Source organism: Jaculus jaculus, chromosome 1 (genome assembly GCF_020740685.1).
Source record: "Jaculus jaculus isolate mJacJac1 chromosome 1, mJacJac1.mat.Y.cur, whole genome shotgun sequence".
In the NCBI taxonomy this organism is placed as follows: Eukaryota; Metazoa; Chordata; class Mammalia; order Rodentia; family Dipodidae; genus Jaculus; species Jaculus jaculus.
Window position 1 is genome coordinate 154,752,438 of NC_059102.1, and position 142,885 is coordinate 154,895,322.

A 142,885-nucleotide genomic window follows, 5' to 3' on the forward strand; every position below is an offset into this window, starting at 1 on the left:
CGCCCATGCAGAGACTGCTGGGCGCCCGCCTCTATCGCTGTTCCACGTTATCTTGCTGAACCTGAAGCTCACCGTCTGACCTAGAAGCCCTAGAAACCCCCCTGTCTCTGTTCCCCTCGATGCTGTGGCTACAGGCAGGCACTAGCATGCCTGACTTTCTTTGTGGCTGCTGGGACTTGAACTCAGGTCCTCTCTGAGGTCTTCGCGCTTGAGTAGCAAGCCCTCTTACCGGCTGAGCCATCTCTTCGGGCCTCTGCTCCCAGCCTTCTCCACGAAGAGCTTTATAAAGAACAGCACTTATTGTAGTATTGACTGCGGGCTCTCTTTCTTTTTTCTCTAACTCGTTCTCCCTCCTTCTCTCTTTATCTTCTTTCTTTTGCTTTCTCTTTTTCCTTTTATTCTTTCTTTTTCTATGATTAAGATAATGCCAAACAAAAGCACCTTCCTCTCGTTCATTCTTTCTCTATTTCCCTTTCCCTCTCTCCTTTCCTCCTCCCTTTCTTTCTTTCTTCCTTCCTTCCTTTTTTCTTTTTCAATGATTAAGATAATGCCAAACAAAAGCACCTCGTGTGACTTTGGGTCCCAAGTTTCAGACTTGGAAACTCATGGAAGAGCTGGTTGCAGTTGTGCGGGGCCACCACCAGGTGGCACTGTTGAATGGGGAATGAACTTTGCTGGTGTGGACAGAGGCCCTCAGAGAGGCAGAGCTGAGCCCACACGTGGGACCCCAGCTCTGACCCTGGCCTGTGGCGCTGCGCTGGCAAAGGGGACAGCATGCTGTCTTGGTGAGTCACACCTGTTGACTCCTGAGAGATGGAGTTCTTCTCTTGTGTGGGTCTAGGCAGAAAGAATGAGCCTTGGGGGCTCCTCACTTGCGTTCCTGGGAAGGATGTGGCTGTCCATCTGGAGATCTCCTCTCCCCAGGGCATATCCTGTTGCCAGCTGTAGAGTCCCTGAGTCTCAGAGTTGACCCCATGTCCATGGTGCACTTGTGCTCCATGCTATGAGCCCCGGTCATGCTGGACCCCAGATTGGATGACCTGGTTGCTTTGCAGAGTAGGCCTCACACTGTGCCTCAGGTTGAATGAGGTGTGGGATGGGTCCTGGTGCTCCTCAGACAGGCCATGCTCCGACCCAGGAAGCCACAAGCTGGGGCCCTGCAGGCTAGGGCTAGAATTAGCATCCTGTTCTGCTAAGACACAGAGCAGCCCAGGGCCTTTCCCACAACATAAGAGCAGGCTTTTCTGCTGACTGGGGCTGGCCAGGTGTGTGTGTGTGGGGGGGGGGGGGCTCCTCGCTGTGTCTCTACCTTCTGGAAGGACTCTGTATTGTCTGGGTGACTCCATGACACCCACTTTTCTCTAGTGTCCAGCAGCCTGAGGACACCATGATGGCTCAGTGCGGCCTCAGCCCTGGCGCAGGAAGATCCATGACTGTCTCTCCAGGCAGACCTGCCAGGGCTAGCTTGCTCACTCAGCTCTGGCTACACACGTCGGAGCAGAAAGGAAGACACTGCCTGCAGTCTACACCCCGGGGCCCCTGCCCTAATGTCTTCCAGCTCCTTCCATGGGACTGGGGATCATCCAGGTCCATCAGCGGCAGGAGGCTGGAGGGACCTGGATTATTTGCCTTTGTCGGTGGAGGAAACTATCTCACCCCACAGAAATGGCCCCTGCTAGTGCTTCCCCACAAAGGAAGAGCTGTACCACTCACGAGGAGGGTAGACAGCCAGATAACGCACCACACGTTCTCCATGTGTTCTCTGATGATTCATCTTGACTGTCAACTTGATGGAATCCAGAATCACCTAGGAGTATGCCTGTCAGGCAGTTTCTAGATTCGGTTAATAGAGGTCGGGAAACCCACCCAAATGTAGGCAGCACCGTCCCGCGGGCTGGGGTCCCGGGCTGAATCAAAAGGACAGATTGAGTTGAATGCCAGCATTCATCACACTGCTTCCTGGGTATGGACGCACTGTGACCTGCTGCTTCATGATCCTGCCACCATGCCTTCCTTGCCAGTATAGACGGCATCCCTTCCAGATGTAAGCAGAAACAAGCCCTTTCTTCTTTTGTTTATGTAGTTATTAGTTTACGTTTTTATTCATTCATTCATTCATTTATTTATTTTTCAAATATTGTATTTGCTTGCTTATTGGAGAGAAAGAATGAGAGAGAAAATGGGTAGGCCAGGGCCTTTAGCCATTGCAAATAAACTCCAGACACATGTGCCACCTTGTGCATCAGGCTTATGTGGATACTGGGGAATAGAACCTGGGTCCTTAAGCTTTGCAAACAAGTGCCTTAATCACTAAGCCATCTCTCCAGCCCTATTTGTCTATTTATTTATTTATATTTATTTATTTGCAAGCAGAGAGAGAGAGAGAATGGGCATGCCAGGGCTTCTTGCTACTACAAATGAACTCCAGACTCATGTGCCACATTGTGCATCAAGCTTTACGTGGGTACGGCAGAATGAAACCCAGGCCAGCAGGCTTTGCAAGCAAGTGCCTTTAACCACTGAGCCATCTCCCCAGCCCAAACCTTTCCTTCTTCAGGTTGCATCTCGCCAGGTGCTTGGACACAACAATGAAAAAAGGAACAAGCGAAGTGCCCCAAACAGATGTTCCTTGATAACATTCAGCAGCCATTGGTAACAAAACTTTGTGTTACACAAACACAGAAATTGTTAAGTATGTGTGTGTGGTGGGGGAACAAGTACGATAAAAATCCCAGAAGTTCCCAAAGTCAATGTGATCCCAAACCACAGCCATCAAACGGAAGGTAGTCAGGGACACTCTTGTCAAGATAACCTATGGTGGGTCTAACCCACACAAGCAACAAGTGCCACATGAGCCCGGCGGGGGCCCAGTGCCCGCTCAGCAGGGGAGGGCTTCTCAGGACAGGAGTGTTAGTGGTTCAGCTTGCTCTAGGGAGGTCCTTGCCATGTGGGCACTCATCTCTCACTGTGGGAATCATCTGGATCGTCCAGGTGTGGGAGGCTCCCTTGGTTAAGCTTTTGGTACTTAACAAAAGGGAACTTCTTAGATCAGCCAAGCGAACAAGTCACCTACCAGCTAAGACAGGTGGCGCCACCCCACCAGCTCTGCTGCACAGGTGGATCCAGCTGCTCTGGCCTTCCCAATGCATGGGTCCTCCCATGAGGCTCGGGCCCCAGCATCCCTCTCCCCGGTGAACCTCCCTGCCATTCAATTTACCCATATTTCCACCAATCTTACTGTCTTTTTTTAAAAAAATCATTTTTAGAGAGACAGCAAGAACGAGAGAGAAAGAATTGGTGCTCCGGGGCCTTAGCCATTGCACTCATTGCGCCACCTAGTGTGCATGTGCGACCTTGCATTTGCGTCGCCTTTGTGCGTCTAGCTTACTTGGGATCTGGAGAGACATCGAACCTGGGTCCTAAGGCTTCACAGGCAAGAGCCTTAACGGCTAAGCCATCTCTCCAGCCCCTCTTTGCCTTTTGAATTTGAAATGTGAATAGCCTTTGGCTCTTCCATTCCATCCCATCTTGGATCTTAGTCTAAATGGTGATGTCAGCAGGAAGACATTCACGAACAAGGAGTCCACAGCTGTGCTCTGTGTCATGGTAATAACAGCACAGGGACAACTGGTATGGAAATTCGATGCTCTTCCATCCAAGGGACTATCCCTGAACTCCAGATGGTGTGAAGAAAGTCTGAATGCTATCTACGTGTGTTGACCTTAATGCCTCCCATCTTCTAGGTGGAATTTTAGCATATAAATTTGTGTGCATTCATGCAAAATGCAGGTGTGAATTTATACTACTGGATTCTGATTGCTTGTTGCAAGAATCATAATGGGAGGAATTCACAGGGAAAGTTTCCCTCTAAGCTTACTAAGGGAGCTATGAGGCCTAGGAACAGTGATCAAGGAGTCTCAATTTAATTAAAGCCATTAATCAACTGAAGGAAATGAAGCCTGCCAGGATGCAGGGTAATACGCATATAATGGACCTTTTGTTTTGTTAAATATAATTTATAGAGAAATTAAAAGCTGAGTTCATAACCTAATAAGTTTTGAAGAAGAAGAAAAAGAGTATTGGTAAAGATGAGAAGCTGCATTAAGGAATAAGCAGAAAGAGGAAAAAAGAGGAGGGTTGGGGGAGGCGGTCTGGGGTCTGGTTTCTTACAAGCTCTGGAAAATCAGAGCCAGAAAGAAAAGCACCTGTCTTCAGAGTGGAGCCATGGCCTGCTAGAGAGCTTTCCATCACTGGAAGACAGTGTTTACTCCCAGAGTGGCAACAGATAGCAACTACAGATCCAACAGCCTCCCCTAACATTGTCAAGGTCACAGCCAGGAAAGATGGAGTCCTCCAGAGTCAACTAAACAAAAACACTTTACAAGCTGGAGAGCTGCTTAGCGGTTAAGACCTTTGCTTGAGAAGCCTAAGGACCCACGTTCAAGGCAGACACATAAGAGTGAGGCAAGCACAAGGTCGCACGTGCCTACTAAGTGACACAAGCTCCTGGAGTTCAACTGAGGCCCCGGTGCACCAATTCTCTCTCGTGCGAGCATGCCCACGTGCACACTCATGCTCTCGCTCTCTCATTTAAAAAAAAAAAAAGGCCAGTCTGTTGGGCTTGCCTCAAAAAAACATGTTAAAAGAAATAAGGTTTACACCCACAGGTAACAAACTACAAAACTTAACCTTCCAGCTTATTTAGTAATCAACATGAATGGGAAGACCCAGCAGGAGTGGACCCAGGTGGGCACACAGCATGTCCTTAGCATCCCACAGGAAGTCCTCGTGGCTCAGAGCCCACTCATTGCCAGGCTCTGTGAAGCCTCGTGCTGTCCCCCAACTCCAATGGCAAGGAGGTGGTGGAGCCCAGCAAGGGTTGGCAGGATCACGGGGTTGAGAGCCCCTGGCCTGCTCCACCAAAGAATTTTCAGAGGAAGGAAAGGAAGCGACCACTTGCAAACGATGGGAAGAGAGCACTGGCTGGGCCCCAAAAGATGGGGGTGAAGGCTGGGACTGGGGGAGAGTAACGCTTCTTCCAGAGAACAGTTCGGCTCACCCAGCCCCACCCCCGGGCTACAGGTGGACCCGAGGCTGCTGCAGCTTCCCTCAAAAATGCAGGGACAGAATGACTCCGTAGTGTGGAGAAGACGTGACAGCGGAGTGCTCAGCACGGAGGCATCTCCATCACACCTTCCAAGATTCCAGTTCCATTGCAGAAGAGGTGGCGCGGAGAATGTAAGAGCCAAAGAAAGGGTAGGACTCCTTACAATGCTCTCTTCCAGACACAAAATGGTGTGGGCATCCGTGACCTCACAGTGCCTGATACTGCCTACACAAGACCCTCATAAGAGGAGGAAAAGATCCTGACCTCAAAATAAGAGAGACTGCTTGAGAGGGGATATGATGGAGGGTGGGTATGTGAAGGAAAAGTAGGGCAGGGGAGGTAATGATCATGGTTTTTTTGTCTGTAATTGTAGAAGTTGTCAATAAAAACAATTAAAACTCAGTGTGAGAAAAAGGTACAAGCCTTAGATATTTTCATCTGGCCCCTGTGACCCCAAGTCCCATGGCAGGGGTGCTGGACCATAAGAGAGTAGGCTGAGGAGAAACTGGCATACAGGCATTCAGCAGACGGGCACACGGTGAGTAACCCTACTGCCACGTTGCCCGCATTGTAGCAATGCCTCCGTCTCTGCCCAGATCAGTAAGGCACAGGCGGCCCCACCACACTGGGATCAATGTCGCTTCCTCAGAGCCAGTGGGAGCAGTGGCGTGGGAAGCTCCCTCCCCCCCCCCCCCGGGGAGACATGAACACGTGTCTTCACCCTAAACAGGGTTCGGATAGCAGATCAAAGTATGATTTCACCAATACCAGCTTGGTGAGCTAAGTTATTGGGGTAACTTCAAGAGTAGGGTCAAGGGTTACTTACAGAACTGTGGATCCCCCACAGCAACGGCAGCACTGAGGAGTCTCCTCACATCCTGGTATGACGACCTGCCCATAGCCACATAGGTAGAGCTCCCCATGTCAGAATGACCCCCCACAGATGCACTTCCCTCCCTCTCTGGGAGAAGGCTTACAGAGCATGGAGACCCTAAAGCAGTGCTTCGGGGTCTCATTGTCTCTTGATCTTTAATCCTTTCTATTCTCACCTGCTCCACTGGAACAGGGATATCTTCATAGTTAAGAAAATAAAATTATTAGCAATGACAAGCAAAATGACACCAAACAAAATCCAACAGTGACAAACAGCTGCTAACTGTGAGAAAGTAACATGTCATTACCCATCCCAAGACCACTGGAGGGATTAAGAAGCACTAAATACTTCAACCAGTAAATAACAGACAAAATAAAATGCATTAGACCACAGTTTTAAAAAGGAAGATGAGAGCCAGAGTGGTGGAACGTACTTTCAATGCCAGCACCCATGAGGCTGAGGGAGGAGGAGGATCCCCATGAGTTTGAGACCAGTGTAGGCTACAGGGGTGTTACAGGTCAGCCTGGGCTAGAGTGAAGCTGTGCTTCCAAAAAAAAAGGGGGGGGGGACTGGAGAGATGGCTTAGCGATTAAGGCATTTGCCTGCAAAGCCAAAGGATCCCGGTTTGAATCTCCAGGACCCACATAAGCCAGAAGCACAAGGTGGCACATGCATCTGGGGTTCGTTTACAGTGGCTGAAGGCTCTGGGGTGCCCATTTTCTCTCTCTCTCTCCTTCTCTGTATCAAATAAATAAATAAAATATACTTTAAAAAAAGTAGAACAAGTATTATGAATAAGTCATATGAAAACCTGCTTCCTTACTAGCTAATTTGATGATAGCTAGCTAGATAGATAGAAAGAAAGAACAGAGTTTGGGCCAGGTGTGGTGGCACTTGCCTTTAATCCCAGAACTCAGGAGGCAGAGGTAGGAGGATCGCTGTGAGTTCAAGGTCACCACATAGTGAATTCCAGGTCAGCCTGGGCTACAGTGAGACCCTACCTTGAAACAACAACAACAAAACTTAAAACAAACAGGAAAAGGGAAAATGAGGAAGAGAAGGCCAAGGATGTCTGACAGGCACCCCCCATCTCACACAAGTAGTCGACTGCAGGCCCATGCCCCGGCCCTGTGAGCCCCACCATCTTGTTTTGGAGGGTGGGATTGGAGAGCAGAGTCATGGTTGGCCTTCTTTGGCCCGGGGTTGGGAGTTTTGAGGGACACGAGGTGTCTTATACATGCTATGTCAGGAAACATGTCTGCGTCTTCCCACAATGTCAAAGTTTATTGAATTTACAAAGAACACCGCTTTTGTTGGCAGCAGTGTGCCAGATTCTCCCGTTTTCCTTGATGGCCACGGCTGAGGCAAACACAGGTTATTTTATTCCTATATTCATTAGTGATGTTACCTCTCAGGCCACAACATTACTCATCATACAGTCATTATGCATCGTAGGTTACAGAATGGCTACAAAAGGGTTAAGAAGAACATGGCAGGGCTGGAGAGATGGCTTAGCGGTTAAGCGCTTGCCTGTGAAGCCTAAGGACCCCGGTTCGAGGCTCGATTCCCCAGGACCCACATTAGCCAGATGCATAAGGGGGTGCACGTGTCTGGAGTTTGTTTGCAGTGGCTGGAGGCCCTGGCGCGCCCATTCTCTCCCTCTCTCTCTCTCTCTCTCTCTCTCTCTCTCTCTCTGTGTGTCACGCTCAAATAAATAAATAAAAATTAACAAAAAAAAATGTATGTTTAAAAAAAAAAAAGAAGAAGAAGAAGAACATGGCAGAGTCTGAGGAGTTCCAGAGAGTGCCTGCCGAGCTGAGAGGCTGACAGAGACACCGAGTCTCTGCAGGAACATCACGAACCCCGGGGGGGGGGGGGAGGTCTGCTGCAGCGGGTGCTGTAGTCGGGGTGCTGCTGGGTCACAGGTTTGAGTTGTACTGCGGGATGGAGGTATACGGAGGCTGCAGAGGGGAAAGGCAGGGCTGGGTCATGACAGAGGGATAGACGACAGGTCCAGACAGGTGGACAGAGGGGGGAGCAGAAGGCGATTCAGATAAGCTGCACCAACAGTGAGGAATGAGCCAAGCTGAAGACCGAAGGGCAGTTTGGAGTTCTCTGCCTGTCAGTCCCTTGAGGCACATGCAGAGTGGTCAGATGACAGGATGTTGGGGCTATCACTATGGTGGTGTTTAGGTGTCCTCTTCTTTATGGGGTTCAAGTGAGGAAGCTGTACCCCTTTCCTCCATCTTGTGTGTTCAGAAATATCTCATGTCTGCATTGACAAATGCATGTGCCCACGTGGCCCTGATTTAGTTTGATACAGTTTAGTTGAACTTTCAGTAATAAGTTATTTATCAGTCTGTACATAGTGGTTGGTGCCAGAGAGATGATGTTTACAGGCCCACTAAGGTGAAGTCCTGCCTGCACTCAAAATGGAGCCATTCAGGGCCTGTGCTCAGCCTCTGCCTCCAGGCACTGCAGAGGGGGCTCACTCTCTCTGCGCTCACTGCTCTGTCCCGAGGGTGACTATGGAGCAGACCTTCCTCCATCAGGGCCCGTGCCAAAGTGCCAGCGTGCTCTGCATCCCAGGCTTACGTGACTTTTGATAAAGTTGCGGGTAGCACCGTTTCTACTTTCAGAAATAAGTTATCAGTCTGTGCGTCATGGGTGGTGCCAGACAGATGGTGTTTACACACCCACTAAGGTGCAAAGTCACCCTATCTCCGCACTCAAAGGGAGACAAAGGTGCAGGTAAAATGGAGTCACTCGGGGCCAAGGACAGCCATAAAACACTGCTGTACGCAACATGCAGCTCCTCAAAGCAGGGAAGAGCCTGCTCACAACACCAGGGTGAGTGAGCACCGAGGGACTGTCCTCCGGCTGGCACTCAGGAGCCCTGTGAGCTGAGAAGAAGGGACTTGCTCTGAGCCCAGAGGGAGCCGAGGCCACTGGAACCGCTGCGGAGCGCCGAGCAGCTAAGGAGGACAGCCCAGCAGAGGCCCCCTCCCTCAGTCCTGGGTGGACGGGGACTTGAGAGTCCCTGTGGTCTCAGATCTGGTGCCCACGCTCAACCCTGCTCTGTGCACACGCAAAAGGACTCTGGCTCCCACGGGTCACACTGCTGTGCCCAGGGCACGGGGAGGAGCAGGCCCATCCTGCCCCCGGGACTGTGCCAAGGGGGGGGCCCACGTGTGTCTCGCCTCCCTGGCCCTCCCCATCTCCACGGCCCACCCCGACCCACGCTGCCCACCTCGAGGCCATGCCAGGAGCTCCCCAGCCCCACAGGGGCCATCCATCCGGGATGGCGGGGCTCACGGGCCGGCCGCCACGGATCCCCCCTCCCCGCCGGGCCCATGGGGAGACCTGCAGAACATTACTGAGAAATGAAAGGCAAGGAGAGGCAGAGGCAGCTGGGCCTCCTGTAAACAGTCTGATTTCCCAATGCGAACCAGATTGCGGCCCAGGGCCTCAGGTAAACATGTGCGTCAGAGCCCCCCGGACCCCCGCCGCCCGGGAGGCCCGGGGTCTGCGTGGCCCAACTCTGGGATGCTTCACAGTCACCACCCAGACATTTCGTAATTAGGTAAAATGAGGCCTTGCATTCCTCCCAAATCCCAAAGATCTCTGCAATTTCAGGTCTTCCCCAAAGGAAAACACTGGGTAATTAAACAACACAAGTGAGAATGGTATAGAATGTTCTCTGCACTGGAACGTGCCAGGGGAGGAAGTGGCTCTGGTTTCCCCCACCTTGTCTGGGCCAGAGCTTATCTCCCTGCAGAGGATTTGCTTAGGGGTGGATTAACCGTGCCCTGGCTCTCAGGCCTGGGGCCAGACGGGTGGTCTGGCCTGGCCTTTGCTCTTTGCTCTTTGATGGTGGGGTGTGGGGCTGTGAAGGCCCCACTGTGTGAAGCTGAGGCAGCACCGAGGACAGTGACTGTGGCCCCGCACAGCAGGGGACGCGGGGTGCCTTGAGGCTGCCTGGGCTCCTGGGAGCCTGTGTGAACCCCAGGAAGCCCAGGGGGATAAATTTCTCCTTGCTGGCCTGGACTTGTCCCCTATTGTGTTCAGAACTTTTCTTAGCCTGGCTATTCAACACTTCCGCTTCCCCTTTGTCCTGCAGACAGTGTGGTGGACTCTGAGCACTGGGGCAGTTTTGCTCAGTAACACACATGCCCCCTCCTGTCTGTGCCAAGGCACCAGGAATGCTCTGGAGCATTTTCTCAGCCTTGCAGCTATCACGCTTACCAAGAAGCTGGCCTTGCTGGGTGTGGTGTCGCACGCCTTTAATCCCAGCACTCGGGAAGCAGAGGTAGGAGGATCACCATGAGTTCGAGGCCACCTTGAGACTACATAGTGAATTCCAGGTCAGCCTGGGCCAGAGTGAGACCCTACCTCGAAAAACCAAAAAAGAAGCTGGCCTGTAGGCTTGCTGTTAAGGCAGGGGTGAAACTACAGGCTGTCCTTTGCCGGCTTTTCTGAAGCGCACAGCTTGCATTTCTACATGTCTGAATACAAAGCGGTGAGGAATAATGCTTTGTGGCCCAGGAAAACTTCATGAAATTCAAATCCTGGTGTCGGTAAGTAATGGCTATGCGCATATAGCCCCATGCCTGGTACCCAGGCCACCTGCTCCATACAAGGTGTGGCGCCCAGGCTATGCCCTGTTCTAAGTGACTCCGTACTGTGTGGAACCGAGGCTGCAGGCTCTGCCTTGTCCTGGCTCACTTCATGTTGCAAGCAGCAGTGGGTTCCATGGCACAGGCAGGGCGACTGTGGCTCATTTGTGCACAGCCATCAGTGCTTGTCCAGCACCAACCATGAGGCACAGCCTGATGAATAACTTATTTATGCAAGAAAAACAAAACCTACCCACGCACTTATCAAAGCAGATCAGGAACATGCAGGAACATGGGCATAATTCAAACCAGATCAGTAAAATCAGGTCCAAGAATACAACAGCAAACGAAGAAAGAGTACCATACCTTTACCTGGGCCTCATCAAGCGGAAGACGACTACCACGGCCATGATGACTCCACTGCCCTGTCATGTGACCACCCAGTGTGCATCAAAGGACCAACAGGCAGAAAATTCCCAACTGTCCCAGGGCCTTCAGCTTCGGCCTGACTCCCGGTGTTGACGCAGCACGCTTGAATCGCCATGTGTTTGTTCACCGGCTCTTTGTCCCAGGCCTGCTCCTGTGCTTCGTATCTATCTCATATTGGCCTGAAAGTAGAAAGAGTCGTGCTAGACGTGGAAAGGTACAAGGAGGGGCAGAGGGATGGGGAAATAAGAAGATTAATAAAAGTAAATTGTGTATGAAAATGTCACAGTGAAGCCTATTAATTTGCATGTTAATTTGAAAAGTTTAATTTATAAGGAAGAAAATTTCTGTCAGAATACGTAGAAGTGGGATTACTAAGAACAAATACTGGGTTGGAGAGATGGCTTAGCAGTTAAGGTGCTTGTCAGCAAAGCCAATGGACTCAGGTTCAGTTCCCCAGGACCCATGAAAGCCAGATGCACAAGGTGGTGCATGTGTCTGGAGTTCATTTGAAGTGGCTGGAGACACTGGTGTACCCATCTTCTCCTCTTCTCTCAAATCAATAAATTAATTAAATATCTGAAAAATTAAAACTGGGCTGGAGGGATGGCTTAGCGGTTAAGATGTTTGCCTGAAAAGCTAAAGGTCCCAGGTTTGATTTCCCAGGACCTACATTAGCCTGATGCACAAGGTGGCACATGTATCTGGAGTTCGTTTGCACTGACTGGAGGCCCTGGAGTGCCCATTCTCTCTCTCTCCCCCCTCCCTCTCTCTCTGTCAAATAAATAAATAAAAATATTTAAAAAATAAAAATAAAAACTGCCTTGTGGTTTAAAAGAGAAGTCTTATCTAGCCACTGCAGTGACTCAATATCTGTCTCAGTGAGGCCTCTTTGAGGTCTGTGGCATCTTTAACTCCTTTGTAGCTACCTATTCGGAAACCTACACATATGTGTAGGTAGATGTAATTACTGTGCAATGTATGACTTGACAGTTAATGTTAGTAGTTAAGACTTCAATAAAGACAAGTGTTTGCCTTGGCAAGTTTTCAAGGGTATCAGGATTCCCTGGAAAATTATATCCAATGAAACCAAGGCAGCTTGTGAATTTATTGTTATTCAATAAATTATGACAGGGTGGGAAGACACAAACATGTCTGTTTCTGGCACAGCACACTCACAACTCAAGGACAGAGTCACTGCATCGTGGGCGAGATGGACCGGCCACCAAGTGAAAATACTTAGTGTCTGGCCCTGTGCAGAAAAGGCTCGACGAGCCTGGGCCTCGGGCCTTACGCAGAAATGTGCATAGTCCAGATTGGGGTTTGTGTGTGAAGCTTCTGTCTCTATGAAGCTCCCGCTGCATGTGATACAGGGAGGTGAGAATCTCGGAGGGTCTCTGCTTCGTCAAAAGTGTTTGGATACTGGCCCAGAACTTTCGCTCTTATACAGAGCCTGCCTCATCTTCTCCTCCTCCTCCTCCTCCTCTTCCTCCTGCACTCTTCTCCACCTCCTCCTCCTTCTCATTTATTTATTTTTCGTTTTTCAAGGTGGGGTCTTTCTCTAGGCCACGCTGACCAGGAATTCAATTTGCTCCGTAGTCTCAGGGTGGCCTCGAACTCGTGGTGACCCTCCTACCTCTGCTTCCCAATTTGCTGGGATTAAAGGTATGAGCCACCACCCCCGGCTCCAGCTTCTTAAATTATGGAATGTGGATAATCATGAAAGATTGGGTGAAAATAAAAGGGTTCTGAACACATAAAGACCAAAAATTCATCCAAAATCAAATACATGATGAATCTGAGGTGCTTCCGGCCGCAAGTGCCTGCGCAGCTTGTACTGTAAATTCTGCCATGCCTCCCTGCGCCCGCACATGCTACCCGGAAGTCCGCAGTTCAGTTCAGACTCAAGACCCTCACCTGCATGAACTGCTTTCACTGTGCATACAAAGGATTCTGTTCTTTTTTTTGGGTGGGGGGTTGAGGTAGGGTCTCACTCTAGCCCAGGCTGACCTGGAATTCACTAAGGAGTCTCAGGGTGGCCTCTAACTCGCAGCGATCCTCCTACCTTTGCCTCCCAAGTGCTGGGATTAAAGGCCTGTGCTACCACGCCCAGCTGGGTTCTGTTGTTTTAGAGAAGTCATGGTTTACTTACAGAAAATAAAACCCTCAGCATGTAAGTATCAAATTTGAATTGTGTTAGAAAGGTTTTTTATTTTTTTATTTTATTTATTTATTTATTTGAGAGCGACAGACACAGAGAGAAAGACAGATAGAGGGAGACAGAGAGAATGGGCGTGCCAGGGCTTCCAGCCTCTGCAAACGAACTCCAGACACGTGCACCCCCTTGTGCATCTGGCTAACATGGGACCTGGGGAACCGAGCCTCGAACCGGGATCCTTAGGCTTCACAGGCAAGCGCTTAACCGCTAAGCCATCTCTCCAGCCCTAGAAAGGTTTTTTTTTGTTTATTTATTTTTATTTATTTATTTGAGAGCGACAGACAGAGGGAGAAAGAGGCAAAGAGAGAAAGAGAGAATGAGCGTGCCAGGGCCTCCAGCTACTGCAAACGAACTCCAGACGTGTGTGCCCCTTGTGCATCTGGCTAACGTGGGTCCTGGGGAATCAAGCCTCGAACCAGGGTCCTTAGGCTTCACAGGCAAGTGCTTAACCACTAAGCCATCTCTCCAGCCCCTTTAGAGTCTTTGACTGAGGGCTGAAGAGATGACCAAGTAGTTAAAGGCAGGCACTTGTAAAGCCCAACAGCCCAGGTCCAACTCCCCTGGACTCACATGAAACCAGATGCACAAAGTAACACATGAACACATGCATCTGGAGTTCATTTGCAATGCCAGGAGGTACTGGTATATCCATTTTCTTTCTATCTCTCTTTCAAATGAATAAATAATATTTTTAAAAAAAAGAATTTTGGGTCTCTCTCTCTCTCTCTCTCTATATATATATATATATATATATAGAGAGAGAGAGAGAGAGAGAGACTGGTGTGGTGGTGCACTCCTTGAATCCTAGCACTCAGGAGGCAGAGATAGGAGGATGCCTTGAGTGTGAGGCCACCTTGAAACTACATAGTGAATTCCAGGTCATCCTGAGCTAGAGTTAGGCCCTATCTTGAAAAATATATGTGTCTATTGATTTGAGAGAGAACACAGAGTACATGGGTATGCCAGGGTCTCTTGCCACTGCAAACAAATTCCAGATGCATGTACCTACCACTTTGTGCATTTGGATTTACGTGGGTACTAGGGAATTGAAACTGGGCATACAGGCTTTGCAAGCAAACACCTTTAACTGCTGAGCCATCTCCTCAGCCCAAGATTTTTTAAAATTATTTTTATTTATTTATTTGAGAGAGGGACAGAGGGAGGGGCAGAGAGAGAGAGGGAGTGAGTGAGGGAAGGAGAGAGGCTGATAGATCATGGCACACCAAGTCCTCCAGCAGCTGCACATGTAACCAGACACATGTAACACCTTATGCACCTGGCTTATGTGGGTCCTGAGGAATCAAACCTAGGTCCTTTGGCTTTGCAGGCAGGGCTTTAACTTTTAATCCAGCTCTCCAGCTTCCACGGTTTTTATTCTTGAGAACTTGTTTGGAGCTTCTAGCTAGAGTGCACAGCTACTGGTGTACCCCAACAAGAAACTGGTCCTCCTGTACTTGAGGAAGGTGGTCCTCCTTTCAGCTTTCATAAGTGGTCATTTCTTTTATATTTTGTTTATTAATATTTAAGTAGAGAAAGAATGGGTGGGCCAGGGGCCTCCAGCCGCTGCAAACAAACTCCAGATGCATGTGCCACTTCGTGCATCTAGCTTTACATGGGTACTGGCAAATCAAACCCAGGTCGTTAGGCTTTGCAGGTAAGTGCCTTAGCTGCTGGGCCATCTCTCCATCCCCTAAATGGTAAGATTTATATGTATACCAAATAATGGTTTGAAAATAAATTTCTTTATGTTTGAATAACAATAAATGTTTGACATGTATACATATGTCTAGGGTCACATAAAAATTTCTCAAGTGAGGGCTGGAGGGATTGCTCAATGGTTAAGGTGCTTATCTGTAAAACCTAACAACCCCAGGTTTGATTCTCCAGTACTCACATAAAGCCAGACACACAAAGTGTCGCACGCATCTGGAGTTTATTTGCAACAGCTGGAGGCCCTTCCATTCTTTCTGTCTGTCTTCTCTCTCTCTATCTCTCTGCTTGCAAATAAATAAATAAAAATATTTTAAAATTTTCTCAGGTGAAGCCGAACATGGTGGCACATGCCTTTAATGACAGCACTTGGGAGGGAGAGGTTAGAAGGACCGTGAGTTCAAAGTTACCCTGAGATGACATAGTAGATTCCAGGCCAGCCAAGGCTAGAGTGAGACCGTGCCTCAAACCTCCCCCCGCCCACCGCAAATGCTCAGATGAAAAGGGGGTCACAAGCCGAAAAAATTTAAGAAGACTGGCCTAGCCTTCTCCCTCCCCTTGGTGGGGCAGCTGGGGGCGGTCTCCGTCCTTCAGGGGTGATCCACATGCAGTAAAAGAAAGGTGACTAGGCCCTGCTCACCAGCCTGGCACTAAGGTGGCCTCAGCAATGCTCTTGCAAGAAGCCTAGTACTGTCTGAGTCCCTGGCCTTGCTGACTAGCAAGCCTTATCACTCAGTCAGGAGGACATGCTCACCAGTCCCCTCTTCCAGCATCCTGCTAGGCTGAATGTGACAACCTCGGCAGTGGATGTGCCTACCTACTCCCTCAGGCGCGCAGTGTGGCTTTCCAGTGATGTGCAGGCAGGCTCAGAGATGGGAAGTGCGGTCCTGGCTCTGAGGTTCCCATGTTGAGATATCGACCCCACACAAGCAACCCAGATGTCCTCCGTGGAGGGCAGAGTGGCTCTAGGAGAGGGGCTTGCGTGCACTGCTAACTAAGGTCGGACAGGGGTAAGGACCCTTGGCTTGGGAGGGCCTTGGTGGGCAGACACTCCTCTGGTACCACAGCCAGCCAGAGCATCTGGAAGCCCCCGAGGCTCTTGTTGGCACACCCAGCCTCAGGGTGTAGGGCCAGGCTGGGCCTTCAAGTCTTGTAAGCACAGAAGTCAGGCGCCTCGTGACAGTAACAAGGGAGAGGCCCTTGGAACAAACAGCCGAGCCAGAGAGAGCCAGCAGATGACAGAGGGGCTGGATCGCCCATGCCGAGCACAGCAAGTTTTCAATGTTACCCAGGAGAGGATTATTTCCTGGACATCTCAGCAGGAAGATGTCAACGCAGCAGTTTTTAACATTCGCCTTTGAGGAGACAAATGGGCGGCTCTGCTGCCTCTCCAGATAAGGCGGTCCTCCAGCCCCCACGGGGGGGGGGGGGGGGGGGGCTGGGTGAGGCTAAGTACCAAGCATACAAACAAGCCTTTGATGAGTGGACACCAAGCCCCTTATCTCTGTTTATGCGGGATTTATGTCACTCTGTACTGTCCTTATCAAATTCCACTCAACACGTCCTGTTGGGACGCCTCTCCCATCATTTACGCTATAGTGTGGGAAGGAGATGAAGGGCTCCCTGGGGCAGGGGGGGACGAATCCCAGCTCCCAGGACATCTGGAAGGTGAGCCTCGTCACCCCGGCCCCTTTCCGTTCAAGGAAACCAAGGCTCAGAGCCCGGAAGCCATTCTGCCTGGTCACGGTCACAGGCACGTCTGCTGAACGCGTTGGAGGGAGGCCCAGCTCCCCAAGGAGTCGTCAAGTGTGAGCATCCGCAGACCCTGGCATTCCCCTCCAGTAATTCGTTCTTCTGGCGTGGGAAAAGTACATGGGGTCGAGGTCACTCGTCACGGCTGAGCTGTCGGTTTGCTGGGACGGAACCCGGCTCTTCTGTGCGGGCCTCAGCCGACAGCTGCGCCTCCTTGTTGGGAAATTGTATACAAAGGTCTACCTCTCCTCCCCAGCACCATGAGGTTTCCAAACTCTCTCCTTGTCCCTTGAGCCTTTGGGTTCCTGTCTGTCCCTGATCTCTCGTTCCCAGGTGCCCGATGGCCAGGATAGTAAATTGGCTTCCCCCAGAGTCCACAGCCAAAAATCTTAACCATATCCCAAAGGACACATGGCATCAACCTTCCAGGACAAGTTCACATTCATCCTGGGAGATCGAGGCAGGCTCTCTGGGAAGTGGACCACAGACTACCTCCCTGCCTAATTAGGAAGCTACCAAGTTTGACATCGGACGAAGGCAGAATTCTGAGAGTTGTGAGGATGAGGGGAAAGCTTGAGGGCTCAGCAAAGAACCTGAGGCCACTGGTGTCTTCTGAGGGTCAGGAGTCAAATGGAAGAAAAGAGACTGCTACCATCAGGAGCAGTGACAGCCATGGGACTGGCCAGGACAGTTTGCCCAATGGGGTCACTTTTAGAGTGATCCACTTTCCCAGGTTATCAGGAGAGGACATGTAACTCACCTACAAACTCTGAACTCTGCCACACTGACTCCCCAACTGCCCTTAAAACTGTACTGTGAACTGCCTAAGCTGTTAAGTTATTAAGAAAAACTACAACTTTACCAATGTTGTTTTTAAATTTGCTATTGATTTTTTTGTTGTTTTTTTGAGGTAGGGTCTCACTCTAGCCCAGGCTAACCTGGAGTTCACTATGTAGTCTCAGGGTGGGCTCGAACTCACGGCAATCTTCCTACCTCTGCCTTCCGAGTGCTGGGATTAAAGGCATGTGCCACCACACCTAGCTGCTGTTAATATTATTTATTTGCAGGAGAAAGACAGAAAGAGAGTATGGGCATGCCAGGGCTTCTTGCTACCTCAAACAAATTCTAACCTTTTTTTTTTGTTTGTTTTTCAAGGCAGGGTCTTGTTCTAGCCCAGGCTGACCTGGAATTCACTATGTAGTCTCAGGCTGGCTTTGAACTCACAATGATCCTCTTACTTCTGCCTTCTGAGTGCTGGGATTAAAGTCGTGTGTCACCATACCCAGCTTCAATGAACTCTAAACGTGTGTACCAGTTGGTGTGTCTGGCTTTATATGAGTACTGGGGAGTCGAACCCAGGCCTGCAGGCTTTTCAGGCACATGCCCTTAGTGAGCCGTCTCCCTATCCCCAAATAGATATCTTCCAGTGAGTTGTTGGCCAGGGGGCCCCTGATGCCCCCAAAACATTATAGGCGACTGTCAAGGCTCTCAGTTTCCCACCAGAAATAGATAGTAAGACCCTATTGCCGAAGACTCCACATGCCTAGGCTACAAGGTCACTTAGAAGTCAAACTGGAGCTGAGCTGTAAACCTCCTCCCTGTAGACCAGCTGACAGAAAACTGGAAAAGAATTGTACTGCATGCAGCCCTATGGGAGAGAGAAGTCATCATCCATGAAAACAGTGGACACTGCAAGCCTTAAATTTGGCCAGCTAGGCCAAATGACCTCATAGGTGCAATAGTGGCATGTCTGTTATGGGGGGAATCCAACTGCTTTCTAACTGAACTGGAGGCCTGCCCCATAGGAGGGAATGCATGCCTGGTACTGAAAACCTAATCTAAAGCCTATGGTCGGGGAGGTCATGAGCCCTAGGAGTGTAATGCCTGCTCTTGTCTGGCTAAATGCATATTTCATGCTCACCAAACTACACTGTAAGCATTTTACTTAATGTTCATACTAATATGTGTGTGTGTGTGTGTGTGTGTGTGTGTGTGTGTGTGTCTGTGTGTGTGTGTGTGTGTGTGTGCATTATTTATTTATTTATTTATTTTTTAAATTTAACTTATTAGTTTTCTTTTCAGTAAATACAGGCAGTTTGGTACCATTATTTAGGCTCATCTGTGATCTACCCCCTCCCATTAGACCCTCCTTATTATTGAAAATGGGTCGTGCATTGTGGAGTTAGTCCCCAGTTATTAGTATGATAAATGTCTCTGAAAATCATGACCCAACATGTAACTCTGACATTCTTTCTATTTATATTTAAATATATTCTATTTATTTATTTATTTATGGAGGGGGAGAGTGGGCATGCCAGGGCCTCAAGCCACTGAAAATGAACTCCAGATGCATGAGCCACCTTGGGCATCTGGTTTACATGGGTTCTAGGTAATTGAACCTGGATTCTTAGACTTTGCAATTAAATGCCTTAATCATTAAGCCCTCTCTCCAGCCCATACCCATATATTAGTGCAACTCTCATTTTTGGTTAGAGAAGCTTTTCTTTTCAGATGATGGTGACCAGTGACTGAGATGACCCACAAAGCACCATAGTGCTAAGAGAGAGAAAGAGAGAGAGAGAGAGAGAGAGAGAATGGGTGTGCCACTGCAAACAAACTCCAGACACATGCACCACCTTGTGCATCTGGCTTATGTGGGTCCTGGGGAATTGAACCAGGGCCCTTTGGCTCTGTAGGCACATACCTTAACCACTAAGCCATCTCTCCAGCCCCATTGGGCTGATTTGATGACACATGCTTGTGATCCCAGCACTCATAGGCAGGGGCAGGAAGACCAAAAGCTCTAGGCCAACCTGTATCAAATATTGAGAAACTGCTTCAAAAAAGAAAAAAAAAAAAGAGGCTGAGTGTGGTGGTGCACACCTTTAATCCCAGCACTCAGGAGGCAGAGGTAAAAGGTTAGTATGAGTTCGAGGCCACTCTGAGACTACATAGTGAATTCCAGGTCAGCCTGAGCTAGAGTGACACACTACCTCAAAAAAAAAAAAAAAAAAAAAAAAAAGGAAGGAAGGAAGAGAGGGAAGAAGGAAGGAAGAAAGGAGAAAAGATCTGGATGTGGTGGTGCATGCCTTTAATCCCAGAACTTGGGAGGCTAAGTTAGGAGGATCACTGTGAGTTCAAGGCCACCCTGAGTCTTATAGTGAATTCTAGGTGAGCCTGGGCTAGAGCAAGAGCCTACCTCAAAAACTAAAAGAAAGAAAAGAAAAAAATACCACCATTCAGTCTTGTAGGTGTTATTTCCCATTATACTGACACAACTGATTCTTACAGCTTTCTGGGGATATAACTGACATGTACAATGATGCGTATGTTTTAAAGGGTTTGAACATATTCAGAGCTGGGCAGCCCTCAACTCAGTCTAAACAGCGTCACACGTAAGTTTAGAATATTTTCATTATCCCAAAATGAACTCCGTATCCATCAGCAATCACTCCCTCCGCCTCCACCTCCATCACTAGCCACTAGTGGGCTGTGTGCCCACTAATCTCCTTCTTGTCCATTTGCCTGATCTAGAAATTTCTAATACAAATGGAATTCCACCGAGTGTGGTTTTCTGTGGCTGTCTTCTTTGACTTGGCAAATATTTATTTCTTTGTTCAGTCATGTTACAGCTTTTATCCATACCCTATTCCTTTTCACAGCTGGATACTATTCCACTATATGAATAGACCACAATTCATTGAGCCATGTAGCCATCAACTGGAGAATTTTTATTTTTTTGAGGTAGGGTCTCAACTCTAGCACAAGCTGGCCTGGAATTCACTGCCATCTCGGGCTGGCCTTGAAATCACAGCCATTCTCCTACCTCTGCCTCCTGAGCGCTGGGATTAAAGACGTGCACCATCACTCCCACCATCAGGAGGATTTTAAATCAATGAAGGAATGTTTGATCAACAAGGGTATGCTGGAGTCATCTTCACTTTGGTGCTGTTGTGAACAATGCCACTTCAGGAGCATGTGTGTGTGTGAATTTTTGTGTGGATGCATGTGCTCATCTCTCATCTCTTGGGTGTGCTCAGAGTAGAGATGCTGGGTTGTATGATAAACGTGTATGTAGCATGATGAGGCACCAGAGAGCCATTCCCCATAGCACCTGCATCATTTTATATTCCCACCAACAATATGAGAGTGTCCCAATCTCCCCACACCCTGGCCACCAGTTATCACCTGCCATTATCACTGTCCAGTGAGGGAGATTTTGATCTATATTCCCCACTACCTAATAGGGTTGAATGTCTTTTTGGTGTGTGTGCATATGGGCCATTTGCACATATTCTTTGGAATGTGATAGTTTCCTTATTTTTTAAAAATTAAGTTAGTTATCTTTCTATTGCTTAAAAAAAAACCTACTCATGGTGTTTTGACCTTGCACTCTGCACTTTTGCCCATCATTTATGACTCCTAACAGCTTTTCTGAAGGCCCCCTCAGAATTTCTGCACGGACAAGTCTGTCATCTGCCTTCCTTCTTCCTTAGCTGTGCTTCAATTTCTTTGTTTCTCATGCCTTCCAGCCCAGGCCCTTCCTTGCAACGTGGAAGGCAGGGTGGAATGGCATTCCCGCCTTGCTCCTTATCTTGGAGGGAAGCATTTAATCTTCCATAACTTGCTACGATGTCAGCCACATATTTTTCATAGATGCCTTTTTTTTATCAGATGGAGAAGGAGCCTTTGAACTCCCAGCTGGCTAAGCATTTTACGCTGCTGCGAAGGTCTTGGATTTTGTCAAGTGCTTTCTGACATAGATGGATATGGTCACACGGGAATTTTCGTGTGTTGATACGCCGAGTTCCGTTTGTTTATCTGGTGGATTGTGCTGAGCTTTCAAATGCTCGGTTGCACTCGCATTCCTGCTACGGACTCTGTTGAGCCTTTGGTGTGTATCACCCGATCCCGCTGGCTAAGTTGTTACATGTGTGTTCGTGAGGGACACTGGTCCCTGCAGGCCCCACTGACACCCCTGTCTGGTTTGGGGACTAGGGACATGGGCTGAGTAGGGAAGCTCTGTTCACTAGAGGCCTAAGAGGGACGCAGGGTGCTGTCATAATACTGAGTGGGTTGCTCCAGTCACCCAGCCGCAGCGGGGCCTGTGGCTATCTGTATCAGTTCTTATTTTTAATGTTTATAACTGTTTTCTTTATTTTTGTTATTTTCAAACATGCACATAATGTGTTCTTACTCCCCCCCCCCCCGCCCACCGCCCTGCCCAAAGTACCCTATCTTATCCCCCTCCTCTCCTTTCTTCTTCCCTATTAATTCCCATCTTGTTGTCAGGCCTTCTTTTCTAACTCAGTGAGTTAAGTTTGAGTTGCTCGCATGACCATAGGGGAAGGGTTGATTACTGTAGAATGGACAACTCAGCAGTGACTACGCCCCTGATGAACTTGAGTCCTCCCAGCAGCCATTAGTTACTCTGGGAAGCGTGAGGTGCTCTGGACCCTTCTGCCAGCGATGGTGAAATATTGACCAGCCCAATCTTGTGAAGGGAGCCACAGTTGCTGTGAGTTCCCTGATTGACGTCAAGACCATGCTGTATCCAGGTGACAGCACTCTGCAGCCCTCCCCCCATCCTCCTGCTCTGGTAGTCTTTCTGCACCCTGTTTCACGAGGTCCCCTGAGCCGTGGAGGGAGTGGTTTTGATGCCCTCTTTGAAGCTGAGCGCACAGTAGTCATTTATGCTGATACCGAGGCTCTTTAACCACAGGTGTGACTTCCTGAACACACACGATCGGTCTACTCATCGAACTTTCTGGACTGAGCTTTGACTGCTGCTGTGTTGGGAAATTTGTCCGTAACATTGAAGTTGCCAGAGTCATTCACATGAGCCAGTCCTTCTGTCCTTTTTAGTACCTACAGGATCTGTGGAGTCAAAATGCAAACTGGAAAATAAAAAGACAAGAGTTCTGAAGGGACAGTTGGGGGGCATGAAACACGGAGCAGCCAAGGCAATGGGCCAGAGGTTTTACTGTCAAAAAATAAAACACTACTTCTATTGTAGAAAACCACAGTAAAGATGATACTATCACCAGATATGGTGGCACAGGCCTATAATCCCAGCACTTGAGAGGCAGAAGGATTCAGGAGTTTAGGGTCATTCTTGGACACATAGCAAGACTGAGGCCAGTCTGGGCTACATGAGAGACCCTATGTCAAAGGGAAAGCGGGAGAGAGTGCAGAGGCTTTGAAGAAGAGGAAACATATAAACTAAAATATGCTTTTGGGCTAGAGAGGTGGCTTAGTGATCAAGGTACCTGCCTGTGAAGCCTAAGGGCCCAGGTTTGACTCTTCAGTGCTCACATTAGCCAGATGCACAAGGTGGTACATGCGTCTGGAGTTTGTTTGCAGTGGCTAAAGGCCCTGGCAGCCCATTCTCTCTCCCCCCTTTCTCTCTCTCATAAATAAATAAAAATATTTAAAAAAAATTTTAAATGCCTTTTCCTAAGGGCCAAATTGAACACAAAAGACTTGCTGGAAATGGGCCACAGGTGAACTACACAGAAGCTTGGCTCTCAGGAGAGTTTCCCACACTACTGAGAGCTCTGCATACATTAGGAGAATGGATGATAGTAATTGTGGGGTTTTTTGTTTTAATTTACTTTCTTTTGCTTTGGTGATATTATAGATCTGTTATTTTTTAATATTTATTTTTATTTCTTTGAGAGAGAGACAAAGAGGGAGGGGGAGAGAGAGAGAGAGAAAGAATGGGCACTTCAGGGCCTCCAGCCACAGCAAACTAACTCCAGACCCATGAACCCCTTGTGCATCTGGCTTACGTGGGTCCTGAGGAATAGAACCTAGAGCCTTTGGCTTTGCTGGCAAGCACTTTAACTGCTAAGCCATCTTCCCAACCCCTTATGTTTTAATTTAATTCTTCCTAAATTGACCTATCTAGATGTAACACAGTTCTCACAAAACTAGAATAGCTAGCCTTTCTTTCTTTTTAAAGACAATTGCAATTGGAGGCGTTGTACCATTTGATTTTGAGACTTGGCGACCAGAAAGCCTAATCCTGGAGAGGGGGGAGCCAGACGAGGGAGAGGGAAGCCGAGCAGGCAGGCACGGTGCAGATAGTCCCCCTGACGGCCTCTAACAGCCCCCTGACCCCCACAGAGCTGCAACAACAGTTCAATGGAAGTCAAACTTCCTGAGGTGGAGCAGGGGCAGCTGGCCCCCATTGATTAAAACAAATGCCCCCGAGGGGGTTGCAGTGGCTCACCTTTGCAGGAGGATTACTGTGAGTTTGGGGGCAGCCTGGGCTATAGAGTGAGTTCAAGGCTAGCCTAGACTACACAGATCTTACTTCAAAAGCATCAACAAATCGAAACACACATACTACAAAGTACAGAGACAGCACAGTTAATCCAGTTAAGCCAGACACGAAGCCTTGAAGTGAGCAGGAGCAGGAGATGGGAGATAAGCCCATGGCAGGGTGTGCAACGCACTGCCCTCCCTCTGGGAAACACCGCGCATGTGCCCATCAACCCCCCCCCACACCCATTAGACCATCTAAAATGAAGAATAATAATTCCAAATGCTATCTTGCTTGGAGACAGAAAAGGTAGGTGTCCCACATGCTGCTCATGAGAAGGTCAAATTGCACGTAATTTTTTCAAAAAATTTTTGATAGGATTTTACAAAACTAAACATACATTGACCATAAGTCCCAAGCATCATACTCCAGGGCAGTCATCCCCAAGGCAGGCAAATGTATGTTCACACACAGCCTGCACAAGAGCTCCTCGACACTATTGTAGAGACCCAAGCTGGAAATGATTAACGTGTCCTCCAGTGGGCTGGAGCGGGGGGGTAGGGTAATCTGGTCCCATCTGTGACAGGGACTCAGCATGTTGACCAAAAGGACAACTGTCCATGCAGGTGACAATTAAGGCTTCAGGGTATTGTGCCCAGGGAAAGACATCGTAAAACAGTTCCCCATGTTCCCTTCCTACAGGGTGTTCAGAGTGACAAGATGATAGCCATAGGTCGGAGGCCATGAAGACTTAGTAGGAGGTGACGGGGTGAGGTTCTGGAGGTCAGTGGAGGGACGGTGCATGGACATGTCACTGTTCTGTGGTGGCTGCCAAGTTCACTCATGCTGTGGCTGAGTACAACGCTGGACAAGCAGCGGCTGCGGGAGTGCCCCTTTCGTCTCAAGTGCTGTGCACAGTGAGAAGGAGAAGAGAGGAAGCTGCCTGCAGACACGTGGGGACTCTGTCCTGTGTTAGGAACTTCCTGTGAACCTGTAATTACTTCAAAATAAAAAGGTTTAAAAAATATCCAGAGCTTGGCCTGCAATCCCAGAACACGAGAGGCTGGGGCAGAAGGGCTGTGAGTTTGAGGCTAGACTGGGCTATGGAGCAAGTTCTTGTATATAATACATATCTCAACCCGAGGAGTGTAGCCCAGCCATAGAGCGCCTGGTTAGTATGCATGAAACCCTGGGCTCAATCTCCAGTGTTACAAAACCCAAATCAAACCAAACCAACCAACCAACCAAAAAAATAAAATAAAATAGCCAAGTAGGGCTAGGGGATTGCTCAGTAAGTGAAGTGTTTTTTCGGACATGCATAAGGACCCAGGTTCAGATACTCAGCACCCACATACAAATCCAGGCATTGTGGAGACAGGAGGACAGTTAGGACTCACTTAGCCACTGGTCTAACTAAAGACTCAGTGACAGATCTTGTCCCAAAAAGTAAGGTATGAAGTATGAAAACAAAAAAAAGGGGGTGCTGGAGAGATGGCTTAGCAGTTAAGATGCTTGCCTGAGAAGCCTAAGGACCCAGAACGGATTCCCAAGATCCCACACAAGCCAGATGCGCATGGTGGCCCATGCATCTGGAGTTCATTTGCACTGGCTAGAGGCCCTGGCATGCCCATTCTCTCTCCCACCTCATAAATAAATTAAAATACTTTTCAAAAATTGTTTAAAAAAGTAAGGTGGCGAGTGATTGAGGAGGACACCTGACACTGACTTCTGGCCTCTACCTGCACACACACATGCACGTGCAGCAACACACGAAACAAAATAAAGCCCATCACAACAATTCAAAGGGATGCTCATATTGACAGGCGTGGTGGCACACACCTTTAATCCCAGCACTCGAAAGTCAGGGGTAGGAGGATCACCATGAGTTCGAGGCCACCCTGGGATAGTGAATTCCAGGTCAGCCTGAGCTAGAGAAAACCAAAAAAAAAAAAGGCTCATATTATACACAACCTTTACCGTAAGTAAGGGGAAGAAAACATGCATATGCCTATTTTGCAGATTGCAGGAAAGATAAATGATTATAAAGTTCAAGAGCAAACATTTTTTTTTCCTTAGGAGCAGTTGGAATGTTTAAATTTTTTCTTCAAAGCAAACTAAGTTCAAATAGATAGAGAAAAGCTAAAAACAGAATCAAAGCACTGAGCACTCTTAAGCCTGAACATTAGTGAGAGTTACTGGACACAGGCCTCCTGGGGTTCACACAGGCTCCCCGGAGCCCAGGCAGCCTCAAGGCACCCTGAGTCCCCTGCTGTGCGGGGCCACAGTCACTGTCCTTGGTGCTGCCTCAGCTTCACACAGTGGGGCCTTCACAGCCCCACACCCCACCATCAAAGAGCAAAGAGCAAAGGCCAGGCCAGACCACCCGTCTGGCCCCAGGCCTGAGAGCCAGGGCACGGTTAATCCACCCCTAAGCAAATCCTCTGCAGGGAGATAAGCTCTGGCCCAGACAAGGTGGGGGAAACCAGAGCCACTTCCTCCCCTGGCACGTTCCAGTGCAGAGAACATTCTATACCATTCTCACTTGTGTTGTTTAATTACCCAATGTTTTCCTTTGGGGAAGACCTGAAATTGCAGAGATCTTTGGGATTTGGGAGGAATGCAAGGCCTCATTTTACCTAATTACGAAATGTCTGGGTGGTGACTGTGAAGCATCCCAGAGTTGGGCCACGCAGACCCCGGGCCTCCCGGGCGGCAGGGGTCCGGGGGGCTCTGACGCACATGTTTACCTGAGGCCCTGGGCCGCAATCTGGTTCGCATTGGGAAATCAGACTGTTTACAGGAGGCCCAGCTGCCTCTGCCTCTCCTTGCCTTTCATTTCTCAGTAATGTTCTGCAGGTCTCCCCATGGGCCCGGCGGGGAGGGGGGATCCGTGGCGGCCGGCCCGTGAGCCCCGCCATCCCGGATGGATGGCCCCTGTGGGGCTGGGGAGCTCCTGGCATGGCCTCGAGGTGGGCAGCGTGGGTCGGGGTGGGCTGTGGAGATGGGGAGGGCCAGGGAGGCGAGACACACGTGGGCCCCCCCCCCTTGGCACAGTCCCGGGGGCAGGATGGGCCTGCTCCTCCCCATGCCCTGGGCACAGCAGTGTGACCCGTGGGAGCCAGAGTCCTTTTGCGTGTGCGCAGAGCAGGGTTGAGCGTGGGCACCAGATCTGAGACCACAGGGACTCTCAAGTCCCCGTCCACCCAGGACCGAGGGAGGGGGCCTCTGCTGGGCTGTCCTCCTTAGCTGCTGGGCGCTCTGCAGCGGTTCCAGTGGCCTCGGCTCCCTCTGGGCTCAGAGCAAGTCCCTTCTTCTCAGCTCACAGGGCTCCTGAGTGCCAGCCGGAGGACAGTCCCTCGGTGCTCACTCACCCTGGTGTTGTGAGCAGGCTCTTCCCTGCTTTGAGGAGCTGCATGTTGCGTACAGCAGTGTTTTATGGCTGTCCCTGGCCCCGAGTGACTCCATTTTACCTGCACCTTTGTCTCCCTTTTGAGTGCGGAGATAGGGTGACTTTGCACCTTAGTGGGTGTGTAAACACCATCTGTCTGGCACCACCCATGACACACAGACTGATAACTTATTTCTGAAAGTAGAAACGGTGCTACCGCAACTTTTTCAAAAGTCACGTAAGCCTGGGATGCAGAGCACGCTGGCACTTTGGCACGGGCCCTGATGGAGGAAGGTCCGCTCCATAGTCACCCTCGGGACAGAGCAGTGAGCGCAGAGAGAGTGAGCCCCCTCTGCAGTGCCTGGAGGCAGAGGCTGAGCACGGCTCTGGGTCTGTGCCGACGTGGGAGGTGATCGGCCTCTGCCCACGGTGGATGCGGAGTGATCAGCGTGAGCCCGCTGTGCCAAAAAATGTGGAAGAACACGCCTGTGCTTTTCCACCATGCCAGAATTTATTCAATAACAATAAATTCATGAGGTATGAAAGCTTCAATAGTACCAATTTGCCAGATACTTCCACTTTCCTTACAGACCTGGCTAAGACAGATGCAGGTGTCTTATTTTTTTTTAATTCAGATCTAAATTACTAATATCAACTCTCAAATCACACACCAAACATCACCCAGGAAAAGTCTTATTGTAGGGCTGGAGAGAGGGCTTGGTAGTTAAGGCACTTGCCTACAAAGCTTAAGGTCCCAGGTTTGATTCCCCAGTACCCACATAAGCCTGATGCACAAGGCGGTGCATGCATCTGGAGTTCATGCTAGAGGCCCTGGCATACCCATTCTCCCTCTCCCCTCTCTCTCTCTCAAATAAATAAATAAAATACATTAAAAATATTTTTAGGAAAGCTTATGTATATGATGTAGACTAAAAGGCATAAAAAAAAGAAACCCAAAGAGTGTCAATGAGGCCTGAGGAGCCAGAGCTGGGGAACTAAAAGCAATGCAAGGGTATGTACAAGGCTGGAGAGATGGCTCAGCCGTTAAGGCGCTTGCCTGCAAAGCCTAACAACCCAAGTTTGATTCCCCAGGACCCACATAAAGCCAGATGCGCACAGTAGCACATGCATCTGGAGTGTGTTTGTAGCAGCTAAAGGCCCTGTCACTCCCAACCCCATCTCTTTTCTCTCTGCTCGCAAATAAGTAAATTAAAAAGTGCCCTCTTCTAAAATGTGACTTAAAATTGTCATTTTTAAAAAATAAAATAAAATAAAAAGAGTGTATACAGGTGAGATTTACCAGCCAGCTGGAGGTCTGCGGGAGAGCCGCCGTAGAGAAGGCCGCAGGGCCAGGGCCGATCTGTAAGAGCCGGGCAAAATGAAGGGCAGGGTGGGGTTAAGAAGAAGAAATGAGTGCACAGATAATGGGTCCACATGGGTAAACCAGCAGAAGAAGAGTGGAGGGGGCAGCAGCAGCAGCAGGGAAGGGGCCAGGCTGAGGCTCCTCACATGCTCGGGGTCTCCTTGGCGCCCATCCTGGGTGGTCAGATGATGATCTCTGGGGACCGTCACCACTGCAGCGCTCAGCGTCCTCTTCGTTGGGGTCCAGGTGAGGAGGTTATGCTCTGTCCTAGGTCTGGTGTGCCCAGTAAGTTCTTGGACCTGGCTTTCCTGATCCGAGTTTAATACACCCATGTGCTCTCAACTGTCCCAAGTCACCCCAACACACGCATAGGGGTGGCAGGCTTTCTAGTCCTAAGAATAAGTCCTTTAAGCCTGTGCCTCCCGGGCGGCGCTGCTCATGTCCACCCAGGCTCGGAGGTCATCCTGCACCCTCAAAACGGAGCCGGTGGCGGCTGTGAAATGGAATCTGTCAGAGCAAGATGGCGTCGGGCAAGCCGTCGTTTTCCACCACGGCGCGCAGTGACTGAGAGCAGGGCGGCCTTGCTCAGCGGCGGCCCCGGTCCCGTGCTGGGCAAGTCTCTTCTTTCCTCTCACTGCTCAGAGCTCAGGCTTCTAAGCTGAGGGGAGGCTGCTGGGGGCTACTGGAGGTGCATGCTCACCTAGAGGATGAGCCCTCCATTTTCACACACACCTCTGTTCCTCCCACAACTCCCGGTGGGCACCCCGACCAGAGAAGACCAACTACACCACTGCTCCCCACCCCACTCCCCCCCACCCCCCCCAGCAACCACACACATACACACACCAGGCCTCCCATGCCAGGAGCAGGACAGAGATTTCAAAAGGTCTTTCCTTCCACCGGCAGTTCCCCAGTATTCACTTTTTCTGCCACCAGGTGGCACCCTCTCAATCCCAGCGCTATCGCCTACCTCTCTGTCCACCTTCCTGATTCCCATCTCAATCAATAGGTATGACCCGATTACCTGTCACGCTACGGAATATGTGTGTGTGCAGACTGGGGGACAGATACCCCAGGAAAGCTGACCAAAGTCATGATGGGGGTCCAGCCTAGACACAGGAACTTGTCAGCGATAGATGCAAGGCTCAGATGAGGGTTTCTGGAAGAAAAAGATACTGGCAAGAAGATGTGGACAGGTAGGCCAGCGGGGACAGTCACTTCCCTGGGGGCCTGAGTGAGGCGAGGTGTGGAGAAGTGGACCTATCAAGAACACAGTAGGGCCACCCAGGCGTGGGGGTGCACACCTTTAATCCCAGCACTCTGGAGGCAGAGGTAGGAGGATCACCGTAAGTTCAAGGCCAGCCTAAGACTACATAGTGAATTCCAGGTCAGCCTGGGCTAGAGCATGACCTGACCTCAATCCCCTACCCCCCAAAAAAGGAATACAGTAGGTCCAAAGACAAGCTGGCTACACTGAAAGAAGGAATCACTGCATGCCTTCAAGTGGTGAGCTCTTCAGAGTCCTTATGGGAAGGGCTCAGGGAGTTTGGATTTTGTTTTTAAAAATAAAATAGAGGGCTGAAAAGGTGGCTTAGCAGTTAGGGTGTTTGCCTTCAAAGCCAGAGGATCTTGATTCGATTCCCCAGGACCCAGATAAGCCAGATGTGCAAGGTGGACACCCATTCTCTCTCTCCTTCACTTTCTCTGCCTCTTTGTCTCTTGCTCTCTCAAATAAATACATAGAATAAAAATAAATTAATTAATTAAAATAAAATAAAATAGATATGTTATGTTGCCAAAAAAAAAGACTGTGCTCTGAACATGGCTCCTATTCTATTGCTTTCTTCTTTAAAAATAGATATTTTAGGGCTGGAGAGATGGCTTAGCGGTTAAGTGCTTGCCTGTGAAGCCTAAGGACCCCGGTTCAAGGCTCGGTTCCCCAGGTCCCACGTTAGCCAGATGCACAAGGGGGCACACGCGTCTGGAGTTCGTTTGCAGTGGCTGGAAGCCCTGGCGCGCCCATTCTCTCTCTCTCCCTCTATCTGTCTTTCTCTCTGTGTCTGTCGCTCTCAAAGAAATAAATAAATAAAATTAAAAAAATATTTTTTTAATATAAAAAATAAATATTTTATATTTATTTATTTGAGAGAGACAGAGTCAGACAGAGGGAGAGAGAAAGAGAGGGAGAGGATGGGCACACCAGGCATCCTACCACTGCAAACGAACTCCAGACGCATGTGCCATCTTGTGCATCTGGCTTTCATGGGTCCTGGGAAATCAAACCTGGGTCCTTTGGCTTTGCAGGCAAGGGCCTTAACCGCTAAGCCATCTCTCCAGCCCCTATTGTTGTCTTTCTGCAGTGCCCAAGTCAGCGCAGGGGCATTCTGTGAGAAGGGGACGAAGCAGGTTACTCAGCACCTCATGGACAGGGGACGAAGCGGGGTACTCAGCACCTCATTGACAGGGGACTAAGTGGGGCACTCAGCACCTCATGGATAGGGGATGAAGCGGGGTACTCAGCACCTCATGGACAGGGGATGAAGCGTGGCACTCAGGGCCTCGTGGACAGGGGACGAAGTGGGGTAATCAGCACCTCATGGACAGGGGACTAAGTGGGGCACTCAGCACCTGATGATCAAGGTTTAGATCCAGTGATTGCCTCCTTGTGCCAGCCCTAGTCTTGCCCCTTGAGGCACCCACTGCCCAGGCCAGATGGTCACTGCTGGGAACCTTGAGGTTCACCAAACAAGACCTTGGCCAGCCCCAGCCACAGTCTGAGTGTACTGCCACCAGGGGGCGCCCATGCACTGCTCAGATGTATTTCTTGCAGATTCCTTGCCTGCCCTGGGCAGCTCTTCCCAGCTCTTCCAGCACCCCTTTCCCTTGACCAGGGCTACTGGCCCACAAGAGGAACAGACCGTGCCTGGGAAGGAAGTAGGAGCAGACAGGGAGAGACTTGGGCTCCAGAAGCGGAGGCAAGAGAGAGATGATAATTAGGCTCTCTCTGGACTCACTCCCATGACCTCTGATCTCCGAAGCCATCCAGTCAAATCTGTTTTGTAGAAGATTCTGAGGGCCAGAAAGGTCTTGCAATAACCTGGTGCCATAGAGCTTGGGTTCCCCTCAGGGTGCTCCTGTGGAAGACTGGACTTGAGCCCAGACACTTGTCCTGCGGTCGCAGCCCCATCCTAGGAGGAGGTGGACAGGATGGTCACTGTGGCCTTGCCTACATAGACAGGGTTTAGAGGCAGCCCAGGGGCTGTCCGATTGCAAGTGAGAGGTAACTGGAGGCTCTGCTGGCTCAGGGCTGCCATAGGCAAGGCAGTGTGTGTACACACCATCTATGCCACGAGCCACCCCAGAGAAAGTGGTCTTTTTCCCAAGGACGCACAGATGGCCCAGGAGAGGAACTCGGGCTTCCTGTCCTAAGCATATTAGCCCTTCCAGGACACGGACCCATGCTTTCATTTTGCTCCAGGACACCATAGACTCAGGAGCACTCCTGACCCAATTTGCCATCATTGCCAAGGTTTCAACGCGTCTCCTTCAACACCTGGGCTCTGCCCACTCTGGGGTCTCAGAAAAACACCTCAATTGTTTCCCCTTGCCCCTGGATTCTGATAGAACTCTACACATGGAGGCATCTATGTCCTATGTGCACCCTCTTTTCAGTGGTCATCTGATTTGGCTGCACAGTGCTGGTGTCCTGAGGGTCACTGTCTGGGCACAGGGTACAGAATGGACGCCCAGCTGAGCCTCTCAAGGTTCCCGTTCCCCATGTCCTCACCTGCCTGTTAGGTTGGTAGCAATGGCTCCCTGCCAGCTGTGGCATGCTGCACTTGCTTTCATGGTTTCTCCAGCTCTGTCAACTGGACAGTTTCATCAGCCACCACAAGGTGCCAACCAACACGCCATCTGAGAGACCTAAGCAAGCCCTCAGCCACCCAGTCCTGGAGGCAGGGTCACGATTCCTAAGAACGAAGGTGTGCTACCACTTTCCAGCCAAAACACTGCAGGAGGCAAGGCATCCCAATTCTCCTCTCAATCCAGGGACTTGCTTTGATCCAGGGCTGAGCACTGATCTTGGGCCTGCTCTGATCTTATGCAAAGACCTGCTCTGATCCTGAGTCTGCCCTGATCCTGAGTCTTCTCTGACCCAGAGTCTGCTCTGATCCTGAGTCTGTTCTGATACTAAGTCTGCCCTGATCCTGAGTCTGCCCTGATCCTGAGTCTGCCCTAACCCTGGGTCTTCCCTGATCCTGAGTCTGTTCTGACGCTGAGTCTGCCCTGATCCTGAGTCTGTTCTGACCCTGAGTCTGCCCTGATCCTGAGTCTGCCCTGAAATGAAGCAGGCAGCAGAGATGAGCACAGTGTCAACACTGACTGAGCCCCTGCTCAGCAGCTCAACCCACCTGTACATGCGGGCAAAGCCAAAAGCTAAAGAAAAAGAAAAGTCTGACACCAGCGAGGTGACTTTAACATTAAACAGGTAGAATTTCTCCTCAGAACCAGGAAGCCTGTGTGCAGCCTCATACCTGACCCTGGGCAGGGGTACAAAGGCGCCAGGCTCTGGAGGCTCCGTGTTTGTACACCCCTCTCTTCACCTGCTCTGCTCTCCTACTCCACCCTAGACTACCAGCAATAACCGCGGGCTGCTGTGGCTGTTCTGGAGGCTGCTGGGTGCCCCTGTACTGCTGGGGCTGGTGCCTGCCTGTTCCTGCTCCAGATATGGGGATTCTGGGTGCTCCAAAATGGGCTGTGACTCCTGTGGGGACAATAAGGGCTGCTGTGGCTCTTGTGGGTCCTGAAAGTCCAGCTGCTGCCAATCCAGCTGTTGCAGGCCTTGCTTCCCCCCAGTCCAGCCTGCTGTGTTCCTGTGTGCTGCCAGTGCAAAATCTAAGGCTCTGGTCTCAGGCTTAAAGTAAGTCTCACGTGTCCATCCCTCCCCGGAAGCGACCTGCACTCCATCTCTGCTCCTGGCCATCGCACAGGTCCAGGAGTCATGTCTGTGAATCTTGAGGCGGCAACGACCCCATCCAGGGTCTTGACTTGTCCCACGACCGTCTTTTGCACCACTATCCCAAGGGTCCTCCTCCTTCCCGTCTTCCAGAACCCTGCAGTCTCCACTGATAAGCCCCTTGTATGGTCCAGCCTTGGGGTGGAGCTCTCTGTGCTCACCACTCTTCCTTTTTAAAGATATTTTAATGAATTTATTTATTTGACAGAGAAAGAGGGAGAGAGAGTGGGCACACCAGGGCCTCCAGCCACTGCAAGCAAGCTCCAGATACATGCCCCGCCTTGTGCATCTGGCTCACATGGGTCCTGGGGAGTTGAACCTGGGTCCTTTGGCTTTGCAAGCAAATGCCTTAACCACTCAATCCCTGCAGTCCTCCCCCCCCCAGCACTCTTTTTGCCCCTTTTCTGTAGGCCCTGTGCAACAGACTCAGAGCATCTGCAAATAGGAGAGGAGAAGAAATGCAAGGCTGCCAGCTCCTTTTCTCCCGGGAGGTGGATGCCCACGAGCCCTTGAGGCTTGTCCCCAGCTCAGTTCAGGCGGGGTTGGGGTTCCTCATCCTCTCCCGGTGTTTCTTCCACCATGGGCCTTGTCCTTAGCATCAGCGCATTCTGTGTTCCTGATTGCCAAGCTCAGGGACACAGCAGCTGAAGAAACAGAGTCCTAGAAGCCAGGTCCAGGCTGGCTTGTCCTCTGCCACCTTGTCCCTAGAGGAGACTCCTGCCAGAAAGTGTTAAGTGTGAACTAGTCACACACCAGGGACCCACAGTGGGGTTTCTGGCAGGTGCAGTTTGGCACTGTGCCCTGTGCCTGTGAGCTGTGTGAGGAACCAGGTTCTGGGACCCGGGGAAGGGGTGATAATAGACACTTTGAGCATCAGAGGGCAAAGACAACTCTGCCTGGCATCAGAGGCCCAGGAGAGTGAGGGTGGAGTCCCAGCTTCTGGCCTCCTGGCCCAGCCCCTGCACAGAGCCCTGTGGAGCCCTTTCTCACCTGCAGATGCTCTGGGTCTGGTCTCAGTTGTAGAGGGTACACAGAAAGGGATCAAAAAGAGTGATGGGCACAGAGAGTGCCAACCCAAGGCTGGACCAGACAAAGAGCTTGTTAGAGGCTCTGCCAGACCCACTCTGGCACCTCTGCCTGCTGCACGTAGAGTGGTCAGGTAAAATAAAGCTCGCTCAGGGCTGGACAGATGGATCCGCGGTTAAGAGCACTTCCCATGCAAGCATGAAGGCCAGAGAGGCCACTGGAGCTCCATCCCCAGGACCCACACAAACAGCTGTGCATGGCCATGCACATTGGTCACCCCAGTCCTGTGGAGAAAAATGGATGGAACTGGAAGATTCTGCTGAGTGAAAGAGTCAGGCTCGTGAGGACAGCTACCTCATGTTCCCTTTCAAGGCAGAAGTGAAAAACAAAATTGGCCTGAATATTGATTCTTAGAAATTTGAAGGGGTGGGTTAAGGAAAGAGAAGTTGAATCTAACCAGTGCACACCATGTATCACACCATATACTCCATTAAGTCGTTCCATCACGGGGCTGGAGAGATGGCTCAGCCGTTAAGGTGCTTCCCTGAAAAGCCTAAGGACCCAGGTTCCATTCCCCAGTACCCATATAAAGCCAGATGCACAAGGTAGCTCATGCATTTGTTTGCAGTGGCTAGAGGCCCTGCCTGCCTATTCTTCCCCCACCCCTCTTTCTCTCCCTCTCTCTCTCTCTCTCTCTCTCTCTCTCTCTCTATATATATATATATATATATATATATATATATATATATATATATATATATATATATTTGCCTCTCTCTATCTCTATTCTCTCTATCTATCTCTATTTGCCTCTCTATCTGCAGTTTTCTCTCTCTCAAATAAATAAAATATTTTAAAAGATATTCTTTCAACACATGTTAACATATGTGTTATGAATGTATATGTGTGTGTTTAATGAAGTAGTATTATAAACTCCTCTGCCCACACAAATTTGGAAACTAAGATGAAAGTGGCTAATCTGTTGAAAGATATGAGACTGCAGAACTCAAGAATTAATCTGGAATTATCTTCTATCAAGGAAAGAAATAGAATTGGTAATTTAAAAAAGAAATCTTAGAGCCAAGCATGGTAGCACAATGCCTTTAATTCCAGCGTTCTGGGGACGGAGATAGGAGGATCACCGCAAGTTCGAGGCCAGCTTCATGCTACAGAGCGAGTTCCAGGTCAGCCTGGACGACATTGAAACCCTACCTCTAAAACAAAACAAAAACCTTGGGCTGGAGAGATGGCTCAGTGGTAAGAGGATTTCCTGTATCAGCATGAGGCCTGTGGAGGCCTGAGAGACGGTCATTCTTAAGACCCACATAACCACCTTTAATCCCAGCACTCGGGAGGCAGAAGTAGGAAGATCGCCGTGAGTTCGAGGCCACCCTGAGACTCCATAGTGAATTCCAGGTCAGCCTGGGCTACAGTGAGACCCTACCTCAAAAAACCAAAAAAAAAAAGACCCACATAACCAGCTGGGCATCGCCGTGCAAGTCTGTAACCCCGGTCACACAGGGGAACACAGCAGAGAGTCGAGAATCACCAGGCACACACACACACACACACACACACACACACACACAAATCAAACTCCAGGATCAGCACGGGACTGTGCCTCAAATAAGAACAGGCAGAAGAACAATGGAGTGGGACACCCAGTGCTCCACTGCAGCCACCACAGGCAGGCACATGGAGAGTCGCTCGGGCACATGCATGTGTATACAACACACGCACAAACAAAAAGAAAGAGAATCAAGCCTTTCCCGCATAAGGCCCAATGACTTTACTAATGAATTCAAGGAACAGGGCACCTGAAGGAAAGCAGACAAAGTCTGTGTGGGTATGTGTAAACAGACAGCCATACAACAGAGAACGTCAAAGCAATGCAGACATCTGATCAAAACAAAAGACTGGTCCTCTGAAGAGATCTGTCATGGAGAAGCCTTGGCAAGACAGGCAAGGAGGAAGCGCAGGTCCCAGGCAGCGGAGCCCGCAGGGTCACTGTAAACACGGGCATGTGAGACAACACACATGAACACACAAATATGACAAGTAAGGTGATATGAGGCAGATTCTTTCAAAACGCGAGCCGCCCAGCTTTCTCAAGAAGGAAAAGATGGGTTGAGTGCTCTTGTATCTTAAAATTTTCAGTCAGGCCTGGAGAGATGGCTTAGCAGTTAAGGCACTTGTCTGCAAAGCCAAAGTACCCAGGTTTGGCTCCCCAGAACCCACATAAAGCCAGATGCACATGGCGGCGCTCTGGAGTTCAATTATAGTGGCTAGAGGCCCTGGTGTGTCCCATTCTCTCTCTTCTCTTCTCGCTTCTCTCTCTCAAATAAACAAATAAAAAGTATTCAAAACACTTTTTTTTTCAAATTTTTTTATGAATAACTTCCATGATGATAAAAAGTATCCCATGGTAATGCCCTCCCTCTCCCCACTTTCCCCTTTGAAACTCCATTCTCCATCATATCCCCTCCCCTCTCAGTCTCTCTTTTATTTTGATGTCATCATCTTTTCCTCCTATTATGATGGCCTTATGCAGGTAGTGTCAGGCACTGTGAGGTCATGGATATCCAGGCCATTTTGTGTCTGGGGGGAGCACGTTGTAAGGAGTCCTACCCTTCCTTTGGCACTTATATTCTTTCTGCCACCTCTTCTGCATTAGACCCTGAGCCTTGGAAGGTGTGATAGGGACATTGCAGTACTGAGCACTCCGGTCACTTTTTTCCAGTGCCATGGTGCCTTCTGAGTCATCCCAAGGTCACTGCCATCTGAAAAGAGAAGATTGTCTAACCAAAAGTGAGAGTAGCATTAGTATATGGGTATGAACATTAAGAGAAGTGCTTATTGGGCAGTTTGGTGAGCACAGCATATACTTTCAGCCAGACAGCATCAGACGTTACACCCCTAGGGCTCATGACTACCCCTGTTTTAAGTTTTCAGTATCAGGGGTCTGTTCCCGACCATGGGGTGAGAAGTTGAACTTAACCAGTGCAACGCTATGTGTCCCGCCATATACTCCATTAGGTCGTTCTATCACCAGGCTGGAGAAATGACTCAGCCATTGCCTCCAGTCCAATTAGAGGGAAGTTGGTTTCCACCATGACAGACCTACCACTATTGCACCCATTGGCTCATTTGGCCTGGTTGGCCAAATATAAGGCTTGCAGTGTCCACTGTGGATTTTCTTCACTGGTGATTTCTCTCTCTCCCATTGAACTGCATGCAGAATAACTTCCTCTAGCTTTCTGTCAGCTGGTCTACATGGAGGAAGTTATCAGCTCAGTTCATTTTTAAATTATTTTTATTTATTTATTAGGGACAGAGAGAGTAAGTGAAAGAGAATGGAAGCACCAGGGCCTCCAGCCACTGCAAACAAACTTCAGATGCATGCACCACTATGGGCATCTGGCTTACATGGGACCTGGAGAATCGAACCTGGGTCCTTAGGCTTTGCAGGCAAATGCCTTAACCACTAAGTCATCTCTCTAGCCCTCAAGAAAAAAAAAATTTTTAATTATTTATTTATTTATTTGAGAGCGACAGACACAAAGAGAAAGACAGATAAAGGGGGAGAGAGAGAATGGGAGCGCCAGGGCTTCCAGCCTCTGCAAACGAACTCCAGACGCATGCGCCCCCTTGTGCATCTGGCTAACGTGGGACCTGGGGAACTGAGCCTCGAACCAGGGTCCTTAGGCTTCACAGGCAAGCGCTTAACCACTAAGCCATCTCTCCAGCCCAAGAAAAATTTTTTAAATGTGTTTCTTGCTGGGCATGGTGGTGCATGCCATGAATCCCAGCACTCAGTAAGCAGAGGTAGGAGGAACACCATGAGTTTGAGACCACCCTGAGACTACATAGTAAATTCCAGGTCAGCCTGGTTTAGAGCAAGACCCTACCCTGAGGGGGAAAATAATCAATCAAGGGAAATACAAAAGCAAACAAAAGCCTTCCAAGTCCAGGCAGCCTCACTGATGAGTTATATAAAGTCATTCAGGAAGTAATAGTACACATTTCACATCATCTTTCTCCAAAATAAAAAAGGAAGGAACAGTTCCAATTCATTTTTTAAAAATTTATTTATTTATTTTATTTTTGGTTTTTCAAGATAGGGTCTTGCTCTAGTCCAAGCTGATCTGGAACTCACTCTACAGTCTCCGGGAGGCCTTGAACTCACTGCGATCCTCTCACCTCTGCTTCCCTAGTGCTGGCATTAAAGGTGTGCGCCACCACTCCCTGCAATTTATTTATTTTCAATGCCAGGGCAAAGGAGACAGACACTGACGACACTCAACACCTACCAAAGTAGAGATCCAGAGGCTCCTAAGAGCCCTTCACTGGAGTAGGCTTAAAACACACACACCCAACACGGCTCAGGGAATTTTGTGGAAGATGGGGGTGGAAAGCTTGTTAGAGCTGTAAGTCAGGACGTCATGCCCAGAGGCACTGCCTCTTCCTGATAACTGACTGCTGCTCCCACAATGCATAGCCCACAATCCCCATGGGGATAACCTGAGACCCCAATGAGGAGGGCCCCCTTTGGAAAGGGTGTAGGGATGAGGGAAAGGTTGGTACCAACACGTGATGATTCCATACTAAATATGTCCATAATTAATAAAAAATATAAATTGTGGGGTGGGAGGAATGGCTTAGTGGTTAAGAGGTTTGCCTGCAAAGCCAAAGGACCCTGGGCTTGATTCCCCAGAACCCACGTAAGCCAGATGCATAGGGGGTGCAAGCATCTGGAGTTCTTTTGCAGTGGCTGGAGGCCCTGGCATGCCCATTTTCTCTCTCTCTCTCTTTCTCCTTTTTTCTCTGTCAAATAAACAAATGCAAATAAATAAATAAACGTTTAAAAAATAAATTGGGGGGCATACATGGCATAGCACATGTATCGAGGCTATATAACAACTTTGAGATGTCTGTGTTCATCTTCTACCTTCTTTGAGACAGGGTCTCTTGTCACTGCAAACGAAGGTCAGTCCAGCTGGCCCAGGAGCTCTGGCATCTTCTAGCTCCTCCTCCCATTGTCATGGGTTTATTGGGATCTCAGATGCTTGCAATACCTTGCATTGGGCTTTACTTGAATGCTGGGGAATGGAACCTAGGCTGGCAGGCTTTGCAAGCCAGCACTTGTCACTGCTGAGCCGTCTCTCCAGCCTCTACTCCGTGATTCATATTGATTTTAGTGAGGCGCATGAGATGGATCAAAGACAGGAAGGAAGTTACAGAGCCATGTCCACAGCTGACTTGGAGACAGGTCTCCCTATGGCACACAGTATTCCCACCCAGCTGCCTCTGACACCTTGGGGAACACACCACAGCCAAGGGTGGCTGTCTCAGGAACGCAAGACGGGATGAACATTTGACACTGACATAACTTGACAATATGAGAAGACTAGGGAGGAAATGTGATGATTTCTATAGATTCAGGAAAAATCTCATTCAAGCCTCCAGCACCATTCACAGGGCGGGGAAGAGCCGAGTCCTCCTTGCTGGCTGAGTCACCCACACCCTACAGCAGATGCTCAGTGGTAAACGAACAGATGTGTCCTGTGGAATTGAGAATGAGACAAGAATGTTCACTCTCACTCTGCAACGCTGTCCTAGGAGACATCACCCCATTCAGTTGTAGGGTGCAAAGAATTGCAAAGACATCGGAGGGAAAAACAAAAACATTCGGTTTACTGATGATGTGGTTGACAGGAAGGAAAACTCACTCTACCCTACAAAGCCTCCCAGAACTAGTCAATGACATCCCAAGGACAACCTCACAAAAACCAGTCAGTTTTATGACTCAGTACAGTAGCAAGAAACGGAGACTAAAATTATTAAACGTATCATTCAAAATGACTCCTATGGAAGGTGCTTAGCATATGTTATTTTGGAATTGTGAATTAAAACAATGAGAACTGGGCTTTCATTCCCAGCACTTGAAAGGCAGAGGTAGGAGTATCACCATGAGTTTGAGGCCATCCTGAGACTACGTAGTGAATTTTGGGTCAGCGTGAGCTAAAGCAAGATCCTACCTTGAAAAACAAAAACAAAACAATGAGAAGGGATGGGGCAATAACTCAGGGGTAAGGGTTCTTGCTCCACAAGCCTAGGGACCTGAGTTTAATTCCCAACACACCGGTAAAAAGCCTGGCCCTGAATACCTATAACTCCAGTGCCATAGAGGGAGGAGACAGGAGGATCAATGGGGCTCACTGGTCAGTCAGAGTAGCCAAAAAGAAGGGGGTGAGCTCCAGCATCAGTAAGAGATCTTACCCCCAAAAATCACAGGGGAAAAGCAATAGAAGGGCACCTGACATTCTCCTCTGGCCTCTTGTGTGTGTGTATATGTATTCACACAAAAAACATACACGGCCCACACTTACTGTATCACACACACTACAAACACACACACGAAATAAAAACATGAAACAGCAATAACAAGGCACTGCCTCACACATACTGGTGGCAGAATGCCGACGGCCCGGCACTGGCCAGGCTGTGGAGGACAGGACCTCTTTCTCATCCACTGCTGGTGGGAGTGCAAACTGGTTCAGCCACTCTGGAAGACAACTTGGAGGCTTCTCACAGTTAAACATTCCCTTGCCACCAATTGCATCCTTTGTAATTTAGCTAATGATTTGTAAACATGCCCTCCAAGGGACCTGCATGGGAATGCTTATGAAGTAGCTTTATTCATAATTGTCAAAACAGGCCGGGCAGGGTGGCGCACGCCTTTCATCCGAGCACTCGGGAGGCAGAGGTAGGAGGATCCTTGTGAGTTCGAGGCCACCCTGAGACTACATAGTGAATTCTAGGTCAGCCTGGGCTAGCCCGAGACCCTACCTCAAAAACCCAAAACAACAACAATAATAATAACGCCCAAAACATAGAAGCAACGGAGTCGTCCTTCAGTGTGTAGGAGGAGAGACACATGCAACCATCCGCACAGTGGATTGCCACTTAGCAACAGAAAGGAATGAACCAAGGCCAGGGTGTTAGAATGCTTGCTCAGCATTCATGGGGCCCTGGGTTCCATTCCCAGCACCACAGAGAAAGGAAATAAACTATACAGTTCCTCAAAAACTAAACACAGGGGCTGGAGAGATGGCTTAACAGTTAAGGTGCTTGCCTGTGGAGTCTAAGGACCCAAGTTCTATTCTCCAGTTCCCACATAAAGCCAGATTCAGGGCTGGAGAGACAGCTTAGCGGTTAAGGCGCTTGCATACAAAGCCCAAGGACTCATGTTTGACTCTCCAGATCCCATGTGAGCCAGACACACAGTGACACAAGCATGCAAGGTTGCACACCCGCACAAGGGGGCGCACACAGCTGGAGTTCGTTTGCAGTAGCTAGAGGCCTTGGCGTGCCCATTTTCTATCTGCCTCTCTTTTTAAAATTGAACATCTCAGCAGTGGTGGTGGGCAAGCCACATGGAGGCAGAGGATGCAGAGCCGCAAGTTGCCAAGCCACTGACCTGGGCAGGGAGTGTGCAAATGGGGCCCCGGGGCCTGGGACCCCAACTGGGACAGGCAAGAACCACTGTCTTTGATCAACCTGCGGAAGAGAAAAGCGGAATCTGGAGAAGAAGAAGACCTGGTCTCCGGGTTGGACCAGCACAAGGCCAAGGCCAGGAGGCATACCTTCCTCTTCCGGCATTCTCAATACCACATGGACAGTGCCTTGGTAAAGGACCGCACACTAACCCCACCGGCTTGGGAACAGGCTGAACTCACTGGGCCCCGACTTGTGAGCTTAGGGTTAAAGTTTAATAAAATCATCCATTCTTCCGCGACCCGCGCAGTAGAGACCACAGATACCATCAGCAAGCACCTCTCAGGTGTGTCCAGAGTGAGCACAGACCTCCTAGGGAAGGCGCTCCCATTGAGCCAGATCCACCTGTGTCTCACTGGAAGCCAGAGGCTGTGCAGTATTATGAAGATGGAGCCTGGATTGAGGCTGCCTTCCAGAACTATATCCATCAAGCAAGATGCCAAGCAGGAGGCAGATAGCTATGAGATCTTCATATGCCATGCCAATCTCATCTCATCTTCTACATCGTTTGCAGACCACTGTAATTTCCCCCAGAAGGTTGGCTCCGACTGTCCCTCAACAGTGGCAGCAACGCCCACCTGATGATCCGACCCAGTAACCCTGTTGCACTCAGGACCCTTGGGGACCCGGGGTTCATGCCGCCTGACAAGATCACCCAGTCCTGAGGCTGCCCATGAGACTGTACCCTCTTCAGGTGGCAGCCTGGCTGTGGCCTTCCCTTTCTCATCCAGGATGGGCTGGGCTTCAGTGTCATGTTGCCTGCAGGAAGAGACAGGTGGAAATATCCCAGGCACCGTGTTTTGGTCCTTAACCTTGGGCCCGGGCTGCAAAGGGAAATTTTCATGTCTGATGGCCTTTTTGCAAGCTTCTCTATTTTACTGTGCCTACCAGCACAGCCTCGTGGGGTGTGGGGCAAGAACCTTCTTGGGCAGAAGGCTAGCTTGTCCTGGGGACTGAACAGCCCTATGTCATCTCCTCAGGGGACCAGAGCAGATCTGAGCCGCCCCTTGGCTCTGGCAGAAAACCTGCTGGGGAATGAATATGGCTTTGTTAACAGCTCACTTATGTTATATATTCTCATGTCTAGAAACTTTTGTCACTTAATCTTTTTGTCAAAAGATTGGGCTGGAGAGATGGCTTAGCAGTTAAGCGCTTGCCTGTGAAGCTTAAGGACCCTGGTTCGAGACTCAATTCTCCAGAACCCATGTTAGCCAGATGCACAAGGGGGCGCACACATCTGGAGTTTGTTTGCAGTGGCTGGAGGCCCTGGTGTGCCCATTCTCTCTCCCTCCCTCTATCTGCCTCTTTCTCTCTCTGTCACTCTCAAATAAATAAAAATTTAAAAAAAAAACTTTTAAAAAAGATTCGGCTCACATGGCTTCATGAGTTGACAACCAATGTCTCAGCTCAGTTGGAGATCCTGATGCCGCTGTTATCTGAGCTCACTGAAGAGTTCAAGGACTGGCCTTGTACAGGGCCCCTCAGCTGTGAGAGAAGTAGGGCTATACAAGGGTATGGCCTGTGCCCACCTCGTGGCAGACATCAGGGTAGGGGTTCTCTGAGGGAACAAGATGTTCCAGAGTGGCCGGGTGTAGTGGTACATACCTGTAATTCTAGCAGTCAGGGAGCCAAGGCAGGAGGATCACAAGGTTTAAGGCTGGCCTGAACTACACAGAATTTGTCTAATAGAACAATCATCTCCCAGACTGATAACTACACTGTAGTTTGCTGTTGGCTATTGTTAATCTTTTGGGGCATATGGTTAAGACATTTGGAAATGTATCTATCCCAAATATTTTGATAATATTGCTTTTTGAGTCAGGATCTCACTCTGTGACATAGGCTGGTCTCATACTTAGGAGCCTCCGCAGCCTCCCAAGTGCTTGAATTATAGGTGCGTCACACCACTCACTGGCCCCAAACAGTGCAATTTCTGTGAAGTCATTGTGAGCATTTGTATTTTCTGTAATCAAGACAATGAATTAGAAATATCAGACCCATTTCTCTGTCTTCTCTGAAAGTATGTATATAATAAAATCTTCCAACTGTGAGAGAGAAAAAAAAGCTGAACATAGAACTACCATGTTGTGGTTTGAATGTGAAATGTCCCCATAAACTCAAGCTGGAGGAAGTTAGTCACTAAGGGTGGTCTTGAGGTTTTATGGCCCAGTCCCCCCCACCCCACTTTTCTGTCTGTTCTCTGTTTCCTGAGTGTGGATGCAACGTGGCCAGCTGCTTCCTATCCCTGTTGCCATGGCTTCCCCACCACGATGGGCTGTATCCTCTCAAACTGTAAGTCAGAATAAGCCCTTCCTCCCTTAAGCTGCTCCTTGTTGGGATTTTGTCACGGCAATGAGAAAAGCAAGTAACCCATGCCGTGTGACCCAGCGTTCTGAGTGTGCGCCCAAAAGAACTGAGAGCCGGGTGTCCAAGAAGATCCCCACAGCCATGTTCAGGGCAGCAGTGCCCACAAAAGCGTCCATCAGCCAATGAACAGCTAGGTACAGTTGCGCAGACAGAATGTCCTTCACCTTGAGAAGGAGGATATTCTGGGCTGAAGAGAGGGCTCAGCAGTTAAAGGCACTTGCTTACAAAGCCTGACTGCCTGGGTTCAATGCTATACCTACATAAAGCCAGATGCAAAAAGGGGCACATGCACCTGGAGTTCATTTGCAGTAGCAAGGGGGCCCTAGGGCGCCTATTCATTCTCATCCTCTCCCTCTCACCCTCCATGCAAGTAAATAAGATGAAGAAAAGAATTCTGGCATTTGCTGCAATGTGGATGGGCCTCGAGTGAGACAGGCCAGTCACACGGGGAGATGCACTGCAAGGTTCCATTCCTGTGCGGTCCCCAGAGTCACCATACACTTAAAGCCCATGGAGTGACAGGAGCTGGGAGGGAGGCCATCTGTGTTTCATGGAGACAGAACTTAAGTTTGGGAAAATGAAAGTTCTGGAGTAGGTGGTGGGGATGGCTATACCTCACTTAACATGTCTGAACTGCTCATTTAAAAATGGCAAGATGTACAGCAGCCCTCCAAAACCAAAAGAACGTGAAGGAGAAGGAAACAGGGACAGCTGAGCAGCTCCCAAATAACTCCAGGCAGCTTTCCACAGCCTCCCCTCGCCCCACCCATCAGCACCCGGAACACCGCTAGAGATCTCTGGACTCCGAGGGACGGGAGCCTCCCCTTCCCTGACACAGCAGCTGGCATAGCCGCTCTGAAGAGCGGACCCACCTAACCAGCTGAACTGAGCCCACAGCTCCCCAAACACAGAGCCAGCTTCACAGCTCAATCTAGATGAGATATAGAAGTCACCCCAAAGAGAAACGTCTCTTTTCAGATGGTGGTGACCATGGGTTAAGACTCAAAACTCATCAAAGTGCTGAGAAGAGACAGTGTAATGTTCAGCCCTGAGACACCTCTATCACACCCACCAAGGATCAGGAGCCATTGTGGAAAATGTGGCAGAAAGAACATAAGAGCCACAGGAAGGGGAAGACAGCTTACAATACTGCCGTCAAGACAAAGAGTGGCCCTGATACTCACGGCTTTGTAGTGACTGATGCTACCTAGACAAGACCTGCATAATAGGAGGGGAGAGAATGATGACATCAGAACAGATCAGGAACCAGCTGGAAAGAAGAAGGCATTCAATGAAGAGGGGATAGCAGAGGGGGACTAAGCAATGGGACGGGACTTTGATCATGGTATATTGTGTATGTGTATGGACATTGTCAATAAAAACTAAAAGCAAAAGAAAGAGAGGAAGAGAGGAGTTAAAGAAGGAAGATAGAAGAAAGCAATAAAGCAGGAGTGGGGACTGACTAGAGGAAGTAAGGGAGCCGGCTAGAGAGGGAGAGGGAGAGGGAACACAGGGGAGGGCAGTGGGAGAGGGAGATGACTGAGAACAAAATCTAATGGTACACAGACATATATGAAAATGCCATAAGGAAACCCATTACTTTGTATGTAAACCTAAAAACAAGTAATAAATACATTAAAATATTTAAAACTGGTAAAATGGTCAAGTTCATGAGCATTCTACCACAATAAACAACAACTATAGTCTGGAGAGATGGCTTAACGGTTAAGGCGCTTGCCTGTGAAGCCTAAGGACCCATGTTTGACTCTCCATGTCCCACACACAAGTGACACAAGCACACAAGGTCACACATGCGTACAAGGCGGCACACGCATCTAGAGTTTGATTGAAGTGGCTGGGAGGCCCTGGCATGCCAATTCTCTCTCTCTCATAAAAAAGGACAGGGCTGGAGAGATGGCTTAGCGGTTAAGCGCTTGCCTGTGAAGCCTAAGGACCCCGGTTCGAGGCTCGGTTCCCCAGGTCCCACGTTAGCCAGATGCACAAGGGGGCGCACGCGTCTGGAGTTCGTTTGCAGAGGCTGGAAGCCCTGGCGCGCCCATTCTCTCTCTCTCTCTCTATCTGTCTTTCTCTCTGTGTCTGTCGCTCTCAAATAAATAAATAAATAAATAATTTAAAAAAAAAAAGGACAGTCTGTTGGGCTTGCCTCAAAAAAAAAAAAAAAGAAAAAAAAGAAAAGAGAAAGAACAAGAAAAGAAAAGAAAGGAAAACCGAGAGAATGAAAGTCACCTTGTTTGGCCTTCCACCAATGCACAGTGTTCAATGCCTGCTACAGAAAAGATCTCTCCGGAAATGTGGCTCAGTGGCAGAGTGCTTGCCTACAGTTCACAAGGTTCTGAGTCCCACAGTTTCACACCTGAGAAAGCTACTATAGATGGAAAGAAAAATGAGAGGAAGTAAGTTCAACATATCAAAATGAAAAATCCCTGAAACAGAAAACAGAAAGCACAGGCAGTCACAGGACTGACAGAGGCCTTCAGGACCCTACAGTGAATACTGTAACCTCTCTGAGGAGGTGCCGCCCTGGTAACGGGAGCAGGGGAGAGGGGATAAAAGAGAATAACCTCTTACAATTAATATAAAATGAAAGTTAATGTAAGCAGACCCAGCTGTTCTGTGGATAAGCCTGGCCAAGCTTTCTGTGCCTGTCAGCTAGGGCAGAGGTAAGCACATGGAGAAGGGCCCTTCCTAGCTTGAGTGGCCCCTGCAATTCTTCACTCGACCCGGGCAGTGCTTTCTGTGAGTACCCAGGCCTTTGCTCTTAACCATCGGGTTGACCGATCCCAAATATCACCACAGTAGGAGTCTGGAGCCACATTGCCCTCCTTTTATTTACCCAGAATTGTGCCATCCTGAAGCCTGGCCCTGGCACTTCCTCAGGACCCTTGCCCAAGGCCCCACAGTAGAACAGACCCGTGCTGTGGGGGCAAAGGCCCACCAGCAACTCTGAGAACAGGGCTGTGACCTGCAGGAGCCGGGCTCCTCTGTAGAGTGAAGGCCCCTCTTCCTCTGTGCCCTGATCCCCTGGGAGATGCCCATGGTCGTCTCTTACGTCTCTTCCTGTCTCTGAGTGGATTAGGCATCAATCTCCTTGTCTCTCTGTCTGTTCGCATGCCTTCTCTCAGTCCGCAGAGTTAACTTGTGTTAAGAGTTTAATTTGGGTTTCAAAGAAAATTTTTGACATAGTACTCTGGATTTACAGCAGCAGTTAGGAAATTAATAACTGAGCAACATTATAAAGAGTAGCCTAGGGCTGGAGAGATGGCGTAGTGGTTAAGCGCTTGCCTGTGAAGCCTAAGGACTCCGGTTCAAGGCTCGGTCCCCCAGGACCCACGTTAGCCAGATGCACAAGGGGGCACACGCATCTGGAGTTCGTTTGCAGTGGCTGGAAGCCCTGGAGCGCCCATTCTCTCTCTTGCTCTCTATCTGCCTCTTTCTTTCTCTGTCACTCTCAAATAAATAAATGAAAATCTTAAAAAAAAAAAAAGAGTAGCCTAGTCTTGTTGGGTAACTCAAACCCATTTTGCTTGTTAGAATTTATAATTTTGTTACAGATGTAACTTACTAAAATCTGAAGTGGCATTCTAACAGTGAGTCCATTGTCTAGAGAGTTAATCTGATATGTAAGTAATGCTGATAGACACATTTTCATACATCTGAGCAGAAATAAATGAATATTTCTAGCATATATAATGCAAAAACTCCAGAGGATAAGTTTATACCTAGCCAGGTGTTATTTTCCATTTTTGAATTTTATTTTTATTATTTCCCACTTTGGCCGTGGGGTTGAGGGGCATAATATCTGCATAAAGAACTGTCACCCCAGGGTGTCACTAATTTTCCACACCGTCACTGAATTCATGCTATGTTGGCTTCATATGATGCTGTGTGCTTTACCTAGACTCAAAGCCTGAAGAGTTGAGGAAAATCAAGATTATTTGTTCCCTATTTGGTTTTTATGTACAAATTCTTCTAATAGTCACTTCTCTTGCTAAATTTAAAAATGAAGCGCCCTTTACGGGAATGGCTTGTGCAGCCCTTGCCCGTTTCTAAGCAGCGTTCTAGCTCGTCTTCAGAGCTGACCGTCCTCCGCACACTCTGCGTAAGTGGTGGTGCAGGTGACAGGTAACCCTGGGTTTGGTGCTGTGCCTGCCTTACCACCCAGCAGGACTCAACTGTGGTTACTAACCCCAGCATTCTAAGTAGTTTTGTGTCTGTTCTAGGAAAACTTGGCTCCTCACATGGGCTTTTAACTAGAAAGTTCATCACTCACCCCCACCACAGGCAGAATGCATGGGTCATTTCTCACTCGTACCTGATCTAACATCGTCATGGCTTAGGAAGTCATCCAGTTAATCTTTTATTCTCCTGATGTTGAGCCTACAGCAAGAACAGGATCCCGGAGATGAGAACAGAGAAGTGAGGGCCGAGTTACTGGTGGGCATCCACTCGTGCCAGTGGATGGCATGACCATGCCAAGATGCCTTGTCATAACCGCCCTCCTGGCCTCTGAAGCTAGCCCTTTGCCTGGCACAGAATTGCTTGGATCCTGGCTGTCGGGCCTGTCCGACTTTGAAAGCTTTTGTCCTTGCTCCCTGGCATTGCCGTGGCTTCTGCACTTTCTGAGTCCAGGCCCAGAGGCAGAGTTAGGAAGCACAGGTACTTGCTGGTGGCTGTGCGGAACAAGGTGCTCCATGCCTCCAGAATCACTCTCACTTCCCAGCAGCACGGACAGCGTGACTGCCTGGGTCTCGGTCGCTCCAACTTACCTTGGACGTGGCTTGTTTTGGCTCAGGATGTGTTCAGAGATATTGATTGTCTGAAGAAGGTTCAAATACAGATCCTTCCATAAAGTAGCACCAGGCCAGGAGAGGGTAGGTAGATGGTGCAAGTAACATAGAGGCTTTTGGCATTTTCCTGGGCCTAAGTGGTCAGCACGTTGTCAAGAAGATTGTATGGAGACGTGATGGGAGAGGCAGGTAGCAGCTTTGTGAATTCCCTTTCCTTATAAAAACCAGAAGAGGGCATTGAAGCTGAGCCTTGGCATTAGGTCAGCAGGCAAATCAAACCTTCCACAAACTGGATGCAAGGACTGAGCTGTCACATGGAGGGTTCTGACCAGCCCGGCTGCCACCCCTTAGCTTCCCCTCCAGCATTCTATGGTCTCAAAGGAACGGGGTATGGTGGTAGGATGGTCATCTGAAGCACAGTGCTGGCCTCCACAAAGTGGCAGGTATGGTGACATTATTTTAAGGCCACTCAGAGGCCCTAAAACCTGGCACTGGAGCATTGAGAATGGGTAGTTCTCTGTGTTCGGTTGCCTGATGTCCTGTCTGGGGCCTGCGGGCTGTGGCTGCATCCATAAGGAGGGGAGAAGGCACCAGTACCAAACAGTCACCCCTTTCCTATAATGTCAGCAGCAGTTAGACTCTGTCTATAGATAGCAAGAAAAAATTTGCTGTATTCGTTTTCTGGGAACTTCTATCAGCCCTGGCTCAAGGGCTTTGTATTGTCTCATGTACATCTCTTTTCTTAAGTGTTCTTTGTTTTGCTTTTTCTGGAATTGTCCTTTGTTTTTCCTTAGCTCATAGGTCATATCCACAGAAATATTGTAGTATTTAAGGCATCCGCATCAAGCATCAGATGGCTTTGCATCCAGAAAAACAGCGATTAACTCAATCTGAAGCATGTGTAACATGGCTCTATAAAATATAATAAATGCATAATGTAAAGTTTTTAAAAATTAATGTAAAAAAGAAGGGCTGGAGAGACGATGCTTGTCTGTGAAGCCTACGGACCCAGGTTTGATTCCCTAGTACCTACATAAACTGGATGCGTTAAGGTGGTGCATGCATCTGGAGTTCATTTGCTGTGGTTAAAGGGCCTGGCATGCCCATTCTCTCTCTCTCTCTCACTCTCAAATAAATAAAAATAAGAGCTGGAGGGTTGGCTTAGCGATTAAGGCATTTGCCTGTAAAGCCAAAGGACCCAGGTTCAATTCCCCAGGACCCACTTTAGCCAGATGCACAAGGGGGCACACACGTCTGGAGTTCATTTGCAGTGTCTGGAGGCTCTGGGGCGCCCATTCTCTCTCTCTCTCTCCCTCTCTTTCTGCCAAATAAACAAAAAAATAAAATAAAATATTTTTAAAAAGAAACCACAGGTGGTGGAAGTGCAGTGTTGAGGCTCAGCTGATTGAGTGCTTCCTAGAACATTAGATATTTCTCTCATCACTGCAATAAAATACCTGACAAAGCAACCTAAGGGAGAAAGGGTTTATTTGGGCTCACAGTTCAGGGTTACAGTGCACCATGATGGGGAAGAAACAGCTGCAGCAGTATGAAGCCAGCTGGATGCATGGCATTTGCAGAGAGATGAAGCCTCCTGGTCAGCTCACTTTCTCCATTTTCTTCAGTCTGAGACACCAGCCCGTGGACTGGTGCTGCCCACAGTTAGGGATGGCCTTCCTGCTTCACCTAACCTCGTCATGACATGCCCTCACAGACATGCCCAGATTTCCATGGTTATTCTAAATCCTGTAAATTTGGGCTAGAGATATGGCTCAGTCATTAAAGATGCTTGCTTGCAAAACCTACCAGCCTGGCTTTGACTCCCCAGTACCCACATAAAGCCAGATGAACCAAGTGGTAGTGGCACATGCATATGAAGTTTATTTGCAGCCACAGGAGGCCCTGGCACATCCATTCTCTTGCTCTGTGTGTGTGGGGGGTGGGTGGGTGTATGAGTATATATACATATAATAAAAGTCAGAATGGCTGTCATAAAGAAAATGTATGACAATAAATGCTGGTGAGGATACAAAAAAGAGGAAACCTTCTACACTGTTGGTGAGAATGTAAAAACTGGTACAGCCATTGTGGACATCAGCATGGAGGGTCCTGAAAGCTAAAAATAGATTTACCAGCAAGGCATGGTGGCATAAGCCTTTAATCCCAACACTTGGAAGGCAGAGGTAGAAGGATCACCCTGAGTTTGAGGCTACCCTGAGACTATAGAGTGAATTCTAGGTAATCCTGGGCTAGAGTGAGATCCTACATCAAAAAAATCTAAAACAAAACAAAACAAAAACAAAAAATAGATTTGTCATATGACCCAGCTATAGCATATATCCTTAAGGACTTTTCTCACTACATTAGAGGTACTTGCCAACCATATTTATTGCTACTCTATTCACAGTAGCTAGGAAATGGAACCAGCCTAGATGTCCCTCAACTGATGAGTGGACAATGAAGATGTGGCACATTTACACAATGAGTTTTATTCAGTGGCCAAGAAGGATGAAATTATGAAATTTGCAGGGAAAGGATTATACTAAGTGAGGTAACCCAGGCCCAGGATGCCAAACATTGCAGGTTCTCTCTCATATGTGTATCCTAGCTACAAATGTTTAGACTTATACATGAGTTGGAGTAAAAATTGGTAGCACAGGCCACTAAGCTAGAAAGGGACCATAAGAGAGGAAGGAGAGGGAAGGGCTTAAGGAGACGGTATTATATCTATGTAAGTAGATGAGCAGATTACTGGGGTGCAATGGCCCAAGTGAAGTCATGGGAAGAACTGAGAGAGTGGTGAGAGGGTTAATCAAAATTTAAGATGTTATGGACAAGCCATGTGGAAACCTACTTTTTTGTATAACAGTGCACCCAGAAGCCATAGAATTACTAGAAAAATTTCAGTGCCAAGGAGGGCATACTTTCCAGCGAGCTGTTGGCCAGGGAGGTCCCTGATGCCCCTAAAACATTACAGGCCATTGCCTAAGCTCTTGGTTTCCCACCAGAAATAGATGGCAAGACCCAGCTGCTAAAGACTCCACATACTTGGGCTGCAAGCAAAGTCCCTGAGAACTCAAGCTGGAGCTGAACTGAAAACCTCTTTCATGTAGACCAGCTGACAGAAAGCTGGAAAAAGCCACTCTGCATGGAGCTCTGTGGGGGAGAGAGAAGTCATCAGTGAAGAGAAACAACAGTGGACACTGTAAACCTTAAGTTGGGCCAGCCAAGCCAAATGAGCCAGCAGGTGCAATAGTGGCATGTCTATTATGGGGAAACCGACTGCTCTCTAATTGGACTGGAGGCCCGCTCTATGGGAGGGAATACATGCCTGGTACTGAAAACCTAACCAAAAGCCTATGGCAGGGGAGGTCATGAGCCCTAGGAGTGTAACTCCTGCTCTTGTCTGGCTTGCATATATTATGCTCACCAAACTGCCCTGGAAGTACTTTTATTAATGTTCATACCCATATAATAATGCTACTCTCACTTTTGGATGGAGAAGCTTCTCTTTTCAGATGGCAGTGACCACTGGGATGACCCAAAAGGCAACATAGTGCTGAGAAGTGACAGAGGAGTGCTCAGCACTAAAACATCTTTATCACACCTTCCAAGGCTCAGGGTCCATTGTGGAAGAGGTGGCAGAAGGAATGTAGGAGCCAAAGGAAGGGCAGGACTGCTTACAATGCAATCGTTCAGATAGAAGTTGGCCTCAATATCCATGACCTCCCAGTGCCTGGCACTACATTCACAAGGCTCTTATAATAGGAGCAAAGATGATGATATCAAAATAAAATACTAATTGAGAGGGGGATGGGATATGATGGAGAGTGGATTTGTGAAGGAGAAAGTTGGGGAGGGAGGGAATTATCATGGTTTATTGTCAATAATTATGGAAGTTGTCAATTAAAAAAAAAAGCAGCTGGGTATGGTAGCACACACCTTTAATCCCAGCACTCAGGAAGCATAAGTAGGAGGATCACCGTGAGTTCCAGGCCACCCTGAGAATACAGAGTGAATTCCAGGTCAGCATGGACTACAGTGAAACCCTACCTCAAAAAACAAACACACAAAAAAAGCACACACAATAAATAAATAAATAAATGCACAAGAATCCTGTCAAATTGACAACCCGAGATTAACCATTATACTCAGCATGCCCGGGGTTCATCTTCAGCACTCAGAAGGTGGAGGCAGGAGGACCACAAGTTCTAGTCATCCAAAAGAAACTACGAGGTGCATTTGAGGACAGTCGAGGGTACATGGAGTCCTGTCGGAAGGAAGGAAGGAAAGAAAAAGAAAAAACAAGACAATAAGCAAAATCAGTGGAAACATTAAGCTCTCCCGTGGCTCTGATGCTTCTGTGTAGATGGCACCCTGGGATGCTGGACGGTGCAATGTTGCAGTGCTGTGGGCACAGGGAAGGTGCAGTGGGCTTGAGAAGGCCGGACCACAGAATGGCACCGGGCACTTTTCGTGGCAGTGTGGGAAGGTAGTGTCCTATACAATCAGTTTATATGTATATCACAAGCCCAACAAACTGGCCTTTTTTTTTTAATGAGACAGAGAGAGAGAGAGAGAGAGATGGTGTGCCAGGGCCTTCAGCCATTGTAATCAAACTCCAGACACGTATGCCACCTTGTGCACATGCACAATCTTTGCGCTTGCATCACTTTGTGTGTCTGACTTACGTGGGATCTAGAGAGTCGAACATGGGTCCTTAGGCTTTGCAGGCAAGAGCCTTAACTGTTAAGCCATCGCTCCAGCCTAGTTGTCCTATATTTTAATTTGGATGGAGATCATTTGGCTACTGATTTGTCAAAAGCTCTAGAGGGGGCTAGAGATGGAGCTCAGTGGTAGAGTGTTTGCCTAGCCTGGGTAAGACCCCAGGGTCCATCCCCAGCAACACAGAGGTGGTGGGAGAGAACTAGAAATTTTACTGAGTGAAAATCATTATCATTATTTGTTAGTGAAAAGATGTCATCCAATCCCAAGATCACTCTGCTGACATAGATCAGCTGGTTCTCATGGCTCTTTAGGTATCCTCATCTATCCCCAAGCAGATTATGGTGGTATTTTGATCTGGTTTCCTAGAAGTCAATGGGAGGGATTCTAACTGCTAACCCCAACAAACAGTTGGTGTTGGCCCCTACTTGGGAAGGGGAAGCCACCCAAGAAGGAAGGGAAAAAGGAGGAAGAAAGAGAGGGAGAAAGGGAAAGAGAAAGAAAGGGTGAGTGAGTGATGGTGAAAACCTAAAATCCCAAGTGAAAGTAGAAGCAGGAGGATCAGGAGTTCAAGGCTATCCAGGGCTATATTGGAAATCCAAAGCCAGCCTGGATTATAAGAGACTATCTCAACAAACAGAAAAGAAAAAGAAATGAGAAAAATTAGTGAACTAAATGTTCAATGTAAGATACTGAATACTGGATGAAAACATGTAACTCTTTTTTTATATTTTTTAGAAACTAACTTTTTTTACATTTAATTTTTATTTATTTATTTGAGAGAGAGAGAAATAGGGAGAGAAAGAGAGAGAGAGATGCAGAGAGAGAATGGGCACGCCAGGGCCTCTAGCCATAGCAAACGAACTCCAGATGCATGTGCCTCCTTGTGCATCTAGCTTATGTGGGTCCTGAAGAATCGAACCTGGGTCCCTTGGCTTTGCAGGCAAGCATCTTAACTGCAAAGCCATCCCTCCAGCCCCAAAACAGTAATTCGTAAATTGAAACAAAGTTTAAAACCTTATTAGCTACTAGTCTCTTTGCTTTCACTGAATGCTCGATAAGTAAAACCATAAGGGAGGCAGGGTTTATTTTGGTAAGAATGTAAATGGAGAAAACTTGAGCACACCTCTTTATAGCTGAGGGTCAGGATGCAGACAAGTCAGTCCAGACAGCAGCCCACCTTGAACCGCTAAGTCAGGCCCCTATAACCTTAAATCCGCCAGCCTGACTCCATGTCCCAGAGGTTCTACAACCTCCCAGCTGGGGACCAAGCATTCGAGTACATGAGCTTGTGGGGGACATGTCACATTCAGAGCATGACACCTTCCTACATAGAAACTCTAGGTCCCCATCAACGGCCGCATGGAACACACAGCTCAAAGAAAACCAGCTCCTGGGTGACAAGTTCTGGCCGGAGCGGGAGGAACATCACAAGTTTACCACATGCCTCTGCCTCTGGAGAAGGCAACAGAATAGAAGCATCCTAAAACCACTAACACCAAGTGAACTTGCACACAAGGTTGTTTCAGTCTTAGAAACACGAACACCAAGAGAACTTGCACACAAGGTTGTTTCAGTATTAGGAAGGAAAACCAGATAGTGTAGCTTGCTACCTTAAACTTACTAAAACAGGAAAATGCATAGAATCAAAAGACGCAGAAACATGATGCAAGAGCCTTCAACCTAAATTTAATAAAAAATTGAGCTATTCTAAGGGGAGGTATATTCACATGGTGCAGGCTAACTGAGGAGCACTGGGGGAAATGAAGGACAAAGAGTCAGCCTCAATTAACACATGGAGAATCGTCATCAACCTGACAGGATTTTGAATCACCTAGGACATCAGGTGTGGAGATGCACAACTTTAATCCCAGCATTGTGGGGACCAGAGATTGAAAGATCACCCTGAGTTTGCGGCCAGCCTTGGACTATGGAGTGAGTTTCAGGTCAGCTTGGGTAGAGTGAGATCCTGCCTCTAAAAATCCAAAAAATAAAAATAAAATGAAAAATAGATGGACTGGAGAGTTGGCTCAGCAGTTAAAGCACTTGCCTACACAGACTAACAGCCAAGGTTTGATTCCCCAGTGTCCATGAAAAGCCAGATGCACAAAGTGGCACATGCATATGGAGTTTGTTTGCAGTGGCTGGAGGCCTTAGTGCGCCACCATGTGCATCAGGCTTACGTGGGTTCTGGGGAGTCGAACCTGGGTCCTTAGGCTTTGCAGGCAAGCGCCTTAACCACTAAGCCATCTCTCCAGCCTCTGAACAGACTTTTATATAAAACGAGGGGAGAGAAGAATGTGAGCAAGGATGTGGGTCAGGGAAAGCAAGATAGGAACAAGGCTAACAAGACGGTTATAGCATGTAAAATTAAACTGTACTGTCTTCAGAATATGAACATGTTACTGTATAGGACAATGGCTTTTCATTAAGTGGGTGTTTCTTTTTATTTTGGGGGCCTAATGTCTAGAGTTAAGTCATTACCAAGGAATTTGACCATTCACAAGCCTCTGTTTTAGGGCCAGCTTGTCTCAGCAACTTTAGAACTTTATTAACCCTTCAAGAAACCTTAGGACTTCATTAACCCTTCACTAATAAGTCCCATTCATTTACTTACTTAATTATTATGTATTTTTTCTTCCAGTTAGAGTCTCACTGTAGCCCAAGCTAACAGAGAACTCGCTTTGTTCTCCCAGGTTGGTCTTGATCTCACGGAGATCCTCCTATCTCAGCCTCCCAAGTGCTGGGATTAAAGGTGTGCGCCACCACGTTCTACCACCTTTCTATAACGTGTATTCATATATTCATTCTACCAGTTCTGTTCCTCTAGAGAAGCTTGAATAATATACCCTATATACTTTCCCAGTATAGAGATAATTCAGAATAATTGGGGCAGGCATTATCACAATTAAAGAGAAATTTCTGTGAAAGAGCTAAAAATTGTGTGTGGGGGGTACATTTTTGTTGATTTTTTTTTTTTTTTTTTTGGCAAGGGAAGGACACAGGGGTTCTTGAATAATAGGTGAGCACGGGACCACTGAGCCATACCCCAACCCTGAAGAGACTTTTTCTTTTTCTTCTTCTTCTTTTTGCACACATGTGTGAAGATACACCTACACATATACGTGTTTATGTGGAGGCCAGAGGTTGACACCAAATGTGTTCTTCTCTTGTTCTCTGGGTTTTCTTGAGATAGGCTCTCTCACTGAGCCCAGAGCTCATTGATTCAGTTAGACGAGGAGCTCCAGAGATCCTCTTGTCTCTACCTTCCCTGTGCTGGGATTACAGGCATGTGCTGCCGTGCCTAGTTTTTGATGTGGAGTGCTGGGGATCCGAACTCAGGTCCTCAGTTATCCTCATGAAGTGCATGGCAAGCACTGTTACCCACTAAGCCATCACCTCAGCCCTGAGAGTTCTTTTTACCTGCCTACAGCTGGTCTGGTGTCTCCCCTGACTGGTGTAAGTGGTCGCTGAATAGTGTGAGAAGGCTGAGGATACGCTTTGCCGCACTGAAGCCTCCATGCTCTGGGGTGAGCGTTTGAATCCAGCAGCCTTAGAAGAGAACAAGGTGAGGATCAGACGGGAACGGTGAGCCTGGGTGGCAGGTGAGGAACGCTGGCTGGGGCCAGGTGAACGTGGTGGACTGGACTCCGTTGTCACACTTTCTCCAGCTGTGATGTTCCACAAGTTTTGTGCAACTCTCCCTGGCCCTTGAGCTATTTGATCATGCGGAACATACTATCTTGCCTAATATCATTTTAGTGTAGCAGAAATGCCATCATTAACATATTATGAATAACAGAGAAGCTCCTTAAGTGAACACAAGAGAACTACAAATACTTAGAACAAATGTCACAAGGAATTGCGCCATCTTGGAGGACTTATCTTCTAGATGAGGGTTCTGAAAGAAAAGTCTGCTTCCTATTCTACATTGTAAATGAGGTCTCAGAAAAGGTCTTCAGTCAAGGAAAACACTGCATACACAGATTAGGAAGGAGGAAATAAAACTAATATGTGACTGTGATTGGATCCTCTAAGACAAGAACAATCTTGACCAAGCCACAAAAGTCATTAAAATGAAAAATACATTCAGTAAGGATGCTGAGTATGTGATCTTGTCTTTAATGTCAGCTGAACTTCTTTATGTCAGTAACACACATTCAAAGGAAAATATTTCAGACTGACATTTATAGCAACATAAAAAATCAAATATCCAGAAATAAATCTAACAAACTCCATATGACTGCACAGAAAATGATAAGGTGTTTGGAGAAAATAAAGGTGGTGTAAATAAAAGAAAGGATATGGTGCACTTAAGAAATTTGGAAAACCCAATATTATAAGAAAACAAACTCAAACTGGTCCATCTATGGATTTAACCAAAATTTCAATAGGTTTTTTTTTTTTAAGCAAGCCCAACAGACTGACATTTTTTCTCTTTTTTTATTAACAACTTTCATGATTATAAAAAATATCCCATGATAATACCCTCCCTTCCCCCACTTTCCCGGTTGAAACTCCATTCTCCATCATATGCCTTCCCCATTTCAATCAGTCTCTTTTTTTATTTTTTTTTGTTTATTTTTATTTATTTGTTTGAGAACGACAGAGAGAAAGAGACAGAGAGAGAGAGAGAGAGAGAATGGGTGCACCAAGACCTACAGCCACTGCAAACAAACTCCAGATGCGTGCACCCCCTTGTGCATCTGGCTAACGTGGGTCCTGGGGAATCGAGCCTTGAACTGTGGTCCTTAGGCTTCACAGGCAAGCACTTAACTGCTAAGCCATCTCTCCAGCCCCTCTCTTTTATTTTGATGTCATGATCTTTTCCTCCTGTTATGATGGTCTTGTGTAGGTAATGCAGACTGACTTTTTGGATGTGTGAGAGAGTGAGAGTGAGTGAGAGACAGAGAATTGGTGTGCCAGGGTCTTCAACCACTGCAATGGAATTCCAGACACATGTGCCCGCTTGTGCGCATGTGCAGCCTTGCACATTTGCATCACCTTGTGCATCTGGCTTACGTGGGACCTGGAGAGTCAAACGTGAGTCCTTAGGCTTCGCAGACAAGTGCCTTAACTGCTAGAGCATCTCTCCAGCCCTGTATTTGTTTTTTACTTGACAAATGGATTCTAAAATTAAATGAAAATAGAAGTAGGATAGTCATAAATTTTCTGAGAAGCAACATGAGAGAACTCCAAGAGACTGATTATATAGCCACAGCAGTTGACTTTTAGTGGTGTTGGTACAGAACTAAATGGCCCTGGGAGAGACCAAGGTATAGTGGATGGTTGTTCAGTAAAAACAGAGATGAGGGCTGGAGAGATGGCTCAGTGGTGAAGGTGCTTGCCTGCAAAGCCAAAGGACCCAGGTTCGATTTCTCAGGATCCATGTAAAGCCAGATGCACAAGCAGCACGTGCATCCAGAGTTCATCTGCAGTGGATAGAGGCCCTGGCACTCTCTCTTCTGTCTTTCTCTTTGCCTGCAAATACATAAAAAATGCTAAAAGAAAAACCATTGAAATTCACTTTTACCCACACAGATGGAGTATGTACCAAGGTGTGAAAAGGAAAGTATCATTGATCCCAGGTAAACTGAGAACAATTAACAGAAAAAAAAAAAAAACAAAAAAAAACAGCACCATGAGGCCTGGGGAGATGGCTCAGTGGGTAAAGTTCTAGCTGATGGGTCTCAGCTAGAGGCTGGCTCAGGTACAGAGCAGCCGTGATGCCAAGTTCTGGGGCTGAACTTGACCAACCTCAATGTCAGGATTAGATTTAAATTCTAGGAAAGGGGACCTCCCTCCCAGGGACCCCTTCAGGCAAGAAGTAGAAGTCAGATCATTCTTTGATCTCTAGTGAAGTGAAGACTACACGGGCAGACTTAAAGCATAGTCTTGTCTTCACTTTCGGGGCCCAGTCACCCCGACTGCCTCAGCACCATGGCAGGCGTGGTGGTGCATGACTTTAATCCCGGCACCTGGGAGGCAGAGGTAGGAGGATCACTGAGTCCGAGACCAGCCTGGAACTACACTGTGAATGCCAGGTCAGCCTGAAAAAAAAAATTTAAAAAAAACCTTAGATAAATAATAAATAAATGGTACCATGGAAGGGATCTGTGTCATTGAGAGGCACTACCATGTAAGGTAGAAATACCATAGCAACCAGAAAATACACAGACTACAAGTCTATGGAGAACACCTGAAAGAATGAAAGCCCTGAAAAACTCTAATTCCCAGAGTTGAGTCTTGCCTAGGTAGAAGGCAAGACCCACATTCAAGGCTGTTCTCTGACTTGCACATGAGGTGTGGCACACGTGTGCAGCCTCACTCACACGTACACATACAAACATACCCCCCACCCCCACACAGAGAAAATAATAAAAAACTTTATAAAAGACATTAATGGATACCAACATATTAGAATGGAAACATGATATAGCTTACAAACATTGACCAAACCAAAACAAAGGTAGTTAGATAAATACCTCAAAAAAGATAGACCTAATAAAAGGACTATTGAAAGCCCTAAAATAGATCACTTATTATATTAAAAGGACACACTAGGAGGACATAACCATCTTAAACTTACATGCATCTAATAACATAGCGTTAAAATACATAAAACAGGCTTTGACAACTGAAAGGAAACAAAGGGCTGGAAAGATAGCTCTGCAGTTGAAGGCACTCGCTTGCAAATCCTGCAGGCCCAGGTTTGATTCCCTAGGACCCATGTAAGCTAGATGCGCAAGGTGGCGCATGCATCTGCAGTGGCTGGAGGCTCTGGCGTGCCCATGTGCTCACTCTTTCTCTGCTTCTTTCTCTCAAGTAAACAAGTAAAATATTCAAAATATCTTATTTATTTATTTGAGAGAGAGAGGCAGATACACACACACACACACATATATATATATATGGAGAGAGAGAGAGAATGGGCATGGCAGTGCCTCCATCTATTGCAAATGAACTCCAGATGCATGTACCACCTTGTGCATCTGGCTTACATGGGTCTTGGGGAATTGAACCTGGGTCCTTAGGCTTCACAGGCAAGAGCCTTAACTGCTAAGCCATCTCTCTGGCCCAATAAATGAAACATATTTAAAAAAAATCTAAGCCCTTCCCACCACTGTCTTGCTAGAGTCCCAAAGCCAAGTTACCTTGCCTGAGTGCGGGTGAGCTCACAGTTTGAATGTTGTCTTCTCCTGTGCAATGTGTGGAATAGCTGCTGTGGCCAAGGGAAGGCTTCCAGGGAACAGTCTCAGCTTTGGCTCCTAGAGACCTTGAAGCCGGCCAAGGACACAATGGCTTAAAAGTGATATGTCTGGGGCTGGAGAGATGGTTCAGGGCTTAAAGGTACTTGCTTGCAAAGCCTGATGGCCCAAGTTTGATTTTCCCCAGTTCCCACATAAAGCCAGATGCACAAAGGGCCTCATGCGTCAGTTTGTTTGCCATGGCAGGGGGCCTGTTTTCTCCCTCAATCTCTGTCTGCTTCTTTCTTTTCTTCTTCTTTCTTCTTTTTTGGTTTTTCAAGGTAGAATCTCATTCTAGCCCAGGCTGACCTGGAATTCACTGTGTAGTCTCAGGGTGGCCTTGAACTCACGGTGATCCTCCTACCTCTGCCTCCCGAGTGCTGGGATTACAGGCGTGCGCCACCACGCCTGGCTTCCGTCTGCTTCTTTCTCTCTAAATCTCTCAAATAAATAATCTTAAAAAATTTTAAGTGATCTGTCTGGATATTGATAGGGGGTGGACTTGTGATGGTGAATCCCTCCCGATGGTCAGTCTGACAGGAGCTAAGGAGACAAACCCCTGGTCATGTCTCTGAGGGAGTTTCTAGCTTAGTCAATTGAGGTGGACGGCCCACTTTGCCTGTGGGTAGTGACGTCCCACAGGCTGGTGTCTCACACTGAGAAAGGAGAAAGCTAGCTGAGCACCAGCATTTACCTCTCTTTGCTTTCTGGCTACAGATGTAATGTGACCAGCAATTTCAAGCTCCTGCCACCATGCCTTCCCTCCAAATTGTAAGTCAATAGCACTTTCTTCCCTAAATGTGCTTCTTGTCAAGTATTTGACCGTAGCACCAAGCAAAGTAGCATGCGAACTTAACATGTTTATCCAAAGATAGCATTTAGGAAGCAAAAAGGAAAGACGCTCTGTGGGGTCGCACATGATCATAGAAGTGGCCATGGCTGTCACCTGGAGCTGCTCCATGGAGTGGCTTCCTTAACTTTCATTACCTAGACTTCTGAGAAGGCCCGGGCTGGTCTGCCATTTGCTGCCCTGGTTCTGGTCTGCTGATGTTTTTTTACCCTCTGGTAGCAGATCAGTCAGCTTTGTTGCCGACCACGCCGTCTCAGAGGGGGGGCTTGGTACTTAAGGTTCTGGGGAACTGCAAGCCCCAGGGGAAGTGTGGGTAAGCTCGGCTCCTAGTGGGTCTCCTCCCTGGGATGTCCTCCCTCGGTAGTGACAGGGAAGCCCTTGGGAGTCTCATTTACTGGGACACTGTATCAGTTACAGTCTCATTGCTGGGAGAAAATATATCCAATCAGAAACAAGTTAGGGAAGGAAAGAGTCTTATCATTCCAAAAGCTAGAATCCATCATGCTGGGGAAATCATGACAGCAAAGAAGAGCAGAGATTGAGAGAGAGAAAGAGGGAGAAAGGTCAGACTGTTACACCTTAATGCAGGCCCCCGTGACTCACATCCTTTAGCAAGGTTTTACCTCCTATAGGTTCCACAACCTTCCCATGTCGCACCAGGTGTTCATATATATGAGCCCACAGGAGCATTTCCTCAAACCACCACCATTTGCACCCATCATGAGCCCCTCGCCTAACGCTCCTCCACACACTGTCACACTAGGGGACAGGGCTTCAACCTGTACTTGGAGGAGGTACATTCAGCCCCTGACAGACAGGAATGTCACAAACTTACATCCTCTCTGGTGGTTGGTGATTTTCTGTTGTCCCACAGTTGGGCAGACCCACTCTGACCACTTGGTCCCTTGGTACCATTGCTGGGTATCTCCACCATGAAGTTACTGGGTTCCCTCTGTCAGCTTAACAGTTCATTGTTGGGCTGGAGAAATGGTTCAGTGGTTAAGGCATTTGCCCACAAAACTTAACAACCAGGGTTCAACTCCCCAGTACCCATGTAAAGCCAGATGCACAAAGTGGTGCATGCATCTGGAGTTTGTTTGCAGTGGCTGGAGGCCCTGGCATGCCAATTCTCATTCTCTATCTACCTCTCACTGCTTGAAAATGAATAAATAAAAATATTAACAGTTCAGGGTGGTTCTCTGAAGGTAAAGACAATGGGTTCACTGACCTTTCATTTTACTTGTTAATCAGCCCCATGTGGGTCACCACTTCCTGTGTTATTCACTGGATCAGACTTCGCTCATATGCTTTAAGGTTGGTTGGTGGGTGGCACCTGGGATGTGTCCTTGTCCTCTCGGTCACAACAATAGGAAGCTCCAGGCTCATGTGTGCTTCCCTGCTGAGCTCTGGTTTGGCCATTTTCCTATTGAGGTGGTGCTCTGATGTTGTTTAGGAGTCAGTAGCTGGATGCCACATGTGTTAGCATGTGAGTAACCCCACCACAGCTCCCACAGAGACGGAATCTCACGTTAAAGGAGTAAGGGTGGGAGAAGCTGAGACTTTCAGGAATTTTGGAGGTCCTGGGACCCCTGCTCTTATGGATGGATGAGTGGTGAATCTATCATACACACCATCTTGGCTCTGTCTCAGGTTATGTCCTCACCAGAGGTCCCACCTCAGGGTGAGGCGGGAGAGGATGATGGGGAAAGTTAAAGGGGACATGGGAAGGGAACAGGGCCCCTCACCTCCGTGTGGGGTTGAAGCCTCTTGTCAGCCTGCTGCGAAACAGAATTCTAGGATAATTAATTTATTTTACTTTATTTGCTGTAAAGGTTACCTATATGAAGATAATATTCCTTTTATGTAGAGATATTTCAAATAAGAATGCTTTAATAGCAATGAGCCATGCTGAAGGCCTGAGCGTGTCTGATCTTACACCTTTACCTGATATAAACCTTAAACTAGAAACCTTGCCAGAAACCCCCTCTACAGTAAAAGGATAGGTTTTAGTCCCTTGTGCAACCTTAGTGACTCCTGGCTTTATCTTATCAGATTGTCACCTCATCCAAGGCACATCTGGAGCCATCCTATGATCTCACTAATTAAAGCAAGCACTGGGGAGATGGTTCAGCCTGTAAAGTTCTTCCACGTGCACATGTACACACATGCGTGCACACATACATGCAGGCACACTATACCTCCACACAGACAAAGCTAAACAAACAAAAAGATGAGTTTCCTCAGGAAAATTACCAAGAACCCAAACCAAGATGTGTACATTTACTTATTTCCACAACTATATGAAAATGTGTTGATAGATATTTCTAGTATTTTCCTAATCCTGAACAATATTTCTATAAATATGTATCTGTTTATAAATATATATTAACATGTGTGTATCAGACAGAAAACTACATGAACATAGTGTGTAATTTAAGGACTTTTGAAAAGCAAATATTCAGCCAGGCGTGGTGGCGCACGCTTTTAATCCCAGCACTCGGGAGGCAGAGGTAGGAGGACTGCCCTGAATTCAAGGCCACCCTGAGACTACACAGTGAATTCCAGGTCAACCTGGGCTAGAGTGAGACCCTACCTCCAAAAATCAAAAAAAAAAGAAAAGAAAGAAAGAAAGAAAGAAAGAAATATTTTCTTTCTTGCAGGTGATGAACACCTCATTATTTTTGGCAAAAAAGAAAAAGTCACCAGTCTCATACAGCTTTGACAACCATCTGTGTTTCTTCTTTGGCTGTTTTAAAGGCTTCTTCATCTCTGTCTTTGGTGCCCCTCCCTCAGTGCCACCTGACCAACTACCTGACAGGAAGCAGTTGAAGGGAGGCGAGGCTGCAGTCCCTCACGGCAGGGGAGATGCGGCAGTGGAAGGAGAGGCTGCCTGCCTCCGTCTCAGTGGACCAGGAAACAAAGCAAGCTAAATGCTGGTGCTCAGCAAACCTTCTGCTTTCTTTCTGATTCATTCCCAGACCCCAGCTCATAGAATGGTGCCACCCACATTCAGGGTCTGTCCAGGCATCCAGCCAAGGCTGGCACTGGGGCTGAAGGAAGATGATCAGAGGCAGTCTCTTCCCCTCTGCTGTCCTCACTCCCAGGCATAACAAAGAAGCCACTTGGATGCGTGGACCTTGCTACCCGGGATCTAGTCTTCTGGAGGTTCCCTGAGTTCTTCTGGGGCCTGTATGTCACATCCCGCCAACTCCTCCAGGAAGCCTCTAGAGTGCAGGAAAACCTTACGGATCTGACTGACTCATCAGCAAAGAAATATCCACAACTGTGTGGGCCACTGCCCAGCAAGATGTCTGAATACCCCGTCCCTCCAAATTCACCCCCTACCACCTCTGAGGGAGGGTCACATTGTCTTACACAGCCTGCCACCAGCCACCCTCCCGTCCTGCCAAGGCCCAGGTTGGGGGTCAGCATCGTGAGGAACTTAGTCCCATGTGTCCTTTCTCCTGAGCACCAGGCCACCTGTTTCTCCTTCCTTTCCACCCTAGCAACCCTTCTGCCTCCTCTCTGGGCTGAAATTCACAGGGGGCTGGCTTCCTGTCTGTGGGAGTCTGGATCGGGATTGATCCCAGGCTTAACCCCAGCGCCCCCCCCCCCCACCCCATGGAGCTTCTGTCTCGAACAGGCCCAGTCAGACCTCCCACGCTTAGTATAATTGCCTGACCTTCCGGTTCACCGCTGTGTCCACCACAATCTACAGAAACTCATTTCCGAAACCCCACCTCCACCTGTATATCCCAAGGAATTAGCCTGAGCCTCTTGATCCACAGCCACAGCCCATTTCTTCTGGACAGATTGGAGCCTGCACATTCTCATCTGATGTCTCCAAGTCAACCTCTTCTCCTGCCTTTTTTCGTTCTGTTTTTGTTCTGGTTGTAGTGTGTGGAGGGGGCGGAGGTGTGCATGTGTGTGCGCAGGTAACTATGTGGAGGCCAAAGGACAAACTCAGGTATCCTCCGTAACACTACCCACCTTTTTATTCATTTGTTTTTTGTTTTGTTTTTGTTTTTTTGAGGTTGGGTCTTACTCTAGTCCAGGCTGACTTGGAATTCACTTTGTAGTCTCATGGCGGCCTCGAACTCACGGTGATCCTCCTACCTCTGCCTCCCCGAGTCCAGGGATTAAAGGCGTGCACCATCGTGCCTGGCTTGACCACACTTTTTACATTAGGTGCTAAGAATCCCAACTCAAGTTTTAGTGCTTGCCACATAAGCATAAAGCGTGGCAAGCACTTTACCGGCTGAGTATCCCCCCAGCCCCGCAATGTGGCCTTTGAACTTGCAACCTTCAATTGGTCTCTGCAGTGACCGAGGAATGGGAAAGCCCTGTTTCAAAGACCCCTGAACCTGGGCAAGCAGGGGAGGTCTACCTGGGCCCTGTGGGTCCTCTGCTGTCTGACTTCCTCTGAAGTCAGTGGGGTTTCCTTGCTCTCACTTTCAGCCATGTGGGAATTTCTTTTTCTTTTTCTTTTCTTTTCTTTTCTTTTCTTTTCTTTTCTTTTCTTTTCTTTTCTTTTCCCTTTCTTTCTTTCTTTCTTTCTTTCTTTCTTTCTTTCTTTCTTTCTTTCTTTCTTTCTCTTTTCTTTCTTTCTTTCTCTTTTGAGATAGGGTCTCCCTCTAGCCCAGGCTGACCTAGAATTTACTACATAATCTTAGGGTGGCCTCAAACTCACAGCAATCCTCCTACCTCTGCCTAGAGTGCTGGGCTCAAAGGCATGCACCACCACATTCTGCTGCAAAGAAATTGCTTCCTCTCTTCCCAGGCTGCATAACCCCCTGCAGACTCTGGGGTTCCTCCCTCTACTAAACACCCTTTGCTTCCTCTTTCTGCACTGCCAACCATCAGAAGACTGCCTGCGTTTCAGGGCAAACCTGGCACTAGCCCTGAGGCAGTCTGCAGGAGGCTCCCAACCTCCAGGTGACCTCAAGGCCCTTCCTGAGATGTAGACAAAAGGCCAGGCCGAGCTGGGCAGGTGTTTTATTGGAAGTTCACAGATACAAGAGCTCTGAGCAGGGTCACAGCTTGTAGGAGATGGGGGGGTCGGGACAGAGGGAGCCCCAGATGCTGGCAGCCTCCACCCTGGGAACTCCCATATAAGCCCTTCTTGCTGGGTATCACATCTAAGGGGCCCAGAAGCCTGGGCAGGGAAGTAGTGGGGGCAGCCGCTGGAAGCTGGGCAGCAGTGCAGGAGGAAGCCCTGGGCCCCAGCGACAGCAGGTGGAGGCAGGAGGCAGACAGGATGACTGGGAGGAGCTCACCGCTCCCAGGGGCACTGAACTTCTGACAGCCTCACTGCTGATCACAGCTTTGGGTCCTGGGCAGGAGCCCGGCTCTGCCCCACCCTCACGGCATCTTGCCTCTAGGTCTCAGTGCGAAGTCTTCACAGGCCACGGTGCCCTGCCGGGCCTCAGTAGTCGGTGAGCGGGTACCGCAAGAAGATGAAGATGAGGATGATGCAGGAGGCCGCCAGCGCCGAGCTGGTGATGTTGAACAGGCGTGCCGTCTTCGCGTCCTCCACCGCTCCGTTCAAGTCGTTCAGAAGCTTCTTGTCTCGAACCTAGAGGCGGGAGGAGAGGAGGCGGTCAGGGGAGGCAGAAGTCAGCTGAGGGGAGGAGGCCAGTGGGGGAAAGACAGAGGCCTGTAGAGGAGAAAGAGGCCAGCCGAGAGGAGATGGCGGTCAGCCAGTGAGCGGAGGGGGGCAGGCAGCAGGTATGAGGGTGATGCACACGGGGGGGGGGGAGGGGGAGAGTCGAGGGTCTCCGGGCCACTTTTCTAATTGTGACAAGTGTCTCTGATCTGCAAGAACCAGCTCTTGAAAAATATGTTATTATTTATTTATCTGAGAGAGAATGGGAGAATGGAAGAATGGGTGCACCAGGGCCTCTAGCCACTGCAAACAAACTCCAGACTCATGCGCCACCATGTACATCTGGCTTACGTGGAGAATCGAACCTGGGTCCTTAGGCTTCGCAGGCAAGTGCCTTAACTGCGGAGCCTCTCCAGCCCAAGAACTCACTCTCACTTTGGAGAAGTGTTCACAGTATCCAGGTGAAACTAACCCCTCACGGTGTATAAATAGTCTTCCAGAGGTGAAGGGGGAACAGAGAATGAGGTTATCCTACGTGACTTCTGAGTGCACCCAGGACTTTGTTTTGTTTTGGGCAACATCTTAGTGAGTCGGAGATAATCTTCAATAAAAAAGGAAATGTGCCATACCACACCTGGCAAATAAAAAAAAAAAAAAAAAAAAGGAAGGTGACTTCTGAGAGAGTGGGTGCCGGATGTTGTAACATGACTTCCCCACAGAGATGAGTGGGTCACAATGTGATAGAGGGCACTCTTCACGGCCTTAGGAAGGGACACATGTGTGGAGGGAAGGGTGGGACCCAGGACATCCTGGGGAGTTAGGAACAATGCTGTGCCATCTTTAAGGGGCCACCTCATCAGGGCCAGCAAGTGTTTGCACACCCCCTTCTGTCTACAGAATCCAGTGACGGCAGCTGAACACAGTACAAGCTGGGACTAGAACCCCGAAGGAGATTAGGAAAGGGAAGAGAGAGAGACAGGGAGGGAGAGATGGCAGGAGAGGAAGAGAGTCATCCCATTCACGGGGGCCTAAGCTGTTTGAAGGAAGGATGGTGGACAGAGACACCTGCATCGTCTGGTATCCTGGCCTCTGGGCAGTGGGTCAGGCAAGCAGTGGCCTGAGAGGAAAAAGTGGTGGGAGGCGGACGGATGGGTGAGAAAGGAGGCACGTGTGCAGGGGTAGAGGATGGACGTCGGAGAGGAGGGCTTGTCCTGGAATAGACAAGCAGGAGGGCGGGGAGGGGAGGGGACATGGGAAGGGGTGGATACACAGCGTGCAAAGAAGGAGCACAGAGGAGAAGGGACAGGACGAGCTGAACAGGGACAGGCGGAAAGGCGAGTGGGCAGGTGAGTGGCTTGCAGAGTGAACTGTGTCATGCACGAACCAGACAGAGGACAAAAAATCGAAGAGCAAAGGCAGGATTAATCGTCTCTCACCTCAGGAGCTTTCATTCTAGTGACTTGGTTATTGTCACCTAGGATAAGGGGCGTGCCCACTGACTTAGCTGCCACTGTTTGGATGAAGTCCATTAGAGTTTTAGAGTTTTCTCCAGGAAGATCAATTCCATCTCTCCTTGGATTTAGCCTTTGCTACTTGTTTTTCAACTATCAGGAAAATCCCAGTTTCCACTGATGTTCCTTGGTGACATGTGGCTCTCTTACAGGTGGATTCTTACACAGCTAAACCATCCCATTGTGAGCCGGTGCCGTAACACATCAGCCATTCTGCTTCCTCCACCAGAGCTCCGCCTCTGTGGGGATGCTCTGGAACCTCAGGTAGCTAAAGTCCTTCAAGTGCCCCCCTCACAAAGGGGTGGGAAGGGCTTCATAGCTAGTGAGCTCACAGCCTGGCACAGCATCTAGTCTCAAGGTTTCTAGGAGAGGTGAAGAAGATTCTAGAACAAGGCTGGCTAGTGGAGATGACAAAGTGCCACATTTTACCCTTGGTCTTTTTTTTTTAAATTTTTTTTGTTCATTTTTATTTATTTCTTTGAGAGTGACAGAGAGAGAAAAAGGCAGATAGAGAGAGACAGTGAGTGAGAATGGGCGCGCCAGGGCTTCCAGCCACTGCACATGAACTCCAGACGCGTGCGCCCCCTTGTGCATCTGGCTAATGTGGGTCCTGGGGAATTGAGCCTCGAACCGGGGTCCTTAGACTTCATAGGCAAGCGCTTAACCGCTAAGCCATCTCTCCAGCCCGGTCTTTTTTTTTTTTAAGTGATATTTATTCTCACAGTTCTGGAACTTAGAAATTGAAACTAGCACTGTCACCAGGAGCAAGTTCTCCGAAACTCAAGACTTTCCTTTCATGTTCCCAGCATCCCTTATGAAGATTCTTTTTATTAGCATATATTAATTGTACAAAATAGTGGGTATTAGTATGATATTTTCATATATGTGTATCATTCAGTTTGGTCATATTCACCTCCGTTACCTTGTCCTGTTCCCCTTCTACGGATCTATTTCCTCTTCTCAAATTGGCCCCCTTGACCTCAAGACTAACCACAAAACATAAGGTTCATTGTTTTATGATCTGTGTCGGTACTGAGCCATGGCTTTTCTCCTGTAACACGCTGGTTTCCTCACATTGAAACATCTCTGATACTCCTAATATACACCCTTGGTCACGATTACGTTGTGGAATGCTCAGAGCGAAGGACACAGTAGGTGGGGGCGGGTGGGGTCACTAGATGTTTAGAGCGAATAAATACATGGAGGGAAGAAAACTGAAAGCCGCGGCTCAGTGGCGCAATGGTATCTGGCTATAAGTGAGACAAGTGGGGAAGGGGTTAGTGACTGGAGGGGACAATGGATGGATGGATGCATGCATAAGCACAGGTCAGAGGGATGGGGCCACGATGCATGCTGGCTGGGAGGAGAGTGGGCATCCTGGATTTATGAACGGAGGCCAGAGGAGCAATGGCATATAAAAGGATGGTGTAGGGCTGCAGAGATGGATTAGCAGTTAAGGTGCTTACCAGCAAAGTCTAAGGATCCAGGTTCAATTCCCCAGGACCCATGTAAGCCAGATGCACAAGGTGGCACATGCATCTGGAGTAAGTTTGCAGTGTGTGGATGCCCTGGCATACCCATTCTCTCCCTCCTTCTCACTCTCTCTCACCCTCCCTCCCTCCCTTGCCCTCTCTCAAATAAAAAAAAAGATATTTTTAAAAAATAGAAAATAAAGTCGGGCATGGTGGCAAACGCCTTTAATCCCAGCACTTGGGAGGCAGAGGTAGGGGGATCGCTGAGTTCGAGGCCAACCTGAGACTATATAGTAAATTCCAGGTCAGCCTGGGCCACAGTGAGACCCTACCTTGAAAAAAAAAAAGAAAGAAAGAAAGAAGAAAAACGGATGGTGTATAAATGGTGGCTACTTGGGTGTCTTGAATGGAATCAAGGAAGATGGACTAGTGTCCCCATTCATCAGTGTATGAAAGGGATGTGTCCAGAGAAATGTTAGGTGATTCCATTATTATGCCAACATCAGAGTGCTTACACAAAGCAGGGTGGCTATAACATCACTAGGTGACACAGCCTTAATCACTAGGTGACAAAGCCTTAATGGGACCACCACTGTATGCATGGTCTGTTGTTGAGTGAAATGTCACAATACTATGTAAGGGTATGAGTGTGTACAGGCAAGTGCGTGGATGGATGAATGGATAGGCAAATGATATATGAGGGGTGGGTGGATGAATGACTAGGAGCACATGTGAGTGTGTACGTGTGGGCGGTTAAGTGGACAGGTGGTGAATGGGGTGAGTAGGTGGGTGTTCAGGTGGATTTATGGATACATAGCTGGGTTAATGTAAAGTTGGGTGTGCACAGCTGGATACATGGATGGATAGGGGAATGTATAGATAGTGGATGGGTACATGGAGGGTGGTTTACTGGTAGGTGGATGGATGGTGGGTGGCTGGATGGATGAATGGGTGACTGGGTAGATGGACGGTGAGCGGGAGAATATATGGATGGATGTATAGATGGATGAGGGGCTGTAGGTGGATAAGAGGGTGGGTGAGTGGGTGGATTTGGGGTTGATGAGAGGATGGGTGAATAGGTATTCAAAACAGGAGGAAATGGCCAAATATGTGGCCAAATACAAAAACCAACACAACATCCTCCCTTCTAATCAGATCATACAGTTGCCACATGCTGGCTGCATCTGCTCCCCCATTCCTACTCTCCTCACTTCCGCTCTCCTCATGTGAAACACCTGCCCTTCACCCATCCTTCAAGGCCCAGTGGAAACAATCCCCTGCCCTTGAGCCCCACTTAGCCCCAAGCTCAGGGTGATGCATTCCTTTTCTTAAACACTGGGTCATTTATCCAACTTGTCATGTCCTTTATCCATCCACCATCTAAACAACACTCTTTGACCCCCGTGTTGGTCACCTTGCCTTAGACACAGATTGCACCAAATAAAGGGCAGAGGTGTGTGTGTGTGTGTGTGTGTCCAGGACAGGAGAATCTTGGAGGCTCTGCAGGACAGAAAGAACTCACAGGAAAGAGAGAAGAGGGCAGAAGAGACAACTCAGCAAAGTGCTTGCCTTGCAAGCCTGATGACCCTAGTTCAACCCATGTTAAAAAAAAAAAAAGTGGGCTGGGGAAATGGCTTAGCAGTTAAAGCATTTGTCTGTGAAGTCTAAGGACCCTGGTTCAGTTCCCCAGGACCCACATAAGCCAGATGCACAAGGGGGCAGATGCATCTGGAGGTCATTTGTAGTGGCTGAAGTTCCTAGCGTGCCCATTCTCTCTTTATCTCAGCCTCTTACTCTGTCTCTCTCTCTCTCTCAAATAAATAAAAACATTTTTAAAAAGCTAGACATGGTGTGGTGAGTGCTTGTAATTCCCTCTCAGAGGGAGTGGAGACAGAAGCTCACTGGTCAGCCAGTCTAGCATACTCGGTGAGCTCCAGGTCAATAAGGGCCCTGCCTTGAAAAAAAAAAGTAGATGGGGCTGGAGAGATGGTTCATTGGTTAAGGCACTTGCCTACAAAGCCTAAGGACCTAGGTTTGGTTCCCCAGTACCCATGTAAAGCCAATTGCACAAGGTGGTGCATGCATTGGGAGTTTGCAGTAGCTGAAGGCCTTGGTGTACCCATTCTCTCCCTCTCTCTCTCTCTCTCATTCTTCCTCTCTCTCAAATAAATAGTAAAATATTTTTTAAAAATAAAAAAGTTGGGCTGGAGAGATGGCTTAGCGGTTAAGCGCTTGCCTGTGAAGCCTAAGGACCCCGGTTCGAGGCTCGGTTCCCCAGGTCCCACATTAGACAGATGCACAAGGGGGCGCACGCGTCTGGAGTTCGTTTGCAGAGGCTGGAAGCCCTGGCGCGCCCATTCTCTCTCTTCCTCTATCTGTCTTTCTCTCTGTGTCTGTCGCTCTAAAATAAATAAATTAAAAAAATAAATAAAAATAAAAAAAATAAAAAAGTGAATGGCATTCTGAAGAATAACATCTAAGATCGTTCTCTGGCCTGCATGTACATATGTACATATATATGCACTCCCACCCCCCCCCATATACACACAGAGGGAGGGGCACACGCCCTAGAATGACTCAGGAGTATGTGGGGAGGCCAGGAAAAGAAATTATGAAGTGTCTTGAGGGCCTTGAATGCCAACATGGGAAGCTGGACACCATTCAGCTAACCGGGGAAGCTGTACCATTTGAGGCAGCATGTCGAGAATGCATGAATGGAGAATTGATTTTCTGTATCTGGCTCTTCCCCAGACGCTGAGCTGCAAGAGCAGCCTGCGGGCCCCTGTGAGTGAAGAAGAGGGTGAGCAGCCCGGTGGGTGATGGACAAGCAGGGCAGACAAGGACGCCATCATCTCACACCCGCGGCTGCCAGCCCCACCCATTCACTCGCTGGCCTGAACAGCGTGACCTCTATTTGTGAACAGATGAGGAAATGGTTTGGTGAGACAGCTGGTTGGAGCCCAGGCTCGATAATCAACCAAGCCCTCCTAACCCCAGTCTACCTACTGTACCACTGGATATGCCTGAGGGGGCAGTGCAGCAGGCCAAGAGGGGGCGGCGGAGGCATCGGTGGATGCATTCCCCGGTGTCAGGCCAGAGCCAGCTTGCTCTATGGTTGCCTACACATCGGTCCCGGGAAGCCCCAAGTCTGTCCATTAGTGCTAGAAAGACCTCAGGAGGGGCAGCCTTGAAAGGATGAGAGGTGAGCCCCCTGTGCTTTCCAAAGTGCCAACTGCACGTCTCCCCAGCACAAAGCCAGCACCGTCCAGAGACTCCTGACCTACCTACAACCTGCACCAGATGGGCTCCCCGCCCTGCCAGCCGGACGTGACCTGAGCCAGGGGAGGAGGGGATGGCTCTGGATTGGGAGCTCAGGCAGCCAGAGCCACGTCCTCAGTCCTTGGGTGGCACAGGGCAAAAGGCCAGCAGGGTATGTCGGACTTTACAGCATCTAGACAATAGCGCCCTCTGCCCAGAGGGCAGTCCTAATCTCTAGGACTCCTTCCCATGCCACTTTTTAGCACAAGAACACACACACACACTCCAAGCCCATGCACACACACTGATGGATTCACACACTAATGTTTTGATGCACACTTTTAATCATACATACACTTAAACATGCATCCATTCACACCATGTGCACACAGACACATACAAACATACAATTCACACTGGCCCCCCTCACTCGCATGTACACACATTTCCACATATGCTCATGCACATGCATAGCATATATAGCTACACTCACATGTGCACAACACTCACTCACACAGATGCACACAGTGCATGTACTTCCTTTCAAGCATGAAACGCTGCTCACGTACACATGTATCCACACTTACACCTATATATAAACACACACTTAAGCACACTCAGGATATCAGTGCCCATGCAATATACTCAAAGACACACATGCATGCGTTCACATTCTTATACGCACACCTCCCCCCCCCCGGGAGTGCACACACACATGCAGTCACACACACTCTCTCTCAGACACATTCAGACATGCATGCTCATGTACACAACTCCATTGGAGTGCAGTCCAGGGTGAGGCGCTTGGGTCCGGAGAGGAAGGCACTATGGCATGGCAGTGTGCCGGCTGAGCATGAATCAGGAGGAGGGGACAGCCAGGTGGCCAGGCGTGTGATGAGAGGCAGGATAGGGCTATGCTTGCCGATGGATCAGAGACTGAGATGCCTGGCTGTCCTCTCTCCCCAGTTAGACTTGCCTTTGCTCTTCTGTCCCCGCAACCCCTGCTCCCTCAACCCCCTGCCACCCTCACTTTGCTGGGCAGCTGCTATCAGAAAAACTACATCCGGCTTGGGCCATTCAAGTCCGGGCTTGGGAAATGATGATGTGAGTAACTGTGAGCCAAGCCCTTCCTTCCAGAGTGACAGGGTAGGGGGCCACCCAGGCCTGTTCCCTGCACCCTGCTGGTGCGGCTCCAACAGCTCTGGGGCTGCTCGGTTCTTACCTGGGACACGGACGCTGCACCCGTGAATGCATTTATCCCAGCCCGCCCCCTTCACATTCCTGCAGCCACTGTCATTTCTCTCACTTTACCCTGAGGCAGGGTGGGGTAGACATCCTTCCTACTGGCCTGCCACCTAGCTCTTCTCCCGGCAAGCTCATCACACTGCAAAGAGAAGCTGCGTCCACTGTGGGTGCATGGCGTGGGAGTGGGACTGGTTTCCCCACTGCTTCCCTAGGCTGTTCTGGCCACTAGGCTTTGGCCTCCCACCAAGTCCCTGGCTGGATGGGCATAAGTGCCTAGCATCAGGTTCCCCACTGAGGGGTTGACATAAGAGGCTCGGCAAGGGTCCTAAAGCCGCCTCTCTGTGTGAGATTCCAAGCCTCTGGTTCCATATAGTCCCCAACCCCATTTACCTAGAGTAGGTGCTGGCCAAGTGGAATTCTTGCGTCCCCAGACTGGAGGACAGAACTGGAGACCTAAGTCCCCATTCTCTAGGTTGGGCTAACCTGGCTATGCAGAACAAACACCCGCAGGTGAGTCCAGCTTTCTCAACTCAAGAAAGGGAAGAACGGCCCCTTCCTACCAGCCCACACCCAGCCGGGCGGCTTCTCCTCTCTGGATCTAGGATCGCTCCCCACCCACAGCTGAGCTCTCTTCCCTCCACCCCTTGACTGCGCTGCCACTGCCCAGAGTTCCTCTGAGGGTAGCCTCCCCCCCTGCCAGCTCCAGCCCCCCTCCCCGGTGCAACCGGGCTCACTTTGAGGGAGTAGGCCAGCGCGATGAAACCCAGGCAGCAGAAGTTGAGGTAGACGAAGTTGAAGATGGACCACAGATAGTAGTCGTTCACTTCCGTGGTGTCGGGATAGACCTCGATCACAGTCGTGGGGTTTGTCATGGTCTTCTTCTCAGCTAAGTGCTTGCAGGCCTGAGGGGCACCCGCCGCCCGCACGCTGTCGGTCTTGCTGCTCTTGGATTCCATGGGGAACAGAGTGGGCGCCATGGGAGGCAAAGCCGAGGACTCAGGGGCGGCGGCGGGGGCAGCTGGGCCCTGCAGCGCAGGGGGCTTGGACACGCAGGCAAAACAGCCCTTGGGCGAACCTGCGGGGGGCCTTGGAATCCAGAAGGCCCCGTCCAGGGGGACTCGGGCTTCCTGGGTGCCGTCCGTGGTGCTGGCCGGGGCTCCCAGCGGGGCTGGGCACTGGCCGGAGCCCTGGGCCTGGAGGGAGGGACAGAGTGAAGACGAGGACTTGGGTCCCGAGCATCCAACAGCACCCACCCTGGAGCCTTGCGGCATCTCCCCTGCAGCCCCATAAACAGCCCCAGGGAGATGGAAATCCCCGTGAAGCAGCCAGCTGCTAGCCTGCCACTGCCACCTGCCTCCCCCACCCGCCTGGCCAGTGCCAATGCCAAAGCCCTTCGCAGCAGCCTTGGCAAGCACATCGGGGCTTTTCATCGTCTTGCCATCTGTGCACAAACATTCACCCACTGACACACACCCCCCTCAAATGCAGCCCCACTCACTGACACCCTGTTGCGATAAGCCAAGCACCCTTGTGCGCTACGCATCCAGTGCACGTAGACCCACAATGACACTGCCTTGGTCACTAATCGGCAGACCGAGCAGCGCTGGCTTAAGCACTTGCATACATATCATACAGGGGCTCAGAGAGACATCGCCAGACACCGGCACCACCCATCAGGCTTTCCAGCCGAGGCACGCCCGCGCGCGCACGCGCGCGCGCGCTGGAGGAGACACGCCAGGTAAACAATCGCCTACAGGACGGGCGCGCAGCGCGACACACACGGCCTCGCAGGCTCAGACACCTCTCCAGAGGATAAGCACAGGTGCGCCAAACTCCCCAGCATCGCCCCCTCCCCCAGGTGTGGCTGAGAACGGCACGGGGACCCCAAGCGCTCACACTAGCACACGGAGCCACCGATCCCCAGGTCACACACAGACGCGCAATGACACTCTGCGAAACAAACACTTCCGAGAGGCAGCCAAGTGCCCACGTCCTGCGCCACTCAGCGACCCCCGCATCCGTACAGACCGCGCAGGGTGCTGCGGCCACGACTGCGAGGCCCTCGGTTCCGCCAGGGTCTGCGGCACCGCCGGGACGGCGCGTCCTCACCTACTGGCGACTCCGCGGCGGGCGTACTGGACCCCCCTGCGCCTCCGGAGCGCGCGTCCTTCCGCTGTCCCGGGCCGCTGTCTGTCCGCTGATCCGCGTCCCAGTAGCCCAACCTTGGGGGCGGGGAGCACGCGGGGCTTGGTGGCGCCGCTGCCTCCCCCGCTGCCCGCGCGCGCTCCGCAGCGCCAGGCCGGCCGCGGATGCAGCCAGGAGCCTGACTCACGGAGGCGGCGGCGACGGCGCAGACACCTCCGCCTCCTCCCCGGGGAGGGAGGGGGCCGTGGCCGGAGGAAAGCCACGACCCCCAGGAGTTGTAGATGGGAGTAGACTGAGGCCCCTGAAACTCCTGGGCTGTGGCCGCTCCCATTTCACAGAGTCTGACCCTCTAGGCGGCCCATCTTCACCCTTTGTGGATCCTGAGGTCCCTACCTTCTTATCCAAGAGTGAGTCCCCTTGGCCTTGGACATATCCCGACCTCTGTGCCTGTTGAGTCCCACCTGCCACTGTTCCGTCTGCGTAGCAGAGCCTGTTGTCCCTCGCCGAAGTCTTGTCCAGGTGGGATCAGCCTCCCTAAACCCCAACCCACCATGGCGACCAGTCTCCACTGAACCCGCTTTCCCAGGTGGGCTGCATCCTTATCTCCCAGCCCAGCCTTTATCTGAGGTGCCCTTGTTCTCACAGTCCTTAACCAAGCTTCCTTTTGTAGTCACTGGCCTCTTGGGGACCTCCGACTCCACATTCACAGACCTTGAGTGGGATGCTCCACCCCATGCAAGCACCCATCTTTTCACAATCCTGTCTTTCAAGTCTTCAGCCCAACAGGGCCACTGGCAAGCCTCCCTCTCCAATGTCCATCAAGTCCAGGTTCTTCATTAATCACCTTTCTGAGCTCAGCTGTGTTGGAGCTCCTGTCCTGCATCCAAAAGTCTGACCCCACCAAACCTGGCTCACTGATGCTAATCCCATTCACTCATAAATTGGCCTTAGAACATATGGCAGGTTGACCTGTCCCTGCCCAGAAAGCTCTCCTCTGCCCTCCAGGGCCATGTGTTCTGTTCCAGGGTCCTGGCCCCTGGTCCTTTCTGGTGGTTCCTTGGGATTCAGTCCATGCACCTACTAGAGGCTTCCGGGAGCCCCATCCCAGCTGGGTTCCAGTCCCCTAAAGGCACTATGTCTACTGCCCTCCCAGTCTCAGTTCCTCTAGGTCCCTTCTTTCCCTCCTTTCTTTCTCTCCAATCCTCAGCGGACTTTCCAGCTCCTGATAAGTCCCACTGAACCCCCATTTTCTCTGGAGAACCACCCCCCCACCCTTCTTCAGAGCTCCCACCTTATCATGCAGGAACCCTCTCAGTGGGTCCCCATCCCCCATCTGTTGGCACCGCGGAAACCAGCGCTGCTCGGAAGCACCTGCAAGCTGCGCATGGCAGTCCTCCTTCCCCTCCCCTCCCAAGCCCCTTCTCCTCGTCTTCTGGCCTTTCTTGGGAACCCCATCCAGAGCACTCCTGGGCAGTGTCTCAGCCAGCAGCCTGAGGGTTTCTCGAGGCAGGGTCTCACTCTAGTCCAGGCTGACTTGGAACTCAACTCTGTAGTTTCAGGCTGGCCTTACACTCATGGCTATCCTCCTACCTTTGCCTCCCCAGTAGTCTTTTTGATCGCTGGGAACCTCGGCTCTCTGAGCTCTCAGTCCTGGGAACCCCTATCCCTTGGCTAAGCCTCACCCTTTCTCAAGGTCCTCCCCTTCCCAGCCCAAACCCCACCCCTACCCTCCCTGACCCCTGGCACAGCTCAGCCTTCATGTCAGGAACCACAAACGTTTTTTTTTTTTTTTTTTTGGTGGGGGGGGGAGTCAATCTTAAGTGTTGATAAAACCCTCAGTGAGTGGGTGGAATTAATTTTCAAGTCATCCAAAGAGCCCTCCCACTTGGCCTTTGGCCACTCCCTTTGTGGAGCCCAGCCTCACTCCATGGCATGGGGACAGATGGGTCCTGTGAGGAAGTCTGTTCTCTCTCATCCAACTCTAGCACCCCTTTGGCTTCCAGGGGTCTGAGGAAGGTGCCTCCCCAGACCCCGTATGGCTGCATGCCATGCTATCAGTCTCCTCAGGTTTATGCCCTGTGTCTCAGAGCCAGGCAGCATCTGTCGAAGGCCTTCCTTCCCTGCCACAGCCTGGGTCCAGTGCTGCCCTGGGCAGAAGGGCTTCACTGCAGCCCAGGAGGCCTGGCTTCTAAGCAGCAGCTCTCAGGTGGCAGGAGGTTCCCTTGGGCCCTGCCTTGAGGTCACAGACAGGGCCTTCTCTTCAGGCCTCTGGAGCTGCCTGTCTCAGCCCTTCCACTCTCAGATGGTGAGGAAAGTGCTGTGCTCCCAAGGGTCCCTAGGGCTAGGAGTGTGAGCCAAGAAACCCCTACCAGGAGGGACTTGGGGGAAGGCAGGCTACAGCCAATTCCCCCCAGCCCTGCTAGCAGCGAGGAGGGTCTCGTTTCTTTGCAGAGACTGGTGGTGGAGGGGAGCAGGTCACTGACCCAGCCAGAAAAGCAGAGGTTGCATTTCAACAGATTCCAGGGTCCAGGCAGTACGGCAGCAGCTTGCTGGCCCTGGCAGGGTGGCCAAGCCACCGCAGGCCTGTGGGGGAGGGAGGAGGCTGCATCTTCTGGCTTCTGTGCACAAAGCCTTTGATGACACTGGTCTCCAGGCCTGCCAGGCCCTGCGGGGCTCCCTGCTCAGGTTTCAGGCGCAGAGAACACCGGGCACATGGTTACCAACTTCCTGGCAGCTCTGAGTGTTCTCCGGACAGAGCCAGCAGGGCCCAGTTCTGGGGTACAGTCCCCAAAGCCCTTTCTGCCTGGAGACCTATGATGGCCACTGGCTGAAAGGGCATCAGAGGAGAACAAAGGTAACATCCTACACCCTGCACCTGCCAGCATGGGTCAGGGGTCCAGAGACTCCAGAGCTACTAATCTCCCAAGGAATCTTGGTCCTACCATCAAGAACAGAAACTGCTACCTTCACCTTTGAGACCATGCTGGCTGGGTGGGGGAGGTGGCTCAAGCAGGAAAGTGCTTGTCCTACAAACACAAGGACCCGAGACTGGGCCCCCTGGACCCCCATGTAAACTGGACGGGCATGTCAGCCTGTAATCCCACTGCTCAGGAGGCAGAGACAGGATTCCAAAGGAAAGCTGGCTAGCTAGATCAGCCAAATTGGTGCGTTCAGTGAGATACCCTGCCACAGTAAATAAGCTAGAGGTCAAAGGAGGAAAACAACTTGACCTCTCAATTCCACAAGCACTTGTGTGTATACACACACACACACACACACACACACACACACCTTGCTGCCATCATAGTATTTGAACCAATGCTTCTTACCTTTCTTTCCTCACATAAGACCACCCTGGAGTCTTCCACATGTGTACAATTGTCTGTATCAATTAAAGCCCGGGCCCAGGGGGTTCTGACTCCCATCTCCAAAGCCAACAAACCCAGGCAGGCAGGCACAGCCCTGCACTGACTTGGATGGAAAAGCAGATTGCTCCCAGGGCCTGGAAATGAGACCCAGGCAGGAGGCAGGCTGCCTGCAGCACCCAGTCCCAACAGACACCTTCTTTTCCCTTGGCCTAAAGGGGTACAAAGGGTGGGTATGGATGGAGCCTGAGCTTCTCACTGGGACGCAACTCTTTTCTCTTCCCCAAGGACAAGTAGATTCCCTGGCAAAGTGTAGCGAGCGCTGGTCTGGCTCACCTCTCTAAAATCATGCCTCACGCAGGCCAGAGCTAAGGGCCTGCACCACGGTCTCCGGCCAAGGCCACATCCGCCATCTGTTGGCTACTGCCCGAGGTCTTGGAACCTGCCAGTTTCAGCCAGACATGTTGCCCACAGGGCCAGACAGCAAGCCAGTGTCTCCAGGGTCCTCTTGTGCAAGGTAGCCTGGTACTGAAACCAGGCTGGGCCACCTCAGGTGGCTCCTGTGGCCTGGGTGAGTCAGCCCCCAGTACTACTGGGTTTCACCAGTGCGGCTAGCTCCTTCCCCAGGTCTCAGCTTAGAACCAACTTCCCCACCCAGCACAGAACACACCAACACAGAGAAAGAGGCCCACATTAACTGTATTTTTACATCAGTTTTGGCTCTTGGCAACCCAACCCAGGAGGATGGTAGCAGAAATTAGCCAGAGCCACCTAGCCATCCTATCCCTGCCCTAGGCTACTGCGTGCCCTCCTGGGTGGGGTGGGGGGGGGTCAGGTCCCAGGGAGCCCCGCAGGCGCAGGAGGCTGGCTTGCATCTTCTCCTCCTTGTTCACTGCCAGGCCTCAGCTAGGACCAAGACACACAGGCGACCAAGGCCATGCCACCTGGGGCCATCTCCAGGCTGGATGAGGGGCCCGGGGCAGGACAGTTTCCAGAAGGGATCCCAGGACCCCTGTGTCTGTTGCGGGGCCGGGGCTCAGCGCAGCTAGCGTTGCCCCCGCAGCCAAAAGCAGCAGGGCTGGGAAAGGGATGCGGACTCCTGGGACGCACAAACTTAGTGACCACCAAGCCAGCCTGGACCTTCTAAGGCGGCAAAAGGGACCGTGTTCTGCACAGGCCCCCATGCCCCCCTCAGGCAGGCAGGCAGGCAGCAGCAGCAACTCTGAACCCAGGAAGGGAACCCTCGGAACAAAACAGTGAGCCCGGCTTGGGCCAGGCTCGAGTGTGAGTGTGTGTGTGGGTGGGTGGAGGGGTGGGGGCCGGCCAGCCTCCTCTACTGGACTCTGGTCCATTTCCCTGCTGGTGGGACGGGACAAGCTAGAGCCTGGCGGCCTGGGCAAAGCCAACCCTGTTGTTCTCGCGGTCGAACACCGTGTAGTAGCGGCCGATGAAGACGTCACCCAGGATCCAGAGTGGCCCGCTGGGCGGGGGTATGTCCATACCCATGAAGCCACTCAAGCAGATGGTCTTGCCGCTCTGAGTCACCTGCAGGACCAGAGTGAGCGCACGTGGTCACCAGAGTGCCCGGTGAACCCAGGGCACTTAGGCTTTGCGCTGCCAACGCCTGCACCCACTCACCTTGAGAATGTAGTCATCAGAGGACAGTTGGTACTTTTTGCCTCCCAGGCTCAGGGTGACATCGGGCAGGCTCGACACCTTCTCACAGGGGACGATGTACTAAGAGACAGAGGGGAGCAGTGTGCTGGGTGAGGCCTCCAGAGGCCCTCTGCCTGCCCGCCCGGCAGCCAGCCAGCCAGCGCCGGCGCCTGGCTCACCTCTCCCTGGATCAGCGGCACAGCTCCGATGGCCTTCTGCAGCGCCTTCACCTCGTCCACTGGGCCCACCAGGAGGGAAGTCCCCGTGTCCACAATGGCCTCACAGCCCCCCTTGCACAAGGTCAGTCCATTGGCCACATCCACCCTAGGGGCAGAAGAGAGTGAGTGGCTCTGCTTGGGCAGGGGATGAGCCTAGGGTGTAGCTGGCCTAGCCCCTGCCCCGGTGGTACCTTCCAGGGACAAACCTGGCTCTCCTTTCCCAGGGCCACTCAACTCAGGCAGAACCGTGAGCAGTCCAGCCTCACAGGGATAAGGTGAATCAGTGATAGAGTGGGCATGGAGGGCCAGCAGGTCAGGGCCCCAGACTCCCCACGTGCCACACCCATGCATGGGGACACCCGTAACGCACCGTTCCATGTGCACCTGCCAGTAGGCCATGCGAGTCACGTTCAGGTAGGACAGCTCACCCTTGTAGTACTTGGAGTCAATGCCACCCAGCATCAGCTCCCCTCCAGGCTGTCCACTGGGGTCCCTGGGAGGACAGAAGGGAGCAATCAGTATCCCACACGCACAGGGACCACCCGGGGGGACGGGGCCAAGTCCCCTGTGAGGGGAGTAAGCCGGGCCTGCTCCGAGCTCCTCTCTGCTGTGTGCAGTGACTACCTGTACGTCTTGTCTGGAATAACTCCATGTTACGAAGCAGAAGCCTTGGCCTGAGTTACCCCATTTTGAGTCCAGGTGCCTGACATAAGTCTGTCTCTTTACACAAGTAATCTATCACCATCCGCCAGCACACCAGAAGGGCAAACTGGTACTCATGGCAATAAATGATATCTGAGGATATACCACATCATCTCAGAGACACCGGACACTTGAGCTTGGAGATCACACCGGTAAAAACCCCACCACCTGGGACTAAACAAGGAGCACCCCAAGAAAAAGACATGGCAGGCATGCTGACCGCTTCCTCATCACATCTGGTCCTGAGACATCGCCACAGTCAGACTCCAGCTTCTCCCACAGGCTGCAGCTCAAGTGCGGCTTCTCCTGACACCCAGCCCTCTTCCCGGCCCTGCACCTGGCAAGCCTGAACCGCAGTGGCTCTGTGTCTGCAGCATGTAAGCCACCTTATCTGGTTCCCGCAGACTCCACCTAGCCTCTACCAGCACTCTTTCTCTCTGCCTTGCACTTCAGGACAGTCTCCCTGCGCTCTACAGCCTCTTTAACCCACTCTGTAACACCCCCCCGCCCACATACACACTCACGCACAGTTTGCGAGGTGTGTGTATGATCTCAGAGCTAATGCGGGAGTTAAGATTAGAATAAGAGAATCTGCGGAGGCCAGTGGCCAGCCATTAAGGAAGAACAGGACTACTACTTGGCAAATTACAGCCACCAAAACGAACCTAGTTCTAACACTGTTTGTGAATTTACTGATTAGTCAATAAATTCTGACACTGTGGAATGAGATACAGATGTGGGCAACGTCTGTTTCTGACACACACTTGACACGACTGGCCCGGGATGAGACTCAAGTGCTAAGAAAGGAATCTTCTGTTTGCCAAGGTGTCACTGGGGACTGGAAGACCAAGGGGAAGGGTGGAGCTTCTCCCCCTGGCAGGCACCTCTAGCCCAGCCCTGCAGAGGCTGCTGGGTGTGGCCAGGCTCCTCTGCAGGGGAGGGGTGCTCAGGACCAAAGGCTCAGCCATAGGTGGCCAAAGCCAAGGATCTGAGTGAGGCAGGGAAGTGAGTGCCGTGACCCCAAAAGACAGGGGTTGTGCTCTGTCTGGGAAGAGCCAAGGCGGGCTTCCAGGAGTTAGTGAGGGCCACACCCCCTGAGGCAACTCCTTCCTGCTGCTTGTGGCTGGTGCACTTGGCGGTTGCAGAACGCCCTGCGCCCACACACTCCTGGCTCCTCCTCCAGATTCAAGTGTCTCTCATCACCCCCACCTCTAGCACAGCGCAGACGCCCACTACGGTGCCCTCCAGCAGAAGACAGGCCGAGTCACTGGTCTATAGACATGAGGCGCGAACAACCAGCAAGTACGAACTTGCCACCTCTGATAACCTGAGAGCCAAGAGGGCGTGAGTTCAGTGTCTGGTCTCTCACTTGGGGCTGGCCAAATATCTCGCTTGGGATACGTAGCCCTGTTGGACATCTCTGGCTGGGCTTGCCACTCTGCTCCTGGCCTACCCCAATGCCGTATCCTGTCCTCCCACCTGGGCTCCACCCTATCTTGCTCTGAAATCCCAGGCCAAGCAACATGATGGCAACAGCCCTGCCTCTCCACACCCATGCTCAACCCACGAGCCACCCCTCAGAGCCACGGCCCCTCACACAGCTGGCTTCTCTTCTGCCCGCCCAGCAGTCACACTTGTTGGTCTCTAGCCTGGGATCTGACAAGCTATGGGGGTCGCTCCTGCCCTCCAGGGGTTGAGGACCCCAGCCTTTTTGCTCACATCCCAGCTTAAAAGTAGTTCCACCCAAGCAAAGGACAAACGTGGACAGGGTGAGGCAAGACTGGAAGGTTCTGGGCTGACACTATGCCAGAAATGCTCCAAGGCCAGAGGTAAGGAAGGAGTCGTCGAAATAGACATGCCGAAGGCCATCTCGGCTAAGGCTGCTGTGTCAGCCCTGAAGAGGCAGGATGTGGACGGCAGCAGCAGCTTGCAGGAAGAAGGCCACCTGCTCATATCCTGTCTGCACCAGAAACCGAGCTAGAAGTGTGAAGCCCCCAACACCCAGCTTCCCCTCATGTCTACAGCTCCCACGAAGCACCTATTGGCTTACAGGAAGTGAGAAGCCAAGGTCAGAGGCTGGGCTGGAGAGATGGCCTAGTGGTTAAGGCATTTGCCTGCAAAGACAAAGGGCCAAGGTTCGATTCCCCAGGACCCATGTAAGCCAGATGCACAAGGTGGCGCATGCTTCTGGAGTTTGTTTGCAGTGGCTGAAGGCCCCGGCGTGCCCATTTCTCTCTCTCCCTCTCTGCTAAATAAATAAACAAGCAAACAAAAGCCCAGAGGCCCCTTGCAAGGTCTCCGGGGAAAGGTCCCCATCCTACCTGGGAAGCCCCAGGTCACGGTTCGTGTATAATCTAGGACTTTCACTCTCTCCGCAATAGCTGTCATCTAAGGTCTGCGCTAAGCCCCTCCTGCAGAGCTCTAGCAGAGATCAAAGCTCACAGCCACGTCCCCTCCGGCCACCAGTGGTCCACACCTGGACCACACCTGCCTGTCACTGGACTCAGGATCCACCATGACCCGAGCAGCCTGCTCCCACAGGAGGGAGGCCCCAGCAGTCAGCGCCTGGTGGCCTAGGCCTGCTGACGCCTCCCAGATGGCTGCAGGCCCTGGCGCACAGCCTGCTCTTGGGTGGCTGTTAGTCACGGGGCAGCCCACTCCTGCCTGCTAAAAGCACTGAGGTCAGAAGTTAGGTGTGTGGACTAGGGAGGGCTTTCAGCCCTGCCTCTCCCCCTGCGTTTCACAAAACTGAGCCCAGAAAAGCGGGGTGGTGGTGGGGGGGGCAGAAGCCACACCTCTCTTGCCGCACCTGTTCAGGTAGAAGGAGAAGACATTCTTGTCCACCAGCTTCTGTTGCATCAGATTGTCGAAGACCGGAAGCACGTTGTTGACAGAGATGCGGGGGTAGGCCATGCCCAGGATACCATCAAACTTGGCTGCGATAAAGGTGATGCCTGGCTGCTTGATGGCCTCACCAAAGATCTGATTCTCCACCTTGATGCTTCCCAGGGATGACTTACATGGCACCTGCAGACCAGGGCATGCGTACCACAGCTGACACCTCTCTCCAAAGAGCCACATGGGCAGAGAGAAAGAATGGACAGAAGGGCTGGCCACAGACACACTAGTTGTAGAGACAGTAGAGTTAACTTCTCGGTAGGACTTGTTAGGACCTGATGTTAACAAGGAATAGGAGGAAGCAAGGAGGGCAAAGGGACCCTGGCTGTGTGTCCACCTCACCCAGAACCCTCTAATCTAAATCTACCTGACCAGTCTTCCTCCTGTCCTTGAACCTAAGAACCAGTCAATGACTCTGCAACATGAGCGGCTGGGGAACCCACAGCCCCCCCACCCAAAGGCACATTGCCCCTGCCCCCAAGCTACCCACGCTGTGTACTTGAGGTTGCAGAGTCAGAACAGGGATGTGGGGAGAGCAGCTGCTGAGGTCAACCCAGGAGTAGCACGTTGGGCAATCTCCTGCTTTCTGAGGGGCCCCGAGGAGCCCCTGAAAGACAGGGCATGGGCAGGAGGGGGAGCCCTGTCCTGAACCCTGGCAAGACAGGCGCAAGGTGCTCCCCTACCCCAGACAAGGGCCGGGCAAGCAGGATGCTGGCTGGACCCTGGGCCCCAACCACCCAGTGGGCAGAACCTGTGGCTTCTTTGCCCCATCCTGAGCAGGAAGGGGGGGGTGTCCTCTCTGATTGTGGCCCCACAGACTGCTTGGTCTGGCCTTCTGGATACTGGATGCTAATATGGGGCCGTCAATATCTGCTCAGCCAGGCATGCTCCCCTCTCCCGGCTGCAATCCAGGAGCCAAGCTAGCACTGGGTGTGGGTTTCCTACCCATCTCACCTTCCTGAGCCTCCCCCCAAGCCAAGCTTTGGGGATCACTTCCATCCTTTGGCCCAGACACCTCTACTCAACGCTTGGCCCTGGACACCCTGCTGGCACCTCAAACCCCAAGCATCTTCACACAAAACCCAATCACCCCAGCTGACCCACACCCAGGCCCCTGTTACACCAGGGCCAACAGCAAGAGGACATCTATCACTCACTAAGCCAGGCAGGGCCAGCAGCTACCTAGGGTTCCCTGCACAAGTTCACGATCCAGAGTCCCACACGCTCTTCCAACCCTGGGGACTCCTGGCTGTCATTCTAGGCCTGCCTGCTCCCATCTCCTTCTCCTTGCTTCCTTACCACAAAGCACACTGGGCTTTCCTGACCCACAGCTTTTGCTCAAGCCGTCTTCTCACCTAGAGTACCTGCAGTGCCTTCATTCCCCTCTACTTAGCAAGTGTCGTGAGCCTTCCAAACTTTGCAGAGAGCTGGGGTCTAGCTGGGGTCACCGTGCGCTCTCTTCAGCCACAGGTGACCACAGGTGACCCCTTCTCCATGAGACGAGTGCCCAGAGCCCCAAGACAGGTGTCAGAGACTCACCAACACAGTATCCTGGCTCAGGTACCCGGAGAGGCTGCCAGAGCCATAGTGGATGTCAAAGGAGGTCCCGTTCTTCACGTAGGTGCTGGACTTGCCACTGTTGTATTTGTGATGGATCCCTAAGGAGGAGTGAGGAAAAGGGAGGGCATCACTCTGCCATCCACCGCCAGTGGTCCAAGCTGCCTCCTCCATGTGATCACTGAACATGACTTGTGGCCCACATGCTGGAGACCCCTAACCTGTGGGCCGTACGCCCATCAGGAGCCTTGCTCTCAGCCCCACAGGTGGCCCGGGCCTTAGCTTACCCCTTTCTTGGCCCGCGCAGTCCCCAAGTCCCCATGAAAAGGCTGTGGCAGTCATGAGCAGGTTCACCCAGAAAGCAGGCAACCTCAGGGCAGGGCAGAGAAGCCAGCCCTGACTGAGGGGCACAGAGGCAGGAGTACACTGTCTAAGAAGCACCCTCCACTTGGGCACCTGCAGCCCACAAGCCCATTATACCTCCCATAGCACCCCTGAACCCCACCCAGCTACAGTCCCAAAAGGCTGAATTTGGGGGAAATTGGGCTGGGCCCAGAGCAAGGTCACAACTGGCTGTTTAAGGGTCCCCATAGCAGGGCCTCGGTGTCCCTGACCACTCTAAAGGCCACTGAGCACAGCTGAAGGCACAGGGTGGCAGTCGGGGTACCACAGAGCCGGGGACTTTAAAGGCCACAGGAACTTGGGTCTCCCCTTTGGGGCCCTGGAGAGGCACACACAGGGAACTCACAGCAGGCAATATCCAGAAGCTTGCAGTGGATGGAGGGGACCCACAGGTTGGAAGAGCCAGTGTCGAAGACAACTGTGAAACACTGCGGGGGCGTCCCGATGCCAATCTCCCCGTAGTACTGGGCCTGGCAGAGGAGCAATGTTCATTGAGAACGAGGAGAAGCGCCCTGTCTCCACAGTGGACAGAAGAGGACCTCTGACTGTCCCAAGAGACACACCTGAAAGGCTCAGGGAGGAGTACCCTGTGGTCCAGGAACTGGCTGTATCATCCATCTCTATCCCTGGAGCTGGAAGGGAGGCTTCTAGAAAGCAGGCTCCAGTGAGGTGGAGGGGGTGGCCAAGGACCCCAGAACTGAGTCCTAGAACTCATAGGCACATGGAGTTCCTGGATCCCTTGTAAATGTGGGTACCATGGGACTGGAGAAGGACTGTACCTTTGGAAGGGCAGGCCTGGCCCTTCACGAGCCCAGGTGGGGAAAAGGCCAGCCTGAAAGGCTGTCTGTTATTCAGGGGTCCCGGGCCTGACTCTTGGAACCCCGTTTTCCATCCGGCACCTGCCCTGCCCGAGTGAATGACAAGAAGAATTTGGGAAAACGACAGCCCTGGCTGACTCAGTCACTGCTTTGCAACTCTGCCCTCCTTACCCAGCCTCAGCCCCCCTTCTGTTTACAGGGACAGCATGGGGCCATCAGGCCTGTAAACTCCTTGACCTGGCAGGGATGAGGTGGTCACACACTCCTCCGAGGAGAGGCCCAATCCTCAACTCTCTCATAGTGTGATAGAGACCATGGGTCCTGGAGTTAAGTCACCTGAACCCTGTCTACCTGAGTGTACCCCTCCCCAGAAGGGAGCCTAAGTCACTGGTATGTGCAGGATTCAGGTTCCATTCTGCTTGGCTTTAAGGAACAGTAGCCACTAACTCCTCACTCACGAGAAGTGACCACAAGTGACCATGACTCAGCAAATCTTCTCCGTGAGCACATGCTTTGGGGGGGGGAGGAGCAGGAACTGGTCACTTGGGTCCAGGCAGGCCCCACTTTCCAAACTCCCCCAACAAGTCACATGCCTGAGTCTAGAGCTTCCTGTTATCACCCAGGACTTGGGCCAAGCAAGACACAGGTCAAGATTACCTCTACCCAGTGGGCCACAAAGCCCAGGGCTATATGGGCCACAAGAGACGCTAGGCTCTCGCTCAAAACCTATCTCCACAGAGCTCCACCAGGCAGCCAAGCTCCAGAGTGTAAAGTGGCTTATAGAATGTTCTACATTGGGGCCTGTTTCCCCACCATCCACAAGAGCGAGCTACAGACCCAACTACTTGGTAGGCCAAGACAGGACTGCAAGTTCATGGTCAGCCTGGACAACTTGGAGAGACCCAAATGAAAAGCAAAAAGAGTTGGCGTTGGCTGCAGCTCAGTGGCAGAGGGCTGGGCTAGCATGCTTACTCAAGGCCCTAGTAGGTTCAAGTCTCGGGAAATGGGAAAGAAGGGCTGCTGACCTTGGAGAATATGGCAAAGAGATAGCACTGGGCCACAGGTCACCCCAGGCCTCCAACCAGATGGACACAGACAGAGGCTCCAGCCAGCTACACCTCAGAAGGCCCCCCATTCAGGGACCCCAGGACCCCTATCTCTTAGCCCTGGGATAGGCTCAGGTCAGTCTGGGTTTAATTCCAGGCCTCTTCATGCCCCATGGGACAGGTCTGTGGATCAGACATTAGTACCAACTCTGAGTTGGTCATCAGTGCTCAACACACACAGGGTGGGAGTCAGGGGTACTGCTGCTCAATGGGTAAGCACTTGTCAAACGATGCCAGAAGCCAGGCGTGGTGGCGCATGCCTTTAATCCAAGCACTTGGGAGGCAGGGGTAGAAAGATCGCCATGAGTTTTGAGGCCATCCTGAGACTACGTATGTTTCCAGGTTAGCCTGGGCTAGAGCGGGACCCTACCTCGAAAATCCAAAGAAAAAAGAAAGTATTTAGGGCTGGAGAGATGGCTTAGTGGGTAAGGCATTTGCCTGTGAAGCCAAAGGACCCAAGTTTGATTCCCCAGGACCCACATATGCCAGATGTACAAGGTGGAACACGTGTCTATAGAGTCCGTTTACAGTAGCTGAAGGCCCTGGTATGAACATTCTCTCTCTCTTCCCTTCTCTCTATCTCTTCCCTTCTCTCTATCTGCCGTCTCTCTCTCAAATAAATGAAAGAAAATAAATATTTTTTTTAAATGCTAGAGTTCTTTTAAAGTAGTAAGGCCACCCCTGCTCCCAACCTGTCCCCTCCCCCTGAGCCATGGCCAGGCACAGTTAAAGATTCTAGGATGGCAGGGGAGGGGAGAGTGGCTGGGAAGAGCATGGCTGAGCCTGAAAGAACAACCCCTACAGATTAGGTACACCGCTCACAGCCATTGGCGACTGAACACACAGAGACGGTCCCCCACACCCATGCACCCCCTCAGAGCAGTGACCCCTCACTCACATCCATGTAATTCTTGAGCATCTCGGGCACTGGCCCCTTGGTCCCAGCAGGTGACTGCAGGGAATATTTGGTTATGGGACCCTTAAGGATCAGGTCTTCCACAGGGCCGCCCACCTCCGTCATGGTCCGGCGGATAGATGTGAATTTGTGTAGCGGGATTCTGTCAAGACAGGGTAAGACATGTCAGAGTGGAGCTCTGGCCACTGCTCAGCCACCTCCCCAACCCCAGGATACCCCCGACAGGATGAGGGAAGCCCTCCCAGTGCAGAGACCACCAGTCTAGGAAGCACATGCCCCCCGGCCCACCAGGTATCTCAAAATAGTCATGGTCTATACCAGGCTCTTTCCAGAAAGCTGTGGACCCAGCTACCTCCAAATCAGCAGAGATCAGCAGAGAGCAAGCCATCCCCAACCCAGAACTGCTTAGGCATGGTCAGAGGAGGTCCTGTCTAACCTTACCCCTCACACCAAGCCACAGGCCAACACGTCCACCCTTTCCTCTCACCAACCACACCCTAGCTGGAGGCCAATCTCAGAGGCTCAAAACAAAAACAAAACACACTGATCTTTAGCCCTCTCTGTATACTCACTGGTCTTTCCTGGGATAGTGCCAGGAGGGTCTGTTTAAGGTTTCTGGGCACCTGTCACCTCTGCCTTAGATGAACCCTACACTCCTACAGAGCATCACCCCTCCTTCAGTGGGTGAGACCTACAGGAGGCCAAACAAGAGGCACAGACGCACTACCATGAAGCACATGTGGGGCACCAGGGACAAACCGCGGGCCCTAACCATACCCCTCTCCAATGGACCCCACACTGAGGTGTTCGCTTTTCCAGGTCAGCAGTGACAGCCGTATGCCTGACTTCCAGGAAGGGGCTTCCTTCTGGCCATCCAGAGGCCTTCACCATCACCCCCCCACCACCACCACTCCTGACTGACCAACCTCATCACCTTTCAAAGGTCCCAATACCCTCCTCCTTGAACCCCATTTCCCATGACCAGACAGAGCCACAGCTCAAGAATGACTCCTGGGGGCCATTCCCACACATGTCCCCCTGTGGCACTGTTGCACACCTGTAAATGGGGGGAGGGGCAGGGGTTTATCATCAGAGAGCATGGGGGTGTTTGCCCTTTTCTCTGGGGTTACCCACCCCCCCCCCATTCCCAACTGGCTCAGTCTCCCAGGAGAGCTCGCCTGAGTCTGTAATCACTTGGATGAAATTTCCCTGCCCAGGGATTTGCGTTCAAGGTCACAGCTGGCCTTTCTTGGCATGCCAAGGGCGTGCTTCATAAAAATAGGAATCTTGCCTGAGAGTGGTGGGCTGGAAGAACCTGGGTTTTGGCTGCTGGGGGGGGGGGACCCCCTTCCAGGACTCATGAAACATATGCCATCAGTCCATGGGACCTAAATCTGATGAGTGGCCTTGGCCCAGCTGCCCCAGCTTTAAGAGCCTGGGGTTCCCTTCCCCACTGCTACCAGTGCTCTCAGAGGAGAGGGGAGGCCTGAGGGAAGGGCGGGTAATGCCAAGGCAGGCTCCAGCTACTCTACAAAGGCTCCATTAAGGCTACCCGCCCCCAGGCTGCAACCTACAGCTTGTGGCATCGTACCTCCCAGCCCCTGTGCCCAGCCGGCCCAGCAAGCTCTGCTCCAACAGCCTGTGGCCTCACCCACCTGAGCACAGTCAGCAACCCCACAGCGGAGTGGAAACGACGAGGCACCCACAAAAGCCCCATGTGGAACAAAGGCCAGGTTCCTAGGCCTGACTAGGGCCTGGTTCCCATGGGGGCAGGCCAAGGCCCCAGGGTGTATGAGCTGGGCCATTCCTCCATACATCCTCCTCCCTCCCTCCCTCTCTCTCTTCGTGGGCCTTGTGTGACTCGGGGAGTGGGGGGGTGACAGTTATCTCCACCAGGGACCAGTGGGAAGATCCCCTGCATAAACTTCGAGCCAGTGTGTGGGTGCACAGCGGGCGAACGGCTCTCCCAAAAGGAAAAATGCCTGCCCAGGTTCAGGGTCACCGAGGCCTACTCCTGAGTCTTGCGACTTCCACAGCTGAGTTGGTTCAGACCCCCACCCACCCCAAAGCAGAGCTGCTCCCCCACAACCCTCGAAGCTTGGGGCAAAGTTGGGGGCCAGTCTCCATTGCGGCCACCTCCCTGAACCCTCAAGATCCTAGACGACCCCCATGCACTCCGGTCTGCGGGCCTCTAGGCCGAGGACCCTTCAAAGGGCCGCGCAGCGCGCACAGGTGCAAGCCCCCCCTCCCCCGCCCCGCGGGGCGCCCCGGCACAGCGCACGCGCCGCGCCCCGTGCCGGGCACCCGCCCGCGGCCTCACCTGACCAGCGCGGTGGCCGACGCGGCCAGCAGGCCGAGGACGAGCAGCACAGCGCCGGGGGTCTGCATGATGGTGGCGGCGGCGGCGGCGGCGTCCAGGCGGTAGAACGGAGCCCTACGCTAAAAGGTCGCGCGCTTATAGTCGGGATGACGGCGCAGTCCGGTCAGCTGACCGGCTTGTTTGCACGCCCGGGTGGGTCACGTGGGCCGCGACCGGCGGGAACGGGGCGGGGCGACCCCGTACACATACACACGCACACATACCTCCGACTCCGCCCCCCCCCCCCCCCCCCGGCGTACAAAGCGCAGCGCCCCGGGCTCGCGCACGGCGCTCAGGAGCGTGCGCGCCGCCGTCCCCGGGGAATCTTCGCTGTCCAGGCAATGCTTAGACCCGGGTCACGCGGGAGGGAGGAAGGCCGCGCCCGTCCCTAGCCCGCAGGCTTCCATTAGGAAGGGCCCCGCCCTTCTGCTTCTCCCCACTTCCCCCCCTGGCGCAGCCCGGGTCCTGGTGTCGCAGCGTTCTGGCTCTCCCTGTGTCCTGATACCCAGACACGCGCGCAGCCAGGCCTCCGGTTCTTCTGTGTGCGCACCTCCCCTTCGCCGCGCCCTTGAGAGTCTCCCAGTGACCCGTCTACCTGGAGGCCTCAGTGCACCCTCTCCAACGCCCCGCTACCTAGTGTCCTCTACTCTGGAGGACTGCCTTGCCTGTCCCTGGCAGAGCATCCAGGGCCCTTCCCTTGGGGCCGGGACCTGCCTGTCTATAACTTGGCACTGTCACCTAGGAACCTGGTCCTCCCATGATGCATCAAATTAGATAAGGAACCTTGAGAGGTCCCCAGGCCGGGTGTGCGTGGAGCCTTGGGGACTCTGCAGCGAAGGCCCTGGCCCCGCGGAAGCTAAGGTGGTGGTTGTCCTTCGGAACTTTACCGGGCCCCCTCCTTTCTGCATCACGAAATGAGTTCGGGACTGTTCAAGGAAGAGGCAAGGCCCATTCCTGGACCTCCAGGAGCTCACAGCCCAGCCAAATACATGTAAGGAGGATGTTCTGGGAAGTGACGTCTGTGAGGATCACCTGTCTGAAAGGTGATGTCCCAGAACACAGAGGAACCTTCCAGAATCTCTGTCCAGGGTGCTCTTCTGGCTCTTCTAGCAATTGCGGAGATGACACCTCTGACTCCACTCTACAGAAGGACAGACTAGCTGTTCTGGCTTCCAGCAGACAGGGTTAGAATTCCTATCTGTTTTGTCATCAAGTTAGGCCCTTGACCCCTACTGAGGGTCCCCATGCCTGGTTGGTCTGATGGCCCCAGGTGAGTGAGTGACCGCAGCTGGAGCCCTGCCTCCACACCCACACATTACAGAGAAATGCTGGGCAAAGCCAGTAAGGATCTTTGCCTGTGGAATCTGAAACCCCTCCACTTCTTCGGGTTCAAGATTGTCCTCCCAAGAAATAGGGCCTGGTACCTGGAATTGTCACCTGCACCGCTGCTATGATGGCTGTGCACTAAATGGGCAAGTATGAAAGTGAACCTGGGCTGCCAGACTGAGTCCCCAGGCCTGCTGTGGCCAGAGAGTGTGTTCCAGGGTGCTCTCACGCAGACAGAAGCATCTGGAAGATGGCCAGGCCATGGAAGGGAATAGGCAAGAATGGATGGTGCACATGACCAGAGGCCCGGTCTGGTACTCAGCTGTGGATCATGTGCATGGCTGGTACAAGCCACAGGCTAAGATTCTTGGCTCCCCCTGAAGCTGACAAAGACCACCCCCCCCCACACACACACAGCCCCAGAGACAGTTTGCAATCCATTCTCTGTAGGACACTCCTTCCTGCATCTTTATCTCCCCACATATGGCACCCAGAAGGTGTTCCGTTATCCATGCGGATGAATACTTGGGTGCTCCCATTCCTATAGGAATGGATCCATGGGATTTGGAAGGCTCAGGAGTGGTGGCCAAAGGACATGGCTCTTATCTCACAGGGACCAGGGGCCAACCACAGTCTCCAGAGCCCTCAAGGCTCCCCAGAACTGAATGTGCTCTGCTTCCCTGCCGGGCTCAGGTCGTCAGGATCCCCACATGTACAAGGCTGGAGCCCTGTTTTGTACCAAGCTTGCCTTCGGCCCTCCCCAGCCAGTAAAGAAGGAACCCACTTAGGCCTCATATTTCTGTGTGGAGCTCACTGGTCCAGGGATGCCTCTTCCTAGCTTTGCCCCACATTTGGCAGAGACCATTTTGCAACCCTTATGGTCACTGCATGAGAGATGGACCCTGGTGGATTCAGAGGGACCCTTGGACTGCTGACAGGGCAGATGGGTTTTTCAGGGCCATAGTGGCTGTATGCAGTGGAGATGCAGGCTTTGTCTGGTGCACAGCCCGCAGGAAGCTAGGAGGCAGCTGGTGGAGGCCAGCCTGGACAACCCAGTACCTGAGGTCACAGCGGATGGAGCTGTCCCCTTCCCCAGCAGGCTCCTTCCTACTCCAGGTGTTTCCTGACTCTTTGACAGAATACCCAACTAAGAGGGAAGACCGAGAAAGAAGCAGGTTCACTCTTTGTGCAACATCTTGCGGAAATGACCCGTTGTTTAGACACTGTCCCCAGCCCTGGTCTGCAGGTGGGAGAGCCCAGGCCTAGGTGAGGAGAGGGGATCAGAAGCTGCAACCCTCAGCATCCACCCCAGAGCCTCCTAGGGTCCCACTTTGCCTCATGAGCCAGGCCTTCTGGGATAGCCAGCACCTATGCATTCTTGGAATCATTGCACACAAGATTACTAAATACCCACTACATTCCAGGCTGTGATCTAGGTGTTTGGAAGAGGCCACGATGAAGAAATTGCTGTCATCCTGGGGTTTTTACTCCAGATGAGGACAGACATGAGGCGGGAGGCTCATGCAGGCCTTGAAAGCTGGTGCCAAGATGGCTTCAGGAAGTTACAGGGTGGTGGAGAAGATGTTGTAACCAAAGAGGCCTCATTTGAGCCGCTTCAAGAAGGTGATGGGTCACAAAGCAAGATTCACAGACCCTGGGGAAACAAGAGCAGAGACCTCAAAGTGGTTAAATCCTGGCCTGTAGGGGGAAGGGAGAAAGAGTAGACAGGGACACTGAGGCTTGTGTGTCGCAACCAGGAGGAGGCGGCTAGCTGGGAGACAGAGCAGCTGCCTAGGTGGAAGACAGTGTTGCATGGATCAGGAGGCAGGGAGAAATAGCTTGTATCTGGTGGGAGTACTGGTGGGTCACACAGATGATGAGAGATAGGGTGTCTGTACTGCCATTTCAGGGGTGTCTTAGTCACTTTCTCGTTGCTATGACCAACAACCCAACAAGGAGCAACTAAAGGAGGGAAGGGCCTTCTTCTGCTTACAGTTTGAGGTTACAGTTAGTCATGGTGAGGAAGGCATTGGCGCCAGGAGCTCGAGGCAGCTGGTCACATTCAATACACAGTGAGAAAGCAGAGAAAAATGAATGCTGGTTTTCAACTACTGGGGACGCCCAGTGTGAAGAAGTTGAATTGAGGGGGGAGCTCAGCTAAGGAGACTGAGAAGTGGCCATCTGGACCCAGGCTGGGAGAAGAGTGTCACAGAAGAAAGTACCTCCGGGATGGGCGTGGTCTCCCTGTCACATGTCTCCAAGGATGAGCATGGATGGAGGAGGAGGAAGATAGGAGCAGTCATGAACTAGTGGGTTTTAGCAGTCTGACCTGGACAATGAAGTTGGTGGGGGAGGAGGGGCTGTGGTGATTAGGCTGAGGACAGAGGTCTCAGTCATCAAGACGGGGTGCTGTTGACAGAGATGGGTGGAAGCAGCGAAGGAAAAGTCCCACACGTGTTTGGTGTCCAGGTGATAAGAAATGCAGTGGAGATAAGATAATCTCTCTCCTCAGTAAACAGTGCCATGGAAGCAGAGCTGGTGTTGCCTGCCTCGCACCATACAGAACCAATTCCTGAGGCATTGGAGATACTGAGGTGATGATAAGTGGGTGGGGAGGAAGGAAGAACAAAGCTATCTTTCTTCACCACTTGGGAATCAGAAAAGAACTGCTCACTCAAATGAGACACTCACAAGAGCCAGGCGTGTCAGCACACGTCTGTAGTACCAGCATTCTGGAAGATGAGGCAGGGTGATTACTATGAGTTCTGGGCCAGCCTGAGCTATAATGTGAGACCTCATCTCCAGAACCCAAAATTTAATAGATAAACAAAATGGACAACTGGTCTGAACAGTCCCTTCACCAGAGAAGAAACCAGAAGGTAATTATGTACAAAAAGATGGTCAGCAACTGATGTCACCACTGCACACCTACCAGATGGCCCAAATCCAAAAGGGTGACAATTCCAGTTGATGACAGGGTTATGGGGTGACAGGAAGTCCCAGTCTTTGCTGGTAAGACTACAGCCACGACGGAAAGCAGCCCAGCGGTTTTTTACAAAACCAAACAGTCTCTTACCATGTGATCCAGCAGTTGTTTCTCTTGGTATTTACTCAATGAGTTAAAATTTTAAGGTGGGTGTGGTGGTGCATTCTTTTGATCCCAGCACTCACAGAGGGAGAGGCAGGATGGAGAAGCGGAAATCAACCTGGGCCAGAGAGAGAGAGAGACCCTGTCTCCAAAAGAAGAAAAAGAAAAAGGCACATTGCACACGTATGACCGAGAAGCTTTTATTCATAAATGGTGGAAGCTGGAAGCAGCCCAGATGTCCTTCAGGGGGTGAGGGTTAAACAGGCTGGGAGCATCCCCGCAGTGAGGTGGTATTCAGCGCCAAGAGCAAAGCTGTCAAGTCGTGGACACATGTGGCGGACACTGAGATGCATATCGCCAATTGAACCAATAAGAGTGGAGGTAGCAGAGTGATGTGTGCTTGCCACAATCAGGGAGGGACAGACAGGTAGAGCCCAGGGCATTTTTATGATTCTCTTGTGTTCAACAACTATGGGATGCATAGCACCATGGTGACCCAGAAGCACATGGTGACCTTTGGTAATCAGTAATGTGTCAATACTGCTTCATTGTTCAGTGTTCCTCCAGATGTCAATAATGGGAAGCCGTGTGTGTGTGTGTGTGTGTGTGTGTGTGTGTGTACGCGCGTGTGTTCATGTGTGTGTTGGGGAGTTAGGAGATCTCTATGCCTTCTGCCAATTTTCCTAGGAATGATGGCTCATGCCAGTAACTTTAGCACTCTAGAGGCTGAGACAGGAGAATTACCTTTAGTTTGAGGCCAATTTAGGTTACATAGTGAATTCCAGGCCAGCCAGGGCTACAGAATGAGACCTTGGCTGGCTCAAAAAACAACAATAGCAAAAGGAGGAGGAGGGAAGAGAGAGAAGGAAGAGAAGAAGAAATACACACACACACACACACACACACACACACACACACACACACACACTTTCTTTAACAGGTAGTCCACTGAAAGCCAGGGAGATGTTTTTAGTGGGTAAATGATTTGCCATGTAAACATAGGAACCTGAGTTCAGATCCTCAGAAGCCATATAAAAGCCAGGCTCAGGTACATGATTCGCACCTGTAATCCCAGGGCTGGGGAGATGGAGATAGGAAGATCCCAGGCATAAACTGGCTGGCTAGTCTAGTTGCACCAGTGAGCTTCAGGTGCAGTGAAAGACTCTTATCTCAAGAATAAGGTGAAGATCAACTGATGAGACACCTGGCATGGACTGCTGGCTCACACACATGTGCACACACACTTGTGTGCATACACAGTAGTATTAGCATGCACATACCCCATAAGTGAAACAAAAATGGCAGTCCATCAATAAAAGAGAGGCTCCAACTTTTCTAGGGGAAAAATGAGGAACTAGATCATATTCAGATTAATGATTTCCGGTCCTGGAAACACAGCATTCGGAAGTGGGACTGTCAGGGAGGTGACGTGGACAAAGAGGGTCAGGCACCAGGTCACGGTGCTGACAGAGCAGCGGGGGCTGGGAAAGAGTGGCTAGACAAGAGCAGGGGCCCGTCAAGGAGGCAAGAGGGACAGCCCAAGCCTGGGGTCCAGAAGCAGGCGCTGGACACAGCTGCCCTTCTGACCTACACACTTTTGTGTTTCCTGGGTTACATGGAGATGGTTCAAGGTGGTTGGCTCCAGCACTGGCTGAATCTCTCTTGGCCCTTGGGTCCTCTGCCAGTTCTCACAGCCTATCACTCATCTCCATTAGGGGTCCCGGTGGTTTGTCCCCAGCTCCATGGGAGGGAGGCTGAGAAAGTCTTCATCCTGGCTATCTCCAAATGTGGAAGCCTCATGGAGGCTCTTGGGCCCAGAGCCTTAGGCCACAGAACCAGACCCCTTCGAGATGCTGGTCCTGCCTCATGTCAACCAGCCTGAGTCCCACTTGGAGACCTCTGTTGCTCATTGTCTCAGCTCAGCCAGCCAGCAGGGCCAGCATAACCAGATGTGGGGCAGCTCACAGCTCCGCCCCCTCACTAGGCCTCCTCCGGGTGACCCTTGAGGTACCATTTCCAGCCTCCTCTGCTAGTTTCTATCCTCTAGCTCCATCCTCTGTGCAGCCCCCATTCCATTTTTTTTAATATATTTTTTTATTTCTTAAAATATTTAATTTAATTCATTTATTTGACAGAGAAATAGGGAGGGAGAGAGAGAGAGAGAGAGAGAGAATGGGTGTGCCAGGGCCTCCAGCCACTGCAAACGAACTCCAGAAGCATGTGCCCCCTTGTGCATCTGGTTAACGTGGGTCCTGGGGAACTGAACCTGGGTCTTTGGCTTTGCAGGCAAATGCCTTAACTGCTAAGCCATCCCTCCAGCCCCATTTATTTATTTACTTACTTACTTACTTACTTAAGAGAGAGAGAAGCAAATAGAGATTGGGCACACCAGGGCCTTTAGCCTCTGCAAACGAACTCCAGACACATGCACCACCTTGTGCATCTGGCTTATGTGGGAACTAGAGAATCAAACCTGGGTCCTTAGCCTTCACAGGCAAATGCCTTAACCACTAAGCCATCTCTCTAGTCCTCCACTCCACTTTTTCAGAGGGCTAGAAGAGGTGGTCTGGGGGCATCCAGCCTCTAGGGATGGGTTAGAGTTCCCCACAGCTGGGGTGAACCTTGGCAACCCCCAGACTAGGTTTCAGAGCCCCCATGCAACCTATTGGCTGCCAGTGCCATGCTACCAGGAGGAAGGTGTGTTGAGCCCACCCCCAAGCTTGAGCTGCCCACAGGCTTCTGGAGTGCAGGAGGCAGAGGAGAGGGGGTTGGGGTGGTGGTGGAGGGAGCATAGGAGAGGGGCCAGGCTAGAGGAGGGAGCAAGGGAGAGGCTAGAAAGAATGCTGCAGGTTGCCTTGGGTTCTCAGTGGGAAGTGGTTTCTCCCCAGTGCACCTCTGTATGGGGTGACAAGTTTTAGGTGCTGAATCACCTCTGATTCTCCCCTTTCCTTCCCCTCCCTATCCAGGCTGAGTCACTGATCTCAGATCTGTCACCCAGGCCCTAGGGAGCAAGGGGTATGGCTCTCTGGGGCCCAACTACAAGTTCCCCAGGGACAGTTATGGCCACCCAAGGCAGCTGGGAGGAGGGATCAAAAGGGGAAGGGTAGGGCTGGAGAGATGGCTTAGCGGTTAAGCACTTGCCTGTGAAGCCTAAGGACCCGGGTTTGAGGCTTGGTTCCCCAGGTCCCACATTAGCCAGATGCACAAGGGGGCACACAAGTCTGGAGTTCGTTTGCAGAGGCTGGAAGCCTGGCGCGCCCATTCTCTCTCTCTTCCTCTATCTGTCTTTCTCTCTGTGTCTGTCACTCTCAAATTAAAAAAAAAAAAGGGAGGGGAAGGGTAGACTTATGTGTGGCAGGTATAGTGAATGGGAGTAAAAGAGACTCCATCAAAGCTTCCAAGTAACTGAGGCACCTTACTGTCATTGTGATGTGCTGTTCTAGACCCCCAAAAGATGCCCAAAAGCCCCCGGTCACTGTCATAACCCTGTAGTCACCTTGGAGTCTAGGAGCAGTAAAGCCTCGAAAACAGATCACCCCAAGATGGGATCACCCTCAAGCAAGGTGAACAAATGTCTCCTGTGATAAAGATCTCCTTGAACTGTCTTGTAGAACCAGAACCGAGCTATCACTCAGACTGGTTTCACCCAGATTACTTACCACCACCTCCCAGCCCCTGCCTCAATTCTCCTGTTTATTCCTGAAGCTTCCATCAGTGCCCCAAGAATGGAAATGCTACTCCCTACCTTCCCAGTATAGTTGTATTTATGAAAATCCTCTCTTATCTTTTCTACATTACTTCTGTTTGCTTTCTTTAGGGTAAACAGCCTAAGGTGACTTATTACACCCCTCAGAGTGGAGCCTCTGGCATAGGACTATCGGGGTGAGAACAGACGCAAGGTGGGGAGGAAATGAAAAGGAGTCCAGTATCCCAGCAGCCCAGAAACCATCTGGAGTAGGTGCTGCAGCCTAAGTCTTGAGCTTGGGCTATGGTCTTCCTTTACCCCAGCTGACCTTGGAGGGCAGGGGTCTGTGGGCCACACAGGGGCTCCAGGAACTCACAGGCTTCGGATCTGCCTCACAGGCCACTGCAAGATGGCTGGTTAGGTAACCTTCTATCCTCCAAATCAGTCACAAGTTCTTCTTTCTGCTTTCACAATAACTGCACAGGGTGCCAGCCACCAGCCTAGGGGGTGAACCTGGCAGACAGGCCTTACATCTGGGGACAAAATGTAATTGAATCAAGTAGTCAGCTAATAAATGATGCAATTAAAGACATTAATGTGGGCTACTTTAGAGAGCAAGGAGATCAAGGGCAACCTAGTAAAGAGGAATCATCCCAAGAGAGGGGCTGGAAGACCCTTGGAACTGGGCAGGTCGGCACGGACTTAAGGAGGAACTGGGATGGCAGAGCCACCCTGTGGGAACATGCGTGGTGCAAGGGAGATAAGCCAGTTGGTGTGAAGTGCTTGCTTTACAAGCAAGAGAACCTGAGTTAATCTCCAGAACTCTGGCAAGAAGGTGGCATGGTGGCGCACACCTGTAATCCCTTTGCTGGGGTGGCAGAGACAGGCAGATCCTTGGAGCTTTCTTTCTTTTTTTTTTTTTTAATTTATTTATTTGAGAGCGACAGACACAGAGAGAAAGACAGATAGAGGGAGAGAGAGAGAATGGGCGCGCCAGGGCTTCCAGCCTCTGCAAACGAACTCCAGACGCGTGCGCCCCCTTGTGCATCTGGCTAACGTGGGACTTGGGGAACCGAGCCTCGAAACCGGGTCCTTAGGCTTCACAGGCAAGCGCTTAACCGCTAAGCCATCTCTCCAGCCCTCCTTGGAGCTTTCTGACCAACCAATATAGACTACTTAGCAAAGTCCAGGCCGATGAGAGATCCTACCCATCTCAACAATAAAAGAGGTGTGGGCTGGACAGATGACTTAGCAGTTAAGGTGCTTGCCTGAGAAGCCTAAGGATCCATGTTTGATTCTCCAGATCCCACATAAGCCAGATGCATAAAGGTGAGGCAAACGCAAGGTTGCACATGCCCACTCGGTGGCACAAGCATCTGGAGTTCGATTTTAGAGGCTGAGGCCCTCTAAAATTCTCTCTCTCTCTCTCTCTCTCTCTCTCTCTCTCTCTCACACACACACACACACACACACACACACACACTTTCTAAATAGTAAAATAAAAATAAAAGAGGTGGATGGTACCAGAGGAATGACATTGAAGGTTGTCCTCTGGCCTTCCACCACATGTGAACACACACATACAAATGCACCTCACCACAGATAGTCTCAAAATAATTACTTGAGGGCTGGAAAGATGGCTTACCACTTAAGGCACTTGCCTGCGAAGCCTAAGGATCCATGTTTCACTCTCTGGATCCCATGTAAGCCAGACGCACAAAGTTGAGGCATGCGCAATATCGCACATACCCACTAGGTGGTGAAAGTATCTGTAATTCGATTTCGGTGGCTTAGACCCTGGCGCACTAATTCTCTCTCTCTCCCTCTATTTTTCTGTCTCTTCTCTGACAAAATAAATTTTAAAAATGTTTAGAAAGTTTAAAAAATTAAAATTAATTAATTAATTAATTTTAAAAAATAATTAATTGAGGACCGGACATGGTGGCAGATACCTTTAATCCCAGCAATTGGGAGGCAGAGGTAAGAGGATCACCAAGAGTTCAAGGCCACCCTGAGACTACATAGTGAATTCCAGATCAGCCTGGGCTAGAGTGAGACCCTACCTAGAAAAACAAGTAAAATAATAATAAAATTAATTGAATTACTTTTGTTCTAGAAAGAATAGAATAGGGATGGGGATTTGGCTCAGCAGTTTAGATTGCTTGCCACTTAGGAATTGGGGCCTCTTAAGCTGGAGACTGCCAAGTTTAACTCCTTTAGAACCCCTGTAAAAAGCTAGGCATGAAAAAAAGAAAGAGACATATAAAAACAAAAAACTGGGCATGATCATACATGTCTGTAACCCCAGTCCCCAGGTGGCGAAGACCAGAGAGAATTGTCTAGGCTTACTGATGGAAAGATAGACCCCCATCTTGAGGAAAGAAACACGCAAATGAGAGATAAGAGGACACCCAATGTTACCTTCTTGTCTTCATACATGTGCATGGGAACATGGGGTGTGCACATCAGTACACACATGTGCATGCACACACATCACCTATACCACGTAATACTCTGCACATGCCACACACACACAAAAATAGGTGGAAGCGACAAAAGCGAGATCCTTGGATCTCCACTGCAACCCACGGTCCATCCTCACGGCTCCATCAGGTCTTCATGCAGCCATTCAGCAAACCTGCTTCACACTGCACATGGCTGTTTCCAAAACACAAGACCATGCTGCAAATCCAATGGCCCTCTCTTTCCTGCATTTTCATATTCCACGAAACCAGGCTGGGTGCCAATTTGTTAATCTGGTGGGGTGGGATAAAGCAGACTTTGAAGAACAGGACACTCCTTGAGCACTCAGACCCCTTCAAAAGACAGTGCATTCTTTCTGTTGTTCCAGTGCAGGTCAGATGGCCCAATCTCAATGGTTGTAATTTCTCATACAATTGCAGCTGACCAGGCAGCAGTTTTGGCCCAAAGATTTTATTTTTCTGTGCCATATCCCTCTGCTCACACCAGTCCATTTCTATGCATTGCATCCCTATATAATTTCTCAAGACACGGGCATAACAGCAAGCTTCTCACACAAACTGCTAGCCCAATCCAGGCAAAGCTCTTCTTCACCCTCATAAGCCAAACCTCACAGTCCATAGTTCTTACTGCATTCAGGTCTTTCAACTCTGACAAGATTAGTCCATCAACCTGTACTTACAGCATTTCAAGGCATCTCTTAGACCAAGATTGCAAATCCTTCCACGTTCCTCCTGCAAAGCAGTTCCAAAGGGTGAAAGCTACACAGTCAGGTTTCTAGTAGCAATGAATGACACCACTTCTTGGTACCAACTTTACTCTTGCAGTCAGGTTCACATTGCTGGCAGAAATGACCAACCAAAGAGCAGCTCATGGGACAAAGAAGGGGTTTATTTTGGCTTACAGACTTGAAGGGAAGCTTCATGATGGCAGGGGAAAATGATATTATGAGAAGAAGGTGAGCATCACCTCCTGGCCAACATCAGATGGACAACTGTAACAGGAGAGTGTGCCAAACACTGGCAAATGGAAACTTGCTATAATACCCATAAGACTGCCTCCAACAATACACTGCCTCCAGGAGGCATTAATTCTCAAATCTTCATCAGCTTGGAACCTTCCATTCAGAACACCTAAGTTTATGGGGACACCTGAATCAAACACCACCACCACCGTTCTTAGGGGACCCTGTCTTTCCCACTGAGAGGACCCACACCATCCCTGTTCAACAGGAAGTGTCCCTGCCTCAGAGGGACAGGGAGGAGACCCCTCAACTCCCCATTTTGTTTCTCTGGTTCAGCTCCTGTCTACAGGGCAGGGCACAATTAACCCTCTTATGACCTTGTCGTATCAGGTCTAGGAGAGGGAGGTGACACCGGCTCAATGGGGCTCAGTCTCCGTTCCTGCCCGAGAACTGTCCTGCCAAGCCTATCTGGTGCTACTCCCAGGAAAAGTCCTTAAAATCCACCCTCCACCCATAGCCACAAGGCCTGTTCCCCAGGGTAAACCAGTGGTGGCTGTCAGTGCCCGCCTGCTTTTGGGATGCCAGCTTCCAGTGGCACGTGCCCCTCCCAAGCAGCTGGATGAACGGGTCTGGGGCTGCAATATCCCCTCTTTTTGGAGCAGTGACTCAGAAGGCCAGGGAGTGGTGGGTGGGCCAGAGTGGCCTCTCCTTCCATGAATAGCAACTTCCCGAACTCTTCCAGCCTGAAAAGAGGTGAGGGATGGTTCAGGGTGGCCAAGGTGAAGCCAGATGTGAGGATGAGACAGCCCATCTCAGAGACAAGTGCTGGGGCCTCCACTCTCCACTCTGGAAGGGCCTATGACCGGCGATGAGAGATGGGAAGTAGACCCTTGCCGGTCTTTGCTTCACTGATAGTACCAAACACTGCTCCAGGGACAGACTTCTCTGTATAGGTGGCTTCAGGCAGACCCTCTGCCTCAGAAAGCTTCAGTCTCTCCATGTGAATTTTCTGGCCCTGGAGAGAGGCAGGATGGGTAAACCACACCCTCTGTTCCCAAGTGGCTATGTGCTTGAAGGCAAGGCTTCAAGGTGAGGGAAACATGGGGCTAAGTTGGGACATAGAGGCCGAGCTACCAGGCTGTGGCTGTTGGGGGGCAGAGCCTGGCCTCGGTGAGGGGAGGACAGTGGGTGAGTTCTGGTAGAACCTATAATCAAAAGGCACCGGAGGAGCTGTAGATGTGCAGCTGGGCAGTGTGGAGAGCAGGCGTACTTTCTACCCCTTGTAAGGGTCTTTAAAAAATTTTTTTATTAATTATTTATTTGCAAGGAAAGAAAGAGAAAGACACACACACACACACACACACACACACACACACACACACACAGAAAATGAATGGATGCACCAGAGCCTTCTGCCAGTACAAAAGATCTCCAGACACATGTGCTACTTTGTGTATCTGGCTTTACATGGGTATTGGGGAATTGAACCTGTGGCCTTTTAGATACCAGGGTCAGGCTTTGCAAACAAGCCCCTTTAACTGCTGAGCCATCTCTCCAGCCCAAGTCACCACCACTCTAATAAAAGACATTTATTTAGTGACAGCTGTAACTGGCTGGAGCCTTCAGAACCCAAGAACTTGAGGGCTGGAGAGATAGCTTAGTTGGTAAAGTGTCTGCCTAGCGTGCATGAGGCCCTGGGTTCAATCTCCAGCAATTCACAAGGTGGGCATAGAAACACATGCCTGTGATCCCAGCACTCGGGAGGATCAGAAGTTCAAGGTCATCCTTGACTACACAGGGAGTTCAGGGCCAACCTGGGATGGAGATTCTGCCTGAACAAGACAAAAACAAACAAACTACAAACACAAGAGCAAGAAACAGAAATCAAAGACTCCAGGCCCAGGGTTCTGTCCGGTTCGATGAGTCAGCTTAGCAGTGCGGGCCACGTGACAGGATCAAGGCTGTTAGCCTCAGAGCAGTGGACTGGGGGAGTTCAGCAGGGCTGGTCAGCTGGGATTCCTCCTGGGACTGTGGGCAGACTTCTCTTCACAGGGATTGGATATAATACCTTCTAGAAAGAGGGTCTCAGGACAAGATCGAGCAAGCTGGGCCTGAGAACTCTGACCAGCAGCTACCCAGAGGATGGAAATCTTAGACAGCTGTTAGGTTTTGTGGCTGGCCTTGGGCAGGGGACCTGGGTTTCTATGGCCTACCTATAGGCAGGAGGAGATAGCGGGTCACAGAGAAGCTGGCAAACTCCCACTGTGAGGCACGGTGCTCTGAACCTCAAGAATAGGTAGGTTCAGCCTTGGATGTTGTGTGTGGGGGGGAATGGTGGGACTCTATTCCAAAACCATGGGCCAGGTCAGAGGTTACTGGTAATGCTAGGAAGTAGGGAACCCCTAGAGTCCCAGCCAGAACACTCCTTCTCCCATTGGTCCTCGCTTGGCTTCTAGGACTGTGTGCCTGTGTAAAAGAGAAGTCAAAGGAGGGCTGAGTTTAACCTGTAGGAGAAGGCAAGCAGGAAGGGTGAACAGTGAGGCCCCCTTGCTGCTCCTCCCTGTAGGCTGTGGGATGTTCTTGGGAGGACCTTGAGTCATATGGGAGGCAGTCTCCGTATGGGAGCCTGCACTAATATCCCTCGAGTCACAGAGGTTGCCTGCAGTACCAGAGAACACACCCGTTGCTGACCCCGAAGGCTTTACTCTTGTGTCCACAAGGTTATTGCCAGTAACCTCTGACCTGGCCCATGGTTTAGGAATAATCCCACTCCCCACTTTCCTCCCTTTGTGGGCTGAGTTCAGGAAAAGAATGAACGCATCTATAGTTGGCCGGGGAAGAGTGTGGTATAGGATAACCAGCCTAAGGGGAGGCATATGGCATCTGACCCCAGCGCCTGACCTCAGGACAGCGGGAGGGTCATTCCTTCCCTGAGTGTTCTACATTCTGTGATGGCTGGCCCCAGGACACTGACCACTGATCATATGATGAGTCCTTCTTTCAGCCAGCCACTAACTTCCTTCCCTTTCTGAAAGTGGCTGTTGCTGTCCCCTCACTGGGGATGATCATGTGAGACTGGCTTCAGCTCTGAAACCATAGTTTCAGGAGTTCCTCACTCCACCAGCCCCATCCTCAGTGACGCAGCCCCTTCTCTTGGCCACGGCTCTTCATCCCACATACATAGGCCCCGTGAGCCAGAATCTCTTCCAAAGTCATCCTGTCCTCACCCATGTGCCCCAGGACTTCAGGGCGATGGCTTTGTGGGTAAAATACTTTCTGTGTAAGCAGGGCAACCTGAGTTTCCATCTCCAGCACCCACTCACGTAAAAGTTGGGAGCAGAGGCAGGCCCTTGCAATCTCAGGGCTGGAGAGCTAAAGATAGGAGAATCCCTAAGGCTCACTGGTCAGCTAGTCTAGTTGAGTCATTGAACTCCAGGTTCAGTGAGAGACCCTAGCACAAAGAATAAGATGGACTGTAACTGAGAAAGTCATCAGATATCAATTTCTGGTCTCCACATACACACACGTGCATATGCACGCCCCCCACACATGCACACGTGCCCACACACATACAAACACACATGCACACAACACACACATACATTCATTCATCAGTAAAAATAATTAATAAAAAATTAATTAATCAATTAACTCTACCAGGGTGCCCTGCTTCCTGGCCTCCAGCCCCGGCTATGTCTGCATGAGTGGGCCCTTCTTAGCTCCCAGGTCTGGCCAACCCTCTCTTCCTCTGCAAAGACTATAGTGGGAGTCGACTCTCAGCTAGCATGTGTTTCCTGAAGACACTCTAAGGAGGAAAACTGTCGCCATCACGGGGCTGTGGGTTACAGGTCTGACTCGGCAGTTGCCCGTGAGGACTTGAGCAGAGAGCAAAAGACCTGGAGAAGGAGAGAATATTGCAGGTCCTAGGGTGCCTGTGTGGACATCTGCAGAGGGTGACCACAGCCGTCCCTCACATCCCAGGACCACAGCTGCTAAACTCTCTTGTCTCATTGTCCCAGGTCCAGGGCAAGGGGAGAGGCAGGCGAGGCAGGGCCTAGTCCCCATGCCCCAGATGAGGAAACTCAAGCCACCCACAGGAGGAACTTGCTCAGGAACACACGTAGCACCTCCTGATTCTCATTTCTTGCCATCTTGACAGTTTTGCAGAAGTCACTGCCCCTATCAGGGTTATGGCTGTCCCCTATTGAAGCTTCCTTCATAGGAGCTGTGGGTCCCTCACTCTCCATCTAAGAACCAGGTGTCCCCTCACTATGGACTGGACCGTGGCCCTGATAGGTAAAGGCTTTCAGTGTCCCAGCATAGGATGCCTTTCTGCCACCACCCTCCACAGAGTGGCCCACATCTGGCCACTTGAATCTCCAGATCCTGGGCTAGAGAGACCCTGGCCTGCAAGGCCATGCACGGTTGTTGGCCCCGGGGGAAGGCACATGCCCTGTAGCCCACAGAGGGCAGGACATTTCTGCATAGGTGTATGGCACCTTTCACCCATCCCATCACGCACCATATGTATGGGTGTCTGCCCACACCCCACCTGTCCTCCTTGCTTCCCAGTGTTCTTTTCCATGGGCTACAGTAAGCCCCCAAAACTGCTCACCTACTGGTCCCCAGAATCTACATGGTAAAGAGGCCTCCAGGTAAAACTGGAGTCTGAAGTGAGCACCTACCCCGCATTGGCCAGTCTTCTCTCCGTGCATGGCCGGCTCCACTGACCCTGCCTGCGTCAGATCCACGCACTCCTCTCCTCCCTCCCCCTCCCCTTCCATCATTTCTCCTCATCCAGGACGCCTCACAACTCCCGATGCTATTGGAAACAAACCAAATGCCCTCCAGCCTAATGCACCTGCAACCTTAGTCTGTTCCGGTGACCTAGTGGCCAGTACCCAAGAGACCTGCTTGGCAGGTACCAACCCCTCTGCCCAGTTTGTCCTCTGTGGACACCGGACTGCCATCTATGCAGAGGGACACGCTTCCATTCCCAAACCCAATCACCGCTTGCACACTTCAGTGGAGCCATTGTCCCTGGGTCCTCTGTAGGATCATTTTCCTTGAAGTGTGATTGTATGCAGTGAGCTGTACTTGCAGAGCAGAGAGCGTGCCTCTGGGAAGAGGAGGCATGTATGCCCCAAGGCATGCATCTCCAAGGCCAAGGTAATGGACGCTCAGCACTGCAAAGCCTTGGGCAGCTCCCTCCCCACCACCCCCGTGGGTTCCAGGCTGCTGCAGTCAGCCTGTCCCTGCAGACGAGCCTGAGTTTTATATAGATGGAGTCAGACACCACGCGCTCACCCTTATCTGGCTTCCAACACTCAGCATAATTATTTTGAGACTTTTCCGTGTGGCTTTTTATATGAATGCATTAGTTTCCCCAGCTGCTCTAACAAATCGCTACTGACTTAGGGGACAAAAACATTGAACATCTATGATCCTACAGTTTTGGAGATCAGAATTCCTGAAGGGTCTCACTGAGCCCAAATCAGGTGTCAACGAGATCATTGTGCTTTGTCCCCCTGGAGGCTCAGGAACAAGCCTCTGGGAGTCTTCCTTTCCCAGCTCCCAGGCGGAATTCCTTGGCTTTGAGACCATTTCCCTCTGTATAACTGGCATTGGCCCACCGAGTGGTGACATCACAGGCTTGTATTCACCTCTGGGGCCTCCTGCTTCTGTTTTGTTAAGTACCTCATGATTTCATTCCTCATTCTATGATCCAGGATAATCTCTCACAATGAGGTTGACTGCTCAGCAACCTGAATTCCACAAGTAACCCTAATTCCCAGGTGCTGGGTGGCTGACACACACAAGGTGCAAGGACTAGGGCGCGAACCTCTTTGGAAGGGAGGGGACCGGGACACTCTCCTGCCTGCCATGGTTGTTCAATGATTTTGACTGTTGGTTTTCCATCACCTGTGCATGCCACAGTGGGTTTACCCATTGTGTTCTTGGTCACTTGTCAAGAGTCCAAGGTGGGGACACTATGAAGGAAGGTCTGGAAATAATCGCATGCAAGTTTTCACAGGATTCGGGTTTTCCTTCTGTACAACTAGGATTGGGTTTACAGAAGAAAATGGTAAAAACATAGATCGGCAGGATGTGGTGGCGCACACCTTTAATCCCAGCACTCTGGAGGCAGAAGTAGGAGGATCGCCGTGAGTTCAAGGCCACCCTGAGACTACATAGTGAATTCCAGGTCAGCCCAGGTTAGAGCAAGACCCTACCTCAGGGAGGAAAAAAGAAAAAAAGATCTTTCCCCCCTCTTTGTTTTTGTTTGTTTTTTGTTTTCTTTGAGGTAGGGTTTTGCTCTAGCCCAGGCTGACCTTGAATCTACTATGTATTCTCAGGGTGGCCTTGAACTCACAGCGATCCTCCTACCTCTGCCTCCCGAGTGCTGGGATTAAAGGCATGTGCCACCACGCCTGGCTCCTTTTCCTCTTTTGTTCTGCAGAAGGCGCCACCCATCTTCAAGGCAAGTCTTTCCCCACTCAATTAATCCTCTCAGGAAACATCCTTTTAGTCACACATAGAGGGGTACCTCAACCTCCTAGGTGATTCTACATCAGTCAGATTGACAATGAAGATCATCAGCACCCCTTTACAGAATTCATACATAAAAGAAGAAAAAAACAGGAAACTGGCTTCATGAGACCTTCCTTCTTTTTGTTTTATAAATATCTTTTGCATGTGTATGCACATTCATGTACATGGGCACACATGTGTGTGTACACGTGTATGTGTGTGTGTGTGTGTGTAGGCCAGAAGCCTACTTTCTTTCCGCCTTCCGCTTTATTTATTGAGACAGGATCCCACTGAACCCGGAGCTCACCAATTCAGCTAATGTAGCTGAGCCCTGCGGATCTTCCTGCCTCCACCTCTTCAGCTCAGGGATTGCAGACATACACCGCCATGACTGGCTTTTACATGTGTTCTAGAGCTCTGAACTCAGGTCCCCATGCTCCAGTGACAGGCACTCGACCTGCTGCTGAGCTGTCTCTCCAGCCCCTTTCCAGCAGAGCACAGCTCAGTCTGCTGATGTCCCGTCTTCACTCGGTCCGCGTGCTTCCTCATTTCCCTCTTGAGATCTGCTCCTGTGGTGCTTAAGGGCCAATCTCTGTGTTGTATTTGCTTTTTATTGCTGCATAACAAATTCCCCAGATGTAGTATCTGCAGCCCACACAGGGTCATCGCTACATTGTTGTTGGAAGGCCAGGCTGGCTCTGGGTCAGGGCCTCAGCTTGCCTGTGCTCCCACCCAGACAAGGGAGTCCACTCCCGAGATCTTGTCTATGGGTAGAACTTGTGTCTGTTTAAAGGTTTTATTTACTTACACATGTGTGCTTGTGTGTGTGGGTATGCCAGGATCTCTTTCCACTACAAGAGTGCTTGGCCAACCTTCTGTGGGTGGCTGGGGACTAGAACCCAGCCCAAAAGGCCTCTCAAGTAAGTACCTTTAACCACTGACCATCCTCCCCCAGCCCATACTTGTGTCTTTTAGTTGCAAGACTGAGGTTAGAGATGGGGAGATAGTTAAGTTCTTGCCTTACAAGTGTGAGGATCTGAATTTGATCCCCAGAACCCACTTCAAAAAAAAAAAAAAAAGATAAACATGGTGGTACATACACAGGAAGATTCCTGGAGCTCACTGGCCAGCCAGGCTAACCAACTTGGTAAGTTCCAGACCAATGATAGAACTGGCCTCAAAAAAGGCAGGCAGTGTTCCTGAGGAGTGACATCTGAGGTTGTCCTCTGGCCTCCTCATGTACTTCCCCATATACCTGCACCCCCACATACTTGAACACGTGCACACACACACACACACACACTACAAGCTTGAGGTTATAACATACCTTAAAAATACAGGAGAGGGCTGGAGAGATGGCTTAGTGGTTAAGTACTTGCCTGTGAAGCCTAGGGACCCCCGTTCGAGGCTTGATTCTCCAGGACCCATGTTAGCCAGATGCACAAGGGGGCGCACGAGTCTGGAGTTCATTTGCAGTGGCCAGAGGCCCTGGCGGGCACATTCTCTCCCTCTCTATCTGCCTCTTTCTCTCTTTCTGTCTGTCGCTTTCAAATAAATAAAAATAAACAAAAAAAAAAAAATAGGAGAGGAGCTGGGCGTGGTGGTGCATGCCTTTAATCCCAACACTCGGGAGGCAGAGGAAGGAGTTCCATGAGTTCGGGGCCACCCTGAGACTACATAGTGAATTCCAAGTCAGCCTCGGCTAGAGTGAGACCCTACCTCAAAAAAACAAATATATATATATACTATTTATTTGAGAGACTATATATATAGAGAGAGACTATATATATATAGAGAGAGACTTTCTTTATATATTTATATAAATAAACATATAATATATATATATTTTATATATATATATATGTATGTATATGGGGGGAGAGAAGGTATAATGGTGTACACCTGTAACCCCAGAACTTAGGAGGCAGAGATAGGAAGATCAAGAATTCAAAGGCCATTCTCAGCTACATATCAAGTTTGAGGCCAGTCTGGGCTACATAAGACTCTATTCCAAAACAAATTAACATGTAACATGTAGTATATTATTATAATCTATATTGATAGATTATCTATGATCTATTAACTACATATTATATACTAACACAAATATACATCATATATATGTATATATGTTCCTGCATTTTTTTTTGTTTTGTTTTTTCAAGTAGGGTCTCACTCTAGCTCAGGCTGACCTGGAATTCACTATGGAGTGTCAGGGTAACCTCAAACTCATGGTGATCCACCTACCTCTGCCTTCCAAGTTTCTGCCTTTTTATACTACCCAGGCAGACCTAGACCACATGCTCCTCAGCCTCTTGAGTGCCTGCGCACCCAGGTGAGCTGTATGCTTCCATGCTGGCTGTGGTCAGGGTCTCAGCTCATGGCCATCCATCTCTGCCCTTCAGAATGCTCAGCACCCCACCCAACTCCTCTTGTACCGACAGCTGCAGAAGCTGCCCTTCAAGCGTTCCCAGAATGATTCCTTGGCTTGCCTTTGGCTGATTGGCAGAGGGGCCAACTACATACACATAGGATACCTTTTTCCACATGTCATAGTCCCAGGAATAATGCCCGAGGACAAAGTCCAGGGGCCAAGGTAGAATCCTGCCTCCAAACATATTTTTGGAGATTTTTTTCAGGGATTACTCCCATTTCTATTTTCTTCCCAAGTGGCTGTGCCATTTTATATTCTCACTAGCAAGGAAAAAGACTTCCTGTTGCGTCACACCCTTGCCAGCACGAGTTGACTTCACTATTTGGATTTTAGCTATTCTAATGGGCATGCAGTGGTGTCTCATTGTCATTTTAATGGGCATATGACATTGAGCATCTTTTCATATGTCTATTTGTCAATGATGACAAGTAGACTATTTGAATATCTTGATTCAAATGTATCTCCATTCAAATATCTTTGTTAATGAAGTATCTACCTATGATTTATACACACACACACACACACACACACACACACACTTGGCAGTGCTGATATTCAAACCTAGGGCTGTGTGTCTTCTAGACAATCACTCTAGCATTGAATTATATCCTCAGTTTGGCCCACTTTTAATTTTTTAAAAAAATGTTTGTTTGATTTTTTTGTTTGTTTGTTTGTTTGGTTTTCAAGGTAGGGTTTCACTCTAGTCCAGGCTGACCTGGAATTCACTATGTAATCTCAGGGTCTCAGGCCAATAGGAAAGAAGAAATCTAGATGGAAACTAGACTTAGTAAACTTCAAAATTTACTTCAAAGTAGAGTGTAGGGCTGGGGTGCAGCTCACTGGAATTCATGGTGACCCTCCTACCTCTGCCTCTTGAGTTCTGGGATTAAAGGCATGCGCCACCACGCCTGGCTTAAAAAATTTATTTATTTACTTATTTTTATTTGGGAGATAGAAAGAGGCAGATAGAGAGAAAGACGTGGGGTTGGGGGGGGGGCATTCCGGGGCTTCTATCCACTGTAAATGAACTCCACATGCATGCACCACCTTGTTATCTGACTTATGTGAGTGCTGGGGAATCAAGTGTGAGTCCTTAGGCTTCACAGGCAAGCACCACAACTTTTAAGCCATCTCCCTGCCCCATTATTTTATTTATTTATTTTTTTGTTTTTTGAGGTAGGGTCTCACTCTAGCTCAGGCTGACCTGAAATTCACTATGTAGTCTCAGGCTGGCCTCGAGTTCATGGTGATCCTCCTACCTCTGCCTCCCGAGTGCTGGGATTAAAGGAGTGCACCACCACTCCCAGCCTGGACATTTTTAGTTTTAATCAAGTCCAACTTACCTACTGTTGCTTTCATGAAAGGAGTCTTATCAAAGCATCACCAAAGCCAAGGTCAACTTGGCCTTCTGTTAATTATTGTTTGTGATTCTGTGGTTATGGTTTGTTGTACACCTGTGATCCATGTGTATGTGTGTGTGCTGGGGGGCAGGGAGTGATGGAGGTCATCCCAGAGTCTTATTCATGCTCTTCCACTGAGCTGCATCCCAGCCCTACATCTACTTTGAATTAAGTTTTGAAGGGTATTAGGTCTAATTTCCACCTACATTTCTTCTTTTCTTATTGGTTTCTTTCTTTCTTTCTTTTATTTTAGCCTGGGGATTATAGCTCTGTAATATCTACCTTTCCTCAGTGAATTTACTGTCTTTTCTTTGTCAAAGACCCATTGTTTCTATTCATAGGGTCTTTTTTCTGGGCTCTCTCTTCACTGACCAATTTGTTATTTTTTGTACAATACCACACTCTTGATCACTGTAGCTTTGAGCCATCCCTCCACCTCCCTGTCTTTCTTTAACATGCCTGTGCTTCCCTTTGGCGTCCTGGACAAATGGAGCCTGATTATAATAGTTTGATAGTCTGTCTACAAATTGCCTCAGATGGTCATTTATGAATCTGTTTTTATGGGCTGATTTTTCTGTATGTGAAGGTTGCGTTTTTCTGCCCATCTGTATTTCTGGAGATTTCTTTTTTTAAATATTTTTATTTGTTTATTTAAGAGAGAGAGAGAGAGAAAATGGGTTTGCCGGGGCCTCTAGCCACTGCAAACAAACTCTAGACACATGCGCCACCTTGTGTATCTGGCTTATGTGGGTACTGGGGCATCAAACCTGGGTCCTTAGGCTTCACAGGTAAAGCCTTAACTACTCAGCCATCTCTCTAGCCCCCTCTGAAGTCTTTTATTGATTCATTTACTTCATTTATAGACAGGGCCTCTCTCTGTGGCTCAGGCTGGCACGATCCTTTTGCTTTGGCCTTCAGATCTTACACAAAAGCCTCGTTAGGCAGAATTCTTGCAGCAGTTCATGTGGAGTTAAATTTTCCGCACCGGCTGATGAAGGTGCCCATAATTTACCATCCCATTCGGGCTCTGTTGAGTATCTAGGTCCTTCAGCCCCTCTGGCTCAGTGCTGTCTTTTTTCTGGAACTTTGTCCAGGAAGCGCCAGCTATGTCCAGAAGCCCCACTCCCGCACTCACCTCCTTGCCTCGCCTTGGTGACGCTGGCTGTCCCTCTCCAGCTGAGCACCAGCATGGCCTAGAATCTCTTCACTATTGACTGGTACAACAGCGATGCTCACACCACTGCTTCCCACTTCCTCTAGCGTCGCTGCCCTACACTACCAGACAACTGGGGTCTGATCAACATTTTCCTGTCCACCCTTTTTTTTTTAATTTTCATTTCTATTTGTTTGTCTCAAGATTGCATTAGCTACTCTACTTATTGCTATGCCAAAACACTTGAAAAGAAGCAATCTAGGGGAGGAAAGGTTTGTGTTTTTTTGTTTTTGTTTTTTCCTCAGTTTTAGAAGATGCCATCCCTCATGGTGGCAGGCAGCTCATGGCAGTGTAGTCAGGGGCCTTCATCTCTTAATAGACAGGGAAGCAGAAAGAAGAAGGCTGACAGTCATCTGGTTTCTTCCTCCCCCCCCGCCCCCTAAAAATATTTATTTATTTGAGAGATCAAGAGAGAAAAAGAGGCAGAGAGAGAGAGAGAGAGACAGAGAGAGAGGGTGGGCTCCTGCAAATGAACTCCAGACACGTGTACCAGCTTGTGCATCTGGCTTACAGGGGTCCTGGGGAGTCTAACAAGAATCCTGCGGCTTTGAAGGCAAACACCTTAACGGCTAAGCCATCTCTCCAGCCTCCTTTCCCCTTTTTTATTCACTCTGGGACCCTAGTCCATGAGACAGTACTATTTACACGAGAGTGGGTCTTTCCCGGGACCTCTGTTACACCTCTCTGGAAATGCTCAGAGGTGTGTCTCCTAGGTGATTCCAAGTGCAGCCGAGTTGACAATGAAGATGAACTGACACAAAAATGGAAGATTAACCTGACCCTTAGTTCTCAGTTCTTCTTCTTGGTGACAACCAGCAATCTCCCAGATGGTGGTAATTTGGAAATGAGATTTTTCTGTCCATTCTCCATTTTTTGTTATCTTGGAAGCTTTTGAAGTCTGCATCCTGTGAGTCTCTGAAGCCAGGCTCTTTTGGGGGGAAGAGGGGCTGGTCTTTAAATCTAACCAAGGTCCATGGAATGGGGCTTTCTAGGAAAGTGATAGCCAGTAGACATATTGTCGAGGTGCAGGCTGGGCTCGCCTATCACTACTTTTGTGTTCGAGGAGGATTTTTTTTTTTTTTCAAGGAGGGTTTGAACCTGCCAGAGACCAGCTTAAGGTCCAAGCATCATCTGCTCAGGTCTCAGTTCACCCTGCCATCCTGCATGGGTCACTTCACCAAGGCCCATGCCATGACACTCGACCTCAAAAAAGACGAATGAGTAGGGGAATTGCATATCTCAGCCTGGGGTGTAGACATGAATCATCCCGAGAGTCCGGGAACCCAGCAGGTTGAGGGCCGCAGTTCCCAGCAGTGACGTGATTGGGCTCAAGGCCCTGAATGCACTGGGAGGCGTGAGCAAACCCATTGTGTGCCAGAGATCTTATCTCCCTGCAGGTGAATACTTAGCTTCCTGGAGGAAGGGTGCGAGCTCACCTGGCCTGTGATGTGAGGTGATATGGAGCTAGGAAGAAAGTCATGCAACAATGGCTTGGGCTAAAGTAATTTCAAATGAGAACTAACTAGATCTGCTGATGGTTTGTGTCTGAGGCCTGGGATCAGGGGTTCAACCTGGGCCAAGTTTGGGTGAATCTGAGGAAAGAACGCGTTGAGTGACAGTGAATGTGCCAGGAAAGCAACTGGGTTATACTGGTGACAATGTGAAGCAGGGAACTTTCACAAGCTGAGCTTGGGAAGAGGTCTGGGCTTCCTTTGAACCTTTGGGACTTGGCACATCCATGGAATCTAAAGTCATGGAATAAACCTGTTCTCTGAGAAGAGGCCAGATGGAGGCCAAGATAATGTGGTGTCTTAAAGCACAGGGGAGGCGCTGAAGAGACGGCTTAGTGGTTAAAGCGCTTGGCTGCAAAGCCAAAGTACCCAGGTTTGATTCCCCAGTACCTACTCAGATGCACAAGGTGGCACACACATATGGAGTTCCTTTGCAGTGGCTAGAGGCCCTGGCGTGCCCATTCTCTCTCTCTCTCATCTATCTATCTATCTGCCTCTCTCAAATAATAAAATAAATAAAAGTCTTTTTATTATTTATGAGAGAGGGAGAGATGGAGCATGTCAGGGCCTTAGCCACTGCAAATGATCTCCAGATGCGTGTGCCAGATGCGTGTGCCACCTGTGTGCCTGCTCAACCCGTGCACATGTGTCACTTTGTGCATCTGGCTCATGTGGGTTCTGGGGAATCGAATCTGGGTCCTTAGACTTCATAGGCACGTGCCTTACCCACTAAGCTATCTCTCCAGTCCTAAAAAAAAAAAAGTCTTTTAAAGCACAGGGAAGATAAAGTACCAAGAAATAAGTAGCTGGGTACAGCGGCACCCGCCTTTAATCCCAGCACTCGGGAGGCAGAGGTAGGAGGATCGCCGTGAGTTTGAGGCCAGCCTGAGACTACAGAGTGAATTCCAGATCAGCCTGGGCTACAGTGAGAACCTATCTAGAAAACAGAAAAGAAAAGAAAAAAAGAAACAAATAGCCAGGGGACACTACCTAACAGCTACATGTCATAGCAAGACACATTCGTGATGGGTTGAAAGTATGACAGTAAGGCTGGGGAGATGGCTCAGCAGTTTAGGCACTTGCTTGCAAGTCCTAAGGACCCCAGTTCAATCCCCCAGTACCCACATAAAGCCAGATGCACAAGGTGTTGCATGTGTCTTCTGGAGTTCATTTATTGCAGTGGCTAGAGGCCCTGGCACACCCATTCTCTCTCTCTCTCTCAAATATATATATAAATATATTAAAGTGTGATAGTAAGAAGAGGGAATATAAAAAGCATATAGCAAATGCTGGTGACCACAGGGCACCTCCAGAGACAGAGCATGAGTCCAGGTCCCAGCTCTGTGACCCTGTGCATGACACCAAGCTCTCCTGTGCCTTGTACTCCTCCTCTGTAAGGTGCAATAATGGAGGATAAACAAGGTGAAAAGTGTGAAGCATATACCATGGCCAAATGCTTGTGAATCACTGAATGTGTATTTGCTGTCATTCTTGTCTTACATCATTGCTGTGTTACCATCTTGGAATGGGGAAAGCCTTTCTAAGCCAGAGACCTAGCTAATCGCTGACCAGCATGAAAAACAGGAGAAGGTCAAGTCCCCTATTATATGGGATACCCTGTAAATAATTAGAAAGAAAATATTAACCACCCAAGGAGTAACTGAGACAAGGGAAAATGCAGAAGAAAGGGATATATGTAACTGGCCTCAGATGCAGGGAGAGAATGTCCACATTCTTAAAAAGGAAAGAAAAGGGCTGGGGAGATGGCTTAGGGGTTAAGCGCTTGCCTGTGAAGCTTAAGGACCCCGGTTCGAGGCTCAGTTCCCCAGGACCCACATTAGCCAGATGCACAAGGGGGCACATGTGTCTGGAGTTCGTTTGCAGTGGCTGGAGGCCCTGGCATGCCCGTTCTCTCTCTCTCTCTCTCCTTCTCTCTGTTTGTCGCTCTCAAATAAATAAAATAAAAATAAACAAATAGCTCCTGCACAAAAGGAAGGAAGGAAAGAAAGACAGACAGGAAGGAAGGGAGGAAGAAAGAAAGAATTTGGGGCCATTATACGGCTCGGTGGGCAAAAGGACTTGCTCTGACACCGTGAGGGCCTGATTTTGGTCGCCAGAACTCACATAAAAAGCTGCCTGTGCACTTCCTGTGCAACATGAAGGCCTGTGAGGCTGAGAGACCACTTGAGTTAGAATCTCCACGTGGTGGTCTGATTCAGGTGTCCCCCATAAACGTAGGTGTTCTGAATGCTAGGTTCCCAGCTGATGGAGATTTGGGAACTAACACCTCCTGGAGGGAGTGTATTGTTGGGGGTGGGCTTATGGGCTTTATAGCCAGTTTCCCCATGCCAGTGTTTGGCCCACTCTCCTGTTCCTGCTGTCCACCTTATGTTGGTCAGGGGGCCATGTCCACCCTCTGCTCATGCCATCATTTTGCCCTGCCATCATGGAGCTTCCCCCTCGAGCCTGTAAGCCAAAATAAACCTCTATCCCCCTGCCCGCAAAAAAAAAAAAAAAAAAAAGTTGGCTGTGGCCCTGCATGCCCACAACCCCAGTGCTGAGAGAAGGAAAAAAGGAAGCTTCCTGGGGCTTGCTGGTCTGCCAGCCTGGCTGAAGATGGGCAGGTCCAGGGTCAGTGAGAGACTCCGTCTCACTCCATCCAGGCTGACCTGAAACTCACTATGTTGCTCCAGGCTGCTTTCCTACCTCAGCCTCCCCAGTGCGACAATTGCTTTATTTCTGGAGATTATTATTATTATTTTTGATTAAGTAAAAGTTGACTTCAGGGATCACTTTTATCACTTGTCCTAGTTACTTTTTAATTTTATTTATGTGATTTTTAAAAAGAAAGTGTGTGGGGAGGGGAGGGAGAACTGGTGTGCCAGGGCCACAGCCGCTGAAATCAAATTCCAGACGCTTGCGCCACCTAGTGGGCATGTGCAGCCTTGCACTTGCCTCACCTTTATGCATCTGGCTTTTGTGGGATCTGAGAGTCGAACATGGGCCCTTAGGCTTCACAGGCAAGCGCCCTAACCCCTAAGCCATCTCTCCAGACCCTGGTTTCTTTTCTTTTGCTGTGATAAAAATGCCTGACAGAATGAACTTAAGGGAGGAAGCATTTGTCCTGTAGTGCAGTTTCAAAAGGATTTCAGTCCATTGTGGCAGAGAACATAATGATGATGGTCACTCCAAAGCAATGGTAACTTATGTATTTTCCTTGTCAACTTGACAGAAGCAATGTAAGGGTGGGAGGATTTATTTCACAATTTCATGGCTAGAGAGAGGGGTGCATGGTACCTGTAGCTACAGACTTGGCAAGAGAGCTTGTGGGCTGGTCACATCTTGGTGACAGGTAGGAAGCAGAGACAGACCCAGGCCCAAACTGCAACTGATGTCAAACTGTGATCCTCAGCGCTCCCCCAGTGATCTACTTCTGCCTAGCCATGCCTCCCTTCTTAAAGGCTCCACATTGCCTCCCCGCAAAACGGCACTGCCAGCTGGGAACAACATGCTCAAATATGTTTAAGGAAAACCCACCCATGGGCTGATGGTTCGGATGTCACATGTACCAGAGGCTTGTATGCTTGCATACTCAGTCCCCAGTTGGTGGCACTGTTTTGGGAGGTTGTGGAACCTTGGAGGGATGTACCTGGCTGGAGGAAGTAGGTCCCTAGGGAGTGAACCTTGAGGTTTATAGCCCAGCCCCACTTCTTGTCAATCTGCACTTCTCGGTCCACCCAGATGTGATCTAGCAGCCCTACCTTCTGGCCAAGAGCTGCTATTTCCACCAAGTCTTCCTGCCTTAAAGGTCTATACTCTCAAGCCATGAGCCAGAATGAATGCATCTTTCCTCTCTTAAATTGCTTCTTGTCAGGCACTGGGCCACAGCAACAGAAAAAGCACACTAACACACGGAACACAAAAGGGGAAGCAGCACGTGACTATGTCATGGGTTGTGGAAATTCTCCTGTTAAAATTCAATGCTGGGCTGGAGAGCAGTTAAGGCCCTTGCCTGTGAAGCCTGAAGGCCCAGATTTGATTCCGCAGCACCCACATAAGTTAGGTGTACAAGGAAGCTCATGTGTCTGGCATTTGTTTGAGGTGGCTAGAGGCCCTGGTGCACCCATTCTCTCTCTATGTATGTCTGCCTCTTTCTCTCTCTCTTAAATAAATGAATAAAATATAGGACAAAAAGTTTAAAAAATCCAGTGCCTATGTATTATGTCTTTTAAAATGAATGCTAAAAACCAGTTAGATATTGAAGGAAACTTATCCTTATAACGGCTGCTAATACAACAATGAAATATTAATTATAATGAATTTGAGGATAGATTGTGCTATGTTATGGATTCCAGGCTATCCTGGGTTACCGAGTGAGAGCCTGTAGGGACAAAGAAAATGAATAAGACAAGCCTGCCTATTAATCACGGCTTTTCTCTCTCCTCCTCCTCCTTTTTCTGGTGTGTGTGTGTGTACATGTGATGTATGATGTGGAGGTGTGTATGCACGTGTGTGTATGTGTGGTGTGTATCTGCATGTGGTGTATGCACATGTGTGTGTGTGTGTGTGTGTGTGTGTGCGTAATATCTGTGGCTTGCATGTGGTGTATCGTGTGTGTGTGTGGCATGGGTATGCATGTGTGCACCTAGCATGTGTGATGTATATATGCGTGTGTGTGTGTGTGTGTGTGTGTGTGTAGTACTGTGGTTGTGTAAGCATGTGTGCACGTGTACAGATGTGCTACACATGCTCACACATGCAGAGGTGAGCGAAGGACACCTGGTGTCTCCTCTCCCACTGTTCTGCCTTATTTCCCTGAGGCGGTCTGTCTCCGGGGCTGTTGCTCACTGGTTTTGGTTAGACTGGCTGACCAGTGAACTCCAGTAGTCCTTTTGCTTCTGCCTCCTCATCACTGAGGTTCTAGGCACGTGCACCATGCCCAGCTCCCGACGCGGGGGCTGGGGTTCGAACACAGGGCCTCACGCTTATGCAGCGGTGCTGTTACTCCCTGAGCCAGCGCCCCAGCCCTCCAGACTTTCCATCGATACTGGCAGAAGCCTACGCAATTTGGGGAGGAAATAAACCAGTATATGAGGGAGGGAAAGTGTCAAAATTTTAAAAAATGGAAAAGGTTCTTTTTTAGAAACATTTTTAAAATTTATTTTATTTATTTGAGAGCAGGAAGGACAGAAATAGGCAGGGAGAGAGAGAGAGAGAGAGAGAGAGAGAGAGAGAGAGAGAGAGAGAGAGGGAGGAAGAGAGAGAGAGAGATGGGGCACACCAGGACCTCCTCTAGCCAGTGCAAACAAACTCCAGATGCACGCGCTTCCTTGTGCATCTGGCTTACATGGGTCCTGAGCACTCGAACCTGGGTCATGTGGCCTTGCAGGCAAGTGCCTTAACAGCTAAGCCGTCTCTCCAGGCCAGAAAAAGTTCTTTTTAATCTCAGGGGACAACGTTATTGGCCCAGAAAACCCACGAGAATTAAGAGAAAGAAAATAGTGAAAGGCCTTAGCAAGTCTCCTAGGTAAAGATCACTATATAATGAAAACAAAATTAACACATCCCTAATAAATCAGGGTGTAAGAACATATATTTTTTTTAATATTTATTTATTTCAGAGAGAGAATGGGTATGCCAGTGCCTTTTGCCACTGCAAATGAACACTGGACACATGTACTACTTTGTGCATTTGGCTTTACATGAGTACTGGGGAATCAAACCTGGACCAAGGCTTTGCAAGCAAGCACCTTTAACCACCAAGGAATCTCTGTGGCCCCAGAATATGTGTTTTAAAACATGTGTGTCAGCTGGGCATGGCGGTTATATGCTTGTAATCCCAGCACTTGGGAGGATGAACCAGGAGAGTTGCTACAAGTTCAAGGCCAGCCTTGGCCACTGAACAATAGCCTATCTCGAAACAAATATGTTATTAATAATAGCAATATTAAAAGCTTCCTAGGAATATGTCTAAAATACTGTATTTGTGATGTTGATGGAGGAAATTATAAACAATATAGTGAAAAGGCTCAAGGACATTGCTTTGTCCCACCAGGCCTGCAGCTAAGAGCTACCCCAGCAGCTGTGGTCAGGGGTTCCCAAAAGGGAGAGCCTCATACCTTCTTGACACAGAGCCCATGGGATTTCCAAGAAACAATAAGGGCCAGAAAGGTCAGCCCAAGAATTTATTGCAACTTACCTACGGAGGGTCCTGCTGTACATTCTTGGGAGTAGGAGGAAGAATGGATATTCCACACCATGTGTCCACAGCCAGAGTCTGGGCTTGGGGCTCTCATGAGGATGGAAAGGTTGTGGCCTGGGGCCAACAGCCTAACACACTTTTATCTGTGCCTGGAAATGCTCAGGGCCTGGCTTGGGCTCAAAACTGTGAGGAAAACTTGCATCTGGGGCCTGGAGAGATTGCTCAGTGGTTAAGGCACTTGTTTGGAAAGCCTAATGACCCAGATTCAATTCCCCAGTACCCACATAAAGCCAGATGTACAAGGTGATGCGTAAATCTAGAGTTCATTTGCAGTGGCTAGAGGTCCCGGTGTGCCCATTCTCATTCTCTCTCTATCTTTCTCTGTGTAAATAAATAAATAAGTAAATACAACTTGAATCTGGTGGTAGAGTGGTGAGGGAACTCTGTGGTTTCTGGTCAGGATGCTTAAAAGAAGTGAGGAGAGCAAAGAAATCCTACAGAGACCCACACAAAGGGAGAGGCATACTGTAGCTCTGACTAGGGAAATTCAATACCAGACGGTCATTCTTCCATGCTGATTGTAATAGTCACTCTCTGGTTGTCACCTTGACAGGATTTAATAATTGTGTGTGTGTGCATGTGTGCCACAGCTCGCTTGAGGAGGTTAGAGGACAACCACAAGGGTCTGTGCCCTTCCTCTCCCTTCCTGACACTGCAAACATATGTCAGACTAGCTGGCCCAGAAGCTTCCAATGCTTTGGGCTCTGTCTCCTGCTGTCCTAGGCACGTTAGGATCACATAAAAGTGCCTTTGCCTCCAGCTTTACAAAGGTGCTGGGGAGGGTTGCACCTGTGCTAAGAAGCTTTGTTAGTAAGTCCCGTTAACTGCTAAGCCATCTTCCTTTTCTTTTTCTTTTCTCCTCCTCCTCTTATTCCTTTTTTTTTTTTTTTTTTGTAAGGCAAAGGAAATTGAGAAAAAGGTGGAAGCCCTCACAGTATCAAAGCAAGCACATTTAGGATGTTAGGTGGGCATCCAAAGAAGAAAAAGAAAGAGGGGTAAAAAAAAGTTATACTTTTTGAGTTAGAACTTAGAAAAGTGAGCAGGTTCTGCAATCAGGGTCTGCAAGCATCTGCCTTGTCAGTGTTTAGAATCACCATGGAAACAAACCTCTGGGACAAGTCTGTGGAGGCATTTTAGATTCTGTTAATTGGGATGGGAAGGCCCACTTCAACTGTGGGTGGCACCTGGGGTCCTGGGCCATATGTAAAGAGAGAGCTGACTGACCTCCAGCATCCATCTACCTGCTTCCTGGCTGTGCAAACAGTGTGGCCAGCTGCTTCATGGTCTCTCTACCATGCTTCCATGCCATGATGGACTGCAGTCTACAACTATAAGCCAAAACAAGTCCTTCTTTTCTTTGTTTAAAATATTTTTATTTACTTGCAAGCAGAGAGAGAGATAGAGAGACGAGATACCGACAGAGAGAATAGGTGCACCAGGGCCTCCAGCCACTGAAAATGAAGTCTAGATGCATGTACTGCTTTGAGCATCTGGCTTTATGTGGGTACTGGGGAATAGAACCCAGGTTGTTAGGCTTTGCAGGCAAGTGCCTTAACCACTGAGCCACCTCTCCAACCCAGCCCTTCCTTTCTTAGGTTGTTTTTAGTCTGCCAGTTTGTCACAGAAACTAGAAAATAACTAACACAGAAAATCGGTGCTGAGACTGGGGCCACTGTTGTGGTAAACCTGACCATGTGATGCATAGGCCTTTGGAATTAGGTAGCAGAAGGAATGTGGAAGAGTTCGGAAGTTTGAGCTAGAAAAGTCTTTGAATATTGTGAGCAAAATTTAATGAGCCATTCTCACAGGAGCTTGGAAGCCAAGAGAGAGGCAGACAGTGGAGACCCGGCTCATGAGGTTTCAGAGGGGAATAAGGACTCCATCAGGAAGTGGGCGAGAGGCAGCCCACGTAAAAGGTTGTAAAACTGGTGCATTCTGCCTGTGTCCTGAGAACTTGAATGATGCTGAACTCTAAAATAATGGACTAATCTCTTTGGCGGAGGATTTCTTAAGACAGGATAGCATGCAGGCTGGTGCTGGGAAAGCAGATCATCTGGGACTGAAGGTTAATTCTAGACAATATGTTAGAGATGAACCTAGGGGGCTGGAGGAGATGGCTTAGCAGTTAAAGTGCTTGCCTGCAAAATCTAAAGACCTGGTTCAACTTCCCAGAAGCCATGTAAGCCAGATGCACAAGGTGACATGTGTGCACAGGGTCACGCATGCACACAAGGTGACGCACACATCTGGAGTTCGATTACAGCAGCTAGATGCCCTGGCACACCAATTCTGTCCTTTCTCTCTCTCATAAAAAATATTTTATTAAAAAAAGAGAAAGAAATGAATCTAGGGTATGAGAATAACCACACAATCCAAAATCTGTTCACAAGATTCACAAGGCTATGTTTACTTCTGCAGGTGGGTGTGTAGATTGTTTCTTTACAGAGTTCAGGCAGGAGCACACCAGCAGGAAGTCTGCTGGGGCATCTGTACTCCTTAACACAGACAGGGTCCCAGGCAGTACTCTGAGATGGGGTTTGGGCCTCACAATCTCACACTATTGGCTGAAATATAAACGCGATGCAGTCTCTAGGGGAAACCTGCAGAAATGGAAGATTTAGAGATCTTTTACCAGATACAAAGATAGAAGGTTTGCTTCCAAGGATTGTTGACTATTGGGCTCCAGGTCAGCTGACTTTCTTAATCTCAAGGACTGTTGACTCTTCTGGTCTCCAGATCGGCTGACTCAAGAAGGGGGGCTTCCCACAGCACAACGTCCCCCCTGGATCGAGTTTCTCTGTCTTTGACACCCTTTGATGGAAAAGACAGCCCTGCCCCTCCTCATCGTCCCCACAAACGTTAGGACAGAATTTTTCATAAAGAGACAAGATTTCTAAAACATATAAAGAGCATTGTTGTCAAGGATGACCGTGTACATAGCGAATCTGTTTCTCATGTGTTGCTGCTGTGGGTCTCACTGATTTGGGTATTTTGCGTTACAGTGACTTCATGAAATGTTTTTAAAAACCATTTTGTGTCTGTCTGCATATGTGGGTGCATGTGCTGCCCATGTATACAGAGGCTGGAGGATGTCAAGAGTAGTCCTCAGAAACATCAACCACCTTTGTTTTTTTTTGAGACGGGGGCTCTCATTGGGTTAGTGCTCACCAATTAGGCCAAGCTGGCTGGCCAGCAGGCCCCAGGCACCCCCCCCCCCCAATCCACCGCAGCTGGTTTTCTGTAAATCTGATTTTATCAGCGGCAGCCTTCAAGCTCTGATGGACTCAGAAAATAGCCATGTGTTTTCTGTTTTTATTATTGCTGAGCTTTGGTCCTGCATCATTTCCGAGCTGATGTATTCGTTGACGTCCAGCTCTATAGAATGTTTTGTCTTATTTTTTAAATAGCATTCTTTCTTTTTAAAATTTTTATCTATTTGCGAGGAGAGAGGGAGAGAGAGAATGGGCGCACTCTGGCCACTGCCAAGGAACTCCAGATGTATACACCGCTTTTGTGCGTCTGGCTTTATGTGGGTCCTGGGGAATTGAACCAGGTCCTTTGGCTCTGCAGGCAAGTGCCTTAACTGCTGAGCCATCTCTCCAGCCCTAGAACGTCTGCTCTTACCTTTGATGGTTTGCTAACATGTCAGCACTCTGCCCTGCCTGGAATGAAGATGGGAGCCGAAGGGCTGCTCTGAGACTAATGCACAGTGCGCGCACGGAAGAGCGATCCACTGCCCCAGCCGCCCCAGTGCTGGACTTACAGCTGAGCATCAGCACATCCAGCCTTGAACACCTTCTGAAAACTCTAAAGGAACAGGGAGAGTGGGATCCAGTCAGGCGTGGGTGGGATTCTCTGTATGACAGACGCAAGGGGCTAACCTCTATGAGGTTCCTGTCCCCATAACCCTTAGCTCTGCGCTGAGCAAGCAGGAGGAAAGGGCTGTCTCACTGGAGGCAGGGGTCAGATGAGGAGAGTGGAGTTCCTGGAGGGAAGCCACACCCACGTGGAACATTCTAGAAGGCTGAATGACTGATGAGAACTTCAGTGATTGTGGGGAGTTGGAATGTTGTATGGCCAGAGCCAGATTATCTTGGGCCATCTTAACCACTTCAATAGCCAGTTAGTGCCCACCTCTGTGTGTGACCTAATGTCCTTGTGACTATTAGGTACATCTTTTTGGAACGTAGGGACAGACCCCTAGCTCCCTCCAACCCCAAAGGCAAAGAATGTCATCAGAGAGAACCTGAGGCCTACAACAGAGGTCTTCCCCACTGCGAAAACCTCCATACCTGATTAGTCCCACCAATGTATTTGAAAAATGTTTTGATTTGTGACTTTCTTTTGTTCTTTAACTTCCATTACCACAGTGGAACTTGGAATTTGGAGCAACCTAAATCCACTTTTCCCAGTCATGGTCACTCATACTTGGCTCCAGAATACATTACGTCTTCCCCCTTAAAATTTTTTTTTTATTTATTTGAGAGAGAGGGGGGGGGAGGGAATGACGTGGGTCCTGGAGAATTGAACCAGGATCCTTTGGCTTTGCAGGCAAGTGCCTTAACTGCTAAGCCATCTCTCCAGCCCTATGCCTTCCCCTTTTGATGTGAGAGCTGTGCATCGATAGATAAAAGTTCTAAGCAGGAGAGAGTCACAGAGGGGTCCCCCCCAGGTTTGCATTGCACAGTATGTTCTCCAGTTGTCAGAGCTTGTCCCCATGCTAGCCCTGCACAGGAGGGAAGAAGACCTGGGCCCTGGTGGAAACACCAAGGCAAAAGTGGAAAAGCTAAGCAGTGCTGTTATTTATTTATTTACCTACTTACTTACTCATAAGTAGGATCTCATGTAGCCCAGGCTGGCCTCAAAGTCACTGTGTAGTCAAGGATGACCTTGAGCTCCTGACCCTCCTGCCTTGTCGAATATTGGGATTACAGGCTTATGCCACTATGCCTGGTTTATGTGGTACTGGGGATTGAATCCAGTGTCTTGGCATGCTAGGCAGGCATCCTACTCTCTGAGATATATTTCAGCCCACAGAGCTATAATTTTTTACAAATTATTCTTTTTTTCAAAAGTTTTTCGAGATAGTCTCACTATGTAACTGGAACTTGCTTTGCAGCCTAGATTGACCACAAACTCACAATCCTCCTGCCTCAGCCTCCTGCATTCTGGGATCACAGGCCTGCACCACCACATGCAAGTGAGCAAAATATTTGAAATGATGCCCTCCATGGAGACCAAAGAGCCTGTGGGATTTGAATCACACCAAAACAGGGGTATTGAACCAATACCGTGGTGTCCCTTGAGCCCCAGGAGGTCATTCTCTCAGGAGCACAGACAGAGATCTACTGGAGGTAGCTCTGCAGCCATAAAGAAGTTGAACTTACAATGGAAAAGCTCCCAAATGAGAAATTGCCAGCCCCAACAGTTTCTCTGGAGGCTTCTGCAAACCTCCAAAGAACTGGTGGTAACTCGCCCAGGAAGCAGGTGAGAAGGACACATAGCCTAGCTTATCCTCTGAAACCGCACCAGCTGGACAACAAAACCAAGTGAGGGGCTGCGGAATGGCTTAGCACTTAAGGGACTTGCCTGCCAAACCTAAGGACCCTGGGTTCGATTCCCCAGGATCCACATAAGCCAGATGCACAAGGGGGCGCTTGAGTCTGGAGTTTGTTTGCAGTGGCTACAGGCCCTGGCATGCCCATTTTCTCTCTCTCTACACTCTATCTACCTTTCCCCCGCCCCTCTCTCTCAAATAAATAAATAAAATATTAAAAAAAAAACAGGTGAGGATGGTGTGAATACATTCAATTCCCAACTTATGGACTGTGTGGAACAGGGAAATTTGGGGTTCTGAGGTGCTACTTGGAACCCCAAGCCCTGAGTTCATATCTGCAAACTAACCAAAGAATTGGCAATTCCAGATTTGAGAAAATGATATTCAAAACATCCCAGCTTATTCAGATATCACAAAGATGTGGGGAAGGGGAAAAACAGGGCTGAGGAAGTAAAGATAAAATGGGGAGAAGGGAAATATGCCATATGGAGTCCAGGAGCCCATGTAAATAAACATGGATCTTAGATAACACACACACACAAATAAAAAGGGATTTTTAAAACTTGCGCTTCCAAAAAGATTAAAAGTGAAGGCAGTAATAAACAATAAAGAGTAGCTGCTGGGATGGGAGAGAGAGAACGATCTTACCAACTAATGGGAGGACCCAAGCAAGAGCAATGCTCCTGACCAGTACAGTTCTGGAGAGAGTGAATGAGAACCTCTCTCCGTGGGTCAGGGCAGATCCACGTTAGAATTCGCGCCAGCACACCAGGACACACCTACCCCAGCTGTCCCAGCTGATTGGCCGGAGTTTAGAGGAGAAATCCACCCACATCTGGGCAGGGTGCATGCTCAGGAGAGATCTAACTGGAAAAGATAGGCAAACACTAAATCTTGCTACTGGAGCAGGCGGGGAGAGCTGAGATAGGTTAGGCCAGCTGGGATGGGCGTGGCCAGTTGGGATGGGCGTGGCCAGCTGGGATGGGCGTGGGGAGGGTATGACTAGGATCATCCTAAGGTCCCTCCCCCTTAAGGGCAGTGCCCGTCCTGCCTAATTAACTCACCCTCCATATGTGTGGTCTGAACTCCACGGGAATGGCACATGCCTGTCAGCACTTAGGAGGTGGAGGCATGAGGGTCAGGAGTTCAAAGTCATCTTTGGCTACACAGTGAGTTTGAGGCAAGCCTGGGCTACACAAAACCCTGTCTCGAAATGACAAAACAATAACAAGCAAAGCTAAACAAAACAGAAGAGGAAAGACAGCTCACCGACATTTGGAAAGAGAGGGGGTGTTGGAGGACCCCACTGTATAGGTCTCTGATATTTCTACCCACTCTGCCCCCTGCCCCAGACCTTTGCGGGAGCTGGTGATCTGTCACTTGGCACACTGGTGATTTAAGTCAACGGCACTTAAGCGATGGCAGGTGCAGCAGGACTGCTGTGACCTTCCAGTTGCTTTCTGAAAGCAGGAGATGAAATTCCCCCCACGAGAGATGCGACATCCTTATCTTCAAAGGCCCAGTGGAGTCTGCAAACCTTGTTAACTCTTATCTCTTAAGCCTCCCAACTTAGGCTCTTTATACAATTCCATCCCTGAATGATGACTTCCAGTTGCTTATTCGGGTCTTCCATTCCTTGTGTGTTGGGGTGGGGGGCGGCGAGTCCCCTACAACTGTACTGAGTGCATGGCCATGCTTCCTAGTCATCTATATGAATTTCTTTCTGGAGCCAGCCTGGACACAGAGGGTGGAGATGCGGTTTGCTGTCCCCATGCCTCCTTTCTGTGCATTTGTGAAGACAGCAATGTCAGAAGGGAAAGTGCTCACTGCCCAGGAGAGTAGACACGACTTCCTGAGCCAGGCCTGGGGGCGCTTAGCTGTGTGGTGTGCTGTGAGTGACAGAGGCCTGGTCCTCAGGGGTTCCAGCTGTTCCCAGGAAGGGAAAAGGGAGAGTCCCCCAGTAAGTGGAGAGAACTGCCGCCATGTTCAGCAGTCGGAGGACTGTATGCTGTTTGGATGACGACGGTCTTTGAATTCCCCTAGAGGTTTAACAGAAGCTCATCAAGATCTTAGCAGCATTTTAAAACCTGCCTGGAATCTCAAAGAGCCCAAATCACGTTTGAAAAGATAAGCCGAGCTGGGAAGATGGCTCAGTGGGTAAGTGCACAGGCCTGAGATGGCCTGAGGTAAGAGTCCCCAGAACCCACATAAACCCCTTGGGCATGGCCATGCACATCCGGAATCCCAGTCCTACACGGAGCAGAGACCAGAGAATCACTGGATCTAGTGAAGACCACAGCTTCACATTCAGAGAGAGACTCTGAGCGTGGTGGCGCACGCCTTTAATCGCAGCGCTAGGGAGGCAGAGGTAGGTGGATTGCCGTGAGTTCAAGGCCGCCCTGAGACTACATAGTGAATTCCAGGTCAGCTTGGGCTAGAGCAAGACCCTTCCTTGCAAAACTAAAAATAAATAAACTTTCTCCCCAGCCCCGGAAATATTTTTTACAAAACCTACAGGGACCAAAACCAGAACAGTGACGACAGGAGTGTGGTTGGGGGAGGGGAGCTGGGGGGGGTGCTGGCCACACCAAGGAAGCAGAAGAAACTGTTCAATATCCTGACATATTTGTTGTTGTTGCTTTCTTGAGACAGGGTCTCATTCTAGCCCAAGCTAACTGGTTCTTACTCTGTAGCCCAGGCTGCCCTTAAACTCACAGCAATCCTCCAACCTCAACCTCTCTAGGGCTGGGATTAGAGGCATGAAATACCACAGCTGGCTTCTATATCCTGAATGCTGATGGGTGTTACAGAACTATATAGTCACCAAAAAAGTGAAATTCACTGTGTGAAATTAAGATAACCAGGCATGGTGGTGCACACCTTTAATCCCAGCACTTGGGAGGCTGGCTGAGGTGGGGGAGCACTGTGAGTTCGAGGCCACCCTGAGACTACACATTGAATTCCAGGTCAGCCTGGGCTAGAGCAAGACCCTGCCTCAAAACACACACACACACGCATGCACACACATTTCATAGACTTAATTGCTAATCAGTATCTGTCCCTTCCTCTCTAGGAAGCAAGGTCCTTGGTAGCCGAGGTGCCAATCTTTCTTTCTTGTTTTAGGTGTTATCAGTAAGGATTTTATTTCTACATGCTCTTTACCCTACAAATTAGATTTTTTTGTGATATTTTGGGATTAGAACCCAGGACTTTGTGCTTGCCGGGCAGATGCTCTCTCCGCTTCCCCAATGAGCCATGACTCCAGCCCCTCTCTGGTGGACTCTAGGCAAGTATTCTACTGCTGAGCCACAGCCCCACCTCCTCTAGAAAATTCTAGACAGGTGCTCTTACCATTGCTCCACACCCCCAGTCCCTCACTATGGATTCTAGATTGACACTCTACCCCCGAACCACACCCCCAGCCTCTCACTGTGGAGTCTAGACAAGTGCTCTACCACTGAACCACACCCCACTCTGGCGTAGTGTCCCTAAGCAAATGCTGGCTTGGTTGTGTCTGCCTGTTAGTAAACACGTGTCTTACCCATTCATCGGTTGAAGGGCATCAAGGCTAGTTCCATTTCTTAGTCATTGTGAATAGAGTAGCAACAAACATGGATGAGCAAGTCATCTCTGTAGTAATGAGGAGAGCCCTTAGGGCCTGTGCCAAGGCCTGGCATAACTGTCCTCCTTCCTGCTTTGGCTCTAGCGTCTGCCATCCCAAAGGGTCCCTCAGCAGCCTCGTGGCTATGGTTAGGGTCACATTCCACTTCTTGTTCCTTCCCAGGTATTGGATAGTCCGCAGGTGGCTATGTGAAGACAGGATTCCATGCTCATCAGACATGGACTTGGGCAAAGACCTGCTTGACACCAGTGGTCTCCCCTGGCTGGGTGATGGATCGCCATTTGGTAATTTGGTAAAAGTGGTTCTCTTACAATGGTTCTCCCCCAAGGCATCTAGTTCAGCATCTGCCATTTTGACTTTACATGGAGTCCATCATATTGGAAGCCTTCTTTCTCCACCCTCTGCCCAAGGATTTGGGCTCTTAGACCTGCGTGTCACACACAATGCCATCTGGGACACATGTACTCTTAGGAATATCATACTCCACAGACACTGACTTGGTCCAAATCAGCAGCCCAGACTGGGCAGCGTGCACACGAGTGTGCGCATGACCTATGGGCACACACAGGCTTCAGCTGTACCAAGACCAACCTGGAAAGTCACCCCTGGCATGGCACTGTTCCTTGGGTTCACCAACCAGCTGCTTAGGAGCCAGTCACTTACACTCTGTGCCGAAGGGCTAGCAGCTCTTTCTCCCAAGGACAGGCACCTATTCCAAACATAGTCTGCCTTTTCTTTCCCCTGAGTGTACCCCCCACCCTCCACACACACACATGATCCATGGTTATGGGAACCCACTCTATACAGCCTCCATCTAAGGCACCACAGAGAAGGAGGTAGGGGAAGCTTGTCCATAAACTTGGGGCTCCCTGGGCATGCCATAGACCTGCTCTGTGCTCCCCAAAGGAAGGGCACATGACTCCTTAAGAAGGATGGCCCTGTTGCCATCACACCAGGGACCACCACAGCTTGGAAGTGCCTCCTACTCCACCACTTGGCTGTGCAGCGATGGAGGCTCCACTCCCTGAGGGAGACAATGCATCTGAGTCAGCCTCCCTCTAGCTAAGTCATCCCACAGGCAAGCTGAGATGGGCTAGGAGAGGTATTCATCAGGCCAGGAGACACACCAGGTCCTCCGTGGCCCCACTATCATAGTGAATGGACGGGCTGACACTCCCAGCCTTGAACAGGTCAGCGCAAGACCTACCCAGGAGAGAGCTGAGGGAGGGAGGGCACTGAAATTGGAGAGAGACAGTGGGTGGGGGCTATGTCCTCTGTGGTCTGAGTCCAGGCAGCGACCACAGCTGCGGCTCATCCACTAAACCATTTCCCAGTTTCCACCCTGAAAGAATGGCCCCTGGGAATTATGGGACAGTTGTTGTTCATATCCGATAGGAAGTGTGTAGTCTGGCCTGGAGCACCTGGTGGTATGTTTCGGCTTGAAAGAATCATTGATTGACAGTCTCAGCTGCTGGCCCTCGGAGCCCTTCTTCCCTGCCTTCATGAAGTGCCCCTGAAGACTTGGACTACTTTATTACAGGCTGACTGCCTCTAAGAATGCCCACCCAGGCCTCCTTCCTCTTCTCCTCCTCAGGCTCCATGTCATCATGGCCAAAAGTTGCCCTCTCTCCCTCCTTCTTCACTTTCTACCTTATTCCAGGACATCTTTGCTTGTATGAGTGTGTGCATTTGTGTACATCTGAGTGTGTGCATACACTTGTGTGTGCTTATGTGTGGAGGCCAGAGGACAATCTGTGTGCCTTCAGGCACCCTCCACCTTTGAGATAGTGTCTGTCATTGGCCTGAAGCTTACCAATTGGATCCTATCTTCTTCCCCCTCCCCAGTACTCGTACAGGTGTGTACCACCCTGTCCAGCATTTAACTTTTAATTTTTGGATTTTTCAAGGTAGGGTCTCACTGTAGCCCAGGCTGACCTAGAATTCACTATGTAGTCTCAGGCTGGCCTCAAACTCACAGCGATCCCCGTACCTCAGCCTCCCAAGTGCTGAGATTAAAGGCATGTGCCACCACTTCCCACTAGGTTTATTTATTTATTTATTTGAGGGAGGGAGAGAGAAGAGACAGAGAGAGAGAGAGAGAGAGAGAGAGAGAGAGAGAGAGAGAGAGAGAGAAGCTGGGGATGGTGGCACATGCCTTTAATCCTAGCACTTAGAAGGAAGAGATAGGAGGATTGCCATGAGTTCAAGGCCACCCTGAGACTACACAGTGAGTTCTAGGTGAGCCTGGGTTATAGTGAGACCCTACATTGAAAAACCAAGAAAGAGAGAGACAGAGAATATATGGGCACACCAGGGCCTCTGCAAGCAAACTTCGGGTGCACACGTGTCTTTGTATGTCTAGCTTTTTGTGGGTACTGGGGAAAGGATCCTAGACCTGCAGGTTTTATAAGCAAGGACCTTTAACCTCTGATCATCTTTTTGGTCCCTCTAGTCCAAGCTTTTTTTTTTGCTTTTTTTTTTAAATTTGTTATTTATTTATTTATTTAAGAGCGACAGACACAGAGAGAAAGACAGATAGAGGGAGAGAGAGAGAATGGGCGCGCCAGGGCTTCCAGCCTCTGCAAATGAACTCCAGACGCGTGCGCCCCTTGTGCATCTGGCTAACGTGGGACCTGGGGAACCGAGCCTCGAACTGGGGTCCTTAGGCTTCACAGGCAAGCGCTTAACCGCTAAGCCATCTCTCCAGCCCTTTTTTTCCCCTTTTTTAAGAGTGTTCTAGGGATCAAACTCAGGTCCTCATGCTTGTAAGGCAAGTACTTTACCAAATGAGAGATCTCCCAATCCCAAAATACATCTTTTTAAATTTGGGGGTGGGTGGGCAGTACTGAGGCTGAAACCCAGGGCCTCTTGGACGCTAGACAAGCCCTCTGCCATCCAGCTTAAGGGACACTGTAAATAATCCACCCCACATGGCAGCTCTGTCTCCAAGAACCTGGAGAGCCCACACAGTCACCACATCCACCTCTGGCTGACCCCCTTCTAGGTACTGATTTGGGGTGATAGAGGAGAAGAGAAAACTGGAGTTCACCCCAACTAAATGTGCTCAGTTCTGAGCAGGGGCTGGCCAGGCCAGACCTGCCCACGCAATAGAGTCCCACGCTGCTGGGACGGGATGCTGTTCTCAGGACTTGGATCTAAGGAACAGAGGGCACAGCAGGTGGCACTGATGAGTCTTCATTTACTGACCAGGGGATCAGATATGCAGATATGCTGAAACCAGGAGAGACAGAAAGCAGCTGACAGAAACGCTCACTGCAGGCTGAGGGGAGAATAGGGGAGGAAGGGAACCCCAGGGCTTTGACTTGGAAGGTCATGAGCTCAACACACAGGGAAAGCAAGCTGCAGAGCCCCAAAGAAGGACAAGGGAGGTCTGTGCCTCGAACTTCCTACCAAGCTGGCTTAACCACTCAGGAGAATTATTGCTGCGTACACATGTGTGTAGGTGTGTTCATAAGTGTGTGGGAACTCATGCACATGTATGCATCATAGCTCGACCTACACTGGCACCCCCCCCCTGTTGTTTTCCACCTGTTCATTTTTAATTTTATTTTTATTGCTTTGAGACAGGGTCTCACACAGACCCTGAAGTTTGTCGATTGGGTTAGACTAGCCAGCTTGCTCCTGGGGATCCACTCAGTGCCTCCTGAGTGACGAGCCTGCGCTGCCACACTGGGTGTTTGACATGGGTGCTACGGCTCAGATTCAGATCCTCGCGCTCGGGTGGTAAGCACTTTCCCCCCGAGCCATCTCCCAGTGTCCAGGGGGGATTTATGTCAAACAAGTTAACAACACAATAATGGGAGAGAGAGAGAGAAGAGAGAGGGAGAGGCAGAGAGAATAGGTGTGCCAAGGCCTCTTGCCACTGCAGACGAACTCCAGACACATGTACCGCTTTGTGTGTCTGGCTTTACTTGGGTTCTGGGGAGCTAAGCCTCGGCTGACAGGCATTGCAAGCAAGCACCTCTAACCACTTAGCCATCTTCCCAGTCCCACAATCCAGTAACCTGAGGACATTCCTGGCCATATGGAGAAGAGGGGTAGAAAGGCTGCTGGTATCCCTGCTTCATCTCACATATTCTTGGCTACATCTGCCAGAGGGTCACAGGAGAGCTTCAGAACTCCAGAGTGAGTCCCTGCCCACAGACACCTGTACCACCCATGGCTCCAAAGCTGTCCCCAGATCTTGGCCTTGGCATTGAAACCCTTATAGTAATCTGCAGGAGGATTATGTCCAGATCTTCTGCTGGAGCCTCTCCCCATGGTTAGAGGCCAGGAGCATGGCACCATGCTGATGCAGCCTGGACAGGGGTGCCCACTGGCCAGTCTAGGATCTCCGTGGCACCCACAGCCCACTCCACCCCAAGCAGCAGATCCCAACAGTCAGTTCCATGGGTAGTAGCTCCCCCAAACTGTAGTCCCTGTGTGCAAGATCCTGTGCCCCCCACTTCAAACCAGTCTTAAACAAATTACCCTGACTGGCCCTTTGGGCTTCATGTCTCTAGTAAGTTCTCTAGCCTATGAAAGGAGCCATCATCAGTCTGTGGACCAGGTCATATGGAATCAGGCATGTGGAGGGAGAGAAGGAAGGAGGGAGGGAGGAAAAATGATGGAGGTAAATGGATGGATGGATAGGTGGTGGGTAGGTGGAAGGGTAGGTAAGTGGATAGATACAGGGAGAAGGAGGTTATTTTGGTGTAGAGCCCTGGGAGAGAAATGCTAAAAACATGGTGTGGACATGCAGAGAAACATGCTCTCTGGAAACAGAGGACCCTGAGTTTTGGTTCTGGGCTCTCGCCACCTGATAGTTCACTTGGTGCTCTGAGATTCCTATAGGAGGAAAGTGAATGGTCCCTAGCTTTGCTCAGAGGCAAATGGCTCTAGGTGGATTACCCCACACCAGGTGATTCCTGACACTGCTGAAACCCAGGCCCCTGGTGGTCATGTAGATCCACAGATCATGGTTGATATTGGACCTAGAGATGACCCAGAAGCCAAACACACCCAAAGGTAGAAGGGTACAGATGACATGTGCACAGACCCTCAGAGACTAGTGAGCGAAGCCAAGGAGAAGTCCACAGGGCAGATACACAGGCCCGGAGACCTCTGTGACCAGGACGCCAGCTCAGTGAGTGAGGATCCAGGGACCCCAAAGCCCTGAGTCCTTGGGGAGGGATTGGCCCCCAGATGATCCCCCTCCTCCCCACAGTGTGCCCCTCTGTGTAGTCTCCTGAGAATGGGCTGCAGTGTGAGATGAGCCTGCTCAGACGCTTGGGGCCTTTCCAAAGCTTGGGTTTGGGCCAGGGGTCCTTTGATGTGTCCAGTTCCAGAGAGGGCACACGCGAGGGTGGGGAGGCTGCTGGAGGCACAGCCCGAGCAAACAGGCTGTGAGAGAAGCAGTGGGCTCCGGGGGCAGAGGCAGTCCAGACCCTCCATCCATCCATCGTCTGTCCATTGTCCATAGCCCACAGCAGAGGTGGAAATCTAGGGCACCTCAAATGTGGACGGGGTGGTGGGATGAGCAGTAAGCTCTCAGCTGCCACAGTGCTTGGATATATCATGGGGGCAGGAGAGAGGAAAGGTAGGCGAGAAAGTCGGGGTTTCAAGAGGAAGGAGGCCTGAACTTCTTCTTACCACCATATGAGCCCGTGTTTGGTTCTGACCATCTTTTGGTCACCTGCAGACCCCATATGTCTTGCTGTGACTATTAGGAGCAAGGTGGGGGTTGAGAGCCCTTGGTTTCAGGCTGAAGGACTGCCTGAAGAGGCTGGCAGCTCAGCCAGTGCCTGAGAGTGGACTCTCTGCTCATAGGGGCAGAGCCACCCTGGACACATCTGTGTGCAGTCGTCCTGCGGGGTGCTTCTGGGTGTGTGGGATAAGGCTCGTTCCTTCCCAGACGGGTCTGCAGCCTCGACACACTGCTCAGGGCTTCTACCAGGCAGGAGCAAGGCCCGGATGGAGAGACTCACCTGTGTCTGGTAACTCAGGAGCCAAGATGACTGCTTACGCTTCAGCTTAGAGAGAGAAAGAATCTGTCCATCTGAATGTCCATGTGGCAACTGCACGTCCACTCATAAATGAATGTGACTGAGCGTGCACATCACCCACACTTGGAGGAGACCTACTTCACTTCTTGGAGAGTCCAGTGGCACACGTCCAAGAAGAGAAGCCCACTTGCCAGCTTGTCTGCGGCTCCCCGGCTACCCCAGGGCCTTATCTTCTCTGTCCTGGCCTGTGAACTGGCCTCATTTCAGCCAGTGTCTTTCTGTCCATCTTCTCACTGGTCCTGAGACAAACTGTGTCCTCCTAAAGTCCCCTCGCCTGCTTCCCTAGGAATCTTCAGTCCTCCCTCTGCAGATTACATTCTGCTTTTTTATAAATTTTTTTAATTTTTATTTATTTATCTGAGAGAGACAGAGAAAGGAGAAAAAAGAGAGAGACAGAAAAAAAGTGGGTGCACCAGGGCCACTCTCAGCCACCGCAAACAAAGTCCAGACACATGTGCCAACTTGTGCATCTGGCTTATGAAGGTCCTGGGGAATCAAACCTGGGTCCTTAAGCTTCACAGGTAAGTGCCTTAATCATTAAGCCAATCTCTCCAGTCCTATATTCTGCTTTTTATTTATTTATTTATTTATTTATTTATTGGTTTTTTGAGGTATGGTCTCACTCTAGCCCAGGCTGACCTGGAAATCACTATGGAGTCTCAGGGTGGCCTCGAACTCACAGCGATCCTCCTACCTCTGCCTCCCGAGTGCTGGGATTAAAGACATGTGCCACCATGCCCGGCTATTCTGCTTTTTAATGAGCAGAGCTGTCACTGTGAAGGGTTTTAGCTCCCTTCATGTGTCAGCCGGTGGCCTCTCCACCCCGTGGGTCATCCACCCCTGGGCCACATGTATTTCTTATGCTCCGGTCTGTTTTTTTTTTTTTTCTTCTCTCTCAGCCACTTGAGTTTGGGGATTGCTTTGGGGGCCTTCACAGTGAGGCCTTAGCCTGGCAACTAGCTGTGGTCAGGGGATGGGGCCATGACTCAGTAGAGCTCAGTGGAGCTCAGATCCCACGTAAATGCTGAGTGGGTGTGGCAGCCCGCCCGTCATCCCAGCACCCGGGAGGCAGACCCCAGGGCAAGCCAGCTAACTAGACCCTGACTAAATAGAGACCTGTAGAGCAAGGCATCAGATACCGACCTCTGGCCCGACATGCCCATGCACACAGGCACCCTCACACAGGGCACCCACATGCATATATACATGTTTGAAAAGAAAAGACTCAAGCTCCTTCCGAGATGAGCTGGAGTTCTGAGGCCCAGTGACTGCTGTTCAGACCTTGTGCGGGTGCAATAGAGGGTCCAAGGACTCAGTCCAGAGCCCAATTGCCCCAGGGTGACTTTTGCCCAGAAAGTGAGAGCTCAGAAAGTCCAGAGGCTCAGGACAGCCCCTGGAAGGAGGAGGGTCAGGCTGCTGCACTAGAGAGGCCCTGTGAGAGGCCTGTGTACAGAAGGGGGCGCCCGAACGCCTGCTAGGCACCAGAGCAGGGCGGAGCCAGGCTGGCTGGTCAGTCAGGAGAGAACAGGGGTCCGTTAAGAAGGGGAGGTCAGGCGGCCTTCAGGAGCAGCCTGCAAACAGCAGGGGGAGCTGGGCGCCCGGCTGGTCCTGCCCTGCCTTGTCCTGCCCTGCATGGGGCCTGCTGGGCTGACTGGGACCATTGCTCCCCTTTCAGGGCCAGTCACTGCAGTTGGGATCACCCCAAGAGAGCCGAGTTATGGCACATACAGGTCCTGAGCCCACCCAAACCCCAGCTCAGGGGCCAACACTTATTCAACCGTAGACCTTCAGTCAGGCAGGGGAGATAAGCTACCCACCTCAGAGCCCATTCTGGGCTAGAGCCGAGGCCACGAGAGGGGAGCTTCATGTGCCAGGCTCCTTCTGGAGCTGTGGGGAGACACTTACTTGCCCCCAAAGGAGAAGAGCAGCTGGTGTTAATGGCAGTCCCTGGCTTACACTTAGCATGCAGGCCACTGCCTTGGGCCCCAGTGAGCAACTGCAATCCTTTCCAGGGGTCTCTGTGCTTTGGGGCACCATGGAGCTTTGCCCTTCACATCCCCATCAACCAAGTTCTGGCAAATCTTGGTCCCCTTTAAAAGCCCATTCCCCCCCCCCCCACCGCAGCACACACACGCTTGTTTGAAGTGACCCCTTTCCGTCCTGACAGAACCCAAGTGGGTTAAGTAGGCTAAATTGTTGGGGCGGGGGCAGTGTGGGGGTAACTGGGGAGAAAGTGTCCGTGAAAAGCCTGGGGTCAAGGTCTCGATCGGCAGGACAGGGGCTCCACAGCAGCACTCTAGAATGCAGGCCACCCACGGCCACAGACAGCCAACCAGGCGGGCCCAGCGGGGAGGACGGCACGATGCTTCAAACTGGGGGTGGGGTGGGGAGAGACATGAACCTCTGGGTCTTGAAAGAGGGGTTCAAAGGGCTAGTTTTAGTAACCATGACCACCCAGGGATACCAGTGAGCTGCCCAGGCAGCCAAGATGAGCACTTCCACACCTAGAGCTGCGATCAGCTTGTCTCCCGAGTACCTTGGGAGGGGTGGCCCAGCTGAGCGACAACGGGCCACGGCTCTCGGCAACCCTCTAAGACTTCGTCCCCTTCGCCTGCTCTGGAGAAGGCGCCCTGGAGCCACAGGCGCGGGGGCCGGGGACCATCCTTTAGAGAGCCTCACTAGAGACATGAGCCACACACCAGTCTCCCCGTGGCCCTTCCAGCACTGAGAATCTTTGCCTGGAGCGCTGAGGAGCAGGGGTCTATGGCGCCAGGGGCGAAGCCCCCATGTTCACCCCTGACCCTCTCTCAACCCAGGAACGTGCCCAGGCCCAGACTGGCGAGTTAGTCTGGGGGGGGGGGAGTTGCTCCCCTATCCGCCCACGCAGCCGTGGGTGGGCGGCTTGGCCGGGAAATAGCCACCATGGTGGAGGGCTCTTCTTCCCACCCTGTACGGACAGCTGCCCCTGCTGGCAGCCAGTCCAGGACATGCCTCTGTCATGAGGGGGGCTCATTTCCCACTTATTATCTTTTTGAGTGCCGAACACTGTGTGTCTAGGGAAGGCTTTGATCGCATACCCCCAAACTAAAGGTTCCTCACTCTCTCCCCCCGCCCCCCGCCCAAGGCCCCCTTCCTCCCCTCAGTCAGTCCCACGCCTGCCTGCCCCGCTTGGTGTTCATGCCAGCAAAGCTAAGG

General features: G+C 50.2%; 2 protein-coding genes and 1 pseudogene across 2 annotated transcripts; 1 reads left to right on the forward strand and 2 right to left on the reverse strand.

Moving 5' to 3' along the window:
* The first annotated feature begins 29,241 nt into the window (after positions 1–29,241).
* On the forward strand, positions 29,242–42,986 carry LOC101597474 (annotated as a pseudogene).
* A 24,310-nt stretch (positions 42,987–67,296) lies between these two features.
* On the reverse strand, positions 67,297–76,977 carry Ifitm10 (interferon induced transmembrane protein 10). Its single transcript, XM_004653905.3, has 3 exons — positions 76,908–76,977; positions 76,144–76,602; positions 67,297–67,893 (listed from the first exon to the last, which is right to left on the reverse strand). The coding sequence occupies exons 1-3, from the start codon at positions 76,950–76,952 to the stop codon at positions 67,744–67,746; spliced, it is 654 nt and encodes a 217-aa protein (XP_004653962.3). The 5' UTR covers positions 76,953–76,977; the 3' UTR covers positions 67,297–67,743.
* A 4,623-nt stretch (positions 76,978–81,600) lies between these two features.
* On the reverse strand, positions 81,601–93,715 carry Ctsd (cathepsin D). The gene is made up of 9 exons (XM_045136951.1): positions 93,513–93,715; positions 91,175–91,334; positions 88,699–88,822; positions 87,933–88,051; positions 86,305–86,522; positions 83,164–83,286; positions 82,755–82,899; positions 82,558–82,656; positions 81,601–82,464 (listed from the first exon to the last, which is right to left on the reverse strand). The coding sequence occupies exons 1-9, from the start codon at positions 93,578–93,580 to the stop codon at positions 82,297–82,299; spliced, it is 1,224 nt and encodes a 407-aa protein (XP_044992886.1). The 5' UTR covers positions 93,581–93,715; the 3' UTR covers positions 81,601–82,296.
* Positions 93,716–142,885: the final 49,170 nt, after the last annotated feature.

Coding starts and splice junctions, on each gene's coding strand:
- Ifitm10 (XM_004653905.3), bottom strand. CDS start 76,952: ATGCGTAGCGCACAAGGGTGCTTGGCTTATCGCAACAGGGTGTCA. Junction 76,603..76,907: donor CTTATCGCAACAGGGTGTCA/GTGAGTGGGGCT, acceptor CCCTCCCTCCAG/GCCCAGGGCTCCGGCCAGTG. Junction 67,894..76,143: donor CGCTGGCCTACTCCCTCAAA/GTGAGCCCGGTT, acceptor TCCCGCCTCTAG/GTTCGAGACAAGAAGCTTCT.
- Ctsd (XM_045136951.1), bottom strand. CDS start 93,580: ATGCAGACCCCCGGCGCTGTGCTGCTCGTCCTCGGCCTGCTGGCCGCG. Junction 88,823..91,174: donor TGCTCAAGAATTACATGGAT/GTGAGTGAGGGG, acceptor CTCCTCTGCCAG/GCCCAGTACTACGGGGAGAT. Junction 82,465..82,557: donor CTGATGACTACATTCTCAAG/GTGAGTGGGTGC, acceptor CTGGTCCTGCAG/GTGACTCAGAGCGGCAAGAC.